The sequence below is a fragment of the Oncorhynchus kisutch genome, linkage group LG19 (assembly GCF_002021735.2).
Source record: "Oncorhynchus kisutch isolate 150728-3 linkage group LG19, Okis_V2, whole genome shotgun sequence".
Lineage (NCBI taxonomy): Eukaryota > Metazoa > Chordata > Actinopteri > Salmoniformes > Salmonidae > Oncorhynchus > Oncorhynchus kisutch.
In genome coordinates, this window is record NC_034192.2 from 23,613,437 (window position 1) to 23,753,489 (window position 140,053).

The window sequence follows — 140,053 nt, forward strand, 5'->3', positions numbered from 1 at the left end:
TACTTGCCAATGTCCAGTCTCTTGACAACACGGTAGACAAAATCCGAGCAAGGGTTGCCTTCCAGAGAGACATCAGAGATTGTAATGTTCTTTGTTTCACAGAAACATGGCTCACTCGGGATAAGTCATCAGAGTCGGTACAGCCACCTGGCTTCTTCACGCATCGTTCCGACAGAAGTAAACATCTCTCTGGTAAGAAGAAGGGCGGGGGTGTATGCCTTAGGACTAACGAGACGTGGTGTGATCATAACAACATACATGAACTCAAGTCCTTTTGTTCACCTGACCTAGAATTCCTTACAATCAAATGAATGCCGATCGCATTATCTACCAAGAGAATTCTCTTCAATCATAATCACAGTCGTGTATAGCCCCCCCAAGCAGACACATTGACAGCCCTGAAAGAACTTCATTTGACTTTATGTAAACTGGAGACCACATATCCTGAGGCTGCATTTATTGTAGCTGGGGATTTTAACATGGCTAATCTGAAAACAAGGCTCCCTAAATTTTATCAGCATATTGAATGCACGACCTGTGCTGGCAAAACCCTGGATCATTGTTATTCTAACTTCTGCAATGCATATCAAGCCCTCCCCTGCCCTCCTTTCGGAAAATCTGACCACGACTCCATTTTGTCACTCCCAGCCTATAGACAGAAACTAAAACAGGAACTGCCCGTTCTCAGTTCTGTTCAACGCTGGTCCGACCAATCGGATTCCACGCTTCAACATTGCTTCGATCACATGGACTGCAATATGTTCCGCATAGCGTTGTACAATAACATTGATGAATACACTGATTCGGTGAGCGAGTTTATTAGCAAGTGCATCGGTGATGTTGTACCCACAGCATCTATTAACTTCTTGCGTCGAGCCATCCCGGATCAGGGATCATGAATACAGCCTCAAGCTCATTACCATAACGCAACGTTAACTATTCATGAAAATCGCAAATGAAATGAAATTAATATGCTAGCTCTCAAGCTTAGCCTTTTGTTAACAACACTGTCATCTCAGATTTTCAAAATATGCTTCTCAACCATTGCAAAATAAGCATTTGTGTAACAGCTAGCGCTGTTAGCATAGCATGCTAGCGTAGCATTTAGCGTTAGCATTAGCAGGCAACATTTTTACAAAATTCTGAAAATCATTCAAATAAAATCATTACCTTTGAAGAACTTCAGATGTTTTCAATGAGGAGACTCTCAGTTAGATAGCAAATGCTCCGTTTTTCCTGAAAGATTATTTGTTTAGGAGAAATCGCTCCGTTTGGTGCGTCACGTTTAGCTATAAAAAAAACTGTATCCAGGAGTGTAATTATCCCCGCAGCTCATTAGCATAACACAACGTTAACTATTCATGAAAATCGCAAATGAAATTAATATGCTAGCTCTCAAGCTTAGCCTTTTGTTAACAACACTGTCATCTCAGATTTTCAAAATATGCTTCTCAACCATAGCAAAACCAGCATTTGTGTAACAGCTAGCGCAGCTAGCGTAGCATTTAGCGTTAGCATTAGCAGGCTACATTTTCACAAAAACCTGAAAATCATTCAAATAAAATCATTACCTTTGAAGAACTTCAGATGTTTTCAATGAGGAGACTCTCAGTTAGATAGCAAATGCTCAGTTTTTCCTGAAAGATGATTTGTTTAGGAGAAATTGCTCCGTTTGGTACGTCACGTTTGGCTACCAAAAAAAAACGAAAATTCAGTCTTCAAAACGCCGAACTTTTTTCCAAATTAACTCCATAATATCGACTGAAACATGGTAAACGTTGTTTAGAATCAATCCTCAAGGTGTTTTTCATATATCTCTTCATGATATATCGTTCGTTGAAAGCCTCCTCTCTCCTCTCAATCACTGGATGACTGCGTGCAGCTTGTAGATTACGCACCAATTTAGACAAAGGACACCGGGCGGACCCCTGGTAAATGTAGTCTCTTATGGCCAATCTTCCAATGATATGCCTACAAATACGTCACAATGCTGCAGACACCTTGGAGAAACGATAGAAAGGGCAGGCTCATTCCCGGCGCATTCACAGCCATATAAGGAGACAATGGAAAACAGAGCTTCAAAAATTCTGCCCATTTCCTGGTTGAAGTTTCATCTTGGTTTCGCCTGTAGCATGGGTTCTGTGGCACTCACAGATAATATCTTTGTAGTTTTGGAAACCTTAGAGTGTTTTCTGTCCAAAGCTGCAAATTATATGCATAGTCGAGCATCTTTTCGTGAAAAAATATTGCGCTTAAAACGGGCACGTTTTTTTATCCATAAATTAAAAGAGCGCCCCCTATATCCAAGAAGTTAACCTCTTGGAACTCCCTCTCCTGGATCCGGGAGAATTGTCATCAACTGACACTAATTAGCATAACGCAACGGACAACAAAATATTATTCGAAAATATTCATATTCATGAAATCACAAGTGAAATATATTGAAACACAGCTCAGCCTTGTTAATCACCCTGTCATCTCAGATTTAGAAATTATGCTTTACAGCCAAAGCAAGACAAGCATTTGTGTAAGTTTATCGATAGCCTAGCATAGCATTATGCCTAGCTAGCAGCAGGCAGCTTGGTCACGAAAATCTGAAAAGCAATCAAATTAAATCGTTTACCTTTGATGATCTTCGGATGTTTTCACTCACGAGACTCCCAGTTAGCAAATGTTCATATTGTCCCATGAAGATTATTTTTATAGCTGAAACTTTTGTACTTCACGTTTGGTTGAGAAATCCACCGGAAACTGCGGTCACGACAACGCCAAAAAATATTCCAAATTAGATCCATAATATCGACAGAAACATGGCAAATGTTTTTTATAATCAATCCTCAAGGTGTTTTTCAAATATCTATTTGATAATATATCAACCGGGACAGGTGGCTTCTTAGTAGGAAAGAGAGAAACAATGGCCGCATTTGTCTTTTGCGCACAAATCACTCTGCTGCTTTTAATCAGGACAAAGTGACAGGAAACATGTTCGAATACAAACAGTGTAGCTTTTCCCTCCGCAAGGCAATCAAACAAGCTGAGCGTCAGTATAGAGACAAAGTAGAGTCGCGAAGTAGAGTAGATTCAACGGCTCAGACACGAGAGGTATGTGGCAGGGTCTACAGTCAATCATGGACTACAAAAGGAAAACCAGCCTCGTCGCGGACCACAATGTCTTGCTCCTAGACAAGCTAAACAACTTCTTTGCTCGCTTTGAGGACAAAACAGTGCCACTGACACACCCCGCTAACAAAACCTGCGGGCTCTCCTTCTCTGCAACCAACGTGAGTAAAACATTTAAATGTGTTAACCCTCGCAAGGCTGCCGGCCCAGAAGGCATCCCCAGCCGTGTCCTCAGAGCATGCGCAGACCAGCTAGCTGGTGTGTTTACGGACATATTCAATCAATCCTTATCCCAGTCTGCTGTTCCCACATGATTCAAGAGGGCCACCATTGTTCTTGTTCCCAAGAAAGCGAAGGTAACTGAGCTAAATTACTATCGCCCCGTAGCACTCACTTCCGTCATCATGAAGTGCTTTAAGAGACTAGTCAAGTACCATATCACCTCCACCCTACCTGACACCCTAGACCCACTCCAATTTCCTTACCACCCCAATAGGTCCACAGACGACGCAATCGCAATCACACTGCGCACTGCACACTGCCCTAACCCATCTGGACAAGAGGAATACCTATGTAAGAATGCTGTTCATTGACTACAGCTCCGCATTTGACCTCTTTCAGCTAGGGGGCACTATTTTTTTATGTTTGGAAAAATAACGTTCCCAATGTAAACGGCCTATTTCTCAGGCCCATATGCCAGAATATGCATACAATTGACAGATTAGGATAGAAAACACTCTAAAGTTTCCAAAACTGTCAAAATATTGTTAGGTGAAAACCTGAGGAAAATCAAACAAGGAAGTGGCCTCTATTTTGAAAACTCCATGTTCCATAGCCTGCCTTTGCTCCATTTAAAGGGATATCAACTAGATTCCTTTTCCTATCGCTTCTTCAAGGTGTCAACAGTCTTTAGACATAGTTTCAGGCTTTTATTTTGAAAAATGAGCGAGAAAGATAACATTGTGTCATTGTATGGCTGGGTGCCAGCAGCGTTTTGTATGCGCAACAGAGCTTGGGCAGCCATTGCCGTTCCCTCTCCTACTGAAAAAGACAGTTGCGGTTGATATATTATCGATTATATATTTTTAAAACAACCTGAGGATTGATTATAAAAACGTTTGACATGTTTCTGTGGACATTACGAAACTATTTGGTATTTGTCTGCGTTGTCGTGACCGCTCTTTCCTTTGGATTTCTGAACATAACTCGCCAAACAAACAGAGGTATTTTGGATATAGAAATAATCTTTATGGAACAAAAGGAACATTCATTGTGTAACTGGGAGTCTCGTGAGTGAAAACATCCAAAGATCATCAAAGGTAAACGATTAATTTGATTGCTTTTCTGATTTTCGTGACCAAGCTACTTTGATGCTAGGTGTTTATAATGTTTTGTCGAGCGATCGATAAACTTACACAAACGCTTGGATTGCTTTCACTGTAAAGCATATTTTCAAAATCTGACACGACAGGTGGATTAACAAAATGCTAAACTGTGTTTTGCTATAATGCACTTGTGATTTCAAGAATATAAATATTTTAAGTAATATTATTTGAATTTGGCGCTATCCAATTCAGTGGTTGTTGATGACAATGATGACAATTATCCCGCAAAAGGGATGGGTTGCTTCAAGAAGTTGACACCATAGTGCCCTCCAAACTTGTCATCAACCCCACCCTGTGCAACTGGGTCCTGGACTTCCTGACGGGCCGCCCCCCGGTGGTGAGGGTAGGTAACAACATCTCCACCCCGCTGATCCTCAACATTGGGGCCCCACAAGGGTGCGTTCTCAGCCCTCTCCTGTACTCCCTGTTCACCCATGACTGCGTGGCCATGTAACAGAATCATCAACTTTGCAGACGACACTACAGTGGTATGCTTGATTACCAACAACGACGAGATGGCCTACAGGGAGGAGGTGAGAGTCCTTGGAGTGTGGTGTCAGGAAAATAACCCTACACTCGATGTCAACAAAACAAAGGAGATGATCGTGGACTTCAGGAAACAGCAGAGGGAGCAGCCCCCTATCCACATCGACAGGACAGTAGTGGAGAAGGTGTAAAGTTTTAAGTTCCTCGGCATACACATTGCAGACAAACACCAACACAGACAGTGTGTGGAACAAGGTGCAGCAGCGCCTCTTCAAACTCAGGAGGCTGAAGAAATTTGGATTGTCACCATAAACACTCTCAAACTTTTACAGATGCAGACTCGAGAGCATCCTGTCGGGCTGTATCACCGCCTGGTACGGCAACTGCTCCGCCCACAACCGTAAGGCTCTCCATAGGGTAGTGAGGTCTGCACAACGCATCACCGGGGCCAAACTACCTGCCCTCCAGGACACCTACACCACCTGAGGTCACAGGAAGGACAAAAAGATCATCAAGGACAACAACCACCCGAGCCACTGCCTGTTCACCCCGCTATCATCCAGAAGGGAAGGTCAGTACAGGTGCATCAAAGCAGGGACGAGAGACGACTGAAAAAAAGCTTCTATCTCAAGGCCATCAGACTGTTAAACAGCCATCACTAACACAGAGTAAGCATTTCACTTTAACTTCCCGGATCCGGGAGCGTAATCATAGTCTCAAACGAATTAGCATAACGCAGCGGACATAAATCTTCCTACAAAATCTTCCTATTCATGAAAATCACAAATGAAATATATTGAGACACAGCTTAGCCTTTTGTTAATCACACTGTCATCTCAGATTTTCAAAATATGCTTTACAGCCAACGCTAGACAAGCATTTGTGTAAGTTTATCATGGCATAATGCTATGCTAGGCCCTGCTGGCAGCAGGCAACATTTTCCCGAAAATAAGAAAAGCAATCAAATTAAATAATTTACCTTTGAAGAACGTCGGATGTTTTCACTCAGGAGACTCCCAGTTAGATAGCAAATTTTCCTTTTTTCCAAAAATATTATTTTTGTAGGCGAAACAGTTCCCTTTGTTCGTCACGTTTGGCTGAGAAATCGACCGGAAAATGCGGTCACTACAACACCGAACTTTTTTCCAAATTAGCTCCATAATATCGACAGAAACATGGCAAACGTTATTTAGAATCAATCCTCAAGGTGTTTTTCACATAACAATTCGATAATATATCCGTCGGGACAATTGGTTTCTCATAAGAAGTGATGGAAAAATGGCTACTTGTGTTCTTTACGCAAGATTTTCTGCGGGAGCCATCATGTGACCACTTGCTAAATGTGGTCCTTTACGGCTATTCTTCAACATAAATGCGTAAAAAGACGTCACACTGCTGTAGACACCTTGGGGAATACGTAGAAAACATAAGCTCATTCATAGCTCATTCACAGCCATATAAGGAGTCATTGGCATGAGCCGGTTTTAAAAAATGCGTCACTTCCTGATTGGATTTTTATCTGGGTTTCGCCTGTGACATCAGTTCTGTTGCACTCACAGACAATATCTTTGCAGTTTTGGATACGTCAGAGTGTTTTCTATCCAAAGCTGTCAATTATATGCATAGTCGAGCATCTTTTGACAAAATATGTTTTTTATCCAAAAATAAAAATACTGCCCCCTAGTTGCAAAAGGTTAAGGCTGTATTCCTGTTGTATTCGGCGCATGTAACTAATACAACTTGATTTGATTTGAATGTCCGTAAACACACCCGCCAGTTGGTCTGAGCATGCTCTGAGGAAGTGGCTAGGGATGCCTTCTGGGATGCCAGCAGCCATGCGAGGGTTAACACGTTTAACACGTCTTACTTACGTCGGCCACGGCGAAGGAGAGAGGGGGCCCGCTGTCCTTGGTAGCGGGCAGCATCGGTGGCACTGTATTATCCTCAAAGCGAGCTAAGAATGTGTTAAGTTTGACTAGAAGCAAGACGACGGCGTTCTTGACGTGGCTGTTTTTTTGGTAGTCTGTAATTTCTTGTAGACCCTGCCACGTGTCTGAGCCTTTGGATTGCGATTCCACTTTGTCCCTATTCTGACATTTTGCTTGTTTGATTGCCTTGTGAAGGCAATTACAACACTGTTTATATTCAGCCATATTCCCAGACATCTTTCCATGGTTGAATGTGGTGGTTTGCGCTTTCAGTTTTGCGCGAATGCCACCATCTGTCCATGGCTTCTGTTTAGGGTAGGTTTTAATTGTCACAGTGGGTACAACATCTCCAATGTACTTTCTTATGAACTCACTCACCTAGTCAGCGTATGAATCAATGTTATTCTCTGATGCTTCTCGGAACAGTTTCCAGTCCGCATGATCAAAGCAATCTTGAAGCGTGGATTCCGATTGGTCAGACCAGCATTGAATGGTTCTAGTCACTGGTACATCCTGTTTGAGTTTCTGCAGGAACTTCAGTGAAGTTCCTTGAGGGCCGTCAGGGAATCAGCTTGGGGGGGATATATACGGCTGTGACTATATTTGAAGAGAATTCTCTTGGGAGATAATGTGGTCGGCCTTTGACTGTAAGGAATTCTAGGTCAGGTCAACAGAAGGACATGAGTTCCTGTATATTGTTATGATTACTTAATCATGAAGCCTACACCCCCGCCATTCTTCTTACAAGAGAGATGTTTGTTTCTGTCGGTGCGACGCATGAAGAAACCCGGTGGCTGTACCGACTCCGATAACATATCATGAGAGAGCCATGTTTCTGTGAAACAGAGAATGTCTCTGATCTCTCTCTTTCGTCCACCTTGTTGTCTAGAGACTGGACATTGGCGAGTAATATACTTGGAAGAGGTGGGTGGTGTGCACGCCTTCGAAGTCTGACCAGGAGGCCGCTCCGTTGTCCCCTTCTGCGCCGATGTTGTTTTGGGTCTCTGGGATTAGATCCAATGTCCTGGGTTGTGGTCAGGACAAAGGATCCGCTTTGGGAAAGTCGTATTCCTGGTCGTAATGTGGGTAAGTTGATGTCGCTCTTATATCCAATAGTTCTTCACAGCTGTATGTAATAACTCTAAATACGATTTTCTAGGCTGAATAAATAATCCATAAAAAATACTGCATAGTTTCCTAAGGACTCGAAGCGAGGCGACCAATCTCTGTCGGCGCCAGCTTGCATCATCAGGCCCATGTTGCATCAACACCCCATGGCAAAGTCTTTACAATTGCAGGAAACTTTACATTTTTCTCTCCATCGTCAAGAGGGGGCCACTCAAATGTTTTGCCGCAAGGTGGGGGGCCCCCAACCAAATCTCGCCCCCAGAAGGCTAGATCAGGCCAAACTAGGGTTCAACATCCTTTTTAACTTCCGTCCTGTACCTCTCAACTAGGCTGCTGTAGATGGCGCAGAAAGCTATGCAGTGTGCTCGTGACATAAGCTCCCTTAAAATGCAACAATGTTCAAACTTTTGGGGGGCTCTAAATAATGCACGTTTAAATATTCTCCTATTATTTTTAAGTGCAATTTTGCTACAGTGGTAAATAAGAAAATAAAAGCTTATTCCAAACGAAACAAACATCTCACCCTCTCTGTCATGGTAATAAAACATTTAAAAACATGTGCCTACACTTGTCATCCTGGGGCCGTCCCGTATTTCATCCCCTTTTCACGCAGCCCGACTTTTATTTTTGCAAAAAGGTCAATATATTAGCAAGACACGTCAATTAATTCAAGCTACAAGAGTGTAGACCTAATGACAACCACCATAAATTATTACACTTTTTGGTGTTTTGTAACAGATGTCTCAGTCTTTCCATTCATTAAATGGTGGCTGCATGCTGGAAATTTTTTGGGGTGGATGATTGTGAGCAGGTAGCCTACATTTTGAAGTCGTTTGTTTGACAAGCAGATGAAAAAATCATGACATGTTAAAATTAAAATAAATGTATTTTTTACCATTAAATGACATGTCATTACAATTAGGTCCATAAAACATAATTAGGTCCATAAAACTCTGAATGTCACTATAACTCACACTCTGATTGAACCTTTATTTTAGCAGGGGATCCCTGCTCAAATGCTTACAAGGGAGCCTTGCATAAATTGAGCGTAGGAAACACAAAAATAAAAAACACAAAAATAACTATAAAAAGTGCACACATTACTCTATGAAGAGTGGATTTACCAATACTCTGAATAGGCCAAAAGCTTTCAGTTTTAGGGTATTCTGAATGTTGTTCCATGTGTGTGGTGCATAAAAACTACTGTTTTACCTAAATCTGTAGTGACAGAAGGAATTTCATAAGTTAGCCATCCCTGCGATTGGGTATGGTATCTCATACATACTTCAATAGGTTAGCCACGGTGTAAGGTAATACGGGAGTTTTGCACAAGAGCTTCATAAGTGAACAGAATGCAAGCCTAAGTTAAGGCTAAGTTCAGGAGGAAAAATGTGCTTAACAAGTCATATAATAAGTTGCACAGACTCACTCTGTATGCAATAATAATGTTTCACATGATTTTGTATTGGCTAGCTCATCTCTGTAGCCCACACATACAATTATTTGTAAGGCTGAGTTGAGTTGAGCAGTGAATTTCAAACCCAGATTCAACCACAAATGCCAAGGAGGTGTTCCAATGCCTCACAAAAAAGGGCACCTATTGGCAGATGCGTAAAAAAAAAAAAGCAGACATTGAATATCCCTTTGAGCATTGTGAAGTTATTGATTACTATTTGGATGGTGTATCAATACACCCAGTCACTACAAAGATACAAGCGTCCTTCCTAATGCCGGAGAGGAAGGAAACCACTGGTTTAATGGCTGTGACAGGAGGAAACTGAGGATGAATCAACAACAATGTAGTTACTCCACAATACTAACCTAATTGACAGAGTGAAAGAAGGAAGCCTGTACAGAATAAAAAATATTCCAAAACATGCATCCTGTTTGCAACAAGGCACTAAAGTAATAATATAAACATTTTGGCAAAGCAATTAACTCTTTGTCCTGATTAGAAAGTGTTATGTTTGGGGCAAATCTAATACACACATTACCACTCTCCATATTTTCAAGCATAGTGATGGCTGAATCATTTTATGGGTATGCTTGTAATCGTTAAGGACTGGGGATTTTTTCTGAATAAAAAATGAACAGAAATGGAGCAAGAATCACCAATCAATTTGACAGCGCCTCAAGACATTCTTAAATAATAATGGGCAAATGTTGCACAATCCAGGTGTGGAAAGCTCTTAGAAAGACAACTGTATTCGCTGCCAAAGGTTCTTCTACAAAGTATTGACGCAGGGATGTGAATACTTCTGTAAATGAGATATTTCTGTATTTCATTTACATTTTCAATAAATGTTTTCACTTTGTCATTATTGGGTTTTGTGTGTAGATGGGGTAGAAATATTTCTTCTTTAATACATTTTGAATTCAGGCTGTAACACATCAAAATGTTGATTAAGTCAAGGGGTATGAATACTTCCTGAAGGCACCGTAACTAGCAATTCAATTTTTATTTGTCAAGATGGCTAAGCTTTATGTGGTAGCATGGTGTAGCAAAACCTGCTATGCAAAAGTGAGTATGCCTCTATGGCCATGCAAATTAAACATTTTGTAAATAGAGGGATACATTTGTGAGAATGAGGTTTGGTGAATTGGGCATCTACTCGTCAACCTGCAGGGCACATTTCAACCTTGAGAACTTCCATCAACAATGGAAGGAGGCCTTCAGCGAAACGTTCCTTTTGAAAGTGGATACTGTCCCTACTAACAACGTGGCGTATAAAGTATCACAAATAGAGAAAAAACCTTATCAGGGCTTCACAGGGTAAGTGAAAGAGCTAGTTTACTAACTCTATGCTAACATTAGCTAGCTATAAAGCTACCACATTTAGCACATGTCATCCATCTAAATAACACTGATTAACGTTAACGCTCAAGTAAAATGTGTACTCGTCGGCCAGCTGTTGATTGCTAATTTTCCTACTATAATCTGATTACATTCCATTACGTTTAGATTACTTTCCCCTTAATAACCTCTCTTGGGTAGGGGGCAGTATTTTCACCACCGGATGAAAAGTGTACCTGTTACTCAGGTCCAGAAGCTAGGATATGCATATAATTGGTAGATTTGGATAGGGAACACTCTAAAGTTTCCAAAACTGTTAAATAATGTCTGTGAGTATAACAGAACTGATATGGCAGGCGAAAACCTGAGAGAAATCCATCCAGGAAGTGGAATTATTTTCATGTGGCTGTTTTTCAACTCAATGCCTATAGAGAATCTAATGAGTTAGGACCCAGATTGCAGTTCCTATGGTTTCCACTAGATGTCAACAGTCTTTAGACATGGTTTCAGGCTTTTATTTTGAAAAACGACGAGTAAACAGCCATTTTGGTCAGAGTTAAAATATTATTGATTATAAAGACAATAAACAACCTGAGGATTAATTATAAACATAATTTGACATGTTTCGACGAACTTTACCGGTACTTTTAGTATGTATTCGTCTGCCTGCTGTGACCGCCTTGGATTACTGAACAAAACGTGCCAACAAAACTGAGTTTTTGGAACATAAAGAGGGACTTTATTGAACAAAACAAACATTTACTGTGTAACTGGGAGTCTTGTGAGTGCAACCATATGACGATCATCAAAGGTAAGTGATTAATTTTATCGCTATTTCTGACTTTTGTGACTCCTCTACCTGGCTGGAAAATGCTTGTATGCTTTTGTGTGCTGGGCGCTGTCCTCAGATAATCGCATGGTATGCATTCGCCGTAAAGCCTTTTTGAAATCTGACACAGTGGCTGGATTAACAAGCAGTTAATCTTTAAGGAGATGTATAACACTTGTATGTTTTATGAATTTCTATTATGAGTATTTCTGTTTTTGAATTTGGCGCTCTGCAATTTCACCGGATGTTGGCCAGGTGGGACGCTAGTGTCCCACATACACTAGAGAGATTTTAATTAAGAGGCATTAGAAGAAAAAATACATTTTTACCAATTGAAAGACATCTATTGCAGGATAAATCAATGTTAAGGTTTACATAGCTGGCCGTAGTTGGATGTTACATTTCACTTTATGTGTTGGTTATGAAGGCTTCTTCTAAACCCATTGCTTTCTACTACATATGATGAAATTATATTATTTAAAAACCAAAGTCCATCAGAATTCCAGTCATTCCAATAAATGGATCTTGATCTTCAAGAATAGGACTTGAAAATATTGAAGTATAGATTAGCCAAATTGTTTTACTTGAGCATGACCCCAAAACTAAGGACTTATTAGCCAGCCCTACTCTGTTCTTTATGATTTGTTGTCATGGAGAACAGATTCGATTTGAAAAATAAATGCTGGGCTCATGGAATGGCATGCTTTGCCATGGGTGTGCAAAGCTGTCATCAAGGAAAAGGGTGGCTACTTTGAAGAATCTAAAATATATTTGTATTTGTTTAACACTTTATTGGTTACTACATGATTCCTTATGTGTTACGTCATAGTTTTGATGTCTTCACTATTATTCTACAATGTAGAAAATTGTAAAAAATAAACCTTTGACTGGTACTGTATATATCATTATAAGTCCAAAAATAGATGTAGCAACTATAGATAAACTACAGCTACAGATAAAAAAATAAGTCTATCAACAAGTGTGCAAGTTTGAGCATGTGTCCATTAAGCCTATGGATGTTTTCTTTTCATCAGCATGAATTAGATTGGAATAAAAGTGGGACTTTTATAGCTCAAAGGCTTGATCCACACTATGCAGCTGTTGAAGGGCACATTTTTTCACTGGCTAACCAAAAGGTTTCAAAAACAATGATTGATAGGCAAATTAAACTTCTTGAATTCAACCATTATTGGGTTCAAATACACATTTAGATTTGTGAAGAGCCATCCACAACAACCACACTCCGTGAGGTGCAAATAGCTAAATGAGAGAGCAGCAGCGTGATGAAAAAGTGGACAGATGAAGCAGATGCTAAGCTACATGAATGTATTGCTAGCACAGACTGGAATATGTTCCGGGATTCCCCCGATGGCATTGAGGAGTACACCACATCAGTGATTGGCTTCATCAATAAGTGCATCGATGGTGTTGTCCCCACATTGACTGTAAGTACATACCCTAACCAGAAGCCATCGATTACAGGCAACATCCACATTGAGATAAAGGCTATAGCTGCCGCTTTCAAGGAGTGGGACTCTAACCCCTAACTCTAACTCGCAAACCATTACAGACCACAAAGGGAAGCACAGCTAAGAGCTGCCCAGTGACACGAGCCTACCAGACGGGCAACACTACTTCTTTGCTCGCTTCAAGGCAAATAACGCTGAAACATGCATGAGAGCACCTGCTGCTCCGGAACACTGTATGATCATGATCTCCGCAGCCGATGTGAGTAAGACCTTTAAACAGGTCAACATTCACAAGGCAGAAGGGTCAGATGATTTACCAGGACCTGTAGTGCGAGCATGAGTTGATCAACTGGCAAGTGTCTTCACTGACATTTTCAACCTCTCCCTGTCCGAGTCTGTAATACCAACATGTTTTAAGTAGACCTGTGCCTAGTGCCTGTGCCCAAGAACACTAAGGTAACCTGCCTAAATCACTACCAACCCGTAGCACTCGAGTCTGTAGCCATGAAGTGCTTTGAAAGGTTGGTCATGGCTCACATCAACACCACTATCCCAGAAACCCTAGACCCACTCCAATTTGCATACCGCCCAACAGATCCACAGATGATGCAATCTCTATTGCACTCCACACTGCCCTTTCCCACCTGGACAAAATGAACACCTATGTGAGAATGCTATTCAGCTCAGTGTTCAACACCATAGTGCCTTCAAAGCTCATCAATAAGCTAAGGACCCTGGGACTAATAAACACCTCCCTCTGCAATTGGATCCTGGACTTCCTGACGGGTCACCCTCATCCTAAGGGTAGGTAACAACACATCAGCAACGCTGATCCTTAACACAGGGGCCCCACAGGGGTGCGTGCTCAGTCCCCTCCTGTACTCCCTGTTCACTCATGACACTGTACCGGAGTGCCAAGTCTAGGTGCAAGAGGCTTCCAAACAGCTTCTACCCCCAAGCCATAAGACTCCAGAACACCTAATCAAATGGCTACCCAGACTATTTGCATTGCCCTCCCCCCCTTTACACCGCTGCTACTCTCTGTTGTTATCATCTATGCATAGTCACTTTAAACTCTACCTACATGTACATATTACCTCAACTAACTGGTGCCCCCGCAGAATGACCCTGTACCGGTACCCCCCCTGTATATAGTCTCGCTATTGTTATTTTACTGCTCCTCTTTAATTGCTTGCGACTTTTATTTCTTATTCTTATCCATATTTTTTTTTAAACTGCATCGTTGGTTAGGGGCTTGTAAGTAAACATTTCACTGTAAGATGTAATACCTGTGGTATTCGGCGCATGTGACTAATAACATTTGATTTGATTCACATCAATGCGCTAACGTTTTGTAGATATCAATAATAACTGATATCCGTGTCGCCGTAGACTATTCAAGTTGGATAATCTTTGGATGCCGATAGCAGTCGCACCATTGGAAGACATAGCTTGGACTGTAGCCTACAAACGCCTATTCCTACACTTTTTCGTGATCCATCAAACACATTTGGTGTGTCATCATAGTGGTCTCTGACTTGTGGTCAGACTCGCTCAGGTGGAACTTGAGCGAGTCTGACCAGGTGGAACTTAAACTTGCGCCTTTTTTGAATGCTGATTTGAATGTCATTGAGAAAACAGAGAAGAGTCAAAGATTTTTTCCGCAAACATCCTTTCTGAATTTAAAAGTAATCCTCGAAGTAATCATCTAGTATCATTTCAAAATCATTTCAAAAGTATCGGTAATCTGATTACAATATTTTTGCAGGTAATGTAACGGATTGCAGTTACTGTTTTTTTTTGTAATCCGTTACTCCCCAACCTTGCCTACTACCATACCCTGTTCAAAGGCACCTCTTAAGGATCCAAACCTTTTTTCAATTTTCACCTTAATCTAACTGCCCTTAGCTCAGGACCTGAAGCAAGGATATGCTTATTCTTGATATTATTTGAAAGGAAACACTTTGAACTTTGTCGAAATATGAAATTAATGTAGGAGAATATAACAAATTAGATCTGGTAAAAAAACATTCTTCTTTTGTACCATGATCTTTGAAATGCAAGAGAAAGGCCATAATGTATTATTACAGCCCATGCGCAATTTAGATGTTGGCCACTAGATGGCAGCAGTGTATGTGCAGAGTTTTAGATGGATCCATTGAACTATTACATATCTGTTCAAAATGTTGTATCAAGACTTCCCAAATGTGCCTAATTGGTTTATTAATTGGTTTGCAGTTCATAATTGTAAACTCTCCTCAAACAATAGAATGGTATTCTTTCAATGCAATAACTACTGTAAATTGGACAGTGCAGTTATATTAACAAGAATTTAAGCTTTCTGCCCATATCAGACATGCTTATGTCCTGGGAATTTTTTTGGTTACTTATTAAGGTGGTTCCTCCTTTGAAAAATTGCAAGCTTACACTGCGGGACTTAGAGGTAACCAGCGTCACGTCTCCATTGCTCCAGACCACTGCAAGGTGGAGTTAGAGCACTCATTATGCATTTGAGTCCCAAGGTTTTTATGTGACAAATCATATCGAGTGGTTCCAATGACAAATTTGAAGTGAGCCAACCTTGCCTTTGTGGCATTCTTCAACAAATATGGCTGACAAAACATTATGGTGGAACCAGATGTCAGTTGTTATAACGTCATAATGAGTCAAGCAAAAAAGGTACAATTGAGAGGAATATGTTAGTTAATGTACAGGCAAACGTTAGTGCATATTTTTTTGTCATAAAGTTAATTTATGAAAATCGCTATTTAGCAAGTTATCTGACTAGCTAACATTAGCCAGCTAGCTAGTGTTAAGAGAATGGATTTGAAATACAGGATAGTATTTCAATGAGATACTTAATTTCAAACACTGGAGAATGTGAAACGCTTTATTGAAATAAGTTAATTATCCAGGTGTTATAAATACATAATAATTGTAATGTATGATCATTGTAATATTAAGAATACAAGTTGAATTTGTACTTCAATGCACATATGGTATGCATTACAACTTCTGGTGAAACTGTAAGGTGCGCAATTCAAATAAATTCTAATAAATATTATGGATTTTAAATATTTAGGTACATATAAGTGTCTTACATCGGCTGAAAGCTTGAACTCTTGTTAATCTAACTTTCCCATTTACAGTAGCTATTACAGCGAAAACATACCATGCGATTGTTTTTTGGTTTCATACATTCACATATAAAGATTAAATATTCACTTACTTTTTGAAAATCTTCCTCTGATTTGTCATCCAAAGGGTCCCAGCTATAACATGTAGTGTTGTTTTGTTAGATAAAATCCTTCTTTATATCCCAAAATGTCTTAGTTGGCACCATTGATTTGAATAATCCACTTGTTCAATTTGCAGAGAAAGGAATCCGAAAGTCTACCCCTAAACTTTGTTTCAACAAGTCGAAATACATTTCTATATACTCCTCAGATACCCTAAAATCTAATCAAATTATATCTATTTCAAAAAGAAGTATGTTCAATAGGAAACTGATTTTAGCAGGTGTGTAATTTCTTCATTGCGCGCGCAAACACGGATTTTCAAGACTGTCCTTCTACTAAAACTGATATTTCTTATTCAAGTTACAAAACTGAAACCTTGAACATAGCCTGTGGACACGCTGTGGAAGCCATAGGAATTGCATACAGGGAGCTAATTTACAATATGACCTTTCTCTTGCATTTCTCAAAAAAAATGCTGGTTGGTTTTTCTTTGGATTTACTCCTACCATATCTATTGTGTTATATTCTCCTACATTATTTTAACATTTCTACACACTTCAAAGTGTTTTCTTTCCAATGGTGCCAATTATATGCAAATCCTGGCTTCAGGGCCTCAGCAACAGGCAGTTTACTTTGGGCACGTCACTCAGGCGGAAATGGAGAAAAAAGAGGTCTAGTCCTAAGAAGATTTATAAAACGAGGAAGAAAGACGAGGTGAGGAGAGAGGTGTAGAAGACAGAAAGGGAAAGAGGTAATAACAGCGACAGAGAGCATATAATTCATGAATTACAGTGCTACCCTAATATTCTCTCAGTTAATCACAATTGCCTAACCAGCCTTGGGCCCAGAGTTGGCCCGAAGGTTATCTTAAGAGCGGGTGAAGTGGTGATGACGGGTCTGGCTTCCTCTTTCACATCAAAACATACCTGCAGATGAGAGAGCATGATTAAGCCTTGGTTTTTTATTCCAACACAGTCAGTCGTCTTAAATCAGGATGCAAAACTGACCTTGGATCATTAACTCTGGGACTACTACATCTCTGTCTGTATTTCAATGTAAAGCATCTCTTTAATAATACTTCCTGTTGATCCGACCAAGTGACATCTCACCTATGATCATGCTGTGCCCTCTGTGTCAGCCAGTTCAGATGCGGGAGTGGTTCACCAAAACAGCTGATATAACCTAGAGGATTTAGGGAGAAGGGGGAGAGGGATGAAGTGGAGAAGAGAGACTGTTATTTTGTGAGTGTGGTCTCACCTGGTGTCCACAATAAGTGGCTACAGAGTACTTTATACTGAAAAACAGACACATGAGGACAAACAATAGAAGATAATGTCAATAGAAGATACTGTATGTGACGCAGACACCTATCGGAGTGTACCTGAAACACTTAAAAATAGAGGGCTATGTGTCTCACCACTTGGATATTGCAAGGCTAACCCCCAGGGAAATCATGACTTTGTCACGAATATTACCGAAGGTGACTCCCCTTCTTGTTCGGGTGGCGCTCGGCGGTCGTCGTCGCCGGTCTACTAGCTATCGCCGATCCGTTGTTCTGTGTTCCTTTGGTTTTGTCTGATTGGTATCACCTGTTTCTTGTTTGGTTGTTAGGGGAGGGTTATATATAGTTTGTTCAGCCCGCTTCTGTTTCGTGCGGGCTTGTTAGTCTGTTTTGTTGTTTGAGTGTATTTTGTTTGTATTTGGGTTTCACGCTGTCCGTTTATATTTCTGATCATTTGTTTTTCTACTTTTGGTTCATGTTATGTTTCCGGGACATTAAAGCGTGTTTTTTCCCACATCTTTTGCTCTCTGCGCCTGACTCCACACCTCCTCACTCATTTCTCGTAACAGACTTGGCAGCAACGGATAGTCCAGTGAAAATGGCTGTGTTCATGTGGTGTAAATATGAAAATTAGCAGCTGACATCTTAAGGGTTTTTAATGAATGCATGTGAGACATGCATGATCAAATTGCCCTCATGATCAAATTGATGTTGGGGTACTGTGTAGAGACTGATCTGTCCTTCAGGGTTGGGCAGTGGCAACCCACTTACAATTATGGCAGTGAACAAAAATATCACGGACATCAATAAAAACAAAATGGATCAGATAAGAAAACGTGTAGATTATAAAACCAGCCTCAATATCAATTTTTGTGGCACTAAAATCTTTATATGATTTGACCCTGACGCGCAGCTCCCGCAGCGCGCCGACGCCGGCCTCGGGGACAACCCGGGGGCCGAGGCGCTGGGCGATCCGGACGGAGGCGATGGAACTCACTCAACATAGATGGATCTAGAATATCCCTCACCGGAACCCAGCACCTCTCCTCCGGACCGTACCCCTTCCATGTAAAACAAGACAGGCATAGATGGAGAAAAAGAACACAGAACAGTTTAATTACCTCTGGTTATGGATACTTTTAAAGCTTCCATGGCCTGTTCCTCGGACAGTGAACAACTGGCAATATCTACATTTTCGACCCCTTGGTCAGCTCGCTTTCTGAAAGTAAAGAAAACAGCTTATTTTTTATAGATATGAAAACAATAACTGAGATATGACAGTTCAATCTAAAGCAGCAGATGTCATTTTTAGGATACGTAAATACAGCCCAGTGCTGCTTACCTGAGATGCCATCTTCGTAGGTGTCCACTTCGACTTCCTTTGTGTCGGAAAAAAGTTGCTTTCAGAACAATTATTTTGATTGACAATTAAGCTTTTCCTCTCGACAAAAAGACACAAATGTACCTCCATATTGTATTGCTATTTGCCTGTGAATGACCACACCTTCGTACAAACGTGCGACTGTATGCATAATTCTTGATGCACAACCGAAGATGCTGCCACATCCTTCCAGCACGCCCACAAGCGAGCCACTCAGGAGCAGAATGATGAGGAGGGCTAATAGCTGAACAATAGACTATTCAACCTTTATTAAAGAATAGTCTAATAGCCGTGCTAGGTGTGAAATACCCTTCCTTCTATCACAGACTAGATTTGCCCTAACGACCAAGGGGTAGCTTGCTACTCAATGTAATAAAGTAATGACTTTTCAAATAAGTTACCTTACACGTTATGTTGGCTGACAATTTGTTAGCTATGCTGTCCTTATGAACCACATAGCATATCCTTACAGCAGTATGTACCGGTATGTTAGCTAGTTAATAGTTATACATCAAACTTTCCATTATATTAACTATAGGCTATCTAACTAACCAACGTTTATTGACTTGATTATTCTCGTCATTCTTAGCTTATCTAAATGGTATAGTCGTTGTGCTTTCTCAATGGACATTCGGGTGCTTTCGTAAATTCGCTCTGGCTATCTATAGGCTGGACAATAGAATAACTCAAATTTCACCCAAAGCTGAAAAATGGCTTGAGAACGTTGCCTAAACTGGAACACTAGCGCCAGCCCATAGCAAATTGATGGAATCAAAAGTTTGCAGAGCCTGTTTTGACTGGACTGATGCTTAGAATTCCATAAAAAATGTATCCCTTTTAATTTTACCACTACAATCTGTTCATCGGGTGAAACTGGGGAAAACAATATTGTGTAGAGAGTAAACATCCGCACCTCAATAGTGTCAACTGTGCTTATGTCTGCGTAATGAAAAAGTAGGAAAAAATTTAAACTAGCGATCGATGACAAATGACCTCGCTGCCCAGACTTACATAATAACAAAGAGGAGATTCTCCTGATTAAAATGGTGCCTGTTTAGCAGTTTTGCTTCTCTCCCTCTCCTCGCCCCTACCTGAGCTCAAACCAGGGAACAACAGCCACCCTTGAAGCATCGTTACCCATCGCTCCACAAAAGCCACGGCCCTTGCAGAGCAAGGGGAACAACTACTTCAAGGTCTCAGAGAGAGTGACGTCACCGAATGAAACGCAATTAGCGCGCACCCCGCTAACTAGCTAGCCATTTCACACCGATTACACCTGACTTGAAAAAAATCTATAATATACTGTACACATTGCGAGATATTTGCGAGATATTTGGTGAAATAGACAGACAGACATGCCTATAATTCCCCCATAGGAAACAATGGGAAGACCGCAGAGTTCCAATATTATTTTTTTCATTTACTTATTGTTTTTAAATATTAAAAATAAATATTAAAAAACGTGAGCAGGTCTCATTGCCAACAATAGTGAAGCGAACATTGTGACGTTGAACAATAAGCAGGGAATAGAACGTTCGGAAGGCGAGTTGGTGCCACGGTGCTCAATAGAACTAATAGGAGCTGACATGGTGAAAAGTGCACTAAAATAAGGCTTGTTTTTTCAGGTTTACTTCAAATCGACAACAAGCAGCTGGGAAACATGGTCATATTATGAAACTGGGCTTCACGGCAGATGCAATGAACTAGTTTTTTATCAGAAAAGAACGTTGCTAAAAATTTCATGTGTCCAGCCTACTATCTACACTGATATCAGAGCACTTCAACACCTGTTGAATATGACCGGTGTCAGTAAACGTTGGGGGGAAAAAGTAATTAAATTGTTTCCAGCAGCACATTTACAGTCACCAACGCTCTGGTTAACACAAAAACTGCCTTACCAGCTCTGTTAGGGCGAGTAAAATGGTCAGAGTGGTCTCATTTGTGTCTGGAGGTAGCTAGCCAATGTTAGCTTGAGTGCTTGACCCTCATTGTAAGGCCACATCAACCCTCTGAGAGAAAAACGGTCTGAATTTACAAACTGACTATTTTTCTCTGAATGGAAACACCATAATATTAAACAAATTAATTCAGCCAAATCAAAACCAATCCCATATACTATGTTATTACAAAAAAAGTTGTAAATTCTCTGGTGATACCAATACGGAATACTATCAAATGCTTCTCAAAGATGCCCTCTGGTGGTCAAACTAGCAATAACTTGAAGAAACAGAAGAAATGGCTGAGAATTAAGTTCTTATGGATCAAATCCCTTTAGCGGGATCGATTTGACAACATCCGGTGAAATGGCAGAGCGCCAAATACAAATTAAATTATAAAAATGTAACCTTCATGAAATCACACATTCAATATACCATAATTAAAACTACACTTGTTGTGAATCCAGCCTCAAAAACGCTTTGCGGCAAAAGCAAACCGGGCTATTATCTGTGGACAGCACCCCATCAAACAAAGACAGACAATCATAATTCAACCCGCCAGCCGCAACACAAAACTCAGATATAAAGATATAAATCATGCCTTACCTTTGACGAGCTTCTTCTGTTGGCACTCCAATATGTCCCATAAATATCACAAATGGTCCTTTTGTTCGATTAATTCCGTCGTTATATATCCAAAATGTCAATTTATTTGGCGCGTTTGATCCATAAAAACACCGGTTCCAACTCACGCTACATGACTACAAAATCTCTCATAAGTTACCTGTAATCTTTGTCCAAACATTTCAAACAACTTTCGTAATACAACTTTAGGTATTTTTTTACGTAAATAATCTATCAAATTTAAGACGGGATAAACAGCGTTCAATACCGGACGAAAACAAAGAAAGCATGTTCTAGGTCGCGTGTACCAAATCATGAGAGTGCACCTGGAGCGACACAGGAAAAGAACAGGGCTACTTCTTAATTTCTCTAAAGAAAAACATCAACCAACTTCTAAAGACGGTTGACATCTAGTGGAAGCTATGGGAACTGCAAGGATATTTCTATTAAAACGGCCTTGCCATAAAAATCCAATGGAAAACAGATTGACCTCATAAAAATTCTTCCCTGGATGGATTGTGCTTGGGGTTTCGCCTGCCAAATCAGTTCTGTTATACTCACAGACTTTATTCAAACAGTTGTAGAAACATTAGAGTGTTTTCTATCCAAATCTACCAATTATATGCATATACAAGCTTCTGGGCCTGAGTAGCAGGCAGTTAACATGGGCACACTTTTCATCTGGTACGTGAAAATAGCGCCCCCAAGCCATAAGAAGTTTGACATGACGTGCCACAGATTGCTGCAGCAGCATGCAGGGTGTGCTGCAGTAGGACACACCTTTTAAAGGTGTGTCCACTGTAGCTTGCACATTATTGGGTTTTGAGTCGGGCGGCAGGGTAGCCTAGTGGTTAGAGCATTGGACTAGTAACCGGAAGGTTGCAAGTTCAAACCCCCGAGCTGACAAGGTACAAATCTGTCGTTCTGCCCCTGAACAGGCAGTTAACCCACTGTTCCTAGGCTGTCATTGAAAATAAGAATTTGTTCTTAACTGACTTGCCTAGTTAAATAAAGGTAAAATTAAAAAAAATGGTTTTGAGTGAGTAGAATCTGCAAAGAAGATTTTAATCTATTTAAATCTATTTTAATCTATTTAAATGGACCATCAATAATGAATGTGGGAGTTGAACGTGAATGAATTTACAAAATAAAATGTAAATTATGAATCAATGTTAATAATAAATGAAACATGTATAGGCTATTTGGGAATTAAACTTTAATTAACCTGAAAGCAATGCTGTGGGATCTAGGTTAATGTAGGCAAGTTTAAATTGTCACATAGGCAGAAAGAAATCCATTTGGATATTATCCAAATGATCACCTGAAAAGATTTGTTTGGCAATTAACTTCTTAGTTAAATTGAATAATATCCCTCTAGTGGTGTGGGGGCTGTGCTTTGGCAAAGTGGGTGGGATTATATCCTGCCTGTTTAGCCCTGTCCAGGGGTATCGTCGGACGGGGCCACAGTGTCTACAGACCCCTCCTGTCTCAGCCTCCAGTATTTATGCTGCAACAGTTTATGTGTCGGGGGCTAGGGTCAGTCTGTTATATCTGGAGTATTTCTCCTGCTTCTCCGGTGTCCTGTGTGAATTTAAGTATGGTCTCTCTAATTCTCTCTCTCTCTATTTCTTTCTTTCTTTCTCTATCTCTCGGAGGACCTAAGCCCTAGGACCATGCCTCAGGACTACCTGGCCTGATGACTCCTTTCTGTCCCCAGTCCACCTGGCTGTGCCGCTGCTCCAGTTTCAACTGTTCTGCCTGTGGCTATGGAACCCTGACCTGTTCACAGGATGTGCTACCTGTCTCAGATTTGCTGTTCTCAACTCTCTAGAGACAGCAGGAGCAGTAGATATACTCTGAATGATCGGCTATGAAAAGCTAACTAACATTTACTCCTGAGGTACCTGTTGCACGCTCTACAGCCACTGTGATTATTATTATTTGACCCTGCTGGTCATCTATTAACATTTGAACATCTTGGCCATGTTCTGTTATAATCTCCACCCGGCACAGCCAGAAGAGGACTGGCCACCCCTCATAGCCTGGTTCCTCTCTAGGTTTCTTCCTAGGTTCCGGCCTTTCTAAGGAGTTTTTTCTAACCACCGTGCCTCTACACCTGCATTGCTTGCTGTTTGGGGTTTTAGGCTGTGTTTCTGTACAGCACTTTGTGACATCAGCTCATCTAAATACATTTCATTGATTGATTGAATGATACAACGATATACAATCAGAGGAGATTGGCTGGATTTCGGAAGATTAATCACTTGTTACCAATGTGAGACAACGGTGGACAAGCATGGAATTTTTATTTAAAAGAAATTTGATTCTTTACCACCAGGGGTCACTTATCCCTGAGGGCTGAAACCACATGTGATTCCCCCGAAGGTGGGACTTCCATCAATACTGGATTAGTACTGTGGGAAATGGCCTCAATGAGCTTGCAAAAGCACATTTAATTGATTAATCACTTTAATGATAAATCAAACTTGTATAGGCTATTTGGGAATTAAACTTTAATTAACCTGAAAGCTGTATTTAGGTTCATATCGAAAAATTGTCTCATTTGTAGAAACCAATCAATTTAGCATATTATTCAAAAGATCAACCTGAAAAGGGTTGGAAGGCAATTGAACAACCTAGTTTAATTGAATGTGACAACAACATCCAATCAGTTGAGATTGGTAGGATGTCAGAAGTGTAACCACTTGTTACAAATGTGAGACAATGTTGGGTGTCACATAAATAATTCTTAAAACATAAAATTACTGCCGATTATTCTCCCCCAGGGGTCACTGATCGCAGAAAGCTGAAATCAAACGGGAGTCCAAAAAAGGTGGAACTTCCATTTTCAAAGGCACATGGTGTTGCCGTGTGAACAAAGGGAGAGAAAAAATTTTGCTTTAGCATCTCGTGCATGCTAATCCTACTTTGTACACTTTCAAGCACAACAGAGAACCCATTTCAACAAGGGACTGGTTTTACTAATAACGTCTTACATTCAAACACTTTTGGAGATATTTTCTCAATGTTTTAACCTGAATTCAAGATGAAGGCCTCATTCTATCTTAGTTAGATTCCTCGCACGGGGCATCAATATGTCGTGTCTTGACTATCATTCATGTGTTTGACTGTTATTTTATAAAATAATTACATACCACGTTCAATTATTATGCAATTAAATGGGAAAAGTTATTTAACGAGTTACTATCTCCCGACTAAACTCTAAAGATGTAAATATATCTTACATCTGTCACAATCAAGTCATTAATTCTTATTTACCTTATCAGTCTCATTCTGAACGTCATAATATCCTATAAATCTGCACGAACCCTAGTCTCTATGATGAATCAGCTATACACAAATTGGCTTAATTATTTATTGACTAACTAACTAAATAATCACACAGAATTACATAAACACACACACAGGATAGATTATACATTGGTTACTTACATGATGCAATGAAAAGTCCCTAGTGGACTAAGCCGATATGAAGGCTTGTTACACTAAATGGCAGATTCAAAAGAGAGGGAAAGGGAAAGACAAAGGAATTCCACTAACATACAACTGATAACTATGCTCATGGAAATGTGAATACTTTGCATATTTTTTGCACGGCAAGCGTTACTGGAGAGCCAAGTCTATGACCAAAAGGCTCCTTAACAGCTTCTACCCCCAAGCCATAAGACAACTGAACAATTAATCAAATGGCCACTGTACTGTTTCACATCCCTCCACTTTTTTTGTACACTGCTGCTACTCGCTGTTAATTATCTATGCATAGTCACCTCTGCCTACATGTACATATTACCTCAACTAACCTGTACCCCTTCGCACTGACCCGGTACCCCCTGTATATAGCCTCGTTATTGTTATTTTATTGTGCTACTTTTATTATTTTTAACTTTAGTTTATTTGGTAAATATTTGAACTGCACTGTCGGTTAAGGGCTTGTAAGTAAGCATTTCACTGCAAGTGACACACCTGTTGAATTTGGAGTGTGTGACAAATAAAGTTTGATTTGATTTTTGATTTGAAGTATTCAGACCATTTGCTATGAGACTTGAAATTGAGCTCAGGTGCATCCTGTTTGCATTGATCATCTTTGAGATTTTTCTACAACTTGATTGGAGTCCACCTGTGGTAAATTCAATTGATTGGACATTATTTGGAAAGGCACACACCTGTCTATAAGGTCTCACAGTTGACAGTGCATGTCAGAGCAAAAAACCAAGCCATGAGGTAAAAGGAATTGTCCATAGAGCTCAGAGACAGGCTTGTGTTGGGGCAAAGATCTGGGGAAGGGTACCAAAACATTTCTGCAGCATTGAAGGTCCCCAAGAACACAGTGGCCCTCATCATTCTTCAATGGAAGAAGTTTGGAACCACGGAGACTCTTCCTGGAGCTCGCTGCCCGGCCAGATTGGAACGATGGGTCACCTACCAACAGGACAATGACCCTAAGCACACAGCCAAGACAAAGCAGGTGTGGCTTCAGGACAAGTCTCTGACTGTCTTTGAGTGGCCCCGGCAGAGCCCGGACTTGAACCCGATCGAACATCTCTGGAGAGACCTGAAAATAGCTTTGCCATACTTTTCCCCATCCAACCTTACATCGCTTGAGAGGATCTGCAGAGAAGGGAATGGAAGAAACTCCCCAAATACAGGAGTGCCAAGCTTGTAGCATAATACCCAAGAAGACTCGAGGCTGTAATCGCTGCCGAAGGTACTTCAACAAAGCACTGAATAAAGGCTCTGAATTCTTATGTAAATGTGATAGCAGTTTTGTTTTTGCAGGCATTTCTAAAAACTTGTTTTTGCTTTGTCATTATGGGGTATTGTGTGTAGATGGGGGAATTTTAATTCATTTTAGAATAAGGCTGTAACGTATCAAAATGTGGAAAAAGTCAAGGGATCTGAATACTCTCCACAAGCGTTTTGAGATTATGCCGTCGTAATTTGTGGTTTAGTACTTTACCCCAAGTCACTGCTTCATTGATCCAGACCACCGCAAGGGGGAGTTAGAGGGATGATTATGCTTTTGGGTCCCAAGGCACTAATGTCTCTACCTGAATGAATGCTGTAAATGAATGGGTGACATGAACGAAATAGAAACTGATAATTGTGTACAACTTCATTTGAATTAACTGAATGAGTTTTACCTTTATTTAACTAAGCAAGTCAGTTAAGAACAAATTCTTATTTTCAATGGCGGCTTAGGAACAGTGGGTTAACTGCCTTGTTCAGGGGTAGAACAACAGATTTTTATATTGTCAGCTCAGGGATTCGATCTTGTAGCGTATTACTAAAACTTTTTAAGGTTTTTATTATAAATTAAACAAAAATATTCAGTGATATTCTTAAAATATACAGTGCCAGTCAAAGGTTTGGACATTTTCCCATTCAATGTTTTTTCTTTATTTGTACTATTTTTGAAATTGTATATAATAGTGATGATTTCAAAACTATGACAAAACACATATGGAATCATGTAGTAACCAAAAAAAGTGTTAAACAAATCAAAATATAGTTGAGATTCTTCAAAGTAGCCACCCTTGAACACTCTTGTCATTCTCTCAACCAGCTTCATGAGGTAGTCACCTGGAATGCATTTCAATGAACAGGTGTGCCTTGTTAAAAGCTTCCATGTCATTTCTCTGACTTTCTCAAATCTTACTAACAAACAGGAGTTTTTCTAAATATTGACACAAACGGTGTGTGCCAATGAATTTGAAGATGGAAATGAGATCTACACTGAACAAAAAGTGAAATGCAACATGCAACAATTTCAAAGATTTTACTGATTTTACACAGTTCATATAAGGAAATCAGTCAATTAAAAAAAAAAATCATTAGACCCTAATCTATGCATTTCACGACTGGGAATACAGATATGCATCTGGTCACAGATACCTTAAAAAAAAGTAGGGGCGTGGATCAGAAAACCAGTCTGTATCTGGTATAACTACCATTTGCCTCATGTCTCCTTCGCGTAGAGTTGATCAGGCTGTTGATTGTGGCCTTTGGATTGTTGTCCCACTCATCTTCAATGGCTGTGCGAAGTTGCTCGATATTGGTGGGAACTGGAACATGCTGTAATACACGTCGATCCAGAGCATCCCAATTATGCTCAATGGGTGACATGTCTTAGTATGCAGGCCATGGAAGAACTGGGACATTTTCAGCATCCAGGAATTGTGTACAGATCCTTATGATATGGGGCCGTACATTATCATGCGGAAACAAGGCATTGTGCGTATGGAACATTTCTGGGATGTTTTATTTCATGGGACCGTCACTTTAAAATGTTGCATTCATATTTTTGTTCTGATGGGCTGAAATATATTTGTACTGAGCGAAATCTAACACAGCTGATAACTAAACCAACTCACCCCAACTTTAAATACCCTGAAATCTACTCTATTTGATATTACTCAAATATATATCAAATCCCCCTCAAGTTTACAGCCAATGGGATATTTTCCAATGAGTTCAGTGACCATTGTCTCGTTGCCTATATAAGAGATGTTAAACTATCTAAATCTCGCTCATGCATTATTAAAGATACATTTTAGGAATTTTAATGAGCACATTTTTGGTCTGAGCTGGGGTTGATTGACTGGGGGATTGTCAACTATCACTGACTTGGATTAGGCCCTTCATTGTTTTATTTCCCTGTTAACTCTGCCGATTAACATGGCACATATAAACTAAGGGTATAAGACCGACGTAATCCTTGGTTTATGCTTGAATTGTCTGAGAAATTACATTTGAGAAATAGATGTCTATCCCTGGTTTAAAAAGCTAAATCAACATCTCTCTAACGACAAAGGATGAGACCCAGATGCAGACACAGGAGGCAGATGGTTAGAGTCTCTAATATTTATTAGTATACAAGGGACAGGCAGAAGTTAATTGACCAGGTCAGAGTCCGAAAGGTACATGGGGGCAGGCAGGCAGGCTTGATGCAGGCAGAAAAGTTCGGAACCGGGAGGGCTAGAAAACAAAGACTAGGAAAAACAGGAGCACAGAAAAACACACTGGTATGCTTGACAAGACGAACTGGCAACAGACAAACCGAGAACACAGGTATAAATATAATGGGGACGATGGACGACACCTGTAGGGGGGTGGAGACAAGCAATTTTCTTTTTCAGCTGGCCACCTGTTATGAAAAGAAAATTAATCTCATCCCACTAGAGGGAGTCCTTTAGTCACCTCAGAACAGATTATAGAGAATAATGCACTAACAGACTCACATACTTTATTTTAATTTCAACCCTTTGATGTCTATGATGTACTAAAGTGCTTTGCTGAAGATTGATGTTAAAAAAACATAGGCGCTGATTCACTTGATTGCTTATTACCACAGCTCTCTTCCCAATTTATTGCAGAATCACTGACCTATATTTTTAACATGCCAATTTTTGTCTGGTGTTATCCCTAAGATCTGGAAAGCGGAACATGTACTCCCCCTACATAAAGTAGGAGATTCTTCTGACTTAGATAACTACCGTCCAATTCCCAAATCATCTTGCCTTTCCAAAGTTTTTAGAATCCATGAAAAACTTTCAGCTAAATACTTCTCACTCTATTCTTAATGTGCACCGATCTGGTTTTAGACCTGGACACAACAGTTTCATCTGCTATGCTTGTTTTAGATTTATTAAATTGCTTGGATCATAAAAATCATTGTGCTGCCTTTATTTATAGACCTTTCCAAGACCTTTGATACCGTTGACCATGACATTCGTATTCAATGGTTGACTGAAATAGGCCTGGATCAGGCTTCTTGCAAGTAACTTGAAAATGATCTGTCAGACAGTACTCAATGGATATTACAAAATGTATACCGCAGGGGTCAGTACTGGGACCTGTTCTCTGTACTATTTATATCAATAATTTTGGTCTAACTTGTAATATTCATCTGTATGCAGACAAGTCTGTTCAATGCCATTGCCCCAACTGTTGACCAGGCTATGTTGGAGCTGAAAACGGACTTTGTTACCTTACAGAAATCCCTACTTGGTTTAAAGACTAAATGCATGTTGTTCTCGCAAGAATGTTTCAGATGGACTACATGTATTAATTGGATGATTCTCCCATTGATCGGGTTCCCGCGTACAAATATCTGGGCATTTGCCTTGACGAAGACTTAATGTTTAAAAGACATTCAAATTAGCTCATTAAAAAGCTTCAATTTTAGAAGTAGATCTTGCCTCTCCCTAAATAGAAGGAAGCAGAATGTACAGTTACCTTTGCTGCCGTTTCTTGATTATGGTGACGCCATTTACCAGATTGCAGGTGCCACAAATTTCTTAGAGATAGGCATCCTGCTAGCGGGACAACTTCCGGTGAAACTGGAGGGCGTGCAATTAAAATAAATAATCATATTAATGGATATTAAACATTTAGGTACATATAAGTGTCATATCAGCTGAAAGCTTGAATTCTTGTTAATCTAACTGCACTGTCTGATTTACAGTAGCTATTACAGCGAAAACATACCATGCGATTGCTTGAGGACAGCACCCCACATCAAAATATTTTTCCACCGGCACAGGTTTCATACATTCACAAATAACGATTAAATATCAAATTTTTGAAAATCTTCCTCCGATTTGTCATCCAAAAGGGTCCCAACTATAACACGTAGTGTCGTTTTGTTAGAATCGTTCTTTAGTTGGTGCCATCGATTTGAGTAATCCACTCATTCAACATGCAGAGAAAGGAATCCGCAAATCCTCCACATAACTTTGCTTCAACAAGTCAAAATATGTTTCTATATACTCCTCAGATACATTTTAGGGTAATCAAACTATAATATTTCTTACGGAAAGAAGTATGTTCAATAGGAAACCGATTTTTAGCAGGTGCGTAATTTCTTCATGGCGCGCACAAACATGAATTTCCAAGACTTTGTCCCTGTACTAAAACTGATATGTCTTATTCATTTTTGAAGTTACAAGCCTGAAACCTTAAACATAGACTGCTGACACCCTGTGGAAGCCATAGGAATTGCATCCAGGGAGCTCATTTTCTATGACATTTTTCTTGCATTTCTAAGAGGATGGTCTCTCTCAAAAAGATTCTGGTTTGTTTTGCTTTGGATTTTCTCCTACCATATCTATTGTGTTATATTCTCCTACAATATTTTAACATTTCTACAATCTTCAAAGTGTTTTCTTTCAAAAGGTACCAATTATATGCATTTTAATACTCACCACTGTATCCTGTATCAGGAAAGGTTGGCTGGTCCTGTAAATCAATTAATTACTCCATTTTTGTTTATAAAGCCCTACTACACAAGCTACCAACCTACCTAATTTCGTTGTTAAAGTCTTTTTTTTAAATGATCTCACAGGGTTGGTTAACTGGAGATTCCTTGGGTCTCCACCGAATTAGGTAAATCTGTTTTTAGTGCACCTCTGCTGGAACTAACTGCAAAATACACGAGGACCCTCTGATGCCGCTTGGGGAATATAAATATTGATTTGGGAACAATTTTCTGAGAAATGTGACTGTTTTTCTTGAATGTTGTGCTGTTGATTGTTGTGTTGCATTTAAAAAAAAAAATTGTTTTACTATCTGATTTTGTCTATGAATTGTATATGCAGGGCTCCCTTGCAAAAGAAACCCCGGCCTCAATGGTGACTCCCTGTTTAAATAAAGGTTAAAAGAAGAAAAAAACTCTGACCGCCGATATCGTCAGAACAAAGTTGATTACAATACAAAGTTGCCAATGTCTTCACAATTGTTATAAACAAAGGGTAAAAATATGATGTGGCCTAACAATATGTGTGCAGTAATGTGCCAAATATTCAATTTTGTGCATGTCCTAAGCATTAGAATAAGCCGCCCCATTATTTGCGGCCATAGGTGATAATTTATTTCTAGGAGCTGATCCGTCGTCAATATCTAATGTAAAGGTAAGGTTTGAATGGAGAACGCTGATCCGAGAGCAGCGCTGTCTTTCTTTCAAACCTAACAGTATCTACAAATTCTCTAACGACGCATTTATTGAAAGTTCGGTCGCGCTTTAAATGATGGTCAACTTATAAAGCCTTCATAATGCCTTCCTAAGCGCTACATGTGTTACAAAGCATCTTTAACCGTATGTCATGCTTTATAAAGGGTATCATAAATGTGCAATTACTTGGTGACATAATCACCAATATCAAATGTGACAAAACCGTCTTTCGAATACGACATAAACATGTGCTTTATAAAGGGTGACATGTTGTGCTGCAGGATGACACACGATTTAAAGAGAAGACATGTTAGTCACATCACAACATACAATAATTGATGAAAGCCCCCAACATAAGGAAATTGAAAGTGGCTTTCTTCTGAAACCAAGTTATATGTTCTTCAGAACAGAAATACGCAGACAACAATATAAGAAGCCATACAGTGGGGTGCTGGGCCTAGTCATGTCTTTGACACAACCATGTAACAAGCCATAAGTGGAGTGCTGGGCCCAGTCAGATCTTTGACACAATCACCCTCTTTCCTGCTGAAAGATCAGCCACTAAATGTTGGCACCATTGTAATGGGTTGAAATAAAGCCCTGGTTTCCAGCATGGGAACAGAAGAGGAATACCTGGTGTAGTAGTCTCAGGTACTATAGGACTACTTCAAATTTGTATTTATTATGGATTCCTATTAGCTGCCAAGGCAGCAGCTACTCTTCCTGGCGTCCAGCAAAATTAAGGCAGCTTATACAATAAAAAAATATTGCAATACATTCACAGATTTCACAACACACTGTGCCCTCAGGCCCCTACTCCACTACTACGGTGTGTATTCATGTGTCTGTGCCTATGTTTTTGTTGCTTCACAGTCCACGCTGTTCCTTAAGGTGTACTTTTATGTTTCTTTCATCACATTTTACTGCTTGCATCAGTTACTTGATGTGTAATAGAGTTCCATGTAGTCATAGCTCTATGTACTAGCTCTATGTACTACTGTGTGCTTCCCACAGTCTATTCTGGACTTGGGGACTGTGAGAGACGTCTTGTGGGGTAAGCATGGGTGTCTGAGCTGTGCGCCTGTAGTTTAAACAAACAGCTTGGTGCAATAAACATGTCAATATCTCTAATAAATACAAGTAATGAAGTCAGTCTCTCCTCCACTTTGAGCCAGGAGAGATTGACATGCTTATTGTTAATATTAGCTCTCTGTGTACATCCAAGGGCCAGTTGTGCTGCCTTGTTCTGAGCCAATTGCAATTTTCATAAGTCCCTTTTTGTGGCACAAGACCACACGACTGAACAGTAGTCCAGGTGAGACAAATCTAGAGCCTGTAGGACCTGCCTTGTTGATAGGGCGGTTAAGGTAGAGCGGCGCTTTATTATGGACATACTTCTCCCCATCTTAGCTACTGTTGTAACAATATGTTTTGACCATGATAGTTTACAATCTAGGGTTACTCCAAGCAGTTTAGTCACCTCATCTTGCTCAAATTCCACATGATTTATTACAAGATTTATGGTGTACTGAATTATTTGTCCCAAATGAGAAGCTTTTAGTTTTATAACTATTTAGGACTAACTTATTCCTAGGGGACGGTTGTCTAGGGCATTGACAGGGATAAGGGGTTTTAAATGGACTAAAGGAATGTGTAATAAGGCCACTGACAGGTTCTGCAGGCAATTTCCAAGACCGGAGTCCACTAGGGCAGGACTCAGTGGGGCCAGGAAGGAAGATGGACTGGGTGGACAGAGGAGCAAGGCACATCCATTTCTACCTGGGAAGGTGCAGGAGCACTCCTCGGCCTGGCGCTTTCTCGCCTGGTTCTCCTTCTGGGACAGGTGTTCCAGGGGTGGTCCGACTCACCACAGTAGGAGCAGAGAGCCTGTTGATGGCGGCGTTGACATTCCTCAGGGGGAAGGTGCGTCGTGCCCACCTCCATGGCCTCAGTCTCCCTGGAGGTTCCTGGGATAGACTCAAACCCCCGGGATGGGTGACGACGGGTATGCAGGAGATTATCCAGGTGGATCCAGCCTGTAGCCCACTGCGGATAACCGTCAACAGGCCCTGGTCATTCCAGCCTGTGGACTTAGCCACCGTCCGGAAATCCAGAGCATACTCAGAAGCTGTCCTGGACCCCTGGTGTAGACGGAGGAGATGCTCACCTCCCTCTCGGCCCTCCGTAGGGTGGTCGAAAACGGCATGGAAGAGTTGGGAGAGGACTGCACTTCGGGACCGTCTCTCTCCCAGATCGCGTGCTCCCACTTCAGAGCCCGGCCTGTCAGCACCAAGATCACCTGAGCCACCTTGTCCCTCTCAGAGGCAGTCCCGGCATGACAGGCAAGGTGAAGGTCACACTGCAGGAGGAACCCCCTACAGTGAGCAGGGTTGCCGTTAAACCGCCACAGGAGGGGCAGGTGGATGTTGCTGATCAGACCGGGTGATGTGGAGTGGTGGCTGGAACAACCACGTGGAGTGATTGAGACACATAATGTAAGCTATTTAAATTAGTAAAATGAAAAATAACAATGGCACTGGCACTTTCTCACAATGGTACTCACATCTGACTCCTAATTAGCCTGTTGGGGCTAGGGGGGCACAAGGAGTTCCCTAAAGGGAACACCCCCTCCCATTCAGCTGAAAAAAATATTCTTTAGAAATATTTAACTTTCACACATTAACAAGTCCAATACAGCTAATGAAAGATAAACATCTTGTTAATCTACCCACTGTGTCCGATTTTTTAAATGTTTTACAGCGAAAACACAACATATATTTATGTTAGATGATCACCAAATTCAAAAACACACACAGCGATATTTCACAGTCACAAAAGCAAAAATATAGATAAAATGAATCACTAACCTTTGATTATCTCCATCAGATGACACTCATAGGACATCATGTTATACATGTATTGTGTGTTTTGTTCGATAATGTGCATATATATATATATATATATATATATATATAAAAATCTCTGTTTACATTGGCGCTTTACGTGCAGTAATGTTTTGATTCCAAAACATCTGTGATTTTGCAGAAATACTCACAATAAACATTGATAAAAGATGCAAGTGTTATTCACAGAATTAAAAATAAATGTATCCTCTATGCAACCGCTGTGTGAGATAAAAAACAATTAAAAACTTTACGGAAAAGAATAATCTGAGAACGGCGCTCAGAACCCAAAGAAATAGCCGCCATTTTGGCGTCAACAGAAGCTACAAAAAAACACTATAAATATTCACTTACCTTTGAATATCTTCATTAGAAGGCAGTTCCAGGAATCCCAGTTCGACAATAAATGACTGATTTGTTCCATAAAGTTCCAAAAAGCCCATAATTTAGCCACTTGTTGTTAGCTTGTTCAGCCCAGCATTCAATCCTCAAAAAGCACAAGCAATTCCTCCAGACAAAAACTCAAAAAGTTCCATTACAGGTCGTAGAAACAAGTCAAATGATGTATGCAATCCATATTTAGGATGTTTTAAACATTAATCAGCAATAAGGTTCCAACCGGAGTATTTCATTGTCTGAAGAAAAGCATAGGAACGGGAGGACACTCTCTCGTGACCGCGCGTAATGAGACCGAGGCTTCGCCGGACCAAGAACCCCAGAGGGATGAGGACAGTGCTTCTACACCTGCATTGCTTGCTGTGTGGGGTTTTAGGCTGGGTTTCTGTACAGCACTTTGAGATATCATTTATTGAAATTATTTATTTCAGCTTTTATTTCTTTCATCTGACGTCATTTCCGGTCACAACTTGCAGGCTTGTTTTCGAGTTGCTGTGCGTTTTGTTGCCAACCTGTTTTGCTACCTGACAACTTTACGGTTTTCACTTTTTAATTACCGTTCATATATTTATTTATTTTTCCCTCAACTTTTTCACTCCGGACGCTTTATCTGGACACGATTCGTCAGGACCTCCAACAGCCGAAGCTAAGTAGTAACATTAACATGATGCCTTCTAATTGCAGCCGCTGTACTCGCCTTACGGCGAGGATAGCTGTGCTGCAAGCCCAGCTTCAGACGCAATCGTTAGGCAAGGGTAATTTCAGTGTAGGAAAGGATGAAACCACCAGTAAGTACAGATAGTAGTGTAAATCCCCTGGCACAGTCCCCGCAGCCGGACAACTTTCTCACGGTTTCTGGAAGGAAATGCTGTAGGAACGCTCAACCGGTGTCGCTCATTCAGCCGACAGAAACTTTCAACCGGTTTTCCCCATTAAGCAGTGGGTCGGAGTCAGAGGCCGATTCTTCTCTGGTCTCTACTCCTCCCGTTACGGGGTCTGAGACGCCGAAGCTTCCCACCATTAGCTCTGACAAATTGAAAACTCTAGTCATTGGCGACTCCATTACCCGCAGTATTAGACTTAAAGCGAATCATCCAGCGATCATACACTGTTTACCCGGGGGCAGGGCTACCGACGTTAAGGCTAATCTGAAGATGGTGCTGGCTAAAGCTAAAACTGGCGAGTGTAGAGAGTATAGAGATATTGTTATCCACGTCGGCACCAACGATGTTAGGATGAAACAGTCAGAAATCACCAAGCGCAACATAGCTTCTGCGTGCATATCAGCTAGAAAGATGTGTCGGCATCGAGTAATTGTCTCTGGCCCCCTCCCAGTTAGGGGGAGTGATGAGCTCTACAGCAGAGTCTCACAACTCAATCGCTGGTTGAAAACTGTTTTCTGCCCCTCCCAAAAGTTAGAATTTGTAGATAATTGGCCCTCTTTCTGGGACTCACCCACAAACAGGACCAAGCCTGACCTGCTGAGGAGTGACGGACTCCATCCTAGCTGGAGGGGTGCTCTCATCTTATCTACCAACATAGACAGGGCTCTAACTCCTCTAGCTCCACAATGAAATAGGGTGCAGGCCAGGCAGCAGGCTGTTAGCCAGCCTGCCAGCATAGTGGAGTCTGCCATTAGCACAGTCAGTGTAGTCAGCTCAGCTATCACCATTGAGACCGTGTCTGTGCCTCGACCTAGGTTGGGCAAAACTAAACATGGCGGTGTTCGCCTTAGCAATCTCACTAGGATAAAGACCACCTCCATTCCTGTCATTACTGAAAGAGATCATGATACCTCACATCTCAAAATAGGGCTACTTAATGTTAGATCCCTTACTTCAAAGGCAATTATAGTCAATGAACTAATCACTGATCATAATCTTGATGTGATTGGCCTGACTGAAACATGGCTTAAGCCTGATGAATTTACTGTTTTAAATGAGGCCTCACCTCCTGGCTACACTAGTGACCATATCCCCCGTGCATCCCGCAAAGGTGGAGGTGTTGCTAACATTTACGATAGCAAATTTCAATTTACAAAAAAAAAAAAGACATTTTTGTCTTTTGAGCTTCTAGTCATGAAATCTATGCAGCCTACTCAATCACTTTTTATAGCTACTGTTTACAGGCCTCCTGGGCCATATACAGCGTTTCTCACTGAGTTCCCTGAATTCCTATCGGACCTTGTAGTCATAGCAGATAATATTCTAATCTTTGGTGACTTTAATATTCACATGGAAAAGTCCTCAGACCCACTCCAAAAGGCTTTCGGAGCCATCATCGACTCAGTGGGTTTTGTCCAACATGTCTCTGGACCCACTCACTGTCACAGTCGTACGCTGGACCTAGTTTTGTCCCATGGAATAAATGTGGTGGATCTTAATGTTTTTCCTCATAATCCTGGACTATCGGACCACCATTTTATTACGTTTGCAATTGCAACAAATAATCTGCTTAGACCCCAACCAAGGAACATCAAAAGTCGTGCTATAAATTCACAGACAACACAAAGATTCCTTGATGCCCTTCCAGACTCCCTCTGCCTACCCAAGGACGCCAGAGGACAAAAATCAGTTAACCACCTAACTGAGGATCTCAATTTAACCTTGCGCAATACCCTAGATGCAGTTGCACCCCTAAAAACTAAAAAAATGTCTCATGAGAAACTAGCTCCCTGGTACACAGAAAATACCCGAGCTCTGAAGCAAGCTTCCAGAAAATTGGAACGGAAATGGCGCCACACCAAACTGGAAGTCTTCCGACTAGCTTGGAAGGACGGTACCGTGCAGTACCGTAGAGCCCTTACTGCTGCTCGATCATCCTATTTTTCTAACTTAATTGAGGAAAATAAGAACAATCCGAAATTCCTTTTTAATACTGTCGCAAAGCTAACTAAAAAGCAGCATTCCCCAAGAGAGGATGACTTTCACTTTAGCAGTGATAAATTCATGAACTTCTTTGAGGAAAAGATTATGATTATTAGAAAGCAAATTACGGACTCCTCTTTAAACCTGCGTATTCCTCCAAACCTCAGTTGTCCTGAGTCTGCACAACTCTTCCAGGACCTAGGATCAAGAGAGACGCTCAAGTGTTTTAGTACTATATCTCTTGACACAATGATGAAAATAATCATGGCCTCTAAACCTTCAAGCTGCATACTGGACCCTATTCCAACTAAACTACTGAAAGAGCTGCTTCCTGTGCTTGGCCCTCCTATGTTGAACATAATAAACGGCTCTCTATCCACCGGATGTGTACCAAACTCACTAAAAGTGGCAGTAATAAAGCCTCTCTTGAAAAAGCCAAACCTTGACCCAGAAAATATAAAAAACTATCGGCCTATATCGAATCTTCCATTCCTCTCAAAAATTTTAGAGAAGGCTGTTGCGCAGCAACTCACTGCCTTCCTGAAGACAAACAATGTATACGAAATGCTTCAGTCTGGTTTTAGATCCCATCATAGCACTGAGACGGCACTTGTGAAGGTGGTAAATGACATTTTAATGGCATCGGACCGAGGCTCTGCATCTGTCCTCGTGCTCCTAGACCTTAGTGCTGCTTTTGATACCATCGATCACCACATTCTTTTGGAGAGATTGGAAACCCAAATTGGTCTACACGGACATGTTCTGGCCTGGTTTAGATCTTATCTGTCGGAAAGATATCAGTTTGTCTCTGTGAATGGTTTGTCCTCTGACAAATCAACTGTAAATTTCGGTGTTCCTCAAGGTTCCGTTTTAGGACCACTATTGTTTTCACTATATATTTTACCTCTTGGGGATGTTATTCGAAAACATAATGTAAACTTTCACTGCTATGCGGATGACACACAGCTGTACATTTCAATGAAACATGGTGAAGCCCCAAAATTGCCCTCGCTAGAAGCATGTGTTTCAGACATAAGGAAGTGGATGGCTGCAAACTTTCTACTATTAAACTCGGACAAAACAGAGATGCTTGTTCTAGGTCCCAAGAAACAAAGAGTTCTTCTGTTGAATCTGACAATTAATCTTAATGGTTGTACAGTCGTCTCAAATAAAACTGTGAAGGACCTCGGCGTTACTCTGGACCCTGATCTCTCTTTTGAAGAACATATCAAGACCATTTCAAGGACAGCTTTTTTCCATCTACGTAACATTGCAAAAATCAGAAACTTTCTGTCCAAAAATGATGCAGAAAAATTAATCCATGCTTTTGTCACTTCTAGGTTAGACTCCTGCAATGCTCTATTTTCCGGCTACCCGGATAAAGCACTAAATAAACTTCAGTTAGTGCTAAATACGGCTGCTAGAATCCTGACTAGAACCAAAAGATTTGATCATATTACTCCAGTGCTAGCCTCTCTACACTGGCTTCCTGTCAAAGCAAGGGCTGATTTCAAGGTTTTACTGCTAACCTACAAAGCATTACATGGGCTTGCTCCTACCTATCTCTCTGATTTGGTCCTGCCGTACATACCTACACGTACGCTACGGTCACAAGACGCAGGCCTCCTAATTGTCCCTAGAATTTCTAAGCAAACAGCTGGAGGCAGGGCTTTCTCCTATAGAGCTCCATTTTTATGGAACGGTCTGCCTACCCATGTCAGAGACGCAAACTCGGTCTCAACCTTTAAGTCTTTACTGAAGACTCATCTCTTCAGTGGGTCATATGATTGAGTGTAGTCTGGCCCAGGAGTGGGAAGGTGAACGGAAAGGCTCTGGAGCAACGAACCGCCCTTGCTGTCTCTGCCTGGCCGGTCCCCTCTTTCCACTGGGATTCTCTGCCTCTAACCCTATTACAGGGGCTGAGTCACTGGCTTGCTGGGGCTCTCTCATGCCGTCCCTGGAGGGGGTGCGTCACCTGAGTGGGTTGATTCACTGTTGTGGTCATCCTGTCTGGCTTGGCGTCCCCCCCTTGGGTTGTGCCGTGGCGGAGATCTTTGTGGGCTATACTCAGCCTTGTCTCAGGATGGTAAGTTGGTGGTTGAAGATATCCCTCTAGTGGTGTGGGGGCTGTGCTTTGGCAAAGTGGGTGGGGTTATATCCTTCCTGTTTGGCCCTGTCCGGGGGTGTCCTCGGATGGGGCCACAGTGTCTCCTGACCCCTCCTGTCTCAGCCTCCAGTATTTATGCTGCAGTAGTTTATGTGTCGGGGGGCTGGGGTCAGTTTGTTATATCTGGAGTACTTCTCCTGTCCTATTCGGTGTCCTGTGTGAATCTAAGTGTGCGTTCTCTAATTCTCTCCTTCTCTCTTTCTTTCTCTCTCTCGGAGGACCTGAGCCCTAGGACCATGCCCCAGGACTACCTGACATGATGACTCCTTGCTGTCCCCAGTCCACCTGGCCATGCTGCTGCTCCAGTTTCACCTTCCACCTGACTGTGCTGCTGCTCCAGTTTCAACTGTTCTGCCTTATTATTATTCGACCATGCTGGTCATTTATGAACATTTGAACATCTTGGCCATGTTCTGTTATAATCTCCACCCGACACAGCCAGAAGAGGACTGGCCACCCCACATAGCCTGGTTCCTCTCTAGGTTTCTTCCTAGGTATTGGCCTTTCTAGGGTGTTTTTCCTAGCCACCGTGCTTCTACACCTGCATTGCTTGCTGTTTGGGGTTTTAGGCTGGGTTTCTGTACAGCACTTTGAGATATCAGCTGATGTACGAAGGGCTATATAAATAAATTTGATTTGATTTGATTTGATCAGCTGATGTACGAAGGGCTATATAAATACATTTGATTTGATTTTGATTGGAGGAGCTCAATGACTTCGATGAGAGGTATGTTCTCGAACACTTTCATGGGCTACATAGGGGGATTCATAACAACTCTGTGTTACAGTTGTGGAGTACAGCAGGTCAGCCACCAGGGGGAAACTCGTCGAGGCCTGGTGACAGACGGAGTATACCTCACGAGGCGATGGACTTGCCTGGTCTCGACGGGCTCTCCGGCCAGGACTAATTGGGGCTGATTGGGATTGGTGAGTAAATCAAGGGCTGATTGCTCACCAACTGTACAAGTCCCATAAAGCAGCACACAGGAAAGAGACTGGGGAAGGAAAGGAATCCCGTATTTTTTATTTATCCGTTATTTTACCAGGTAAGTTGACTGAGAACACTTTCTCATTTGCAGCAACGACCTGGGGAATAGTTACAGGGGAGAGGAGTGGGATTAATGAGCCAATTGTAAACTGGGGATTATTAGGTGACCGTGATGGTTTGAGGGCCAGATTGGGAATTTAGCCAGGACACCGGGGTTAACACTCCTACTCTTACGATAAGTGCCATGGGATCTTTAATGACCTCAGAGAGTCAGGACACCCGTTTAACGTCCCATCCAAAAGATGGCACCCTACACAGGGCAGTGTCCCCAATTACTGCCCAGGGGCATTGGGATATTTTTTTTTAGATCAGACAAAAGAGTGCCTACTACTGGCCCCCCAACACCACTTCCAGCAGCATCTGGTCTCCCATCCAGGAACTGACCAGGACCAACCCTGCTTAGCTTCAGAAGCAAGCCAGCAATGGTATACAGGGTGGTATGCTGCTGTTACCTCTGGTACCGTATAGTTGGGGACGGTACCAGAGGTAACAGGAGGGAGTTCAGTTTTGATCCCCACAGGATACAGCATGACCCGGAGCCCAGAAGACAGTATCCCGCAGAGGGTCTCTTGGGGGAGACCTTTTCTTTTGGATTTTAATTTTAATAAACTGAGCTAATCCTACTCTGTTCGTGTCTGATCTGTGTAAATGTTTTGACCCAACCCCCTAGTCTGCCACAGAGTATAATTCTTAATACACTTCATGGGTTCTAGCACAGCCTTGTCTTGACTCCGTCAGGGCCCATAAACTGTTCCAGATATTTGATATACCCAAACACTAGCACATCAAGCAGCAGTTATTCAGGCTAGGGTCTATTTTTTTCTCCGCTTCCTGTCTGACTGACATGCCTAAGGTAAACTGCCTGTTACTCAGGCCCAGAAGCCAGGATATGAATATAATTGGTACCATTAGATAGAAAACACTTTGAAGTTTGTAGAAATGTTAATTTATGAGACTATAACACAATTGATATAGTAGGAGAAAATCCAAAGAAAAACCAACCTGAATCTTTTTTTTTGAGTCCATGCTTTTCCAATGGAACATATAGGGTCATATCCAAATCCAGCTCCCTGATTGCCATACCTATGGCTTCCACTAGATGTCAACAGTCTTTGTTCAATGTTTCAGGCTTGTTTCCTCCCAAACAAGGAAGAATTTTGAGTTTTAGTACTGGGAGAGTTGGAAATCGATCTGTGTGCGCGCAATTAAGAGGACCCACATCTGCTAATTTGGCTTTTCTATTGAACATACTACTTTCCGTGTGAAATATTATAGTTTAATTACATTTTAGGGTACCTGAGGCTTGAATATAAATGTATTTTGACTTGTTTTAAGTTTAGCAGTAGCTTTTTGGATTCCTTTCTCTGCAGGTTGGACGAGTGGATTACTCAAATCGATAGAGCCAACTAAACTGAATTTTTGGGATATAAAGAAGGATTTTATCTAACAAAATGACCATGCATGTTGTAGCTGGGTCCCTTTGGATTGCAAATCAGGAAGATTTTCAAAAATAATTAATATTTAATCGGCATTTGTGATGTTATGAATCCTGTGCTGGTTGAAAAATATTTTGATGTGGGGTGCCGTCCTCAATTGCATGGCATGCTTTCGCTGTAAAGCCCATTGTAAATCTGACAATGCAGTTCGTTGAACAAGACTTTAAGCGTTTAACTGATAAGACACTTGTATGTAACTAAATGTTTAATATCCATAATTGTTATGATTATTTATTTGAATAGCGCACCCTCCCTAGCGGGACACCTAGCCCTAAAGTTAAGGTGTGCAGTGTTGGAATACAGCAAATATGGAATGGGTTAAGAAAGGATGTTCTAGCTTACCTCAAACACACCTTATACACCAAAAGAGTATGGCATCTCATATTATTTCTGGCCAGACAGCATCAGATACTGTACATGGGATAAGGGCTAGATCCTTATTAAGGCAAAGAGACAGCTCAACAGGCACAATAACTTCCAAAAATATATCTGGTGGAAAATATGTGATGGGGTGGAAGTACTGCAGTGATTCACGCAGGACACAATCCGCTTTCACATCAAACTGACTACTTATAGTATCACTTTGCACAACATTTTGAACATTAATGTCATGGTTGACTTTAGTTCGCAGATAAACTCTCCTTCTCTGACTTCATTGTTCAAACTGTTTGTTGGTGGCCATACAGAATCTACAAACATACTATGCTCTGAAAGACTCTAAACCCCCTCCAATCCATGGGCAGCAAGATTGTCAGCCGAAACGCAAAAGATGGTTCCCTTGACATTCTGACCAAATGATTCAATGACAATGCCATCCTGTTCAAGAGAACGAATGTCATGTAATAATGGTACAAGTACAGCCGCGTAACCATACTTTTGGAGATCTGTCACTTTACACAGTAAGGCAAGCTGTATAGTGTGGAAGGCTGATCAATATTTGCTGGGTAGATTGGCAATGACCCAGTATACTGCTGATAGTATGTGAATTTTTCTGGATATGCAAAGTGGGTTAGCAATTTCTGAATCATCCTTATACATCTGGAGTGACAGTTTAAGTTCTCCTGTTGAGAATAAGCAATTTCCTTGGAAATTTGATCCATCTTTGTGGGACATGGAGTGACTTGGTTCAATATTTGGTTCTAAGATCTTGCTTAGAATATCCGTTTTTTAAACAGTTCTTGAATCATCTGAAGTACTGGAATATACACCATTGTGTGTCCAGGTTGGTTCGAAGTCTAAAACATCCTGTACTGACATTACCATGGGAAAGTTTCTCTCAGCAAATGTTTTTAATACATTTTTACCATTAAGAAAGTATCCACTGTCACGGGGACCGTCTGCCATGTTGGAAAGATTTTGAAATACCACATGCATGCCTTTGATTACATCTGATGTCATATAAGTCGATGTTCAAAGTCAAACTTCACAGATATGTGTGCCTGTCAATCTATCAATCCTGTTTACATTAACTCTCCGATACGTTTAATTTAAATAATAAAATACCAGTCTCACGAAATCAAAAGTGAGGTGCATGTTATGGGGACCTAAAACAGTTATGTTACTACAACGTTTTCACATATATTATGTTTACAGAACTTCATCCAATTATTGAACAGTACTGTTTGGGCTTACAGTGTGTGGATTGTTTCAAATCACAAATGTGTTTGGAAAGTCCACAGTTTAGTAGTGCTTGTGGCAATAGATCTACCTGATTGAGTTGTGGCTGTCAATGAAAAGCGTCTAAAAATATGTGTGAAGATTATGTGTCTTGAGAATCATTTAAAATGTTCCATCAAGATGGCGAAGATATGATGCGTCTCAAGAATGCATGCATATGTAGGAAAGTGCCTGTCGTGTCTGGACTATCATTAAATGTGAAGACTTATTTATATCAAATCAGTTCTCTAGGTTAAATTATGTGATTAAACTAATCATGTAAACATTAATTGACAAGGAAGTCGGGGAACCACAGAAAATGTTGAGATTTACAGTTATAATTTTCCGAATATAACTTTTGTTATATTTTTGATTTGACTTTTGATTTGACTAATCATTCTCATTAATGTATTATTATTACCTCATCAGTTCTCATTACTGAACATCGCCAAACCTTGGATATCTGCACGAACCCTAGTTTCCAAAATGAATCAGCAATATACAAATTGGCTTAATTACTAACTAACTAAATAATCACACATAACAAACAAACAGTAGATATTGGTTACTAACAATGATAGAAAAGTCCCTAGTGGGCTAAACTGATATGACGGCTTGGTAGACAAAAGAAAGAGGTGTGGATTGAGAGCGGGAAAGACAACACGGATTCACTACACACAGTGGATAATTGTACTCATGGACATGCTAATACTTTGCACATGAACGGCCGCTCATTCTGAAAGAAATTGCAATGTATATACACAATGTATATGTATATACACCTGTACATCGCAATGTATATACACCTGTACATCGTTGTTGTCTCTCCGTTGAAAACACTCAATCGTCCTGTAGATTTCATCAGAGAGTCTGGTTAACTTTCACAGAAGTCACAATGTCTTTCGTGGTTGTAGGTGGTTAGAATGCATACTTCAGTGTACTATTCGGAAATGTTCTCATAGAATAGATTGCTTCGGCGGTTGTCGGTATTCTCGTTCTAGACTTACATAATTTCTAGCTGCAGACTAGTAAATATATGTCTAAGACTTGCTCTTATTTTGTAGGGATCGATAGTCTCAGAGTTTAACAATTTCCAGCAGTGTAGCCAATGCTACAGCTGTATGGTCTCTGTGAACTATATAATTGTAGCCATTCCAACGTCCCGGCATTCTCTGATTTGAATGTATATTTTTTAGGGAGTGGGTTTTATACTCTGGAAAAAGAGGCGGTTCTATGACGCCTAATGTGATGTCTGGGCTCACGGGGGTGTGTCCACTGATTTGGTTAGTCTTTATATGAAAATCCATACTCTCATTTAGAAGGTTAATATCACATTACATCTTTTCACAAACAGGTTCATGTTTAATCCCATATGCTTCACAATATTTAGATGTAAACCTGACAGCTGGGAAATGTACACTTTAAAAGATACAGTTGTGTGTTTCCTGTCCTTCTTGAGATCACCAAATGAAACACACTCGTCATGACTGTCCCTTAAGTGTCCACGGACCATTCCAATATTCTCAAATGTATAAATATTGTTTAATTCTACCATTTTGGGGATTAGGAGTTTGGCCAAGTCTCTCTCACACATTTCAATCTCAATACTACAGACCCAGAAGCAGAGTATTTACGACTGTCATAAACTGTGGAGAAAGAAAGAGAGAGGGAGAGAGGGGGGGCGGCGGCGGCTATGATCCTCCCCCCAGGGCACGTCATGACATGCCCATTTGGCAATGTCTTAATTTGATTGTCTTAACTCACCACGTACACAACATTTTTCTTCGCCTCACACAAGTCTGTTTTTGAAACATCCATTACAAATTATGGTTCCTCAATATTCAGAAAATCTTTCCACCCCGACTATTTTATTTGACATATAGAAAAGGAGGCAATAGAGATTGCATCATCTGTTAGGGCGGTATGCAAATTGGAGTGGGTCTAGGGTATCTGGGATAATGGTGTTGATGTGAGCCATGACCAGCCTTTCAAAGCACTTCATGGCTACAGACGTGAGTGCTACAGGTCGGTAGTCATTTAGGCAGGTTACTTTAGTGTTCTTGGGCACATGTACATGTTGGTATTATAGCCTCAGACAGGGAGTGCTTGAAAATGTCACTGAAGACACTTGCCAGTTGGTCAGCGCATGCTTGGAGTACAAGTCCTAGTAATCCGAATGTTGACCTGTTTAAAGGTCTTACTCACATCGGCTACAGAGAGCGTGATCACACAGTTGTCCGAAATAACTGATTTGAAGCTAGCATAGAAGTAATTTAGCCCATCTGGTAGGCTTGTGTCACTGAATAGCTCACGGCTGTGCTTCCCTTTGTAGTCTGTAATAGTTTTCAAGCCCTGCCACATCCGTCGGAGCTGGTGTAGTGTGATTCAATCTTAGTCCTTTATTAACGCTTTTCCTGTTTGATGGTTCGTCTAAGGCATAGCGACATTCCTTATAAGCTTTCGGGTTAGAGTCTCGCTCTTTGAAAGCAGCAGCTCTAGCCTTTAGTTCAGTGCGGATGTTGCCTGTAATCCATGGCTTCTGGTTGGGGTATGTATGTACAGTCACTGTGGGGACGACGTCATCAATGCACATATTGATGAAGCCAGTGACTGATGTGGTGTACTCCTCAATGCCATTGGAAGAATCCCGGAACATATTCCAGTCTGTTGCCTAGAATCTGCTTCATCTGACTACTTTTTTATTGACCGAGTCACTGGTGCTTCCTGCTTTAGTTTTTACTTGTTAGCAGGAATCAGGATAGAATTATGGTCAGATTTGCCAAATGGTGGGCGAGGGAGAGCTTTGTACGCATCTTTGTGTGTGGAGTAAAGGTGTTCTAGAGTTTCTTTTTCCCCGTTGGTTGCACATTTAACATTCTTGTTGAAATTTGGTAAAACGGCTTTAAGTTTCACTGCATTAAAGTCCCCGGCCACTAGGAGAGCCGCATCTGAATGAGCGTTTTCCTGTTTTCTTATGGCCGCATACAGCTCATTGAGTGCAGTCCTAGTGCCAGCATATGTTTGCGATGGTAAATAGACATCTACAAATAATATAGATAGTGTGGTCTACATCTTAGCACGTCAGGCGAGCAAAACCTTGAGACTTCCTTAGATATCGTGCACCAGATGTTGTTTACAAATATACATAGACCTCCACCCCTTGTCTTACCAGAGGCTGCACTTTTATCCTGCCGATACAATGTGTAACCTGCCAGCTGTATGTTATTCATGTCGTCTTTTACACACAGTTTTTACACTGCTGCTACTCGCTGTTTATTATCTATGCATAGTCTCTTCACAAATTACCTCGATAAACCTACACCCACGCACATTGACTCTGTAGTGATACCCCCCGTATATAGCCTTGTTATTGTTATGTAATTTTCTTGTGTTACTTTTTTTCCCCTCTTTAGTTTTATTTAGTAAATATTTGCTTAACTCTATTTCTTGAACTGCATGGCTTGTAAGTAAGCACTTCACGGTAAGGTCCACACCTGTGTTGATTTGATCATTTGGTATCCTTTTTGTTTATTGTGAACTGCGTTCTTGAACTCAGACTTGAAACTTTCTTTGTAAAAATATGTAGAAATAGTCAAATAAAGAAAAACCTTGACTGAGTAGGTGTGTCTAAACTTTTGACTGGTACTGTATGTGTGCTCAGGGGCGAAAATCTGATATCAACTTTGGAGTGGACAATTACATGAAATGTTCTCGAGCAATTCCTGAGGGGGGCACTAAAAGTAGTGCTGTAACACACGTTGTAACGTATATTGAGGAACCATAATTTCTACAACTGGATAATTGATAGGTACAGTAGTTAACTGAATGGTTTTCCCAACTTGTTAAAAGGTTTAAATCATTATCATCATTACTCAAAAAAGTTCTGGGACACTGTAAAGTCCATGGAGAACAAGAGCACCTACTCCCAGCTGCCCACTGCACTGAGGCTAGGTAACACGGTCACCACCGATAAATCCATGATAATCAAAAATTTTAACAAGCATTTCTCAACGTCTGGCCATGCCTTCCTCCTGGCTACTCCAACCTCGGCCAACAGCTCTGCCCCCCCGCAGCTACTTGCCCAAGCCTCCCCAGCTTCTCCTTTACCCAAATCCAGAGAGCAGATGTTCTGAAAGAGCTGCAAAACCTGGACCCGCATAAATCAGCTGGGCTTGACACTCTGGACACTCTATTTATGAAACTATCCGCCGCCATTGTCGCAACCCCTATTACAAGCCTGTTCAACCTCTCTTTCATATCGTCTGAGATGCCCAAGGACTGGAAAGCTGCAGCGGTCATCCCCCTCTTCAAAGGGGGAGGCGCCCTGGACCCAAACTGTTACAGACCGATATCCATCCTGCCCTGTCTATCTAAGGTCTTTGAAAGCCAAGCCAACAAACAGACCACTGACCATCTCGAATCCCACCGTAGCTTCTCCGCTGTGCAATCTGGTTTCCGAACCGGTCACAGGTGCACCTCAGCCACGCTCAAGGTACTAAACTATATCATATCCGCCATCGATAAAAGACAGTACTGTGCAGCCGTCTTCATCGACCTGGCCAAGACTTTCGACTCTGTCAATCACCATATTCTTATCGGCAGACTCAGTAGCCCCGGTTTTTCTAAAGACTGCCTTGCCTGGTTCACCAACTACTTTTCAGACAGTGTGTCAAATCGGAGGGCATGTTGTCTGGTCCTCTGGCAGTCTCTATGGGGGTGCCACAGGGTTAAATTCTCGGGCCAACTCTTTTCTCTCTATATATCAATGATGTTGCTCTTGCTGCGGGCGATTCCCTGATCCACCTCTACACAGACGACACCATTCTGTATACTTTTTGCCCTTCCTTGGACACTGTGCTATCTAACCTCCAAAGGAGCTTCAATGCAATACAACACTCCTTCCGTGGCCTCCACCTGCTCTTAAACGCTAGTAAAACCAAATGCATGCTTTTCAATCGTTCGCTGCCTGCACCCGCACGCCCGACTAGCATGACCACCCTGGATGGTTCCGACCTAGAATATGTGGACATCTATAAGTACCTAGGTGTCTGGCTAGACTGTAAACTCTCATTCCAGACTCATATCAAACATCTCCAATCCAAAATCAAATCTAGAATTAGCTTTCTATTTCGCAAACAAAGCCTCCTTCCCTCACGCCGCCAAACTTACCCTAGTAAAACTGACTATCCTACCGATCCTCGACTTCGGCGATGTCGTCTACAAAATAGCTTCCAATACTCTACTCAGCAAACTGGATGCAGTTTATCACAGTGCCATCCGTTTTGTTAATAAAGCACCTTATACCACCCATGACTGCGACCTGTATACTCTAGTCAGCTGGCCCTCGCTACATATTCGTCGCCAGACCCACTGGCTCCAGGTCATCTACAAGTCCATGCTAGGTAATGCTCCGCCTTATCTCAGTTCACTGGTCACAATGGCAACACCCACCCGTAGCACGCGCTCCAGCAGGTGTATCTCTTTGATCATCCCTAAAGCCAACAACTCATTTGGTCGCCTTTCCTTCCAGTTCTCTGCTGCCTGTGACTGGAATGAATTGCAAAAATCGTTGAAGTTGGAGACTTTTATCTCCCTTACCAACTTCAAACATCTGCTATCTGAGCAGCTAACCGATCGCCGCAGCTGTACATAGTCCATCGGTAAATAACCCACCCAATTTACCTACCTCATCCCCATACTGTTTTTATTTATTTACTTTTCTGCTCTTTTGCACACCAGTATCTCTACCTGCACATGACCATCTGATCATTTATCACTCCAGTGTTAATCTGCTAAATTGTAATTATTCGCCTACCTCCTCATGCCTTTTGCACACAATGTGTATAGACTATTTCTTTTCTTCTACTGTGTTATTGACTTGTTTATTGTTTACTCCATGTGTAACTCTGTGTTGTTGTCTGTTCACACTGCTATGCTTTATCTTGGCCAGGTCGCAGTTGTAAATGAGAACTTGTTCTCAACTAGCCTACCTGGTTAAATAAAGGTTAAATATTTTTATTTTTTTTAACTCACGTCAATTACGTGCATTGAGTGCCTTTCAGACAGTAGATACAACCCTGTTACCTGCCAGATAAGGAACTGGCAGTGGATCAAACCATTGTGAGGCAAAGGGCGGGGGGTCGCAATCTTTTGAAACTTAAAAACGCGCTATTAAGTGTCTATAATCAGCACAAGTGTTTTCATAGCGTATTATTAATATTATTGAAATTAAAAAGTTATGTTTACAGTGATATATTGGGGGGGACAAATCATATTGTTCCCTTGATGTGGGGGTCGTGTCCCCCCTGTGTCCCCTGGGATTTCCACCTATGTGTGTGCTGTCTGGGAAACATAGCCACATTTGGTGCTGAGTGGGGACATTTTTAGCTTAAACTATCTATTAATTAATAATAAACAATTTAAATATACCTGTACATAAAGTGTTTGGCTATATGTCATGTTTCAACCTTTGAATTAGAATTCACTTTAGGGACCGAATTAAATTACCCAAAAACAGACAGGTTTCGTTAGACGCAAAACCAGTAGGTGGCACTCTCAGCTATGAACCAGCTAACAGTGAAGAATGCCTAGGGCTACTTTATGATATAACAATTTCACTAGGTTTATCCCAAATTAACTTTCTGAGCAATAAACACACGCTCACATATTAAATGGCATTGTGATTGGCATAATGCACACACAACAAAGTATTGTGATTGTCTCGGGACGGGAGCGGGTGTCCTTGAAGATGCTGCCAAATTATTGTCCCTTATTCCGTTCAAAAAATCCATTCCCTCCCGGGAACGAGGCACATTGTTTTCCCCAAGTTGTTAAACAAAACATTCAGGTGTAGGCCTATGCTGGTGGACATACAAGACCCCCCCAAAAAAACGAAAACAACTGAACCATGCTTCATTATATAAATCAGTAAAATATCGACTTTGAAAGCACGGCTCTAGAGCCAAATACCATAATTTGCTAGTACAAGAACGCGTATTTCTACTGTTAATCCCATTCAAAGGGTCGTCACTAGTTACAACAGCCACAAAGTCATAAACCCCGCCTATTTCTACAATGTATCTTCTTAAAATGTCATTTTTAAACCTAACCGTAACCACACTGTTAACCTTGAATAAATACGTTGTTTTTTTAATCATGAACTTCTACGATATAGGCAATTTTGATTTTGTGCCATTTTTTAAGCGCAATTTCGTCACGCTAACGGATTGATATAAACTCTGGCCAATCAGATTCTTACAACGAGCCTATTATGGCAAGGGATAGGCTGACGCGGTTTATTGTGCCAAGGTAGGCCGTATCCCTTGTTTAAACTGTCCACGCATCGAATCGTCACGTGGGCATCTCCTTGAGCGCAAACTGTAATCGATAGGGATTGTAGCGTACTCACACAAACACGGAGCCTTGTTTTGGTTTACAGCTACTGGATTTATTAACAAAGCGACGAAGAGAACTTTACATTTATCGGCTTCGTATCACATTGGACTCTAACATATTTTGAAAAGATAATAGAATGCATTGATACATGTTTTATTTTTATGGGTTGCACTTTTGCAAACAGGGCTATCGACGGGACAAGCCTGCCTTGGTGGTTACCGAGCATGCGAAATGGGGTCATATGCTGACGGGGCTTGTTTTGAACTCCGGACTGAAGTGAGTTTTCCCATATTTTGGTAGGCAACTTTTTGTCATCATAATGAAAGGACAAATTCATAAAGAGTATATTATTTTATATTCTTAGGGAGAAAATGTAGCATACTGCTTAGAAATTCCACTGCAGCACCAACAGTTTGACAGCACTTATTGGTTTAGCGCGGTTAGTTTAGCTAATTGAGACGTATGCCATAGCATATTCATAATTAAGATCCACACTAACTCGTTTTCAATGGCTATATTAGGATCTAAATACCCTAATATTTTTTGCTTTTTTATTTCAGTAAGAACAGTTGTATTTTCAAATACAAGTACTATTTAAAATTCCAAAATGGCTAGCCCAACTACAGAGGAGCAGGGTTGTTTTTCAGATGTAAGAAAGGTGGGTTATTTAAGGAAACCTAAAAGCATGCACAAGAGGTTTTTTGTCCTGCGGGCTGCTAGTACTGCAGGACCCTCCAGGTTGGAGTACTACGAAAATGAAAAAAAATGGAGACACAAGTCCGGGCTGCCTAAAAGGTCAATCCTGCTGGAGAGCTGCTTCAACATAAATAAAAGGACAGATTCCAAAAACAAATACCTGGTGGCTCTTTACACCAAGGATGAGTATTTCTCTATTGCAGCGGACAGCGAGCAGGAACAAGACAGGTGGCACCAAGCGCTAGTGGACCTACACAACAAAGGTAAAGTTCATGATGCTGCTGTTGGTGGCAGTGGAATGGCAGAGGAGAATTATGGAGAAGAAACCATGCCAGGACCTGCCTTTAAAGAAGTCTGGCAAGTTATTTTGAAACCAAAGGGCTTGGGACACACCAAAAATTTTATTGGGATTTACAGATTGTGCCTAACAAATAAAACCATCAGCTTTGTGAAATTGAATTCGGACGCAGCGGCGGTCGTGCTGCAATTAATGAATATACGGAGATGCGGTCATTCAGAGAATTTCTTTTTCATTGAAGTGGGAAGATCCGCAGTCACAGGACCGGGGGAATTTTGGATGCAAGTGGACGACTCTGTTGTTGCTCAAAATATGCATGAAACCATCCTGGAGGCGATGAAAGCGATGAGTGAGGAATTTCGTCCCCGGAGCAAAAGCCATTCCTCGTCAAACTGCTCCAACCCAATCTCTGTGCCTTTGAGAAGGCATCACCACAACAACCTGCCACCTAGCCAAGTGGGACTGGGAAGGAGGTCCCGGACTGAGAGTGTGACGGCCACCTCTCCTGCTGGCCCGGGAAAGCACAGTCATTCATTCAGAGTGAGGGCCTCTAGTGATGGGGAAGGAACCATGACCAGACCTGCCTCAGTGGATGGGAGCCCCTGTGCTGCCAGGACACAATCTCACAGACACAGAGGGGCCTCCCGCCTCCACCCTCCCCTCAACCACAGCAGGTCTATCCCCATGCCCTCTTCGTGCTGCTCCCCCTCAGCAATCAGCCCAGTTAGCCTGTCCTCCAGCAGTACGAGTGGGCACGGCTCCACTTCAGACTGTCTCTACCCCTGCCGCTCCAGTGCCTCCATATCTGGCTCTCCTATTGACGGGGGATTCATTTCCTCTGATGAGTATGGATCCAGCCCCTGTGACTTCAGGAGCTCCTTCCGCAGTGTCACACCTGACTCCTTGGGTCACACACCGCCCGCCAGGGAGGAAGAACTCAACAACTACATCTGCATGGCAAAGCCTGCAACTCTTCTGAGGGGCCACTGTGGCTGCAGCCCCCACCCCCATGGTACGCCATCCCACCTGGACGAGCCTGAGCTGGAGAAGTACTTCAGGAAACGGACACACTCCTCGAGCACATCTCCCCTGACAGTGTGCCACCAGAAGACCCCCTCTCAGTCCTCCACAGTATCGCTGGAGGAGTACACAGTAATGCAGCCTGCATACTCGTCATGCAGCCGAGCATCCAGCTACAGGCACTCTGCCTTCATGCCCACACACTCATTCCCAGAGGAGGGCATAGACATCCCCTTAGAGGGCAACAGGGTGAGCCAAAAAGATGATGGCTACATGCCCATGACCCCAGGTGTGGCACCTGCCACAGGTAAAAGTGCCGACTACATGCCCATGAGCCCCAAAAGTGTGTCGGTGCCACAGCAGATTAACTCCCACCAGCACCCCAAAATGGACTCCAATGGGTACATGATGATGTCACCCAGCGGGAGCTGCTCACCAGACACCACAAACTACGGTCAAATCTGGACCAATGGGGTCAACCCTAAGCTGTCTGTCGAGAGCACAGAGGAGAAATTGTTGTCGCATGGGGATTACATGAACATGTCACCGGCGAGCTACTCCATGACTAGCACACCGCCAGACTGCTACATCAACCTGGTAGAGGATCCACCCAAGTCCATATACGCCTACTTTTCCTTGCCTCGCTCTTTTGAACACAGCCACAAGAAGCTGGACCAGAACCCCCTGCACCTTTCGCTCAGCTCTGGACACCTGGCCTTCAGGGACTCTTTAGCCTCCTCCACGAGCAGCGACAGTCTGATGGGACAGGGCTACAGTAGTCAGCCCGTGGTCAAGTCCAAGAGAGCTGATGTGGACAGCAGGCTGGCCAGGCCCACGCGCCTCTCTCTGGAGGGCAACAAAGCCAGCACCCTGCCTCGTACCCATGAGTGCCCCTTCCCTACAGATCCCAAAAGCCCCGGGGAGTATGTCAACATAGAGTTCAACGACAAGGCCTTCTCAGCTGGCTTGGCCACTCACTTCTCCCCTGTGTTCCCAGGGAGTGGCCCAGAGAAGCCAGCAGAGATTTCCTCAGACTACATGAACATGCACCTGGGTGCTCAGGGCAGGGGCATTCCCAACTGGGAAGCCAAATCCCTAGCCTCCTGCACAGATTGCTATGCTATAGTGGCACCTGTGGCTCCCTCCTCCTCTGTAATCCCCTGTGAGAACCTCTGTAGACGGGACTACAGCTGCACACAGACGGACTACTCTGACACACACATGATTCTGAACGCTCCGATGTCGACCATTGATGTCACCCCCTTCTCTGTGTCCCCTCCAAGCCAGGACCTGTCTGTGCTTGGTGCGGGTCCCAGTGCCGTGCCCTTAGGACTAATGGGCCCTCTCTCTGGGCTGAGTGCTTTCACCAGGGTTAACTCCAGTTTTATCTGGAACCAGGGAGCTAAATTGATCCGTGCCGACCAGCAGGGCCGGCGCCGGCACAGCTCGGAGACCTTCTCCTCCACAGGAGTCCCGGTCAGCGCTGCTGCGCCCTCCGTGGAGGAAGTGAAACGTCACAGCTCCGCCTCTTTCGAGAATGTGTGGCTGAAGCCGGGAGAATCCCCATTATCTGTCAACGGGAGGAGAGAAAGCCCATCTGGGCCCAGCTCTAACGGACAGAACCAGAACAGGCTGAACTACATCGACCAGGACCAGAACCTCCCAGAGTGGAGTTCCCTCCCGGCCAGAGCCATGGACACGCAAGGTGGGAGTGCCCCAGAGGACCTGCGCGCCTATGCCAGCATTAGTTTTCAGAAAGCAGGCGAGTCGAGGATGAACCCCGCTCACAGAGAAGGTAAGACTGTCCGCTCCCCGTAGCATCTTTTCCTAACAATTCTGTTTTTGTTAGTGTGTGTGTGCGTTGCATGTCTGTGGGTGGAGTCAGAGTTTGTGTGTTAGCCCTCGGAAATGTTGATTCTATTTGTGCATGAAAATACTTGTGGTATTTGTGTTTCGTCATTGTGCATACCACCATTCAGATTACTGTATGGATGAAACATGAAGTCCCAAGTTTATAAGCATGTACATTGAAAGCAGAGAACATACTGTACTCAGTCAGTCCCAGACCTGGGTGATTCCCTTAAGCTAGCCCACTCATGAGAGGTTTCTCAGGAGCCAGAATTAGTTTATTTTGCAATGTAATACATTACTATACGAGCTTGACTTTCTACTGAGCTACTCTACTGAGCTCCAATCAGGTTAGCACAGTTTCATATAGGTAAATTAAATATTCATGTATTTACATTTTTTTTGTTGTCTTGGTTAAGTAGCCTAAAGTTTGAATTCTCCTTCCATATAGCTCAAACTCTTTCCACTTTTTTTGTTGTTAATGCTATAGGCTACATTTTGAAGCTGATGGTTTAGATTTTTACCTAATGCCATTAAGGAGTAGCTAAGTTTTGATGTTTCATTAACATGCAATTGGCTGGATCAAATATCTTAATGTTCGAGCACTCCACACTCAGTCTCACTCTAACATAATTCTCTCAGGATGACACAAATGGAATAGGAGATGGATGAGAGGCCTCTTTGTTCCCTCTGACTGGAGTGTATTCTCAGGGCACCAGTAAATATTTCTGATTTCTGGTCAAACATGGAAAACGGCTCTTAGAAAACATCTACCAGAATAAGTCTTAAAAGGTATTAGAAATACATCAACACACAATATTGTTGCAGTTAAGACCCTTGCCAACTAATATCAACACTTTTGTGAATTGATTTTCCTTCTGTAAGTTTAGGAAATATTGCCGTTCTTTTACAAAACCCCCACATCTTTAAGATCGTTTCACATTTCTCTCCCTCATGAGGGAGGATGATGAAAGTTCACAGAAGTAAGTAAAGGTAAACCTACAAATTAGTTATTTTTTCCAATTATGATGATTTTGTTTATGATTTATTAAGTGATTCAAATGTGTCATTCATTACAATGTTGGTAACAGAATAACTGCAATTGAATTGGCTAAAATCCATAAACCACAGTTGGGTCACCTGCTACTGTCCTCCCTTCCACTGGCATACTGTTGAGTTCAGCTCATAATTGTGATAACTCTGGACAACCCCTCCTGTCTTTCTCCCTGTCACTCTCTCTCTTTCGCTCTCCTCTCCAGTAATGTCACCTTTTACTGACACCTATCCATGAGCCCCATCTGTTTCCATTTACTGTAACCAGCGTCCTCAACCGACACCGTACGTCCATGGACATTGAAAAGTAGCTGAAATATAGAAGTTTATGCTTCACAAGTTTGGACAGCAAACTGAGACACCCTTGGAGAGTGAGGTCACAGCCAGGGGATCATCCATTATTGACGGCTACCATGGAGCAATTGGGATTCATTTTTGTCTCTGGGATTCGATCCAGCAATATTTCAGTTACTGGCCCATCGATCCTAGCCGCCAGGCTACCTGCTGCCCCGGTACTGTGTTGTGCTCTACTGAGTCCAAACTTGTGAAACATAGACATCTATTAATAATTCAGATTCGGTCTGTCGGTACCAACCAAATTTGGTCTTGTTTAGGGGGAACCTCATTAGAATAAAAGCCGATGTGTAGAATAATACCCAAACACACAAATGTGGATATAGCATTTTTCTACCTTTTTGTGTACCTGTTCAGGATGCATCACAATGAATACATGACATATCCATAATTATGCATTTCTGTATAGTACAGAACAGTCGCCCATGATGTCATTCAGTTATTGTCAGGTGTTAATCCATTTCACTTACTGTAGTTCAATAATTAAAATAGATTTTTTCAAACTCAAGGTGTCATCATAGCTGACGCCCCATTATTTCAGCATACATCTTTTAATCTTAATTTAGGCTATATGTTTAAAATTTTAATTTTATTTTTTTACCGTAATTGTTATGTAATCTGCACTGTTCAAGTATACTGAATAAAAATACTCGCAACATGCAACAATTTCAAATATTATACTACTAAGCTACAGTTCATATAAGGAAATCAGTCAATTGAAATACATTCATTAGGCAGTAATCTATGGATTTCACATGACTGGCAATGCAGATATGCATCTGTGGTCAGATATGAGGAAAAACAGTCAGTATCTGGCGTGACCACTATTTTCCTCAGGCAACACGAAACCTCTCCTTTGCATGGAGTTGATCAGGCTGTTGATTGTGGCTTGTGGAATGTTGTCCCACTCCTCTTCAATGGCTGTGCGAAGTTGCTGGATATTGGCTGGAACTGAAACACCCTGTTGTACATGTCGGCAAACTGCTCGCCCACACATCTGCGGTTGTGAGGACGTTTGGACCTACGGTCAAATTTTCTAAAATGACCGAGGTGGCTTATGGTAGAGAAATGAACATTCAATTGTATGGAAACAGCTCAGGTGGACATTCCTGCAGCCGGCATGCCAATTGCATGCTCCCTCAACTTGACATCTGCAGCATTGTGTTGTGACAAAATTGCACGTTGTCGAGTGACCTTGTATTGTCCCCAGCACAAGGTGCACCTGTGTAAGGGATCATGCTGTTTAATCAGATTCTTTATATGCCACTCCTGTCAGGTGGATGTATTATCTTGGCAAAGGAGAAATGCTCACTAACAGATCTAAACAAATGTGTGCACAGAATTTGAGAAATTTCTGGCATCTTTTTATTTCAGCTCATGAAACATGGTACCAACACTTTACATTATGTGTTTTATTTTTGTTCAATGTAAGTGTGTTTGTGGAAATTGTTCAAAGTAGACCCTGTGCAATCAATGGTTTTAGTGTGGCATTTTACCATGGAGTTGCCCTTTTTTGTGTGTGTACCAGTACTTACAGAGCATTCAAAGTATTCAGAACCCTTTTAGTTTTTCCAATTGTTTTACATTCTATTCTAAAATGGATATACACATTCACACACTATCCCATAATGACAAAGCAAAAACTGGTTTTCAGAAATGTTTGCACATTAAAAAAATAAAATAAATGGAAATGTGACATTTTACATAAGTTTTCAGACCCTTTATTCAGTACTGTGTTGAATCACCTTTGGCAGCGATTACAGCCTTGAGTTTTCTTGGGTATGTAGCTACAAGCTTTGCACACCTGTATTTGGGGAGTTTCTTCGATTCTTCTCTGCAGATCCTCTCAAGCTCTGTCAGGTTGGATGGGAGTGTCGCTGCACAGCTATTTTCAGATCCTTCCAGAGATGCTCGATCGGTTTCCAGTCCGGATTCTAGCTGGGCTACTCAAGGACATTCAGAGACTTGTCCTGAAGACACTCTTGCGTTGTCTTGGCTGTGTGCTTAGGGTTGTTGTCCTGGTGGAAAGTGAACCTTCGCCCCAGTCTGAGGTTCTGGGTGCTCTGGAGCAGGTTTTCATCAATGATCTCTCTGCACTTTGCTCCATTCATCTTTGCCACGATCCTGACTGGTCTCCCAGTCCCTGTCGCTGAAAAAATCCCCACAGCATGATACTGCCACCGCTATGCTTCACCATAGGGATGGTATTGGCCAGGTGATGAGCGGTGCCTGGTTTCCTCCAGACGTGACGCTTGGCATTCAGACCGAAGAGTTTAATCTTGGTTTTATTAGACCATTTTGTTTCTCATGGTGTGAGTCCTTTAGGTGCCTTTTGGCAAACTCCAAGCGGGCTGTCATGTACCTTTTTAACTGAGGAGTGGCTTCCGTCCGGCCCCTCTACCATAAAGTCCTGATTGGTGGAGTGCTGCAGAGATGGGAGAACCTTTCAGAAGGAAAACCGTCTCCACAGAGGACCGCTAGTGCTCTGTCAGCGTGACCAACAGGTTCTGGGCCAATTCCTTCTTCCTCGATTGCTCATTTTGGATGGGCGGCCAGCTCTGGGAAGAGTCTTGGTGGTTCCAAACTTCTTCCATTTAAGAATGATGGAGGCCACTGTGTTCTTGGGGATCTTCAATGCTGCAGACATTTTTTTGATCTGTGCCTCGACAAAATTTTGTCTCGGAGCTCTACGGACAATTCCTTTGACCTCATGGCTTGGTTTTTACTGACATGCACTGTCAATGAGAGAACCAATGGAAACAAGATGCCCTTGAGCTCAATTTTGAGTCTCATCGCAAAGGGTCTGAATACTTATGTAAATAAGGAATTCATGTTTATGTTATTTTATACATTTGCAACAATTTTCTAAACCTTTTCTCTTTGTTATAGATTATTACGTGTAGATTGATGGAAAAGGAGTAACAATTGTATCCATTTTAGAAGAAGGCTATTACGTAACTATGTGCAAAAAGTCAAGGGGTCTGAATAATTTCCAAATTGGGGGGTGTGTGTGTCCAGTATTGCAGAGAAGATGGAATGAGAGGAGAATATTTATTTCTAGACCGCGGAGAAACATTTTATCATTTAAATGCTGTGAAATACCAGCCATTCACAGTGCTGGATAAAGAGATACTGTTTATGTAGGGATTGCTTGGTGTGGTTTTATGTGCGTGCGTGTGCATATGGGTTGTGTAGACTGGGGTGCAGAATTGTGTAACTCTTCTCCTCTGCTTATTTTCGCCTTCAGGAAGCCCCCCCCCCCCCCTCTCTGCTGGATTGGTGGGTAGAAAGTGTGTTTAACATGTCAAAGATTAAAACAATGTCTTGGTCTACCTCTAGAATATAGCCGATTTATTGATCAATTCAAAGATGGCGTAGCAGTGCAGACGTTGTTTGTCGTTCTCCCGTGTAAATGTTGTATTTTTTTTGTATAGATTTCTCTTTTTCCATGAAAAAAAATTAAATATACCTTCCGGCAACCCGCCTCACCCAATGTGATACGGATCTGCTATTTTTAGACCTTGTAGCCAGAACCTCCATCAGAAGCTAGCCATCAGAAGCTAACCAGCTAATTAGCTACTAACTATTTAATCATTGTTAGCCACTGCTAGCGGCATTTAGCTTTAGCATAGACACCAGCCACTTTTAGCCTGGATAATACTTGCCAGTATGCATATCGGACTGTTTTTCTCCAATACAACACCAGATTCCTGCCGTAAGCCCTGGACCATTACTCCAGATCATCCCAGCTAGCTAGCTGCCACCAAGTGGCCCAGCCCCGAAGGTAGCCTTGAGCCAGGCCCATCTCCTGGCCTGCTCAGTGGACCCTATGTCTCCCACTTGTTAGCATAGTAACGACTAGCTAGCGGATTCCCTGTTTCATCTATTGCTGTTCACTGGACTAGAGGCCGACCGATTATGATTTTTTTTTTACCGCCGATACCGATTATTGGAGGACCAAAATAAACCGATACCGATTTAATCATATAAAAAATATATGTATTTTTAATGATGACAATTACAACAATACTGAATGAACACTTATTTTAATATAATACATCAATAAAATCTATTTAGCCCCAAATAAATAATAAACATGTTCAATTTGGTTTAAATAATGCAAAAACAAAGTGTTTAAGAAGAAAGTAAAAGTTACATGTGCCATGTAAAAAAGCTAACGTTTAAGTTCCTCAGAACATGAGAGCATATGAAAGCTGGTGGTTCCTTTTAACATGAGTCTTCAATATTCCCAGGTAAGAAGTTTTAGGTTGTATTTGTTGTTGGAATTATAGGACTATTTCTCTCTATACGAGCTGTATTTCATATACCTTTAACTATTGGATGTTCTTATAGGCACTTTAGTATTGCCAGTGTAACAGTATAGCTTCTGTCCCTCTCCTCGCCCCTACCTGGGCTCGAACCAGGAACACATCGACAACAGCCACCCTCGAAGCAGTGTTAACCATGCAGAGCAAGGGGAACAACCACTCCAAGTCTCAGAGCGAGTGACGTTTGAAACGCTATTAGCGCACACCCCACTAACTAGCTAGCCATTTCACATCGGTTACACCAGCCTAATCTTCGGAGTTGATAGGCTTTAAGTCATAAACATCTCAATGCTTGAAGCACAGCGAAGAGCTGCTGGCAAAATGCACAAAAGTGCTGTTTGAATGAATGCCTACGAGCCTGCTGGTGCCTACCACCGCTCAGTCAGACTGCTCTATCAAATCATAGACTTAATTATAACATAATAACACACAGAAATACGAGCCTTAGGTCAATATGTTAGAATCTGGAAACTATCATCTCGAAAAAAAGACATTTATTATTTCAGTGAAATACAATCCGTTCCGTATTTTATCTAACGGCATCCCTAAGTCTAAATATTCCTGTTACATTGCACAACCTTAAATGTTATGTCATAATTACGTAAAATTCTGGCAAATTAGGCCCAAACTGTTGCATATACACTGACTCTGTGTGCAATGAACGCAAGAGAAGTGACACAATTTCACCTGGTTAATATTGCCTTCTAACCTGGATATCTTTTATCCAAATATGCATGTTTAAAAATATATACTTCTGTGTATTGATTTCAAGAAATGCAGTGATGTTTATGGTTAGGTACAGTCGTGCAACGATTGTGCTTTTTTCCCGCAAATGCGCTTTTGTTAAATCATCTCCCGTTTGGCGAAGTTGGCTGTCTTTGTTAGGAAGAAATAGTCTTCACAGTTCGCAATGAGTCATGTTAGCAGGCAATATTAACTAAATATGCAGGTTTAAAAATATATACTTCTGTATTGATTTTAAGAAAGGCATTCATGTTTATGATTAGGTACACATTGGAGCAACGATAGTCCTTTTCCGCGAATACGCAACGCAGGACACGCTAGGTAAACTAGTAATATCATCAACCATGTGTAGTTAACTAGTGATTATGATTGATTGCTTGTTTTTCATAACTGAGCTTGGCTTCTTACTGCATTCACGTAACAGGCAGTCTCCTCGTGGAGTGCAATGGAATCAGGTGGTTAGAGCGTTGGACTAGTTAACTGTAAGGTTGCAAGATTGAATCCCCGAGCTGACAAGGTAAAAATCTGTCATTCTGCCCCTGAACAAGGCAGTTATTCCATCATTCCTAGGCCGCCATTGAAAATAAGAATGTGTTCTTAACTGACTTGCCTAGTTAAATAAAGGTGTAAAAGAAAAAAAATCGGCCAAATCGGTGTCCAAAAATACAGAATTGCTATTGTTATGCTAATTGCTAATTAATCAATTGCTAATTAATCGGCCATTCCGATTAATCGGTCGACCTTTACACTGGACCCTATGATCACTTGGCTACATAGCTGATGCCTGCTGGACTATTCATTAATCACGGTCCTCCATTTTGTTTATCTGTCGGTAGCAGCCTCGAACTCAGGCCCTGTTGTTCTCTTAGCTGATTAGCTGTTGGCTTACCTGTTGTCTTTTGCTAACTGTCCCAATCATCACCTGTGATTGTTTTATGCCTTGCTTTATGTCTCTCTCTAATGTCAATATGCCTTGTATACTGTTGTTTAGAATAGGTATCATTGTTTTAGTTCACTGCGGAGCCCCTAGTCCATCTCATCATGCCTCAGATACATCTTTTGTCCCACCTCCCACACATGCTGTGACCTCACCCAGCACTACTAGTGCGTCCAGAGATGCAACCTCTCTTATGGTCACTCAATGCCTAGGTTTACCTCCATTGTACCCACACCTTACCATACCCCTGTCTGTACATTATGCCCTGAATCTATTCTACCACGCCCAGAAATCTGCTCCAATGCACTAGGCGACCAGTTTGCTAGCCTTTAGCCATACCCTCATCCTACTCCTCCTCTGTTCTTCGGGAGATGTGGAGGTTAACCCAGGCCCTGCCTGTCCCCAGGCACTCATTTGTTGACTTGTGTAACCGTAAAAGCCTTGGTTTCATTGCATGTTAACATCAGAAGCCTCCTCCCGAAGTTTGTTTTAGTCACTGCTTTAGCACACTCTGCCAACCCTGATGTCCTTGCTGTTTCTGAATCCTGGCGTAGGAAGGCCACCAAAAATGCTGAGATTTCCATCCCCAACTACAACATTTTACATCAAGTTAGAACTTCCAAAGGTGAAGGAGTTGCAATCTACTGCAGAGAGAGCCTGCAACATTCTCATACTTTCCAGGTCTGTGCCCAAACAGTTCAAGCTTCTAATTCACTTTTGGATAAATAGCGTTCCCAAACTGAACTGCCTCCTACTCTGTCCCAAATCCTAATATGTGCATATTAGTATTGGATAGAAAACACTATGAAGTTTCTAAAACTGTTTGAATCATGTCTGTGAGTATAACAGAAGTTATTTAGCAGGCGAAACCCAGAGGACAAAACATTCAGATATATTTTTTTGAGGTCACTTTCTTTTCATTTGGGCTTTCACGGGGAATCCAGAATTTTAATCAACTTTCCTGCAGTTCCTACCGCTTCCACTGGATGTCCCCAGTTTGTAGAAATTCGTTGAGGTTTTTCCTTTGTGAAATGAAGGACCATAGCTTAGAATGAGAGTAACTTCATGTGTACCTTTTTGATAGAGGCGTGTAACCAGAAAAGATGCGTCAGATTGTTTTGCTCCTGTATTGAACACAGATCATCCCGTATTCAATTTGATAGATTATATACGTTTAGAAATACCTAAAGTTGTATTACAAAAGTAGTTTGAAATGTTTTGGCAAAGTTTACAGGTAACTTTTGAGATATTTTGTTGCGACGTTGCGTAAGTTGGAAGCAGTGTTTTTCTGGATCAAACGCGCCAAATAAATGGACATTTTTTGGGATATATATCGACGGAATTAATCGAAGAAAAGGACAATTTGTGATGTTTATGGGACATATAGGAGTGCCAACAAAAGAAGCTCATCAATGTTAAGGCATGATATTTTATTTCTGCGTTTTGTGTCGCGCCTGCAGAGTTGAAATATGCTACTCTCTCATTGTTTACTGTTGTGCTATCATCAGATAATAGCATCTTATGCTTTCGCTGAAAAGCCTTCTTGAAATCTGACATGTTGGCTGGATTCACAACGAGTGTAGGTTTAATTTGCTATCTTGCATGTGTAGCTTTAATTTGCTATCTTGCATGTGTAATTTAATGAAAGTGTAATTTTTATAGAAATGTATTTGAATTTGGCGCTTTGCATTTTCCCTGGCTATTGGCCATGCGTCCCGCCTACCCCAGATAGGTTTACACCCGGGCAGTCCTACAATCTAAGCTAGATGCCCTCAATCTCACACAAATGATCAAGAAACACACCATGGTTACGTTAAATAGATATTATCCTGACCAACTTGCCCTCCAAATACACCTCTGCTGTTTTCAATCAGGATCTCAGCGATCATTGCCTGTGTCCGCTATGGGTCTGCGGTCAAACGACCCTCATCACTGTCAAACACCAGTCCTCTTCTGCCTGTGCCGGGTGGAGATTTAAACAGAACATGGCCAAGATGTTCAAATGTTCATAAATGACCAGCATGGTCGAATAATAATAAGGCAGAACAGTTGAAAATGGAGCAGCAGCAAGGCCAGGTGGACTGGGGACAGCAAGGAGTCATCATGTCAGGTAGTCCTGGGGCATGGTCCTAGGGCTCAGGTCCTCCGAGACCACTAGAGGGATATCTTCAACCACCAACCTACCATCCTGAGACAAGGCCGAGTATAGCCCACAAAGATCTCCGCCATGGCACAACCCAAGGGGGGGGGCGCCAACCCAGACAGGATGACCACATCAGTGAATCAACCCACTCAGGTGACGCACCCCTTCCAGGGACGGCATGAGAGAGTCCCAGTAAGCCAGTGACTCTGCCCCTGTAATAGGGTTAGAGGCAGAGAATCCCAGTGGAAAGAGGGGAACCGGCCAGGCAGAGACAGCAAGGGCGGTTCGTTGCTCCAGAGCCTTTCCGTTCACCTTCCCACTCCTGGGCCAGACTACACTCAATCATATGACCCACTGAAGAGATGAGTCTTCAGTAAAGACTTAAAGGTTGAGACCGAGTTTGCGTCTCTGACATGGGTAGGCAGACCGTTCCATAAAAATTGAGCTCTGTAGGAGAAAGCCCTGCGTCCAGCTGTTTGCTTAGAAATTCTAGGGACAATTAGGAGGCCTTCGTCTTGTGACCGTAGCGTACGTATAGGTATGTACGGCAGGACCAAATCAGAGAGATGGGTAGGAGCAAGCCCATGTAATGCTTTGTAGGTTAGCAGTAAAACCTTGAAATCAGCCCTTGTAGGGAGGCTAGCACTGGAGTAATATGATCAATTTTTTTGGTTCTAGTCAGGATTCTAGCAGCTGTATTTCGTTTATTTAGTGCTTTATGCTTTATTGCATGCTATAGCACAAACTCCAAAAAGTTCTGGGAAACTGTAAAGTCCATGGAGAATGAGAGCACCTCCTCCCAGCTGCCCACTGCACTGAGGTTATGTTGCAGATGTTAATTTATAATGTTAATCTATAAGCATTTCTATACAGCTTCTCCTTCACCCAAATCCAGATAGCAGATGTTCTGAAAGAGCTGCAAAACCTGGACCAGTACAAATCAGCTGGGCTAGACAATCTGGACCCTGTCTTTCTAAAATTATCTGCCACCTTTGTTGCAACCCCTTCACCACTCTGTTCAACCTCTTTCGTATCGTCTGAGATCCTTAAATATTGGAAAGCTGCTGCGGTCATCCCCCTCTTCAAAGGGGGTGACACTCTAGACCAAAACTGTTACAGACCTATATCCATCCTGCCCTGCCTTTCTAAAGTCTTCGAAAGCCAAGTTAACAAGCAGATCACTGACCATTTCTAATCCCACCGTAACCTTCTCCGCTCTGCAATCCGGTTTTCGAGCTGGACACGGGTGCACCTTAGCCACGCTCAAGGTACTAAACGATATCATAACCGCCATCGATAAAAGACAGTACTGTGCCGCTGTCTTCATCGACCTGGCCAAGGCTTTCGACTCTGTCAGTCACCGTATTCTTATCGGCAGACTTATTAAACTGTTGAGTGTAGGGGGCAGTATTTTGATGTTTGAATGAAAAACGTACCCAAATTAAACTTGCCTATTTCTCAGCCCCAGAAGCTAGAATATGCATATAATTGACAGATTAGGATAGAAAACACTCTAAAGTTTCCAAAACTGTCAAAATATTGTCTGTGAGTATAACAGAACTGATATTGCAGGCGAAAAACCTGAGGAAAATCCAACTAGGAAGTGCCTCTTATTTTGAAAGCTCCCTGTTCCATTGCATGCCTTCCCTCCATTTAGTGGGATATCAACCAGATTCCTTTACCTATGTCTTCCATATGGTGTGAACAGTCTTTAGACATAGTTTCAGCCTTTTATTCTGAAAAATGAGTGAGAACGATCACATCGCGTCAGTGGATGGCTGGGTGCCAGCAGAGTTTTGCATGCGCCAACAGCTTGGAGCAGACATGTTCTCTCTCTCCCCTATTGAAAAAGCTACGGTCCGGTTGAAATATTATCGATTATTTATTGTAGAAACAACCTGAGGATTGATTTATAAAAAAAAACGTTTGACATGTTTCTACGAACTTTACTGATACTATCTGCCCCGTCGTGACCGCTCGAGCCTGTGGATTACTAAAAACGCGCCAACCAAATGGAGGTATTTTGGATATAAAAATAATCTTTATGGAACAAAAGGAACATTTTATTGTGTAAATGGGAGTCTCGTGAGTGCAAACATCCGAAGATCATCAAAGGTAAGCGTTTCATTTTATTGCTTTTCTGACTTTCGTGACAATCTACTTTGCTGCTAGCTGTTTGTAATATTTTGTCTGCTGAGAGATATGTCCTTACATAAACGCTTGGTTTGCTTTAGCTGTAAAGCTTTTGAAATCTGACATGCCAGGTGGCTTAACCTCTCTGGGATATGTGGGACGCCCACATGGCCTGAAGCCAGGGAAAATGCAGAGCGCCAAATTCAAATAAATTACTATAAAATATAACTTTCATTAAATCACACATGGAAGATAGCAAATTAAAGCTACACTTGTTGTGAATCCAGCCAACATGTCAGATTTCTGAAATAAAAATATAATTCATGCCTTACCTTTGACGAGCTTCTTTTGTTGGCACTCCAATATGTGCCATAAACATCATAAATGGTCCTCTATCTAACAGTACACTTCAAGTGACCCTCGTTCAAGATGGCTGTACTTCTTCATTACACAAAGGAATAACCTCAACCAATTTCTAAAGACTGTTGACATCCAGTGGAAGCGATAGCAACTGCAAGAAGTTCCCTTTAGAAATCTGGATTCCCATTGAAAAGAGTGACCCATTGAAAAGAGTGAATCTGTTTTTTCCTCCTGGGTTTCACCTGCTAAATAAGTTGTGTTATACTCACAGACATGATTCAAACCGTTTTAGAAACGTCAGAGTGTTGTCTATCCAAATCTACCAATAATATACATATCTTATCTTCTGGGGATGAGTAGCAGGCAGTTGAATTTGGGCATGCATTTCATCCGGATGTGAAAATGCTGCCCCCGGTGACCAAGAAGTTAACAACAATCTAAGCTGTGTTTTGCTATATTGCACTTGTGATTTCATGAAAATTAAATATTTTTAGTAATTTAATTTGAATTTGGTGCTCTGCAATTCAGCGGATGTTGACAAATGATCCCGCTAACAGGATGGGTGCGCCAAGAAGTTAACAGCTTTGGTTTCTCAAATGACCACCTTGCCTGGTTCACCAACTACTTCTCAGAGAGTTCAGTGTGTCAAATAGGAGGGCCTGTTGTCCGGACCTCTGGCAGTCTCTATGGAGGTACCACAGGGTTCAATTCTCGGGGTGACTCTTTTCTCTGTATATATCAGTAATGTTGCTCTTGCTTCGGGTGATTCCCTGATCCACCTCTATGCATACAAAACCATTCAGTACACTTCTGGCCCTTCTTTGGACACTGTGTTAACAAACCTCCAAACGAGCTTCAATGCCATACAACACTCCTTCCGTGGCCTCCAACTGCTCTTAAACGCTAGTAAAAGTAAATGCATGCTTTTCAACTGATTGCTGCCCACACCCGCCCGCCCGACTAGCATCACTACTCTGGACGGCTCTGACCTAGGTGTCTGGCTAAGTATCTAGGTGTCTGGCTAGACTAAGCTTTCCTTCCAGCCTCATATTAAACATCTCCAATCCAAAATTAAATCTAGAATCGGCTTCCTATTTCGCAACAAAGCCTCCTACACTCACGCCTACAAAACACCCTCGTAAAACTGACTCTCCTACCGATCCTCGACTTTGGCGAAGTCATTTACAAAATAGCCTCAAACACTCTACTCAGAAAACTGGATGCAGTCTATCACAGTGCCATCCGTTTTGTCACAAGCCCCATACACCACCCACCACTGCGACCTGTATGCTCTTGTCGGCTGGCCCTCGCTACATATTTGTCGCCAGACCCACTGGCTCCAGGTCATCTATAAGCTCACTGGTCACCATAACACCCACCTGTAGCATGCGCTCCAGCAGGTATTTCTCACTGGTCATCCCCAAAGCTGCCTTTCCTTCCAGTTCTCTGCTGCCAATGACTGGAACAAATTGCAGAAATCGCTGAAGTTGGAGACATATCTCCCTCACTAAGTTTAAGCATCAGCCATCTGACCAGTTATCGATCGCTGCAGCTGTACACAGCCCTCTTGTAAATTGTCCATCCAATCTACCTACCTCATCCCCATATTGTTTTTATTTACTTTTTTGCTATTTTGCACACCAGTATTTCTACTTGCACATCTATCACTCCAGTGCTAAATTGCAATTACTTTGCTACTATGGCCTATTTATTGCCTTACCACCTCATGCCATTTGCACACACTGTATATAGACTTGTTCTATTGTGTTTTTGACTGTACGTATGTTTATTTCAGTTGTAACTGTTGTTTCTCGCACTGCTTTGCTTTATCTTGGTCGCAGTTGTAAATGAGAACTTGTTCTCAACTGGCCTTCCTGGTTAAATAAAGGTAAAATAAAAATATTGGATGACCAAAAAAAGCCAATACCGATTTTATTTAAATGTATGTATATTTGCTATAATGACAATTACAACAATACAAACTTTTATTTTAACCTAATATTATACATAAAAATTTTTTAGTCTCAAATTATTAAACAGGTTCAATTTGGTTTAAATAATGAGAACACAGTGTTGGAGAAGAAAGTTAAAGTGCAATATGTGCCATGTAAAAAAAAAAGCTAACGTTTTAAGTTTATTGTTCAGAACATGAGAACATTGAGGCTGGTGGTTCAATATTCCCAGTTAAGAAATTTGAGGTTGTAGTTATAGGCATTATGACACATCGACTATTTCTCTCTATACCATTTGTATTTCATATACGTTTGCCTTTTGAATGTTTTTATAGGCACTTTAGTATTGCTAGGCTAATCTCTGGAATTGATAGGCTTGAAGTCATAAACAGCGCTTTGCATTAAAGCATTGCTAAGAGCTGCTGGCAAAACGCAGTAAAGTGCTGTTTGAATGAATGCTTACGAGCCTGCTGCTGCCGACCACCGCTCAGACTGCTTTATCAAATGATAGACTTAATTATAATATAATTAACACAGAAATACAAGCCTTTGGTTATTTTAATATGGTCAAATCCGGAAACTATCATTTTGAAAACAAAACCTTTTATTCTTTCCGTGAAATACAGAACCGTTCTGTATTTTATCTAACGGGTGGCAACGGTAAGTCTAAATATTGCTTCTGCATTGCACAACCTTCAATGTTATGTCATAATAATGTAAAATTCTGGCAAATTAATTACGGTCTTCACACAGTTCGCAAGGAGCCAGGCGGCCCAAACATTTGCATATACCCTGACTGTTTGCACTGAACGCAAGAGAAGTGACACAATTTCCCTAGTTAATATTGCCTGCTAACATTATTTTATTTGAACTAAATATGCAAGTTAAAAAAATATATACTTGTTTATTGATTTTAAGAAAGGCATTGATGTTAATGGTTAGGTACATTTGTGAAATGATTGTGCTTTTTTTTGCGACTGTGCTTTTGTTAAATCAACACCGTTTGGGGAAGTAGGCTGTGATTCGATGATAAATTAACCGGCACTGCATTGATTATATGCAACGCAGGACAAGCTAGTTAACACAGTAATATCATCAACCATGTGTAGTTAGCTAGTGATTATGTGAAGATTGGTTGTTTTTATAAGAAGTTTAATGCTAGCTAGCAACTTACCTTGGCTCCTTGCAGCCACAAGGTCCTTTTGACGCTGCACTTGCGTAACAGGTTGTCAGCCTGCCGCGCAGTTTCCTCGTGGATTGCAATGTAATTGGCCATAATCGGCATCCAAAAGGCCGATTACCCAGTTGTTATGAACTTGAAATCGGCCCTAATTAATCGGCCATGCCGATTAATCAGCCGACCTCTAGTGTATATACTCATGAAATGGAGGTCCTGTTTGTGTTAGGGAGCATGCAGGAACAAGCTGCATCTTGTGTGTATGTATTCTTTGGCTAGTCTTGTTTACTTTCTCACACTTCAATTCATTATTTCACACTTTTTTATTTAAGCAAAAGCCCCTTCAATGCTTTATTATTAGGATAGATTTTGGAATAAAACCATTAGGCACTTTTTTGGGGTTGTGCATGCACAAAACATATCTGTACTAGACACTACAACACATACATCCATGCGTCCCTACATTGAGAGAAAAACAACGTGTGTGTGTGTGTGTGTGTGTGTGTGTGTGATTCAACGGTGGTAGCCTGAAGTCTGGTATAGCATAGTACTGACCCTATTGGTGGAACTGGGGAAAATCCCATCCACCCCCACAGTGCTCTTCTCCTTTCCTGTCTGCGTGACAGATAACGATGCTGGTCGCTGTGACGTACCTGTTTGTCACGTGCCGCCCTTTTAGTGTGTCATATGGGATTAGCAGGCCATGGGCTTGGGTGCAAGGGATCACAGGGCGCCGAGCCAAGATTGCCAGAGCTGGAGCAGGGGAAAAGACTTTAGTTTAATGTGTGTTAGGGTTGGGCGATGTCCACCTTTGTCCCATCATGTTTATGTACCCCTATTGGTTATGTTTATGTACCCCCAATGTATATTTATATTTTTTTATATGCAAAAGTAGAAAAAGACACTAGCGTGGAGTGATTGGCACAGTCAACAAGCCTCATTGGCTATGTGATGGGTGAATCATCATAGGCTGCAGGATCTAGCAACTCTGCTGTCCTCAGAATTTGATAATTATAAATTTATTCACATTTTTGCTTATCCATCTCATTAGGCCTAAGATACTGTGCGTTGAAGGTAGGTTGCACATTGCTAGAATCCTATTGAAAAAGGCCTAGGCCAACTGGCTACTTACTGTTTTCTTAAGGTTTCCTCAGCTGTAACCCAATTTTTCTTTAGACTTCTCAGTCGACTTTTCCATCTTGGTAGTGTTAACTCGATTGCATGTCTTGTGGCCTGAAATTACATTTTTCATTCAAAATAAAGTTGTGATTGAGAATGGCATAGGTTAAGATTGACTTAATTGGCCCATTTAAAAGCAGCAACATTAGGACATTAAACACTATCGTTTTTTGGGGGGGTATACTGTTAATTTGTCTTAATGCTTTTATAATATTTCATTTAGTAGGTTTACTAAGGATTATTAGGATTTTAGCATTTTGGTTCATAGGCGGGAAAAAAAGTTATTAACCAAATGGTTAAAAGCCTCATCCTTCTAAATGAAATATCATAAATGCATTAAGACAAATTAACAGAATCTCCCAAACATTTTTATGAAGTGTTTAATGTTGTTTCTTTATGTAAATTCTCAATCCCAACTTTATTTTGAATGACAAACTATATTTCAGGCCACAAGACAGGCATTCAAGTAATTTCTGTCATTATGCTTTGCTCAACTGTAAGGTTTGTTCAAATTTAGAAAAATCTTTCTATCTTGCTATTGTTTGTTCAATCTCATTATTACCTTAGGCCTTCTGAGATTCTTTCAATAAAACAAATTGAAGTAGGCTATAAGAATATAGGCAATTTCTTCGGAATGTCACCCATGCACTGCCTGACTAATTTCTCCGCTTTACTGCACGAGGCCAGTCAGTTGAAATAGGTTAGGTATCGTCTGTCATATCACAATATCGTCTATAGTATCAACTAATCAACCTAGTGTGTCTTCTCCTAGCCCCCCCCACAGACCACGTATTTTTTAAAATTGTATTTTTACCTTTATTTAACTAAGCAAGTCAGTTTACAAATTATTATTTCCATGATGGCCTAGGTACAGTGGGTTAACTGCCTCATAATTGTACGCCTCTCATATTTGGGTCATGTTTTGGGGGGTTATCCCACTGTGCTACCTCCCACCAGCCCCCCAATGCTAGCCAGGAGTATAGCTTTGCTTGCTGCTGAATATCTGTAGGTTTGGGCAAGGGGCTTTTTGTGTTTCCCAACATGGAGGAAAAGGAGGATTGTTTAGCTATAGGAGGGAGGGAGGGATTGTGTAAACATGAGGAAGAGGGTGTAGTTGTGTAATGGTAGAGTGGAGGGAGAACATTGGTGGGGGATGGGGCACTTTGAAGGGGATGCTGGAATGTGAGTAAACGTGTCTAAATGAGAGGCTTGCCACTGCGCCGGGTTAGTCTGGCTGACACCAGCTCTCGAAGTCCTACTAACTTGAGTGTAGAAAGGCTTCTTTGATGTGCTGGCACAAAGCATTGATAATGAAGGGCTTTTCCCGAAGGCTTCAAGACCGCACCCTCCGCTGGTTGGATATCCTTGTTTCAAATTGAACAAATCATGATCTATTGTTTTACATAGGGCGGCCCCAGCCTTTCTGCTTCCTCCAGCCAGCTTGCCCTTCCGGGTTAAGAAACACAGTAGCTATGTAGCACAACACTTTGAACATCGTTTGATGCTAACTAAAATGTAAAACATAAAACTAAAAATGTTTACATAATGAATAGGGAGCATTAATCATCACACATTTTCTAAATTAAGCTAGGCGTATGTTGCACGTCACCACTGGTTATAGAGTGCATGCCTTATCATGTGTAAGCATGTCTGCCTGTGTGTTTCTCTTCACAGTCCCCGCTGTTCCATAAGGTGTATTTTCATGTTTTTAAATCTGATTCAACTGCTTGCATCAGTTACCTGATGTGGAGTAAAGTTCCATGTAGCCATGGCTTTACGTAGTACTGTGTGCCTCCCATAGTCTGTTCTTGACTTGGGGATTGTGAAGAGACCTCTGGCATGTCTTATGAGCTGTGTGCTAATATTTTAAACTGACATCTTGGTGCATACAGCATATCAACACTTCTTACAAAAACCAGTAGTGATGAAGTCAATCTCTCTTCCACTTTGAGCCATGAGAGACCGACATGCATACTATTAATATTACCTCTTTGTGTACGTCCAAGGGCCAGCCGTGCTGCCCTGTTCTGAGTCATTTGCAATTTTCCCAAGTCCCTTTTTGTGGCACCTGCCCACACGACTAGTCCAGGTGCGACAAAACTACGGCCTGTAGGACCTGCCCTGTTGATAGTGCTATTAAGAAGGTAGAGCAGCGCTTTATTATGGACATACAACAGTAGCTAAGATGGGGAGAAGTATCAGATTTTTTTTTGACCATGACAGTTTACAATCCAGGGTTACTCCAAGCAGTTTAGTCACCTCAACTTGCTAAATTTTCACATTTATTTATTACAAGATTTAGTTGAGGTTTAGGGTTTACTGAATGATTTGTCCCAAATGCAATGATTTTAGTTTTAAAAATATTTAGGACTAACTTATTCACAGTGGATCACAAGGAATAATAACTCTAAGTGTTGCAGTCATTTCAGTCGCTGTAGGAGCTGACATGTATAGTGTTGAGTCATCCACATACATACACGCTGGCCTGACGCAGCCAGCCGCGACCCGGAGACCCATGGGGCGGCGCACAATTGGCCAAGTGTCGTCCGGGTTAGGGGAGGGTTTGGCCGGCAGGGATGTCCTTGCCCCATCGCGCACTAGTGACTCCCGTGGTGGGCCAGGTGCAGTGCACGCCGACACGGTTGCCAGGTGCACAATGTTTCCTCCGGCACATTGGTGCGGCTGTCTCCCGGGTTGTGTTTCGGAGAACACATGGCTCTCGACCTTTGCTTCTCCCGAGTCTGTATGGGAGTTGCAGCAATGAGACAAGACTATAACTATCAATTGGATACCACAAAAAAGGGGTAATAATAAAAAAGCTTCAAAAAATACATACACACTGGCTTTACTCAAAGCCAGTGGCATGTCATTAGTAAAGATGGGGAAAAAAGTTATGGGCCTGGACAGCTGCCCTGGGGAATTCCTGATTCTACTTGGATTATGTTGGAGAGGCTTCTATTAAAGAACACCCTCTGTGTTCTGTTAGATAGGTAAATATTTTCCACATTATAGCAGAGACTGTAAAGCCATAACACAAGTTTTTCCAGCAGCAGACTATGATTGATGATGTCAAAATCCGCACTGAAGTCAAGAAAACAACCCCCACAATCTTATCAATTTCTCTCAGCCAATCATCAGTCATTTGTGTAAGTGCTGTGCTTGTCGAATGTCCTTCCCTATAAGCATGCTGAAAGTCTGTTGTCAATTTGTTTACTGTAAAATAGCATTGGATCTGGCCAAAGACAATTTTTTCTAAAAGGGTTGGTAAGGGTTGGTGGTCAGCTATTTGAGCCAGTAAAGGGGTCTTTACTATTCTTGGGTAGTGGAATGACTTTTGCTTCCCTCCAAGCCTGGGGGCACACACTTTGTAGTAGGCTTAAATTGAAAAAAATGGCAAATAGTGACAATGTCGTCCACTATTATCCTCAGTAATTTTCCATCCAAGTTGTCAGACCCCGTTGGCTTGTCATTGTTGATAGACAACAGTATCTTTTTCACCTCTTCCACACACACTTTATGGAATTCAAAAATTACAATGCTTCTCTTTTCATAATTTGCTGATATATATTTGGATGTGTAGTGTCAGCATTTGTTGCTGGCATGTCATACCTACATTTGTCACGTTCTGACCTTAGTTCCTTTGTTTTGTGTTTGTTTATATGGTCAGGGCGTGAGTTGGGGTGGGCAGTCAGAAAAACGAACAATGTTTTGTTTCTGTGTTCGGCCTAGTATGGTTCTCAATCAGAGGCAGGTGTCGTTAGTTGTCTCTGATTGAGAATCATACTTAGGTAGCCTGGGTTTCAGTTTTGGGTTGTGGGTATTTGTCTTCCGTGTCAGTGTTTGTCGCCACACGGGACTGTTTCGTTTCTTCACGTTTATTATTTTGTTCCAGTGTTCAGTTGTGTTTTTTAAATAAATCAAAATGGAAACTTACCACGCTGCATTTTGTCCGATTCTCGCTACTCCTCCTCAAAATTTGCTAATCTGCCAATGAAAAAAATAATTAAAGTGGTTTGCAATATCAGTTGGTTTTGTGATTAACGAGCCCCAAAGCTTTTACTATCACTCTTTGTCATTTATCTATGTTTCATAGTGTATTTTTATTTTATTTTTTATTTAGTCACATGATTTCTTAATTTGCAATACGTTTGCCAATCGGTTGTGCAGCTAGACTTATTTGCCATTCCTTTTGCCTCATACCTCTCAACCGTACCATTTAAAAAAAAAAAAAAATCCTTGGGGATTTAAAACATTTTACTGTCATTTTCTTAATGGTCAGGTCCCAATTGTAAATGAGAACTTGTTCTCAACTTGCCTACCTGGTTAAATAAAGGTGAAATAAAATCAATAAAAATGGGGGGGCATGCTTATTAGTAACTGTAGTAAGACATTTCATAATTGTGTCAAGTACAATGTCTGTTTGCTCCTCATTACACACCACAGACCAACACACATTCTTTACATCAACAACATAGGAATCACTACAAAACTTATTGTATGACCTCTTTTACACTATTAGCTGCTGCCCTTTACAACCACTGTGATTTATTATTTGACCCTGCTGGTGAATGTTTGAACATCTTGGCCATGTACCATTATAATTTCAACCCGGCACAGCCAGAAGAGGACTGGCCACCCCTCAGCCTGGTTCCTCTCTAGGTTTCTTACTAGGTTCCTGCCTTTCTAGGGAGTTTTTCCACGCCACCGTGCTTCTACATCTTCATTGCTGTGCTGTTTGGGGTTTTAGGCTGGATTTCTGTATCGTACTTTGACATCGGCTGATGTAAAAAGGACTTTATAAATACATTTGATTGATTAGGCCCAGCCTTTGGAACTTTGTTTTTCCAAGATATGGCTACTATGTTATGATCACTACATCCGATGGATCTGGAAACTGCTTTCAAGCTAATTTCTGCAGCATTAGTAAATGTGTGCTCAATACATATTGTTTTCATTCCTGTGCTGTTTTCGAATGATATCCTGAACCAGGTTGCAAGCGCTAGTTAGTTTGAAGCTTTTTCCTGAGTGGGCAGCTTGATAAAAGCCAGTCAACATTTAAATCACCCAGAAAATATACCTCTTTTATTGGACACATACACGTGTTTAGCAGATGTTATTGCGGGTGTAGCGAAATGGTTGTGCTTCTTGCTCCGACCGTGCAGCAATATCTAACAAATAATATCTAATAGTTTCACGACATATTCCCAAAATACACAAATCTAGCTAAGGAATATATTTAAGAATATATATATATATATATATATATATATATATATATATATATATATATATATATATATATATATATATATATATATATATATATATATATATATATATATATATATTACTGTTCAAAAGTTTGTCACTTAGAAATGTTTTTGAAAGAAAAGCACTTTTTTGTCTATTACAATAACATGAAATTGATTATCAGCAACCATCTCACCTGTGTTCCATTGGCACGTTGTGTTAGCTAATCCAAGTTTATAATTTTAAAAGGCTAATTGATCATTAGAAAACCCTTTTGCAATTATGTTTGCACAGCTGAAAACTGTCCTGATTTCACGAAGCAATAAAACTGGCCTTCTTTAGACAAGTTCAGTATCTGGAGCATCAGCATTTGTGGTTTTGATTACAGACTCAAAATGGCTAGAAACAAAGATCTTTCTTCTGAAACTCGTCAGTCTATTCTTGTTCTGAGAAATTATGAAATTATGCAAGAAATGTGAGAAATTACCAAGAAACGGAAGATCTGGTACAACGCTGTCTGGTCAGCATGTAAATGTTAACCGTGTATTGCTACCACTGTATTTTCTAAGAGAGTTTCAAAGATTGTCAGAATATGAATGTCATCTGTTACTAGCAAATTATTGATTTCATAAACCTTGTTCCTTAAGCATCTCATGTTAACGTGGGCTATTTTGAGCACTTCTAGGCTGCGTGTTTATTTTTATTGCTTTACTGGGTAGCTTAGCAGAAGTACATATGCTCATGTTATTTATGTTTGTGCAGGGCTCAGTGCTAACATGTTGAATCTATAAATAGTTGTGCCACATACTTTGACTTTTTACACTCTATGAAAAGTAATCTGACTGTGGGTTTTGAAGTGTGTTAAACCTATTTAGCCTTTACGGTTATAATCTAGTCTCTTCAGTCCCTGCTCAAACATTTTGGAAGGTAGCCTACATTTACATGAACACTTTATTGTTATGAATCCAGTTGTAGTCATGATAGTAACATGTAAATGGTTGATATATACAGTTTGCACTTTGTGTCTTAACATGGATCTACAGTTTCTAGATGATAAGCCAGAGAGAGAGCCATGGGTAGGCTGTTTCAGGAAACTAGGCGTATGTCGCAGGTCACTACTTCACAGGAGAGCCGTTTGAACGTAAACTTTTAAAAAAAATCTAAATGCTTTTTTTGACAAATACCTTCTCGCACGTTAACATTCACGTGCCTTAATATTAAACTTGTATGCCGTCTGTAAATACGAATAAAGTTGTTAAATTAAGAGCCGAGTTGGTTTAGCCAAAGAAAAAAAAGAGAAATTATTGCAATGATTGGCTGAGTTAATGAGTGGGCTGGAAATGCCAAGAGATGAGTTTGGATTGGTCTACCATAGCACGCTTCTATCTATTTGAGCTGTATCGTATATTAAAACTGCTTAAGTGTTGCTCTCCACCTTCTGGAGGACCGCATTTTGAAATCAGTGGAATTCGAGTTTGATCACTAAGGAGATGGAGAAAACGCCTGCTTCCGGATTGTATCTTCAAACTAAGGGCAACATGGCATCTGACAGGAGACGCATCCATCCATGAATGATGCATATGGGTAAGATAGTCTAGCTAGCTTATTATGCGTATCTATGAGCTATTTGCTTGGCTAGCTATAGCCTAATGTTAGCTAGCTAACATTGAACGTGGTTGGTTAGCTGCCTGCAGATTCATGCAGGGTAGTAACGTCATGAGTTGTGATTATGGTTCATTGATTACCTAGCTAGCTAATGTTATAACCTGTGTTTATTACCTTATTTGTTTCTCAGAGGCATTTGCTTAGCGAGCTATAGCCTAATTTTATCTAGATAACATTGAACCTGGTTGGTTATATACCTACAGCTTCATGCAGGGTAGTGATGTCATGAGTTAGGTAAAAATGAACCATAATTCTATCTAGCTAGCTTCATGTCTTAACAAAAGACTCCACTATGCAAGTAACCATTTTGGGTGCGTTCCTAAATTCAGTAATCTACTCAGATTTTCAGAGCACTCTCATCAGAATGTGCCAGAGAGCAGAATAACTGATGAATTTACGAAAGCTCAACACATGTTGAATATGGCCTGTCAGTAAAGTGTAATTAAATGGATTCCAGCAGCACAGTTAGTCACCAATGTTCTGGATAACATAAACAGCCTAACAAGCTCTGCTAGGGCGAGTAAAATTGTCAGAGTGGGGAGTTCTCTCATTTTTCTGGAAGTAGCTAGCCAGTTGTCTTGGGTGCTTGACTGCCATTGTGAAGACCGAAAATTGATCAACCCTACTCCTCGGCGAGAGTGTCCGATGTGCGCTCTAAACTTTCCGAGAGCGACACGTTTTGAATTTACGACCGGACAATCTGCCGGCACAGTTGCAGTCACAAACACTCTGGATAACATAACAGCCTAACCAAATCTGCTAGGGTGAGTACTGATCAGTGAGCTGTTCTGTCATTTGTGTCTGGAAGTAGCTAGCAAGTTAGCTTGGGTGCTTGACTTCTGTTAGTACAGAACACATGGATCAATCCTTAGAGATGGGTTGGGCTAAAGCTCAAGAGGGTGTGAACGATGCTGAATGGGTGTATATAAAGGACCGAAACATAGTAGTACCGAAACATTCAAAGGCCATTTTCTGAAAAGTAAGTTTACAAACTTTCAAAGCAAAATTACTTTCCCATTGTTCCTCAACTGTAGTGTGTGATATACCATTTTGTAGCTCTGAGTCTCTACTTTTATCCAATCGAAAAAATACAATTTGAAATGTTGCTACATTAGACCGATTTGAGCCGATCAGTAACAAATCTACTTTGTCTATTAATGCCCCCGCCAAACCTCAACCCAGGAACCATCATACTATTTCATATAGGCTACATAAAGAGTATATTTTTTGTTTGGCTAAATGTAGTGTTGTTTCTGGTCAATTTGCCTAAACCTCAGCAGCATCATCAAGCTATACAGTGGGGCAAAAAAGTATTTAGTCAGCCACCAATTGTGCAAGTTCTCCCACTTAAAAAGATGAGAGAGGCCTGTAATTTTCATCATAGGTACACTTCAACTATAACAGACAAAATGAGAAGAAGAAAAGATTTTTAATTAATTTATTTGCAAATTATGGTGGAAAATAAGTATTTGGTCAATAACAAAAGTTTATCTCAATACTTTATATACCCTTTGTTGTCAATGACAGAGGTCAAACGTTTTCTGTAAGTCTTCACAAGGTTTTTCCACACTGTTTCATCTTCAATGCCCTTCTCACGATACATGGCCCCATTCATTCTTTCCTTTACACGGATCAGTGTCCTGGTCCCTTTGCATAAAAACAGCCCCAAAGCATGATGTTTTCACCCCCATGCTTCACAGTAGGTATGGTGTTCTTTTTGCATGCAACTCAGCATTCTTTGTCCTCCAAACACGACGAGTTGAGTTTTTACCAAAAAGTTATATTTTGGTTTCATCTGACCATATGACATTCTCCCAATCTTCTTCTGGATCATCCAAATGTTCTCTAGCAAACTTCAGATGGGCCTGGACATGTATTGGCTTAAGCAGGGGGACACGTCTGGCACTGCAGGATTTGAGTCCCTGGCGGCGTAGTGTGTTACTGATGGTAGGCTTTGTTACTTTGGTCCCAGCTCTCTGCAGGTCATTCACTAGGTCCCCCCGTATGGTTCTGGGATTTTTGCTCACTGTTCATGTGATAATTTTGACCCCCCCGGGGTGAGATCTTGCGTGGAGCCCCAGATCGAGGGAGATTATCAGTGGTCTTGTATGTCTTCCATTTCCTAATAATTGCTCACACAGTTGATTTCTTCAAACCAAGCTGCTTACCTATTGCAGATTCAGTCTTCCCAGCCTGGTGCAGGTCTACAATTTCTGTTTCTGGTGTCCTTTGACAACTCTTGGGTCTTGGCCATAGTGGAGTTTGGAGTGTGACTGTTTGCGGTTGTGGACAGGTGTCTTTTATACTGATAACAAGTTCAAACAGGTGCCATTAATACAGGTAACGAGTGGAGGACAGAGGAGCCTCTTGAAGAAGAAGTTACAGGTCTGTGAGAGCCAGAAATCTTGCTTGTTTGTAGGTGACCAAATACTTATTTTCCACCATAATTTGCTCATGAATTCATAAAAAATCCTACAATGTGATTTTCTGGATTTCTTTTTCTCATTTTGTCTGTCATAGTTGAAGTGATGATGAAAATTACAGGCCTCATCTTTTTAAGTGGGAGAACTTGCACAATTGGTGGCTGACTAAATACTTTTTTGCCCCACTGTAACTCAATCTCAAGACCACCTCAGACATAGAATGCCTTCTTCGTTTCAATGGCATTTAACACAATAGCATGTGATGAATTGATATTAGGTTTGGCCTGAGCTTTTGCTTATCCCTGTTCACCATAGCTGCCAGAGGATATCCGTAATGTGAAGTAGGCTGTAACACTCCTACCAATGTTAATTTGACCTGGAAATTATATTTGTTACTACTGATTTAGGCTTCTTGCATAATTTGGATTATATTAGCTAGATTTCCACACTTTTTTTAAAGTGAAAAAATATGAATAAATGTGCTCAAAAAGATATGTACACAATTCTGGCAGATGTGTTTTTCAATTAAACTGTCTAGTTGTGAATAAAAAGCTGTGAGTAATGTCACAAGCTGAATAAACAGGCGCTAAACTTTTCATTCAACAAATAAGAACATGGAAGTTCCATGTGTTTCGATCCGATTGTAGACTATATCAATGATTTTGCCATAAAAAGTATTGTGATAAACAGCTAATGTTACCATTCTGGTCTTGTGAGTTACATGGCTATTGACTGTCTACAGTGGCATGAAAAAGTATGTTAACCTTTTGGAATTACCTGGATTTCTGCATAAATTGATCATAAAATTAGATCTGATCTTCATCCAAGTCACAACAACGGACAAACAGTCTACTTACAATAATGTGTGTTATTAGTTTATTTTTCTTCTCTATATCGAATACATCATATAAACATTCAGTGTAGGTTGGAAATTTGTGAACCCCTTGGCTAATACTTCTCCAAAGCTTATTGGAGTCAGATAACCTGGAGTCCAATCAATGAGACGAGATTGGAGATGTTGGTTAGTGCTGCCCTGCCCTATAAAAAACACTTCTTGCTATTCAGAAGAACCATTGCCTGATGTGAACCATGCCTCAAACAAAAGAGATCTCAGAAGATTTGTTGACCAGCATAAAGCTGGAAAGGGTTCCAAAAGTATTTCTAAAAGGCTTGATGTTCATCAGTCCACGGTAAGACAAATTGTCTATAAATGGAGTCAGTTCAGCACTGTTGCTACTCTCCCTAGGAGTGGCTGTCCTGCAAAGATGACTGCAAGATTACAACGCAGGATGCTTAATTAATTAATTTATTTTACCTTTATTTAACCAGGTAGGCAAGTTGAGAACAAGTTCTCATTTACAATTGCGACCTGGCCAAGATAAAGCAAAGCAGTTCGACAGATAAAACGACACAGAGTTACACATGGAGTAAAAACAAACACAGTCAATAATGCAGTATAAACAAGTCTATATACAATGTGAGCAAATGAGGTGAGAAGGGAGGTAAAGGCAAAAAAGGCCATGATGGCAAAGTAAATACAATATAGCAAGTAAAATACTGGAATGGTAGTTTTGCAATGGAAGAATGTGCAAAGTAGAAATAAAAAAATAATGGGGTGCAAAGGAGCAAAATAAATAAATTAAATTAAAATTAAATACAGTTGGGAAAGAGGTAGTTGTTTGGGCTAAATTATAGGTGGGCTATGTACAGGTGCAGTAATCTGTGAGCTGCTCTGACAGTTGGTGCTTAAAGCTAGTGAGGGAGATAAGTGTTTCCAGTTTCAGAGATTTTTGTAGTTCGTTCCAGTCATTGGCAGCAGAGAACTGGAAGGAGAGGCGGCCAAAGAAAGAATTGGTTTTGGGGGTGACTAGAGAGATATACCTGCTGGAGCGTGTGCTACAGGTGGGAGATGCTATGGTGACCAGCGAGCTGAGATAAGGGGGGACTTTACCTAGCAGGGTCTTGTAGATGACATGGAGCCAGTGGGTTTGGCGACGAGTATGAAGCGAGGGCCAGCCAACGAGAGCGTACAGGTCGCAATGGTGGGTAGTATATGGGGCTTTGGTGATAAAACGGATTGCACTGTGATAGACTGCATCCAATTTGTTGAGTAGGGTATTGGAGGCTATTTTGTAAATGACATCGCCAAAGTCGAGGATTGGTAGGATGGTCAGTTTTACAAGGGTATGTTTGGCAGCATGAGTGAAGGATGCTTTGTTGTGAAATAGGAAGCCAATTCTAGATTTAACTTTGGATTGGAGATGTTTGATATGGGTCTGGAAGGAGAGTTTACAATCTAACCAGACACCTAAGTATTTGTAGTTGTCCACGTATTCTAAGTCAGAGCCGTCCAGAGTAGTGATGTTGGACAGGCGGGTAGGTGCAGGTAGCGATCGGTTGAAGAGCATGCATTTAGTTTTACTTGTATTTAAGAGCAATTGGAGGCCACGGAAGGAGAGTTGTATGGCATTGAAGCTTGCCTGGAGGGTTGTTAACACAGTGTCCAAAGAAGGGCCGGAAGTATACAGAATGGTGTCGTCTGCGTAGAGGTGGATCAGGGACTCACCAGCAGCAAGAGCGACCTCATTGATGTATACAGAGAAGAGAGTCGGTCCAAGAATTGAACCCTGTGGCACCCCCATAGAGACTGCCAGAGGTCCGGACAGCAGACCCTCCGATTTGACACACTGAACTCTATCAGAGAAGTAGTTGGTGAACCAGGCGAGGCAATCATTTGAGAAACCAAGGCTGTCGAGTCTGCCGATGAGGATATGGTGATTGACAGAGTCGAAAGCCTTGGCCAGATCAATGAATACGGCTGCACAGTAATGTTTCTTATCGATGGCGGTTAAGATATCGTTTAGGACCTTGAGCGTGGCTGAGGTGCACCCATGACCAGCTCTGAAACCAGATTGCATAGCAGAGAAGGTATGGTGAGATTCGAAATGGTCGGTAATCTGTTTGTTGACTTGGCTTTCGAAGACCTTAGAAAGGCACGGTAGGATAGATATAGGTCTGTAGCAGTTTGGGTCAAGAGTGTCCCCCCCTTTGAAGAGGGGGATGACCGCAGCTGCTTTCCAATCTTTGGGAATCTCAGACGACACGAAAGAGAGGTTGAACAGGCTAGTAATAGGGGTGGCAACAATTTCGGCAGATAATTTTAGAAAGAAAGGGTCCAGATTGTCTAGCCCGGCTGATTTGTAGGGGTCCAGATTTTGCAGCTCTTTCAGAACATCAGCTGAATGGATTTGGGAGAAGGAGAAATGGGGAAGGCTTGGGCGAGTTGCTGTTGGGGGTGCAGTGCTGTTGTCCGGGGTAGGAGTAGCCAGGTGGAAAGCATGGCCAGCCGTAGAAAAATGCTTATTGAAATTCTCAATTATGGTGGATTTATCAGTGGTGACAGTGTTTCCTATCTTCAGTGCAGTGGGCAGCTGGGAGGAGGTGTTCTTATTCTCCATGGACTTTACAGTGTCCCAGAACTTTTTTGAGTTAGTGTTGCAGGAAGCAAATTTCTGCTTGAAAAAGCTAGCCTTGGCTTTTCTAACTGCCTGTGTATAATGATTTCTAGCTTCCCTGAACAGCTGCATATCACGGGGGCTGTTCGATGCTAATGCAGAACGCCATAGGTTGAGAAGAATCCTGGAGTGTCAGCTAAAGACTTACAGAAAGCTCTGCAACATGCTAACATCTCTGACGAGTCTACGATACATAAAACACTAAACAATAATGGTGTTCATGGGAGGACACCACGGAAAAAGTTACTGCTGTCCCAAAAAAAACATTGCTGCTCGTCTAAAGTTCACAAAAGAGCATCTGGATGTTCCACAGCGCTACTGGTAAAATATTCTGTGATCAGATGAAGCTACAGTTGAGTTGTTTGGAAGGAACACACAACACTGTGTAGAGAAAAAATGGCACATCACACCAACATCAAAACCTCATCCCAACTGTAAAGTATGGTGAAGGGAGCATTGTGGTCTGGAGCTGCTTTGCAGCCTCAGGGCAGCAAACCAAGTTTATCAAGACATTTTGTCCACCAATTGAAGCTCAACACAATTTGAGTGATGCAACAGGACAATGACCCAAAACACAATTAAATCAACAGAAGAAAATATACCTTCTGGAGAAGCATAGTCAGTGTCCTGACCTCAACCCGAATGTTTACACGGTGTGTTCAATAAAGATGTGAAAACATATATAATTGTTTGTTATTAGTTTAGGCAGAATGTTTGTCTATTGTTGTGACTTAGATGAAGATCAGATCAAATTGTATGACCATTTTATGCAGAATTCCAGGTAATTCCAAATGGTTCACATACTTTTTCTTGCTACTGTATACTGACTGTTCAATTAGATTGTTTTGACCAAGGGTTCACACATTGATTCCCCTCAACTGTTGTTCTAGTTTTATATAGCCACAGAACTTTAATGTAGTGACTACGTTGATGTCGCCATCACTTTTTCCAAAGATGGGCGGATCCCAAGTTATGGGGCTGGACTGTCTCTCTGGGTCTTTGAGCCTGCCTCTCTTGACTCGCAGCTCAGTGAACCTGATGCTCTGACAGTGTGGTTAGACAGTTGGGTTAGCTGCCGAGCCAATGAGCTGAGACCGAAGCGTGTGGACTTGGAGGAAAGTGACGCTTCGTCTTCTGTTTTGCTCCCCACCCTCCCTGCAAGCTCAGCCCGCCCTCCCTCCCCACTAACTCAGCCCGCCTGCCTCCACAAGATCTGCCCGGCTGGCCGACTTGGAGCAGCACTGAGTGCATTGTCCTCACTTCACCTCTTCTCCCAGCGGCACTTGGCGGGCTTGTTCTGATAGTTGTGGCCCCCTGCCTTAGTAGGTTGGGTGTCTGTCAGTCATGCTGTCCACCAGGGGGGATTTCTTCATTTGACCGGGAGTCGATGCTGAGACCAAGGTCTCTTTTTTTCCAGATGAGCCCTGTATAGTGACACAATACACATCAAAATACAATAAACACATTCAACTACAGATTCATATGCACATTCAAATATACTGTATTATTCACAGCAATTATAGAAGCAGACACATTCAGTATTAAGGTGAAATGCATTAGCGGCACCAATTTTAAAGTGTATTATAGAACATTCCACACTCAAGGCACAAGGAAACCAAAGGCTGATCTACCTAACTCTCTAGACACCAAAGGAATCTAGAGAGTTAACCAACCCTGTGAACGAACGGGTTTGATAACTTTCATTTTAAATCTTAGTAGTGAAGGTTTGTGGAGCAGGGCTTTGTAAACAAAAATAGCATAATGATGTGATCTATATGACTTCAAACAGGTTCCGCCAACCTTTTGGTAAAGAATACAGTGGTGAGTGATAAAACTCTCCTGTGGTAAAACAAAGAACGCTATGAAAACGGCATCCAGGGTTTTGATAATTAGTATCACCATAATCAAAAACAGAAAGGTTGACTGCACAATATGCTTCCTGCTGACTAGAGAGAGACAATTATTGTTTCTGTAAAAAAACAAAAACATTAAATCTTAGTTTCTTAGCAAGCTCTCTTTTTTAAACGATAAATCATTTTCAATCCAAATACCAAGACATTTGTATGCAGGGACTCGTTTGATTATAGAACCATTTAAGAGTGCCTCCCTACCCAACTTGTATGAATTGAGCCTACCTAGCTTCTGTGCAGTGTATGTTCTTGCACTGCGCTGATGCACATGTAAAACTGAGGGAAGTGTTTCACTTCGGGCCAAAGAAAATATCAGAACAGCATTCCCCCAGGCCTGCAGACAGCTAGTATGTCTGAAATTAGGGTTTTAAAAAAAAGATTCACACCTTAAAAGTGTTGTTGAGTTCATGTATCCAAACCAGGCTAAATTCTCAGAAGTGAGACACTGGACAGCATTGTGTAAGCTAGATGAATGTTGCTCTTTGCACCCCGCCTTCTGGAAATGATTATGGGGGAAACACTACACTGAAGGCCCTCTGATCAGACACAGATCTATGATGTTACATCCCTCCCGCTACTCCGAACGGTACTGTCTGACTGAGGCACACCAAGGAAAGATAAGGGGAGAATCCTCTCTCACTCTCACACTCTTTATAACAACAATAAGGGAATAAGAGAGATGTTTGTATCTGGAAGGCATCCAGAAGAAGCCACAATAAACTACAGCAAAGTTATTAAAACCTCTCTCTGTGTTTGGATTTCCAGCCCCACTGGATGGCATATGTCCTTCTCCCTGCAGTAGCTGCCGTGGCCCTACGCCAGCCAGGCACACAACAATATTTCCAGAAGTGCTTATGTCCTTATTTACAGTGCCTTCAGAAGGTATTCACTCCCCTTGACTTATTCCACATTTTATAAGACACATTTATTTTGTCACTGGCCTACATACAATATCCCATAATGTCAAAGTGAATTATAATGTATTTATTTTTTTATATATTTTTTTACAAATTAATTTAAAAAATGAAAAGCTGATTCAACATTCTCAAAAGGGATATTCAATTTATTAATAACACTTTGGATGGTGTATCAATACACCTATAGTCACTACAAAGATTAAGGTGTCCTTCCTAACTCTAGTTGCCAGAGAGCAAGGAAACCGCTCAGTGATTTCACCATGATGCCAATGGTGACTTTAAAATAGTTTAATGGCTGTGATAGGAGAAAACTGAAGGATCAACAACCTTCTCACTCCACAATGCTAAACAAATTACAGAGTGAAAAGGAAGCCTGTACAGAATTAAAATGTTCCATAACATGTATCCTGTTTGCAACAATGCACTAAAGTAATACTGCAAAAATGTGATAAAGCAATTCACTTTGTCTTGAATACAAAGTTATGTTTGGGGAAAATCCAATAAAACACATTACTGAGTACCACTCTGAATATTTTTAAGCATGGTGGCTGCATTATGTTATGGGTATGCTTGTAGTCATTAAGAACTGGAGTTTTTCAGCATAAAAAATAAACGGAATGGAGCTAAACACAGGCAAAATCATTGAGGAAAACTTGGTCCAGTCTGCTTTTCACCAGACACTGGGATATTAATTCACCCTTCAGCTGGACAATAACCTAAAACACAAGGCCAAATCCACACTAATTGCTTACCAAGAAGACAGTGAATGTTCCAGAGTGTTACAGTTTTGCCTTAAATCTTCTTGAAAATCTATGCCAATGATCAACAACCAATTTGACAGAGCTTGAAGAATTTAAAGGATAACGGTCAAATATTGTACAATCCACGTGTGCAAAGCTCTTAGAGACTTACCCATAAAGACTCACCATGGTAATCACTGCCAAAGGTGATTCGGGGGGTGTCAAATTTATGTAAATGAGATATTTCTATTTACAAAAATGTTTAATAACATGTTTTCACTTTGTCATTATGGGGTATTGTGAATAAAAACATTTTAATAAATGTTTTGAATGCAGGCTGCAACACAACAAAATGTAGAATAAGTCCAGGGGTATGAATACTTTCTGAAGGGACTGTATGTCCATATATTTGCGGTCACGGGGTCCACAGTGGAAAGTCTTTTTTTGTTGTAAGTGTATCCGCTATGGAGGTGGTATGCCTCACAAGTAAAAAAAATAATATTATAATTATATTCTCTTTCCCTAAAGGGTATTGTGTGTTAGCGTTATTTTTTGTTGTGCACAGGTCTTTATATTGCATTGTGGTAAAACACAAGCCACTTTTTGCTTAATTTCTAAATCTTTCAACGTCTTTTACGGGGATCTGTTTTGTTACTTGTGTGTTTGGAAGAGGGCTGACTTGGCTTTGTAGTCACTTTCTTGTTTGGAGATTGTTTGTTTGTTCAGTGACACAGCTCCTGCACCTGGGTATTGTTCATTAGGGCATGCAATGTAAAACTTGTCAAAGTGCAGGTAGTCCCTTATTGTTTGTCTGTTTTCCCTTTGTTTGGTGCCTAATAATGAAAAATGACCCTGTACAACATCAACATGCATAGGCCGAGCTGGCAAAAACAAATTCCCTCAAGGATTCATTGATGATATCTTGTGTAAACTAGCAGTCCTACTTGTGGTCAAGACCAACCGAATTTGTATAACTCTTAAAATGTAAGTGGCATTTTGGTTTAGAGTGGTGTGGGCCCCGGATTCTTAGATGTATATCTCTTGAGTTGGAAAAATCTGCTTTGAGTAGCAGCACTTGAGTTTACTGCATCGGTGTGAGGGGCCGAGTGGGGAGGGAAAAAAAGTGTATTTGTGTCTGTGTGTCTCAACTTGCTGAAGTAGGCATAACATCTGGATTGTGTGGGAGTGGAAAATTTGCTGAAAGGAATGGTATTTGGCACACAGCTCTCCCCCACATCAGACAGACCGTGATACAAGCGTTTTGTTTTCTCAAGCCCCAGAAAGAGGTGCCCTATTGTTTTGATCTCCAAATATCACTCTTCAATTCCAGTCAGCCCCCCCCCGACCAGATCAGTGATTTTTCTAGTGCTTTTTGATGATTTATCTACCATAGGGATATATTAGTTGCGATGACCCTGTAACACTTCATACCCCAATATAATTCTTGAATGATGCTCTAGATTACTGATCATTTTCAAGATAAAGCTAATTTTGTCACAAATTTCAAACAAATAGACATAGTGCTAAAACAAGCACAAGCTCTTTAATATGATACCACATTAATTTCAGTACAAATAACACACATTTTGTCTCCCATTGTATAAAGACACTCACTATAAAAAAGATTAACACTCAACAAAACAAAAAACTTGAATATTTAAATTGTAGTAAATTTGACCAAATTACTCAGTCAAAATGTACAAACTATAATTTTGATACTTATAGATATTATATATATTCAAAAATGTATAAAAATTGTAAGCGAGGACAATATTCAGAAATTATTTCAGAACCCACACAAAATGTCTAAATGTAGATAACCTCTCCCAATACAATTTAATAGAGACCAGGCTGACAGAAAATGTAGAAATAGTACTTTGACAACAATTTAGTGAATGCAGTAAGTATTAAACTGAGAGAGATTCAGAGATGCACAACTGTTCAGAGACCATTTTAAACATACTCAATTTGTATATAAGATTTGTAGTAAAAATTAATGGCACACTGTCACGCTAGTGTTTGCATTTAGCCTACAACATGTCATGGAACGTGTTGAAGCATGCATGTTCCCCATCCTACAAATCAAATCAAATGTTTTTGGTCACATGCAGATGTTATTGCGGGTATAGCGAAATGCTTGTTTCTAGCTCCAACAGTTGAAATAATGTCTAACAAGTAATATCTAACAATTTCACAACAATACACACATTTAAATTAAAGGAATGGAATTAAGAATATATAAATATTTGGATGTGCCATGTCGGAGCGCCATAGACTAAAATACATTTGAATATACAGTATATACAAATGAGATGGGTAATGCAAAATATAAACATTATTGTGACTAGTGTCCATTATTAAAGTGGCCAGTGATTTCAAGTCTATGTATATAGGGCAGCAGCCTCTAAGGTACGTTTGTTTATTAGGATCCCCATTAGCTAATGCCGTAACACTAGCTTATCTTCCTGGGGTCCAACACCAATTAACAAGACATTTATAAACAACCACAAATCAAGACAACCACAAACATTCAACAATACAGACAAGTGGTGTGGTGGCTATTTAAGTCTAATGAGGTTGAGAGAGAAGCTGTTTTTCAGTCTCTCGGTCCCAGCTTTGATGCACCTGTACTGACCTCGCGTTATGGATGATAGCGGGGTTACAGGCAGTGGCTCTGGCGGTTGTTGTCCTTCATGATATTTTTGGCCTTTCTGTGACATCGGGTGTTGTAGGTGTCCTGGGGGGCATGTATTTTGCCCCCGGTGACGAGTTGGATTGCCCTGCAGTTGCGGGCGGTGCAGTTGCCGAACCAGGCAGTGACACAGCCCGACAGGATGCTCTCAATTGTGCAAATCTGTAAAAGTTTTAGGTGCCAAGACACATTTCTTCAGCCTCCTGAGGTTGAAGGGGTGCTGTTGCGCCTTCTTTGCCACACTGTGTGGGTGGGCCATTTCAGTTTATCAGTGATGTGTACGCTGGGGAACTGAAGTCCAAGATCAGTTATTTTCGTTTTTTTTTTACATTGAGTGAGAGGTTATTTTCCTGGCACCACATTCCCACGGCCCTCACCTCCTCCCTGTAGGCTGTCTCGTCATTGTTGGCAATTAGGCCTACTGCTGTTGTCGTCTGCAAACTTGATGATTTGAGTTTGAGGCGTGCATGGCCGCGCACTCATGGGTGAACAAGGAGTACAGGAGGGAGCTGAGCACGCACCCTTGTGGGGTCTCTGTGTTGAGGATCTGCGAAGTTGAGGTGTTTCCTACCTTCACCACCTAGGGGCGGTCCGCCTGGAAGTCCAGGACCCAGTTGCACAGGGCGGGGTTCAGACCCAGGGCCCTGAGCTTAATGATGAGCTTGGAGGATACTGTGGGGTTGAATGCTGAGCTATAGTCAATAAACAGCATTCTTACATAGCTTTTCCTCTTGTCCAGATGGGATAGGGCAGTGTGATGGCTATTGCATCGCCTGGATCTGTTGGGACAGCAATGAAATTGAAGTGGGTCTAGGGTGTAAGGTAGAGGTGATATGATCCTTGACTAGTCTCTCAAAGCACTTCATGCTGACAGAAGTGAGTGCTAAAGGGCGATAGTAATTTTTTCAGTCACCTTTGCTTTCTTGGGTACAGGAACAATGGTGGACATCTTGAAACATGTGGGGACAGCAGCCTGGGATTGGGAGAGATTGAATATGTCCGTAAGCACACCAACCAGCTGGTCTGCGCGTGCTCTGAGGACTTGGCTAGGGATGCTGTCTGGGCCGGCAGCCTTGCGAGGTTTAACACGCTTAAATGTCTTACTCACGTCGGCCATGGAGAAGGAGAGCCCACAGTCCTTAGTAGCTGGCCGCGTCGGTGGCACTGTTATCCTCAAAGCGGATAAAAAAGGTGTTTAGCTTATCTGGAAGCAAGACGTCATTGTCCACGACGTGGCTGGTTTTCCCCTTGTAGTACGTCATTGTCTGTAGACCCTGCCACATACGTTTCTGTGTCTGAGCCGTTGAATTGCGACTGCACTTTGTCTCTGTACTGACCTTTTGCCTGTTTGATTGCCTTACGGAGGGAATAACTACACTGTATTCTGTTGATATTCCCAGTCACCTTGCCATGGTTAAATGCAGTGGTTCGTGCTTTCAGTTTTGCGCGAATGCTGCCAACTATCCACGGTTTCTGGTTTGGGTAGGTTTTAGTAGTCAGTGGGTACACATCTCCTCCTATACATTTCCTGATAAACTCAGTCACCGTATTCGTCAATATTATTCTGAGCCTACCCGGAAGATATCCCAGTCCGTGTGAAACAATCTTGGATTCTGATTGGTCAGACCAGCGTTGAATAGTATGTAGCACGGGTTCTTCCTGTTTTGAGTTTCTGCCTATAGGAAGGGAGGAGCAAAATGGAGTCGTGATCAGATTTCCCGAAGTGGGAGGCCCTTGTAGGCATTTCGAGGGGAAATATACACGGTTGTGACTATAACCAAAGATAATTCTCTTGGGTGGTAAAATGGTCAGCATTTGATTGTGAGGTGAACAAACGGACTTGAGTTTCTGTATGTTATCACACCATGAGCCCTTCTTCCCAGAGTGGTCTTTATTTCCTGCCCGCGTGATGAACTGAGAACCCAACCAACTGGCTGTACGGACACACAGTATATCCCAAGAGTAGGTTACAATTCCGTCTCTCTGGAAGAAGATCCTCGCCCTGAGCTCATCAACTTTATTATCCAGAGACCGAACATTAGTGAGTAATATACTCTGAAGCTGTGGGTGGTGTGCGCGCCTCTTGAGTCAGACTAGACTAGGACTCCACTCCGAATACCTCTTCTCCGCCGGCGGTGTTTTGGATCAGCCTCTGGAATCAGTTTAATTGTCATGGGGGTCCGAACTAAGGAAAATGGTAATGCTGGTGAGTTACCGCTGATCTGATATTTTTTTGTATGTAATAACGCCCCAACATTTCTGGGCTAATGTAAGAATGAACACATAAAGAAACAAAATACTGCAAAGTTGCTTAGGAGCTAGAAGCTGAATTTGGATCGAAGAAGTGCAGGTGTTTACATAGCTGCTCAACGCGGTTGCGTGGCATTTTACTTGCGATGTATAGCACCCTGAGTGCGGTGTCAGTGGACCAGTAGTCGGAGAGAGGATAAGCGGTGGATGCCGATGGGAATGTTGATTCCAATGACACGTTTAATCTCATCTTCAAACGTGCCAAACCATGATGGGGAGGCATTGAATGTGGTGGCATACAGGTTGGTGTTGAACACCACATCTGGGAAAAAAAACACCAGATAAGACTCCTACCACTTTCAAAACTCCAAAACCCCTGCCAATGTCACTTTAGGGCCAGGCTGTGTGGTGCAAGGGTGAATGGTGTGACTTGGGGCAGACGCACTCACCTGAAAATTAGGCCAGGCTGTTGCCCTCGTAGATACCGTTCTTCCTTTAATTTCTCTTTCTCTCCATGTTACTCTTCATCCACACTCCCCTCCTTCCACACCTCCCTCTTCAATCGTATTCCTCTCTCTCTCCCTCTTCTTCTCCCTCCTCTCTTCTTCCTCCTATTATCAGGTTGCTATACAGCACTTTCAATCAACCAATCAATCAATGTCTTTAGTGGCCAGATTGTTTCTCAGTTAATGGTGTGCATATTTAAGTCAGACTGATGGATAATCAGACAGGATAAAGCACACAGATGTTCATGCATGATCAACAGGATCATATTATAACTGTAAAGGCTATATAGGTTAAACACACTTCAAGACCCATGGTCAGATGACTTTTGATAGATGGTAAAAAGTCAAAGTATGTGGCACAACCGTTTTATAGATTCAACACGTCAGCACTGAGCCGGTGTGCCCTAAGAGGAAGTTCAGTGTGCAGCTCACCCAGCAACAACATAAATAACATGAGCATATCTACTTCTGCTAAGCTTCCCAGGGAAGCAATAAAAATAACTATGCATTCCAGAAGAAAAGTGCTCAAAATAGTCTGTGTTAACATATGTAGCTTAAGAAACAAGGTATATGAAATCAATCATTTGCTAGTAACAGATTAACATTCATATTCTGACAATCTCTGAAACTCACTTAGATAATACCATTGATACAGTGGTAGCAATACAAGGTCATAACTGCTGACCAGACCGGACGCATCGCGTATAGCAAAATACATTTTACACTTACAGTTGAAGTCGAAGTTTACATACACTGACATTTAATCCTAGTAAAAAGTCCATGTCTTCGGTCAGTTAGGATCACCACTTTATTTTAAGAATGTGAAATGTCAGAATAATAGTAGAGTGATTTATTTCAGCTTTTATTTCTTTCATCACATTCCCAGTGAGTCAGAAGTTTACATACACTCAATTAGTATTTGGTAGCATTGCCTTTAACATTTTTAACTTGGGTCAAACGTTTCGGGTAGTCTTCCACAAGTTTCCCACAGTAAGTTGGGTGAATTTGGCCCATTCCTCCTGACCGAGCTGGTGTAACTGAGTCAGGTTTGTAGTCCTCCTTGCTCGCACCCGCTTTTTCAGTTCTGCCCATAAAATGTTCTATGGGATTGAGGTCAGGTCTTTGTAATGGCCACTCCAATACCTTGACTTTGTTGTCCTTAAGCCATTTTGCCACAACTTTGAAAGTATGCTTGGGGTCATCGTTCATTTGGATAAGCCATTTGCGACCGAGCTTTAACTTCCTGACTGATGTCTTGAGATGTTGCTTTAATATATCCACATAAATTTCCTTTCTCATGATGCCATCTATTTTGTGAAGTGTGCCAGTCCCTCCTGCATCAAAGCACCCTCACACAATGATGCTGCCACCCCTGTGCTTCACGGTTGGGATGGTGCTCTTCGGCTTGCAAACCTCCCCCTTTTTCCTCCAAACATAACAATGGTCATTATGGCCAAACAATTCTATTTTTGTTGACATTTTTTTACATTTATCCAAAAAGTTTTATCTTTGTCTCCATTTGCAGTTCCAAACCGTAGTTTGGCTTTTTTATGTCTTGGTTTAGAGCCATGGCTGGAGGACTAGTTTTACTCTGAATATAGATACTTTTGTACCTGCTTCCTCCAGCATCTTCACAAGGTCCGTTGCTGTTGTGATTTGCACTTTTCATACCAAAATAAGTTCATATCTAGGAGACAGAACGTGTCTCCTTCCTGAGCAGTGTGATGGCTGCGTGGTCCCATGGTGTTTATACTTGCATACTATTATTTGTACAGATGAGTGTGGTACCTTCAGGCGTTTGGAAATTGCTCCCAAGGATGAACCAGACTTGTGGAGGTCTACAATTTTCCCATGATGTCATGCAACGAGGCACTGAGTTTGAAGGTATGCCTTGAAATACATCCACTGGTACACCTCCAATAGGCTAATTGACATAAGTTGAGCCAATCAGAAGCTTCTAAAGCCATGAATTTTCCAAGCTGTTTAAAGGCACAGTCAACTTAGTGTATGTAAACTTCTGACACACTGGGATTGTGATACAGTGAAATAATCTGTCTGTAAACAATTGCTGGAAAATTACTTGTTATCATGCACAAAGTAGATGTCCTAACCGACTTGCCAAAACTATAGTTTGTTAACAAGAAAATTGTGGAGTTGTTGAAAACTAGTTTTAATGACTCCAAGCTAAGTGTATGTACACTTCCAACTTCAACTGAATGTAGCCTAAGAAACAAGGCCCATGAAGTCAATAACTTGCTTGTAACAGATTACCTTCCGACTATAACTCAGATAATACCTTTGACACTGTGGTAGCAATACATGGTTATAACAATTACCTAAAAGACAAATGCCAACGGGGGCGTTGTTGCGGTCTATATTCCGAACCACATTCCTGTAAAGCTTAGAGACGATCTAATGTTAAAATTATGTTGAAGTAATATGGCTACAGGTTCATCTGCCTCACCTAAAGCCCATTCTTGTGGGAAGCTGCTATAGACCACGAAGTGCTCACAGTCAGTATCTGGATAATTGTATGAAATCTTGGTAATGTACACTCAGCAAAAAATTAAACATCCTCTCACTGCCAACTGTTTATTTTTAGCAAACTTAACATGTGTAAATATTTGTATGAACATAACAATATTCAACAACTGAGACATAAACTGAACAAGTTCCACAAACATGTGACTAACAGAAATTGAAAAATGTGTCCCTGAACAAAGGGAGGGTCAAAATCAAAAGTAACAGTCAGTATCTGGTGTGGCCACCAGCTGTATTAACTCCTTAAGGATGCAATCCTGTTAACGTGATGACATGGTCTCCAAGGTGGCATAGCAGTTCAGACGTCTTTTGTCCTCGTCTTGTCGTGTCCTGTAATATATATATTTACAACTTTTTCACATACATTTTCTTTTTCTTTTCCATCAACTCATCTTCAAAACACTCTCCTGCAACCCGCCTCACCAATGTATATTTATAAAAAAGTATTATTTACCTCAGATCTGTAATCCTCCAAGAAGCTAGCCAGAAACTCCAGGAGGCTGGCCTGAAACTAGCCAGAAGCTAATCCAGAAGCTAGTTCAGAAGCTAGTTGGCTCCTTTACTGGCAAGTCGTTGGTGTTCAGCTAACCACGGTTTGTGGTCATCGGCTATCCTTTGGCTCGAAAGTCTATCGCCAGTTCTGTACGGCGCAGCGCGGCTCGGAGCGGAGCATACCGGACCAATTTTTCTCTCCATGTCCCTGGATTTCGACTGCTCTCTGGACATTCATGCCCGGATCTCACAGCTAGCTAGCTGCTATCCGTGTGACTATCGGCCTTCGTCGATTCCGGAGCAAACATCAATTGTTCCGGAGCTAGCAAGCTCCATCAATCACTCCTGAGTTCCATCAATCGCACCTGGGCTGCAGTCGCCTATCCGGACCCGTTTTGCTGCCTTCGCGGAGCCCCACCGGGCCTTCACAACTGGACTGCCGACGTTATCTACCCGAAGGAGTTATTCGGCTGGCTCCTCCGTCGCGACGTTACCTGAACGCCCATCTGCGGCCTGCTAACCGTTAGCTGTCTTACCGGCTGCTATCTGAATAGACAATCGGACATTTTTTTGTTTGTTTTTATATTATTATTATTATTATTTTTATTATTATTTTTTATATATTTTTTTATGTATTTTTTTATTTTTTATTATTATTATTATGTTTTCTTCTTGGGCCTCTATAACTATATCTATTGTTTTTATTTTTGTTGTTGTTGTGTGATTTGGATTGATCCCCTCTACCACACGGAACCCCACTAATCTACTGACGGAGCGCAGGAGGTGGCTAACAACAGACCTCCATCCTATGCTAGCTTGCTACCGATGCCCTGGCTAGCTGTCTAAATCACCAACCAACCTCTCCACTCACCGGACCCTTTTGATCACTCGACTAAGCATGCCTCTCCTTAATGTCAATATGTCTTGTCCATTTCTGTTCTGGTTAGTGTTTATTGGCTTACTTCACTGTAGAGCCTCTAGTCCTGCTCACTATACCTTATCCAACCTATTAGTTCCACCACCCACACATGCAATGACATCTCCTGGTTTCAACGATGTTTCTAGAGACAATATCTCTCTCTTCATCACTCAATACCTAGGTTTACCTCCACTGTATTCACATCCTACCATACATTTGTCTGTACATTATACCTTGATGCTATTTTATCGCCCCCAGAAACCTCCTTTTACTCTATGTTCCAGACGTTCTAGACGACCAATTCTCATAGCTTTTAGCCGTACCCTTATTCTACTCCTCCTATGTTCCTCTGGCGATGTAGAGGTGAATCCAGGCCCTGCAGTGCCTAGCTCCACTCCTATTCCCCAGGCGCTCTCTTTTGACGACTTCTGTAACCGTAATAGCCTTGGTTTCATGCATGTTAACATTAGAAGCCTCCTCCCTAAGTTTGTTCTATTCACTGCTTTAGCACACTCTGCCAACCCGGATGTTCTAGCTGTGTCTGAATCCTGGCTTAGGAAGACCACCAAAAACTCAGACATTTTAATTCCAAACTACAACATTTTCAGACAAGATAGAACTGCCAAAGGGGGCGGTGTTGCAATCTACTGCAAAGATAGCCTGCAGAGTTCTGTCCTACTATCCAGGTCTGTACCCAAACAATTTGAACTTCTACTTTTAAAAATCCACCTCTCTAAAAACAAGTCTCTCACCGTTGCCGCCTGCTATAGACCACCCTCTGCCCCCAGCTGTGCTCTGGACACCATATGTGAACTGATTGCCCCCCATCTATCTTCAGAGTTCGTGCTGCTAGGCGACCTAAACTGGAACATGCTTAACACCCCAGCCATCCTACAATCTAAACTTGATGCCCTCAATCTCACACAAATAATCAATGAACCTACCAGGTACCTCCCCAAAACCTTAAACACGGGCACCCTCATAGATATCATCCTAACCAACTTCCCCTCTAAATACACCTCTGCTGTCTTCAACCAAGATCTCAGCGATCACTGCCTCATTGCCTGCATCCGTAATGGGTCAGCGGTCAAACGACCTCCACTCATCACTGTAAAACGCTCCCTGAAACACTTCTGCGAGCAGGCCTTTCTAATCGACCTGGCCGGGGTATCCTGGAAGGATATTGATCTCATCCCGTCAGTAGAGGATGCCTGGATATTTTTAAAAAATGTCTTCCTAACCATCTTAAATAAACATGCCCCATTTAAGAAATGTAGAACCAGGAACAGATATAGCCCTTGGTTCTCCCCAGACCTGACTGCCCTTAACCAACACAAAAACATCCTATGGCGTTCTGCATTAGCATCGAACAGCCCCCGTGATATGCAGCTGTTCAGGGAAGCTAGAAATCATTATACACAGGCAGTTAGAAAAGCCAAGGCTAGCTTTTTCAAGCAGAAATTTGCTTCCTGCAACACTAACTCAAAAAAGTTCTGGGACACTGTAAAGTCCATGGAGAATAAGAACACCTCCTCCCAGCTGCCCACTGCACTGAAGATAGGAAACACTGTCACCACTGATAAATCCACCATAATTGAGAATTTCAATAAGCATTTTTCTACGGCTGGCCATGCTTTCCACCTGGCTACTCCTACCCCGGACAACAGCACTGCACCCCCAACAGCAACTCGCCCAAGCCTTCCCCATTTCTCCTTCTCCCAAATCCATTCAGCTGATGTTCTGAAAGAGCTGCAAAATCTGGACCCCTACAAATCAGCCGGGCTAGACAATCTGGACCCGTTCTTTCTAAAATTATCTGCCGAAATTGTTGCCACCCCTATCACTAGCCTGTTCAACCTCTCTTTCGTGTCGTCTGAGATTCCCAAAGATTGGAAAGCAGCTGCGGTCATCCCCCTCTTCAAAGGGGGGGACACTCTTGACCCAAACTGCTACAGACCTATATCTATCCTACCGTGCCTTTCTAAGGTCTTCGAAAGCCAAGTCAACCAACAGATTACCGACCATTTCGAATCTCACCATACCTTCTCTGCTATGCAATCCGGTTTCAGAGCTGGTCATGGGTGCACCTCAGCCACGCTCAAGGTCCTAAACGATATCTTAACCGCCATCGATAAGAAACATTACTGTGCAGCCGTATTCATTGATCTGGCCAAGGCTTTCGACTCTGTCAATCACCATATCCTCATCGGCAGACTCGACAGCCTTGGTTTCTCAAATGATTGCCTCGCCTGGTTCACCAACTACTTCTCTGATAGAGTTCAGTGTGTCAAATCGGAGGGTCTGCTGTCCGGACCTCTGGCAGTCTCTATGGGGGTGCCACAGGGTTCAATTCTTGGACCGACTCTCTTCTCTGTATACATCAATGAGGTCGCTCTTGCTGCTGGTGAGTCCCTGATCCACCTCTACGCAGACGACACCATTCTGTATACTTCCGGCCCTTCTTTGGACACTGTGTTAACAACCCTCCAGGCAAGCTTCAATGCCATACAACTCTCCTTCCGTGGCCTCCAATTGCTCTTAAATACAAGTAAAACTAAATGCATGCTCTTCAACCGATCGCTACCTGCACCTACCCGCCTGTCCAACATCACTACTCTGGACGGCTCTGACTTAGAATACGTGGACAACTACAAATACTTAGGTGTCTGGTTAGACTGTAAACTCTCCTTCCAGACCCATATCAAACATCTCCAATCCAAAGTTAAATCTAGAATTGGCTTCCTATTTCGCAACAAAGCATCCTTCACTCATGCTGCCAAACATACCCTTGTAAAACTGACCATCCTACCAATCCTCGACTTTGGCGATGTCATTTACAAAATAGCCTCCAATACCCTACTCAACAAATTGGATGCAGTCTATCACAGTGCAATCCGTTTTATCACCAAAGCCCCATATACTACCCACCATTGCGACCTGTACGCTCTCGTTGGCTGGCCCTCGCTTCATACTCGTCGCCAAACCCACTGGCTCCATGTCATCTACAAGACCCTGCTAGGTAAAGTCCCCCCTTATCTCAGCTCGCTGGTCACCATAGCATCTCCCACCTGTAGCACACGCTCCAGCAGGTATATCTCTCTAGTCACCCCCAAAACCAATTCTTTCTTTGGCCGCCTCTCCTTCCAGTTCTCTGCTGCCAATGACTGGAACGAACTACAAAAATCTCTGAAACTGGAAACACTTATCTCCCTCACTAGCTTTAAGCACCAACTGTCAGAGCAGCTCACAGATTACTGCACCTGTACATAGCCCACCTATAATTTAGCCCAAACAACTACCTCTTTCCCAACTGTATTTAATTTTAATTAATTTTTTTATTTCTACTTTGCACATTCTTCCATTGCAAAACTACCATTCCAGTATTTTACTTGCTATATTGTATTTACTTTGCCATCATGGCCTTTTTTGCCTTTACCTCCCTTCTCACCTCATTTGCTCACATTGTATATAGACTTGTTTATACTGCATTATTGACTGTATGTTTGTTTTTACTCCATGTGTAACTCTGTGTCGTTTTATCTGTCGAACTGCTTTGCTTTATCTTGGCCAGGTCGCAATTGTAAATGAGAACTTGTTCTCAACTTGCCTACCTGGTTAAATAAAGGTAAATAAATAAATAAGACAGCCAGTGAAAGTGCAGGGCGCCAAATTCAAAACAACAGAAATCTCACAATTCCAATTCCTCAAACATACATGTATTTTATACTGTTTTAAAGGTAATCTTGTTGTTAATCCCACAACAGTGTCCGATTTCAAATAGGCTTTACAGCGAAAGCATGACAAACGATTGTTAGGTGACCACCAACTCACAGAAAAATCCTGACATTTTTCCAGCCAAAGAGAGGAGTCACAAAAAGCACAAATGGAGACTAAATTAATCACTAACCTTTGATGATCTTCAGCAGATGACACTCATAGGACTTCATGTTACACCATACATGTATGTTTTGTTTGATAAAGTTCATATTTATATAAAGAAATCGGAGTTTACATTGGCGCGTTACGTTCACTAGTTCCAAAAACATCCAGTGATTTTGCATAGCCACATCAATTCAACAGAAATACTCATCCTAAATGTAGATGAAAATACAAGTTATACACATGGAATTTTAGATATACCTCTCCTTAACCTCTCTGGGATATGTGGGACGCTAGCGTCACACCTGGCCAAAAGCCAGGGAAAATACAGAGCGCCAAATTCAAATAAAATACTATAAAAATCTAACTTACATTAAATCACACATGCAAGATAGCTAATTAAAGCTACACTCGTTGTGAATCCAGCCAACATGTCAGATTTCAAAAAGGCTTTTCGGCGAAAGCATAAGATGCCATTTTATAAACAAAGAGAGAAAGCATATTTCAACCCTGCAGGCGCGAGACAAAACACAGAAATAAAAATATAATTCATGCCTTACCTTTGACGAGCTTCTTTTGTTGGCACTCCAACATGTCCCATAACATAACAAATGGTCCTTTAGTTCGATTAATTCCGTCGATATATATCCAAAATGTCCATTTATTTGGCGCGTTTGATCCAGAAAAACACTGGTTCCAACTTGCTCAACGTGACTACAAAATATCTCAAAGGTTACCTGTAAACTTTGCCAAAACATTTCAAACTACTTTTGTAATACCTAAAGTTGTATTTTTTTGGCGTAAATAATCGATCAAATTGAAGACTGGATGATCTGTGTTCAATACAGGAAGAAAACAAACTGAAGCATGCTTTCTGGTCATGCGCCTCTATCTAACAGTACACTTCAAGTGGCCCTCGTTCAAGATGGCCGTAATTCTTCATTACACAAAGGAATAACCTCAACCAATTTCTAAAGACTGCATCCAGGGGAAGCGATAGGAACTGCAAGAAGGTCCCTTAGAAATCTGGATTCCCAATGAAAACCCATTGAAAAGAGAGTGACCTCAAAAAACTAAAATCTGAATGGTTTGCCCTCGGGGTTTCGCCTGCTAAATAAGTTATGTTATTCTCACAGACATGATTCAAACAGTTTTAGAACCTTCAGAGTGTTTTGTGTCCAAATCTACTAATAATAGGCCTACAAACCCTCAGTCCAGACTCTCTCAGCCTATTGTGGCAGTCTGAGCACTGATGGAGGGATTGTACATTCTTGGTGTAACTTGGGCAGTTGTTGCCATCCTGTACCTGTCCCGCAGGTGTGTTCGGATGTACTGATCCTTTGCAGATGTTGTTACACGTGGTCTGCCACTGCGAGGACCATCAGCTGTCCGTCCTGTCTCCCTGTAGCGCTGTCTTAGTTGTCTCACAGTACGGACATTGCAATTTATTGCCTTGGCAACATCTGCAGTCCTCATGCCTCCTTGCAGCATGCCTAAGGCACATTCACACAAATGAGCAGGGACCCTGGTCATCTTTCTTTTGGTGTTTTTCAGAGTCAGTAGAAAGGCCACTAGTGTCCTAAGTTTTCATATCTGTGACCTTAATTGCCTACCGTCTGTAAGCTGTTAGTGTCTTAACGACCGTTCCACAGGTGCATGTTCATTAATTGTTTATGGTTCATTGAACAAGCATGGGAAACAGTGTTTAAACCCTTTACAATGAAGATCTGTGAAGTTATTTGGATTTTTATGAATTATCTTTGAAAGACAGGGTCTTGAAAAGGGGACATTTCTTTTTTTGCTGAGTTTGTGTTATCAACAGAAGCATATTTTCTGGGTCATTTTTAAATATTGATTGGCTATCATCAAGCTGCCCGCTCAAGAAAAAAATTCAAACTGTAAGCAGTGCCTGCAACCTGGCTCAGGTTGTCAGTCAACCTACCAGGGTAGTTCCAAACAGCACAGGAATTAAATCATCATCATGTATTGCTCACATCTTTACTAATGCTGCAGAAATTTGCTTTAAAGCAGTTTCCAAATCCATAGGATGTGGTGATTACAATTTAATAGCCATGTCTAGTAAACCCAAATATCCGAAGGCTGGGCCTAATATAGTGTATAAGAGGTAATACAATACGTTTTGTAGTGATTCATATGTTGATGATGTAAAGAATATTTGCTGATCTGTGGTGTGCAATGAGGAGCAACCAGAAGCTGCACCTGACACATTTATGAAATTGCTTATTCCAGTTACTAATAAGCACACACCTATTAAGAAAATGACTAAAAACTGTGAAATCAACATGGATTGATTGAAGAATTGAAAAATTGTATGGTTGAAAGGTATGGCAAATAAGTCTGGCCGCCCAACTGATTGGCAAATGTACTGCAGAAGGAAATCGGGTGACTAAACTAAATTTTAAAAAACTATACTATGAAACAAAGATCAATTGTGGAGGTGCTTTGCTGAAGGAGGGACTGGTGCTCTTCACAAAATAGATGGCGTCATGAGAGAAAAATTACGTGGATATATTGAAGCAATATCTCAAGACATCAGTCAGGAAGTTATGGCTTGGTCGCAAAAGGGACTTCCAAATGGACAATGACCCCAAGCATACTTCCAAAGTTGTGGCAAAATGGCTATCCTCTTGGAACTACCCATCCCGGATCCGGGAGAATTGTCATCAACTACACTAATTAGCATAGCGCAACGGTCAAAAAATATTACTAGAAAATATTCATATTCATGAAATCACAAGTGAAATATAGCGAAACATAGCTTAGCCTTTTGTTTTTACAGCCAAAGCAAGACAAGCGTTTGTGTAAGTTCATTGATAGCCTAGCATAGCATTATGTCTAGCTAGCAGCAGGAAGCTTGGTCACGAAAATCAGAAAAGCAATCAAATTAACCGTTTACCTTTGATCTTCGGATGTTTTCACTGACGAGACTCCCAGTTAGACAGCAAATGTTCCATAAAGATTATTTTTATACCCAAAATACCTCCGTTTGTTGGTCACGTTATGATGAGAAATCCACCGGAAATAGCGGTCACGACAACGCCCCCAAAAAATCTAAATGATATCCATAATATCGACAGACATGGCAAATGTTTTTTTATAATCAATCCTCAAGGTGTTTTTCAAATATCTATTAGATAAAATATCAACCGGGACAATTGGCTTTTCAGTTGGAGCGAGAGGAAAAATGACTACTTCTGTCTTCTATGCAAGAATCACTCTGAGATTCCTCAGCTGGCCACGCAATGTAGTCGTTTACGCTCATTCTTCAACATAAAGGAGTGAAACTACGTCTAAAGGCTGTAGACACCTTAGGGAATACGTAGAAAAGGAATCTGGTTGATATCCCTTTCAATGGCCAATAGGGATGCATAGGAACACAACGGTTTCAAAATAAGAGGCAATTCCTGATTGGATTTTCCTCAGGGTTTCGCCTGCAATATCAGTTCTGTTATACTCACAGACAATATTTGGACAGTTTTGGAAACTTTAGAGTGTTTTCTATCCTAAGCTGTCAATGATATGCATATTCTAGCATCTGGTCCTGAGGAATAGGCCGTTTACTTTGGGAACGTTATTTTTCCAAAAATAAAAATAGTGCCCCCTAGTTTCAAGAGGTTTAGGACAACAAAGTCAAGGTATTGGAGTGGCCATCACAAAGCTCTGACCTCAATCCTGTAGAACATTTGTGGGCAGAACTGAAAAAGCGGGTGCGAGCAAGGAGGCCTACAAACCTGACTCAGTTACACCAGCTCTGTCATGAGAAATGGGCCAAAATTCACCCAACTTATTGTGGGAAGCTTGTGGAAGGCTACCCAAAATGTTTGACCCAGGTTAAACAATTGAAAGGAAATGCTACCAAATACTAATTGAGTGTATGTAAACTTTTGACCCACTGGGAATGTGATGAAATAAATAATTCATTCTCTCTACTTCTTTTCTGACATTTCACATTCTTAAAAAAAAATGGTGATCCTAACTGATATAAGACAGGACATTTTTACAAGGATAAAATGACAGGAATTGTGAAAAACTGAGTTTAATTGTATTTCGCTAAACTTACGACTTCCACTGTATTTCACTCATTTCAAAACCATCAGCGCTCTCAAAGTGAAAGGACGTGTCCAAATCCATATCACCAACCAACATAGATGCAGCCTCTTCCAAAGTGAAGAGCCGTGACTGCTTTGGCGCTGTCATTCTGACAGCATACCCCGTTTCCGGTTGCTGGTTGATGATAACAGCCACGCAAATACGACAATAGGTTGTTAGCCAGTTCATTTTGCGATATTGACACATAATCATTGTCAGAAAAGGCTGTTTGCGGCCTCTCAACTCATTTAAAGAATGGCCGTCAACGGCCCCTCTGGGTTCTAAAGGGTTTAAAGTAATTTGTTATCATAGTGCTGCTAGGCTAGAGTACATCTTGGAGATGGTTTAGACTCAACCTATGAGAGGTAGCCTATAGGTTAGCTGATGTCTCAGACTCTCAGTCGAGCATTTTACTATTTATTTAGTTTAGATATTTCAATAGTTGGTCATTGGGCTGAATGTGGTAAGTAACAGTTGAAATGAGTGGATGGCGTTGTATTGCTGGTATGACAGACACACCGACAGAGACACACAAAGTGCTGTGTTTGTATGTAGTTCCAGGATTTTATTCAGAGAAACACATGAATTGATATCGAGGATAGGCCTAGCCTACCTAATGTGTGCATATGTTTTAGCGTGTGTGTGGTGGTGCACTCTTATGTGTGTGCACACTTGAGAGGGGGCAGATATTTGGTCCTGTGTGGCTGAGTAAGTGATTGAGTGCTAGATGTCCGGTTTCTGAACATGACCTATGTTCTGACGTAGGTTGGAGAGAATGTCAACTCATTTTGTGGTCGCTCATCTGTGTGCGATGGTAATGCTATCCCCTCACTGGGGATGCGCATAGGCTAAAAATGTAAGCCTCCCCCCATGCACGCCTAAGCCCTGGCAATTCTGCCTCCTGCTCTCGTGTGGCGTTGGTCCCTTTAAAAGGAGCTCCTGACTAGTGTGTGTGTCATTCTGCACACTGCACATACATTTTGTTTATTTATACAACAACTTAATGTGTTAACACGGCTTCATCTAATAGCACAACCAAATTTCCTGGATTGCAGTTGAGATGCACACTCATTAAAATAAGCACATACAAGAAAACACACATACATGTAATAGTACCAGACATGCACACAAACATATACAGTTGGAATTACTGTTATGATTTTAGTTGTCCTTGATGTCCTTTTGTTTTAAATGTATTATTATAATTTTTTAATTGCTTTGTCCTATCTCTTTGTTGTTGGTGTATTAGGAGATGCTTGGGGATGGGGAATGGAATTAATTGTATTTTTTATTTTTCTTCCTGGGGGGGACTGTGGGAAGGGTCTCAAACGGTTGAGAGACAGCTATTGGGGAACTGGGGGGGGGGTCTTGGAGGGTTCGGGTTCATGTTTTTTGGCCTGGTGATGTATCGGTCAACGTGCCCTTGAGCAGGGCATTGACCCTGGATGCTTCTGTGTGTCCCTCTGAATGGGAATGTGTTGGATGACTGGTAATGATGTAGTTGTTGAGCGGCTTCACTGCAAGTATATTGTATGTATCGAATATTCAATACATTTTAAAAAAGAAAAAAGGGGGAAAATGGTGTTCATGGGAGGACACCCCTGAAGAAGCCACTGCTGTTAAAAAAAAGTTTGCAAAAGTGCACCTGGATGTTCCACAGCGCTACTGGCAAAATATTCTGTGGACAGATGAAACTACATTTTAGTTGTTTGGAAGGAACACACAAAACTATGTGTGGAGAAAAAAAGGCACATGACATCAACACCTCATCCCAACTGTGAAGTATGGTGGAGGGAGCATCATGGTTTAGAGCTGCTTTGCTGCTTCAGGGCCTGGACAGCTTGCTATCATCGATGGAAAAATGAATTCCCAAGTTTATCAAGACATTTTGCAAGAGGATGTTAGGCTATCTGTCTGCCAATTGATGCTCAACAGAAGTTGGGTGGCGCTGCTGGTGAGTCCCTGATCCACCTCTACGCAGACGACACCATTCTGTATACTTCCGGCCCTTCTTTGGACACTGTGTTAACAACCCTCCAGGCAAGCTTCAATGCCATACAACTCTCCTTCCGTGGCCTCCAATTGCTCTTAAATACAAGTAAAACTAAATGCATGCTCTTCAACCGATCGCTACCTGCACCTACCCGCCTGTCCAACATCACTACTCTGGACGGCTCTGACTTAGAATACGTGGACAACTACAAATACTTAGGTGTCTGGTTAGATTGTAAACTCTCCTTCCAGACCCATATCAAACATCTCCAATCCAAAGTTAAATCTAGAATTGGCTTCCTATTTCACAACAAAGCATCCTTCACTCATGCTGCCAAACATACCCTTGTAAAACTGACCATCCTACCAATCCTCGACTTTGGCGATGTCATTTACAAAATAGCCTCCAATACCCTACTCAACAAATTGGATGCAGTCTATCACAGTGCAATCCGTTTTATCACCAAAGCCCCATATACTACCCACCATTGCGACCTGTACGCTCTCGTTGGCTGGCCCTCGCTTCATACTCGTCGCCAAACCCACTGGCTCCATGTCATCTACAAGACCCTGCTAGGTAAAGTCCCCCCTTATCTCAGCTCGCTGGTCACCATAGCATCTCCCACCTGTAGCACACGCTCCAGCAGGTATATCTCTCTAGTCACCCCCAAAACCAATTCTTTCTTTGGCCGCCTCTCCTTCCAGTTCTCTGCTGCCAATGACTGGAACGAACTACAAAAATCTCTGAAACTGGAAACACTTATCTCCCTCACTAGCTTTAAGCACCAACTGTCAGAGCAGCTCACAGATTACTGCACCTGTACATAGCCCACCTATAATTTAGCCCAAACAACTACCTCTTTCCCAACTGTATTTAATTTTAATTTATTTATTTATTTTGCTCCTTTGCACCCCATTATTTTTTTATTTCTACTTTGCACATTCTTCCATTGCAAAACTACCATTCCAGTATTTTACTTGCTATATTGTATTTACTTTGCCATCATGGCCTTTTTTGCCTTTACCTCCCTTCTCACCTCATTTGCTCACATTGTATATAGACTTGTTTATACTGCCTTATTGACTGTATGTTTGTTTTTACTCCATGTGTAACTCTGTGTCGTTTTATCTGTCGAACTGCTTTGCTTTATCTTGGCCAGGTCGCAATTGTAAATGAGAACTTGTTCTCAACTTGCCTACCTGGTTAAATAAAGGTAAATAAATACAGGACAATGACCCAAAACACAGAAATTAATCAACAGAATGGCTTCAACAGAAGAAAATAGTCCTGACCTCAACCCAATTTGAGATGCTGTGGCATGACCTCGAGAGCAGTTCACACTAGACATCCCAAGAATATTTCTGAACTGAAACAGTTTTGTAAGGAGGAATGGTCCAAATTCCTCCTGACCGTTGTGCAGAAAAGGTTTGGTTGAGGTTATTGCTGCCAAAGGAGGGTCAACCAGTTATTAAATCCAAGTGTTAACATACTTTTCCACCCTGCACTGTGAATATTTGCATGGTGTGTTCAATAAAGACATGAAAACATATAATTGTGTGTGTTATTAGTTTAAGCAGACTGTGTTTGTCTATTGTTGTGACCTAGATGACGATCAGATCAAATTTTATGACCAATTTATGCAGAAATCATACTTTTTCTTGCCACTGTATAGTTTCTATGCAATCTTTCTAAATGTCAACATAAAATCACAGGATAAGTTATTGGTAACATAGCTAGTGATAGGGGTCGATTTAGAACGGAGTTATGCACGCATAAATGGAACTTCTCTAGGGTAGGGGGCAGCATTTGGAATTTTGGATGAAAAGCATGCCCAAATTAAACTGCCTTCTACTCAGGCCCAGAAGATAGGATATGCATATAATTAGTAGATTTGGATAGAAAACACTCTAAAGTTTCCACAACTGTTAAAATAATGTCTGTGAGTAAACCTGAGCGAAATCCATTCAGGAAGTAGGATTTTTTTGTTTTCTATTCAATGCCATTACAGTATCCATTGACTTAGGACTCAAATTGCAGTTCCTATGCCTTCCACTAGATGTCAACAGTCTTTATAAATAGTTTCAGGCTTGTATTCTGAAAAATTAGGGAGTAAGAGCAGTCTGAATGAGTGGACCCTGCCGTGTCACAGAGCTTTTTCATGCGCGCGACCGAGAGTGCCTTTCTTGTTTACCTTTTATGTTGACTACGTTATCATCCGGTTGAAATATTATCGATTATTTAGGCTAAAAACAACCTGAGGATGGAATGTAAACACAGTTTGACATGTTTCTGTAAACTTTACGGATACAATTTGGATTTTTTGTCTGCCTGTTGTGACTGCGTTTGAGCCTGTGGATTACCGAACAAAACGCACTAACAAAACGGAAGTTTTCGGATATAACCAGAGACTTTATCGAACATTCGGTTACAAGTCCAATGCTCTAACCACTAGGCTACCTGCCGCCCCAATGATCTGGCATTAAACAAACCTGTTTGTCCATGTATGCTGCTGATTCAAAGCTACGCGCATCAGCAACCAATATAAGTGTGAAATCACTGAAACCTTTAACAAAGAGTTGCAGTTAGTTTTAGAATGGGTGGCCAGTAATAAACTAGTCCTGAACATTTATAAAACCAAGAGCATTGTATTTGGTAAATTATTCCCTAAATTCTAGACCTCAGCTGAATCTGGTAATTAGTGGTGTGCCTGTTGAACATGTTGAGGAGACTAAATGACTTGGTGTTACCTTAGATTGTTAACTGTCGTGGTCAAAACATATAGATTCAATGGTTGTAAAGATGAGAGGTCTGTCTGTGATAAAGACATGCTCTGCTTTTTTGACACCACACTCCACAAAGCAAGTCCTGCAGGCTCTAGTTTTTTCAAATAATGATTATTGTCCAGTCATATGCTTATGTGCTGCAAAAAATGACCTAGTTAAACTGCAACTGGCCCAGAACATAGTGGCCTGTTTTTGGTCTTCATTGTAATCAGAGGGCTAATATCAATACTATGCATGCCAGTCTCTCATGAAAGATGGACTGCATCACTTCTTGTTTTTATAAAAAACAATGTGTTGGAAATTCCAAATTTGTTGCATTGTCAACTTACGCACAGAACTGACACACACACTTACCCTACCAGACATGGCACCAGGGTCTTTTCACTGTCCCCAGGTCTAGAAGAAATTCAAGGAAATGTACAGTATTATACAGAGCCATGATTGCATGGAACTACCTTCCATCTCATATAGCGCAAGTGAACAGCAAACATGGTTTCAAAAAACAAATATAGCAACTAGGGATGCACCGATATAACATTTTTGTCCGATAGCAAAATCCAATATTTTTCTTGCCAAAAAAACTATATAAAAAATTGCTGCCTTTTTATACATTCTAGTACAGACTGACCAAAAAGGTATTTTGTTGGCATGTCACCATTACCAGTAAAACATCATCAAAACATATTTATTTCACTTACTTGCTGTGCTGTTTTGTTGTTCATTTGTTCAGTCATTTAATTCTCAACCAGGATTTCATCATACATGTCAAGCAGTGAAGTTTCAGCTCTGTCTGTTCGTGGCCTCTACTTTCGTGGGTCCGTTTCCATCTTGTCCAGCTGTGTCTAACATTTCACGTAAACACAGTTTCTTGTCTGCATTGAAGTAGCGGTCCTTGTACCTAACATCGAGCGTGGTGGCGACACAGTTAAGTGGCTCAGAGAATGCCTCCGAATCGCTTGTTCACGGTCCCCTAGTAGAGTACTTTTCCAAGTTTTAACCCCACAGTCTGTCGGCAGTTTTGTTGAGCAGGTGTTTCAATGCCATGACAGAGGGTATCACGTCTGCTGCAGACTCAGTTGATGAGCTTATTTCTCGATTCCGTTGTTAAAATGGAGCTAGGAGTTTGTTGATGGTTCTAAGTTTCAAACATATATTTTCAAATGCCATTTTAAATGGCAGCAGCGGTATGAGAACCAGCACATTCTTGAGCTTGCAATACGTCTTTCCTCAGTACGAAATCCTCGTTGACCCACTGTGCTGTCAGACTCGGCATGCTCATGGGGCTGACATCGCTGGTCCAAATGTCAGTCGTGAAGCTAATAGCAGTGACGCCCATAGGAAGTAGCTCATGGATGTGCGTTTTCAACAATACTGTGTAACTCTGGTAGGGCAACATCTGAAAAATAGAGCCTACTTGGTAGTGTGTACCGGGGCTCGAGGTGCCCGACCAGTCGGCGAAAGCCAACATCGTCCACAATAGAGAATGGTTGATTGTTGTCAAGGGCAATGAATTCCATTATCTTGGTGTTTAATGGATTTCACCTTTTGAGTTGACTTTCAAATGACTGCTCGACTTGAAATTGTTTAGTTGTTGGAAGTGTGCGCTTAATTTTTTTATGCTTTTGTTCTCAGTAGTCGCTGAACGTCTGGGGGTGATGCACTTTCAAATGAGTAATTAGGTTTGTGATATTGAAAGATTTCACTTTCTCCCCTCGGGAAATAATAGGTAGCACAAACGTTGCATATGGCCTTTTTATTATCTTTCTTGTAAACTTCAAAATCCACACAGCAGACATTGTGGGCTAGGTTAGGAATGCTGTGTTGCACGCAGCAGTATTTATCGTGTCGTCGTTACATCATCTACCTACGTTATATAGCTTTGACATCGGTCTTGCACATCAATGTTAAACTAGACAAAAGTTTTGAATGACACAAATATTAATTTCCACAAAGTTTGCTGTTTCAGTGTCTTTAGATATTTTTGTCAGATGTTACTATGGAATACTGAAGTATAATTACAAGTATTTCATAAGTGTCAAAGGTTTTTATTGACAATTACATGAAGTTGATGCAAAGAGTTCATATTTGCAGTGTTGACCCTTCTTTTTCAAGACCTCTGCAATCCGCCCTGGCATGCTGTCAATTCAATTCTGGGCCACTTGGACTGATGGACTGATGGCAGCCCATTCTTGCATAATCAATGCTTGGAGTTTGTCAGAAGTTGTGGGGTTTTGTTTGTCCACCTGCTTCCTGAATATTGACCACAAGTTCTCAATGGGATTCATGTCTGGGGAGTTTCCTGGCCATGGACCCAAAATATTGATGTTTTCTTTCCCGAGACACTTAGTTATCACTTTTGCCTTATGGCAAGGTGCTCCATCATGCTGGAAAAGGCATTGTTTATCACCAAACTGTTCCTGGATGGTTGGGAGAAGTTGCTCTCTGAGGATGTGTTGATACCATTCTTTATTCATGGCTGTGTTCTTAGGCAAAATTGTGAGTGAGCCCACTCCCTTTGGCTGAGAACCAACCCCACACATGAATGGTCTCAGGATGCTTTACTGTTGGCATGACACAGGACTGATGGTAGCGCTCGCCTTGTCTTCTCCGGACAAGCTTTTTTCCCGGATGCCCCAAACAATCGGAAAGGGTATTCATCAGAGAAAATGTTACCCCAGTCCTCAGCAGTCCAATCCCTGTACTTTTTGCAGAATATCAGTCTTTCCCTGATGTTTTTACTGGAGAGAAGTGGCTTCCTTGCTGCCCTTCTTGACACCAGGCCATCCTCCAAAAGTCTTCACCTCACTGTGTGTGCAAATGCACTCACACCTGCCTGCTGCCATTCCTGAGCAAGTTCTGTACTGGTGGTGCCCCAATCCCGCAGCTGAATCAACTTTAGGAGACGGTCCTGGAGCTTGCTGGACCTTCTTGGGCGCCCTAAAATCTTCTTAACAACAATTGAAGCGCCCCCCTTGAAGTTCTTGATGATCCGATAAATGGTTGATTGAGGTGCAATCTTACTGTCAGCAATATGCTTGCCTGTGAAGTCTTTTGTGCAACGCAATGATGACGGCATGTGTTTCCTTGCAGGTAACCATGGTTGACAGAGGAAGAACAATGATTCCAAGTACCACCCTCCTTTTGAAGCTTCCAGTCTGTTATTTGAACTCAATCAGCATGACAGAGTGATCTCCAGCCTTGTCCTCGTCAACACTCACACCTGTGTTAACGAGAGAATCAATGACATGATGTCAGCTGGTCCTTTTGTGGCAGGGCTGAAATGCAGTGGAAATGTTTTTGGGGGATTCAGTTCATTTTCAATTAATTGCAATTCATCTGATCACTCTTCATAACATTCTGGAGTGTATGCAAATTACCATCACACAAACTGAGGCAGCAGACTTTGAAATTTAATATTTGTGTCATTCTCAGAACTTTTGGCCACGACTGTATAGGTGATAGAGGAAGCAGCAGTGAAATGCTTGTTAGTGGATAAAGTGGCCCATAGGGGACCACACACTCCCATCTGGAAAACTACCAGCAGTGATAGAAGCAGCTATATACCAGCTCTTCCTCACACTGACGAAAGTGCCTGGCGAGCAATTGAATGCAGTCTTCGGTTGAAGTTGGAAGCTTACATACACTTAGGTTGGAGTCATTAAAACTCATGTTTCAACCACTCCAAAAATGTCTTGTTAACAAACTATAGTTTTGGCAAGTCGGTTAGAACATCTGCTTTGTTCATGACACAAGTAATTTTTCCAACAATTGTTTACAGACAGATTATTTAACTTATATTTCACTGTATCACAATTCCAGTAAACTTCCAGTCAGAAGTTTACATACACTAAGTTGACTGTGCCTTTAAACAGCTTGGGAAATTCCAGAAAATGTCATGGCTTTAGAAGCTTCTGATAGGCTAATTGACATAATTTGAGTCAATTGGAGGTGTACCTGTGGATATATATTTCAAGGCCTACCTTCAAACTCAGTGCCTCTTTGCTTTACATCATGGGAAAATCAAAAGAAATCAGCCAAGACCTCAGCAAAAGAAATGTAGACCTCTACAAGTTTGTTTCATCCTTGGGAGCAATCTCCAAATGCCTGAAGGTACCATGTTCATCTGTACAAACAATAGTACGCAAGTATAAACACCATGGGACCACGAAGCTGTCATACCGCTCAGGAAGGAGACGCGTTCTGTCCTAGAGATGAATGCACTTTGGTGTGAAAAGTGCAAATCAATCTCAGAACAACAGCAAACGACCTTGTGAAGATTCTGGAGGAAACCGGTACAAAAGTATCTATATCCACAGTAAAATGAGTCATATATCGTCATAACCTGACAGGCCGCTAAGCAAGGAAGAAGCCACTGCTCCAAAACCGCCGTAAAAAAGCCAGACTACGGTTTGCAACTGCACATGGGGACAAAGATTGTACTTTTTGGAGAAATGTCTTATGAAACAAAAATAGAACTGTTTGGCCATAATGACCATCATTATGTTTGGAGGAAAAAGGGGGAAGCTTGCAAGCCGAAGAACACCATCCCAAACGTGAAGCATGGGGGTGGCAGCATGTTGTGGGGGTGCTTTGCTGCTGGAGGGACTGGTGCACTTCACAAAATAGATGGCATCATGAGACAGGAAAATTATGTGGATATATTGAAGCAACATCTCAAGACATCAGTTAAAGTTAAAGCTTGGTCGCAAATGGGTCTTCCAAATGGACAATGACCCCAAGCATACTTCCAAAGTTGTGGCAAGGTTTTTGTGTGGCCATCACAAAGCCCTGACCTCAATCCTATAGACAATTTGTGGGCAGAACTGGAAAAGCATGTGCGAACAAGGAGGTCTACAACCTGACTCGGTTACACCAGCCCTGTCAGGAGGAATGGGCCAAAATTCACCCAATTTATTGTGGGAAGCTTGTGGAAGGCTACACAAACAGTTTGACACTTGTTAAACAATTTAAAGGCAATGTTACCGAATACTAATTGAGTGTATGTAAACTTCTGACCCACTGGGGAATGTGATGGAAGAAATAAAAGCTGAAATAAATCATTCTCTCTACTATTATTCTGACATTTCACATTCTTAAAATAATGTGATCTTAACTGACCTAAGACAGGGAAGTTTTACTAGGATTAAATGTCAGGAATTGTGAAACATTTAAACTCAGTTTATTTGGCTAAGGTGTATGTAAACTTCCGACTTCAACTGTGTGTGCTTACATAGACTTCTGGCTTATAATTTTATTCTCTGCAATTTACTATAACATTTTGGTTTTCTAAGTAAAGAGGAGTAAGACCGAAACATTTTGGTTCTGTAAAAACGTGAGTGTTGAGGTGTGCTCTGAGAGCGACACAAGCTACGCAAATTAGCCATTCTAAAGCAAAAACATACAAATGTGTGCAGCCCAGCAATTTGTAGCTTGATGCAAGTACGCAGGATCATCATTTTGCGTACCTAATTGCGTTCTTGTGTACTTGCATAGAGTAAAAATGTGGATGTACACTGAGTGAGGATGTTTTCATTCTCCTCCAAGATGGGACCCACATCACTCCTCCAGCTCTGAGGTGAGGACTGAAGCTCTGCGCTGGGACTCCCAAACCCACCTCTCTCCAGCTCCTGCTGAGTCCACGTCCCTTTCCACAGCATGTTTCAGCCACAATATTTATAAACATTTGGCCTATATTCTCGCACACTTGTCAATTGACACCGATATCTGCAATCAGATTTCACAGTCAGATGACAAACTAGCCTATATCTCAGAGCACCTAGACCAGGGTTCCCCAACTGGCGGCAATTCGACACAAAAGGGGAACGACATAAGACTGTAAAAACACCAGCAAATCAGCTCCAAGTGATTTTATTTTGGGAAATCTGTTCCAAAGTATTCCCACTTATAAGAGAGAAATATACAGTATGTATGTATATCGTATACAAATGTTAGCAAGGTTTGAAATGATTCTGTTTTGGTAAAATATATCCATTTGGATTTATTGTGGTACATTTGCAGTTTACAAATTTCTGGCCCTCTAGGTGATGATTCCCGACCTAGACCAAGTGTAGACACATTACAGGCTATTATATTACATTCTGTAATAGATCGGGGTGTACTACCCCTGGAGGTCCAAACATACACTGAGTGTACAACACCTTCCTAATATTGAGTTGCGCGCCTTCAAGGTGCCGAAAGAGTTCTATAGGGATGCTGGCCCATGTTGACTCCAATGCTTGCCACGGTTGTGTCAAGTTGGCTGGATGTCCCTTGGGTGGTGGACCATTCTTGATACACACAGGAAACTGTTGTGTGAAAAACCCAGCACCGTTGCATTTTGACACAAACTGGCACCTACAGCTTGGCACCTACAGTACTACCATACCCCGTTCAAAGATACTTAATTAACCCTCTGAATGGCACACACACAATCCTTGTCTCAAGGCTTAAAAATCCTTTAACCTGTCGGCTCCTCTTCGTCTACACTGATTTGAAGTGGATTTAACAGGTGACATCAATAATGGATTATAGCTTTCCCCTGGTCAGTCTGTCATGGAAAGAGCAGGTGATCTTAATCAGTGTACAACACTAACGTCCATTGGTTGTGACTGGGAACCTGTAGCTAGCTGTGTGACAGACAGTGTGTCAATCTCATACCCTCTCGTTCTCCCTGCATGCACCTGACCCGGATTCTAGGAAAGTAGCAGCTGTCAGAAAAATATGCATTGAAAGATGAGATGAGCCCCTCAGCACCGAGGAGGGGGAGAGGGGGGAGCAGCATGGCAAGGGGAAGTAGCGAACCAACCGACTGTAGCAGGCCAGAGGTGTGTGTGCAAGTTGTAATTTCTGATAATGGCCATGATAGGTGGACATTAGTGGATGTGATTTGGTATAGCTGGCAGGTGTGTGTGTATGTGTTGTGTGTGTGTGAGAGAGCAAGACACCTCTGTGTGAGTAATGAGCGGGATGGGGCTGCTGATGCTGGATGTCCCCAGTCAGTCAGTCTGATGGTCTAATCACATCTCTAGACAGACAGGGACGTCATTGCCTGCAGCCATCTTCCTTTCTCTCTCGCTCCCTCATTCATATATATATAACTGGATCAGATAGACTAGAGGGAAGGACTAGGAACAGGACATTCCTACAGCCCTGTCACACACAAACACACAGTTTAGGGGTGCTTTGTGTGGGGGGGTTGAGTGCGAGATGCATATGGGAAGGTTGCAGGGAAATGCCTACCCCTATACGCCAAATAGGTTTGGTCACCCAAATCTAGCACCCCCAGCCCATACCCTCCTGTGTGCTACTACTAGTTGCCAGGGAAACGGTGAAGCTGATTTGTCAACCCTTTCCTCTTAGACCCAGACAGCCCAGGAAAGTTGAGGGAGGGAGAGAGACTGTCTGGGTGCACACTGTTCCTGGTAAGTCCATGCTCGGGTGTGCAAGATGAGCTGATCCCCCCCCCCCCCCCGCCCCCCCTCTCGCTCACTCACACACAATAAACATGGCTTTGTATTGTTGTCTTTCAGGTGGAATCTGTTTCTCTTTTCTAAAATGTCTCTTTTTTTCTCTCTAACAGAATGAAGATGGGTGCTCTCCAGTGAATTTAGACTTCCTTGTCATAGAACAGACATCATAGAATGGACCTCACAGATTCACAACCAGACCTCACCAGTCAGGTGACACCAGTCAGCTACCCGCAAACCTGACTGGACAAAACTATTACTGGACATTACAATCCAGACCTCATAATCTGGATTTCACAATCCTTACTTCTTCATCTGGATTTTGCAATCCAGACTTCACAGCTTGGACATTGTAAACCAAACCTCACAATCCATAATCTGGACCTCACAACCCGGAGCTGCAGTGTTGATGCTGTAACCCAGGTCCTCCTCTTAGCACCGGTATGGTACTACTCAACGGTTCTCAGCCTCACCGCACCACTTCCTCAGGCAACAAAGCGGCAAACCTGCCCAGTCTCAAACCTGCCCAGTCCCCCACGTCATATTTCAATTTTCTTCACTTATTGGCTTTTTGTTGCTTTTGTTTCTTGTTACGGTCATTTACATTTTGGCCAGTTTGGCTTCCAGGCCAGTGTCCCCACCACACAACTCAGATGCTCCCACAGCATCATACCAAGCCTCCAAATGGCTACAGTAGTCACTAGTGTTACTTGAACTTTGTCTTCTGTTACATGCTACTGGGTCCTTCCATGTCCCTGTCAGCAACAAATTGTGCTTCATTCTAGTAGTTTGTAAATAGGTTCTCTAGAGGATCCTCTTAAATAATGTGGTACATGATATATAGACACAATGTCAATAGTGTTGTATCATCTAAACATCCAGTCAGACAGGAATAGTCCCATATCTGAGCTGTTGGTACTAATACTGACACTCTAGCTGAAACCCGTAATGGCTTTCACAGATCTAATGGCAGAGCAACTCTATGTTGCTGTGGATTTCTAACATTTCTATTTCTATGGTACAGCATTGTCACCAAGTATATGTGGTTGGAGCAAATCATATCAACTCTTAGGGCTACATTGTAACAGTCTCTTCCATAGAGGCACCTCTGTAAAGGCTTGGAAGCCAGTAAAGTTGCTTGCGACGTTTTCATTTTATTTAGCATTTTATTTTTGCAGAAAAATATGGACTGTAATAGGTTCACACAAAAAAAGGGCATATTTTCTGTCATTCTTGCTGCTGATGACTTTGACAAACCATCTCTGTAAATTATTGAATATATAATGTCAATTGTTTTAAAAGTCAAGATTATTTAACATGGTTTATATCGGTGCATTTTGAATTTAAACTGAAACATGTCCAATATTTTTGTATCCCTTATTAATGGGAAATCTGCTTCTTACATATGATCCTATATATTCCTGTCCACCTCATGGGTTTTTGTTCTTTTGTTGAACATTTTGAATGTTAAGTGGATTCTAGGTATTCCCCATGTTAAACAAGAACCCCACTCCTCCAAACACACCAGCACCATCCCAATGGGCCTGTTCCTGAGAGTGTTATACTCCTCTGTTTCTCTAACACTATAGGCTACAGCTGTGTTGCTCTGTAATCCTGTAAGCTGCAATTGTGTATTTTTCTAACTGGATTGGCTGCTTCTGTAATCTAATAGGTTGCGTTTCCTGCGGCCACCGAACTTCACCCTGAATGCTACTTATGGGCATATTCAGTACGGTGTAATTCCGAAACTCACTGTAGAAAACAAATTGTGCTCTATTGCACATAATGAGAAACAGCAAGACGAGATGAACCTCAAACCTCTCCACCAACCCTGTCTTCCACTGTAAATAATGTATTGTAAGACAACAGATAATAGAAATAATAAATGTATGGGTTGGAACGACAATGTGGTGAACAACATGAGTGAATGTTATATAAGAACTATCAACTGAACAATTGAAGAGTGAATTAATTAATAAACGCATGAATGGATGTACAAATTAGCGGATGAGTAAATAAATGCATTAAAGAATGACAGGGATAGCAAGAGCACCAATATACTATAGCTTGGGGCTTTGCGTTCTCATATACCCCTGTGCCCTTTGCTAGGTTCTGACACAGTGAAAAAAACAAAAAACTACTCAAAGCTCAAGCCAAGTTTATTCACCCACTGGGTCAAACAGCTGAAAAGACAACATGTTTCTACCAGCACAAGTATTTATACCCTCCTATTAGGCGGAGTCTCCTCTTTGCAGATCTAGACAGCCAATACATCTCTGTTGCTAGGCAGGAACTTAGGGGGTGTGTGTTAAAATGTTCCTTGTCAGTTCTATTACCTCAGCCCTCATTCCTCAGTCCTCCCTAATGCAAGGCTATCCAACCTTATCAATGACTGAAAATAGACAGTTACCCTAAATGACATTTAGCAATAGCATATACTATGTAAAGTAGTTCTAGTAGTGTATGATGACATGGTCTAAGATGTTTCTACAACTTGATTGGAGTCCGCTTTTGGTAAATTCAATTTATTGGACATGATTTGGAAAGGCACACACCTCTCTATATAAGGTTCCACAGTTGAGCTCGTTGAGCACCAAGACAGGATTGTGTCAAGGCAAAGATATGGGGAAGGGTACCAAAATATTTATAAAATTGTATTGTAACAATAACTTTATACATGTAAAGTAGTAGTAGTATAGTAGGGTACGAAACTTTCTGGAACCTCCGTAATAAAGTAGATATTTTTATATTTTCTTGTACAACGGTGTCTTTATTCATTTGATGGCATTAAGTCATTTAGCAGACTTTATTACCTTTATTACCTTACAATCAGGGCATTTAACTAAAGTAAGTATAACAACCACATATACAGTTGAAGTCAGAAGTTTACATACACTTGGAGTGTAGGTTGGAGTCATTATAACTCGTTTTTCAACCACTCCACAAATGTCTTGTTAACAAACAGTATTTTGGCAAGTCGGTTAGGACATCAACTTTGTGCATGACACAGGCCATTTTTCCAACAATTCTTTACAGAGAGATTATTTCACTTAAAATTCACTGTATCACAATTCCAGTGGCTCAGAAGTTTACATACACTAAGTTGACTGCCTTTAAACAGCTTGGAAATGTCCAGAAAATTATGTCATGGCTTTAGAAGCTTCTGATAGGCTAATTGACATCATTTGAGTCAATTGGAGGTGTACTTGTGGATGCATTTCAAGGCCTACCTTTAAACTCACTACCTCTGCTTGACATCATGGGAAAATCAAAAGAAAGTGTAGACCAGAAGTCTGGATCATCCTTGGGAGCAATTTCCAAACACCTGAAGGTACCAAGTTCATCTGTACAAAAAACAATAGTACGCAAGTATAAACACCATGGGACCACGCAAACGTCATACCGCTCAGGAAGGAGACACGTTCTGTCTCCTAGACATGAACGTACTTTGGTGCAAAAAGTGGAAATCAATCCCAGAACAGCAGCAAAGGACCTTGTGAATATGCTGGAGGAAACAGGTACAAAAGTATCTATATCCACAGTCAAATGAGTCCTATATCGACATAACCTGAAAGGCCGCTCAGCAAGGAAGAAGCCAATGCTCCAATACCGCCATAAAAAAAGCCTGACTACGGTTTGCAACTGCACATGGGGACAAAGATCGTACTTTTTGGAGAAATGTCCTCTGGTCTGATGAAACAAAAATAGAACTGTTTGGCCATAATGACCATCGCTATGTTTGGAGGAAAAAGGGGATGCTTGCAAGCCAAAGAACACCATCCCAACAGTGAAGCACGGGGTGGCAGCATCATGTTGTGGGGGTGCTTTGCTGCAGGAGGGACTGGTGAACTTCACAAAATAAATGGCATCATGAGGTAGGAAAATTATGTGGATATATTGAAGCAACATCCAAGACATCAGTCAGGAAGTTAAAGCTTGGTTGCAAATGTGTTTTCCAAATGGACATTGGCCCCAAGCATACTTCCAAAATTGTGACAAAATGGCTTAAGGACAACAAAGTCAAGGTATTGGAGTGGCTATCACAAAGCCCTGACCTTAATCCTATAGACAATTTGTGTGCAGAACTGAAAAAGCATGTGCGAACAAGGAGGCCTACAAATCTGACTCAGTTACACCAGCTCTGTCAGGAGGAATGGGACAAAATTTATCCAACTTATTGTGGGAAGATTGTGGAAGGCTGGCCAAAACGTTTGACCCAAGTTAAACAATTTAATAAAGGCAGTGCTACTAAATACTAATTGAGTGTATGTAAACGTCTGACTCACTGGGAATGTGATGAAAGAAATAAAAGCTGAAATCAATCATTCTCTCTACTATTATTCTGACATTTCACATTCTTTAAATAAAGTGGTGATCCTAACTGACCTAAGACAGGGAGTGTTTACTTGGTTTAAATGTCAGGAATTGTGGAAAAACTGAGTTTAAATGTAATTGGCTAAGGTGTTTGTAAACTTCCGTCTTCAACTGTATTACCAAAAGGACACACTCCTTATTTATTACTATTTTCTACATTGTAGAATAATAGTGAAGACATCACAACTATGAAATAACACACATGGAATCATGTAGTAACCAAATAAGTGTTCAACAAATCAAATTATATTTTATATTTGAGATTCTGTCATCCAGAGTCATGAGAAATGCTTTTCCAACAGTCTTGAAGAAGTTTCCACATGTGCTGAGCACTTGTTTTCTGCTTTTCCTTCACTCTGCGGTCCAACTCATCTCAATTGGGTTAAGGTTGGGTGATTGTGGAGGCCATGTCATCTGATGCAGCACTCCATCACTCTCCTTAGGCAAATAGCCCTTACACAGCCTGGAGGTGTGTTTTGGGTCATTGTCCTTTTGAAAACAAATGATAGTCCCACTAAGCACAAACCAGATGGGATGGCTTATCGCTGCAGAATGCTGTGGTAGCCATGCTGGTTAAGTGTGCCTTGAATTCTAAATAAATCACTGACAGTGTCACTAGCAAAGCACCCCCACACCATCACACCTCCTCCTCCATGCTTCACTGTGGGAACCAGACATGCAGAGATTATGGCTGGGCGATATGGCCAAAATCTCATATCCCGAAAACGAGACATATCAAAATATAGCACATTTTCTGTAAATTCAATGAATAAATAGGTTATATAAAATGACGACATGTAAAGGCCTATTTCTTATTCGATTTTGAATTATTCTCAACAAATAAAAGGTACTTGCTCATATTTGATTATTTCTCCTTTTATTTAGAACTTTTGTGGAAATGTTCAATTAGGCATGTAATAAAATATGAATGTATGAAGTCTAAAAAGGTAAATAGAAAACACTTCAACTATAATTGCAAACAAGATAAATATAGGCCTAAAATATATCTATATATATTTTAGTGGCTTGCCTGTTTTGCATGTTATTTTGGCATTAATACGTGTCACATATCAATTTGCATTTTGTACCTTGGATTGAGTGTTAGCACCAACTCACAAAACCCCCTTTTCTCGACCGTGTAAATGGGCAATGTACAGTGCCTTGCGAAAGTATTCGGCCCCCTTGAACTTTGCGACCTTTTGCCACATTTCAGGCTTCAAACATAAAGATATAAAACTGTACTTTTTTGTGAAGAATCAACAACAAGTGGGACACAATCATGAAGTGGAACGACATTTATTGGATATTTCAAACTTTTTTAACAAATCAAAAATCGAAAATTGGGCGTGCAAAATCAAAAACTGGCAACAATGCAAAACATGGTTTGGGCCTGCTTTTCTTCAGCAGGGACAGGGAAGATGGTTAAAATTGATGGGAAGATGGATGGAGCCAAATACAGGACCATTCTGGAAGAAAACCTGATGGAGTCTGCAAAAGACCTGAGACTAGGACGGAGATTTGTCTTCCAACAAGACAATGATCCAAAACATAAACATAAAGCAAAATCTACAATGGAATGGTTCAAAAATAAACATATCCAGGTGTTAGAATGGCCAAGTCAAAGTCCAGACCTGAATCCAATCGAGAATCTGTGGAAAGAACTGAAAACTGCTGTTCACAAATGCTCTCCATCCAACCTCACTGAGCTCGAGCTGTTTTGCAAGGAGGAATGGGAAAATATTTCAGTCTCTCGATGTGCAAAACTGATAGAGACATACCCCAAGCGACTTACAGCTGTAATCGCAGCAAAAGGTGGCGCTACAAAGTATTAACTTAAGGGGGCTGAATAATTTTGCACGCCCAATTTTTCAGTTTTTGATTTGTTAAAAAAGTTTGAAATATCCAATAAATGTCATTCCACTTCATGATTGTGTCGGACTTGTTGTTGATTCTTCACAAAAAAATACAGTTTTATATCGTTATGTTTGAAGCCTGAAATGTGGCAAAAGGTCGCAAAGTTCAAGGGGGCCGAATACTTTCGCAAGGCACTGTATTTGCAGATGTAAATTGTAACTGCAGCTGTTATCTCCTTCCATCTTCGTGATTCTTTGCCAAATGGTGTGCCGTGGGCAAAAGCCTCTTACAACTTTGTTTTGAGCACTCGACTGAACTTTTTTGGATCTCATGCATAGACTCTCCGTACTGTTTCACATGATTCTTGCATAGGTGGTAAAAGAGGTTAGTGGTGTTTGAGCCTGTTGTCTGGAATTGCCCACAGCATATTTTGCAGAGGACGGTTTTCTGGTCCTTGTCAGACTTTTCATACCCAAACCACGGCCATGCGAATGAAGTAGCCTCTCTTTAAGGTACGAGCTCCGTGGCTCCATGCTCTGTGTCACGTTCACTCTCCTCCATGTTTGTTTTTGTTGCAGATTTCCTTTCACACAGAATGCAAAGCGTCGTCCAATTGACAAAAAAATATTGCCGTAAAGAGTGTGATTTGCGACACAACTAAATAAATGATAGAGCATAATATGAAACGATATACGTTTTTCTATCATCACACAATATACAGTGCCTTGCGAAAGTATTCGGCCCCCTTGAACTTTGCGACCTTTTGCCACATTTCAGGCTTCAAACATAAAGATATAAAACTGTATTTTTTTGTGAAGAATCAACAACAAGTGGGACACAATCATGAAGTGGAACGACATTTATTGGATATTTCAAACTTTTTTAACAAATCAAAAACTGAAAAATTGGGCGTGCAAAATTATTCAGCCCCCTTAAGTTAATACTTTGTAGCGCCACCTTTTGCTGCGATTACAGCTGTAAGTTGCTTGGGGTATGTCTCTATCAGTTTTGCACATCGAGAGACTGACATTTTTTCCCATTCCTCCCTGCAAAACAGCTCGAGCTCAGTGAGGTTGGATGGAGAGCATTTGTGAACAGCAGTTTTCAGTTCTTTCCACAAATTCTCGATTGGCTGTAATCGCTGCCAATGGTGCTTCAACAAAGTACTGAGTAAATGGTCTGAATTCTTACATAAATGTGATATTTCCGTTTTTTATTTGTATACATTTGCAATATTTCTAAAACCCTGTTTTTGCTTTGTCATTATGGGGTATTGTGTGTAGATTGATGAGGTAAATAAGGCAGTAACCTAGCAAAATGTGAAAAAAATCAGGGGTTTTCAAATGCACTGTACCAATTCAAAATGTTTAACTGGTACCTTCAGACGGGTCTTATGGGTGTGGAAAAGACCATTGTGTTTGTGAGCTTCTCAGCTGTCCACAGAGGGGTCATATTAGTGTGTCGCCCAAACCGTCCGGACGCTACAGACAGAAGTTGGCCAAATAGGCTGTGCTGACTTCAGATTAGTATTTTGAGGCTTGTGGGTGCCATTGTGTTCATGAGAGTCTCATCTTGCAATAGAGTGATCATAATCATTTTTAGGCTAAACTGTTTGGACACTAGACATTTTTATGAGAAGACCAGTTTTCGGGATGTCTCATGATCTGACAAACACCTCTCTAGCTCTGCCACCTTTCACCGCAGATGCGGAAGGGCGATTTTGGATGATGTGGTGGATTGCCCATGCAAGAAAATATATATCTCTAGTTTAAATAGATGGAGTTTTGATGGGAATTGTGTTATTGTGCTAATTAGATTTCTGTGGGGGCACGGAAATTGTAGGCTTTTGTTTTTTAAGGAAGGTTAATGAAGTATGCAACAAGAAAACATAGAAACACCCAGACTGTGAAACACAAAACACTGATTTGCTTTGGCATGGTTTGCCTTTTGAGTTATTTTATTTTGTTCTCTCTGGCTTTTATCTCAAGGAGATTAACCTGGATTAATAATGGTTAAATTAAATACATGAACAAGCCAGGTAATTAACAGGGCAGTCTTTCTGGTTTTATGTTATTACTCATGGAACTATTTACGGAAAATAAAAGTCTGACAGGTTGTAGTCCAAATGGTTTGGCCGTGGCATTCGTAGAAATAGAATTCTAAATCGTTGACAGTTTTACTCCTCAAACAATGGAATGCTAGTGGCCTCCCAATACAAATCTAGGATCAGTTTTCCGTTTGGGAGAAAAACACTAAACTGACCAGAGATCAGTGTCTAGGAGCAGTCTTGTGGAGCAGTACTGGCCTGCCTCCTGTCCTGAGGTAGCTATCTGGGGATAGTGTCCTGACCTGGCATCCCCCCTTTCTAATTCACTTAACCAGCTGGAGTCCACAGGCCATGCGCCATTCATTCTCACTGTGCCCCAGAGAGGTGTCACAAGGTGCTAGTGTTGTAGGCAGGGGTTAAGAATTAGACCGTAGAATTTGAATTACTAGAATGGATATTCTAATTCTATAGGCAATGGCCATGTCTTCACCTCATGGTACCCCGCTAATATGAGAAAGTGGGTACCTTGTCAGTTGCACAACTGAATGCATTCAACTGAAAAGTGACTGACTGGGTTTTTTACATTGGTAAAAAGTAGAGACTCAGAACTACAAAATGGTATATCATACACTGCATTTTTGAGGAACAATGGGAAAGTGATTCTGCTTTGAAAGTTGCTAAACTTGTATACTCACTTTTGAGAAAAGGGCCTTTGAATGTTTTGCTACCTACTGAAGAGCTCTACTTTGTCTACACCCACTCAGCATTGTTCACACCCTCTTAAGCCAGCCCCACCCATCTCTTTAAGGAATCACATGTGATGTCATGTGCTAAACAGTGAGTAGTGCAGTAAAGATTAAGACTAAAAGTGGTAGTAGCCTACAATAAGGAAAAGTCCCAGGTAAACAGAAAGTCTCCGGATAAAAAAATATTTTAGAAATATTAGATGACACTTAACCAGCCACACTTGTCTAAATTGATGGGTCATGTGAAATAAATGCTATTATCACCAGCCACATCTAGTGGTGGAAAAAAGACTAAATTGTCAGACTTGAGTTAAATGTAAAGATACCTTAATAGAATATGACTCAAGTAAATGTCACCCAGTAAAATACTTGAGTGAAAGTCTAAAAGTATTTGGTTTTAAAAATACTTAAGTATCAAAAGTAAATGGAATTGCTAAAATTTACTTAACTATCAAAGTAAAAGTATAAATAATTTCAAATTGCTTATATTAAACCAGACAGCCCAATTGTATATATTTTTTATTGATGGATAGCCAGGGGCACACTGCAACATATGCAGTAGGGATGACCAGGGATGTTCTCTTGATAAGTTTGAAAATTTGATAATTTTCCTGTCAAAATGTAATGAGTACTTTTGGGTGTCAGGGAAAATGTATGGAGTAAAAAGTACATTATTTTCTTTTGAAATGTATTGAAGTAAAAGTAAAAGTAGCCAAAAATATAAATAGTAAAGTAATGTACAGATACCCCCCCCAAAAAATACTTAATTAGTACTCTAAAGCATTTTTACTAAAGTACTTTACACAGCCCAAATGCCTTCACACCAGTGCATTAGCATACTTTATATACTGTTACACACGCACTTATCACATAGTATTCATAAGTTAAGGCAATGCATAAGTTAAGGCAATGCAACCTGAGTTTAATCCTGAGTGAGGTGCACATGTACAGTACATAAACAGATGCATGCGGTGGACGCTTGATACGGTCACATGATATTTTTATGGTATGTCACAAAATCATGTTACGACAGCATATCAATATAAATAAAAAAGTATACAGTATGTACACAGACAGTAGTGATAGACAAGGTAGTTTTATACGTATACAATCAGGGGTAAAGTGGCTGAGCAGCAGGATAGAAAAAATAGTAGCAGCAAGGTATGGAGTGTGTGTTAGGAGAGATTCATTTTAATAGAGGCACTGTAGATAGTGCTGATGACTGGCCCTGCCGAACCACGCATGAACAAGGGAGTTTATTTTTTTTATTTTTACAGGGACAGTGCACATTAATCAACGTTTCAGTAAAAGTGCCGGTTTTAGCCAGCCGGCTAATTTTCAACCGCAGTCCCTGGGCAGGTTATTAAAAACAATTACAATATAGACAATAGCAACATAGAACAAGCAAGACATAGCAACATAGGACAAGCAAGACATAGCATACAGACAGAGCAACATAGGACAAGCAAGACGTAGCATACAGACAGAGCAGCATAGAACAAAAAGCAGCAAGTCAAAATTCATAAAAGCAACAAAGTGTTTCCACACTTCACAAGCTACAGACAACAGACAACATGGAGAGCGGCAACACACAGCTAGGGACCATGTTCACAAATCTGATTGACCTTTAGCCATGTCTTCAAGCATTTTGTGAAAGTGTGATATGTGGTGCAGTTATGTGTGTCTGATGGCAGTGTATTCCAGACATGGGAAGCTCTCACAGAGAATGCAGATTTACTAAAGGTGCTTTTCCTTAGGGGAACTATACAGTGACCTCTCATGGCAGACCTTGTGGATCTGCTGCCATATGTCTGGGTTTTCTGTTTAACAAAAATATTGAGTGGAGGGGAAATCGGAAATTAGCTAGGTTGAATTTGGTTATTTGAATTACCTTTTTCACGTGCTTTTTAAAAGAGAGGTTGGAATCAAGTATGATGCCAAGGTACTTAAAATCGGATACCACCTGGAGCTTCTCCCCTGACACATAGACATCTGGCTCAGTAGCATCTGTTGCCCTCTTTGTGAAGAACATGCAAACAGTTTTTTTCACATTGAGATGCAAACACGAGTCACTGAGCCACTTTGTAACCTGGACCATTACAGTAGTGAGTTCTTGTGCAGCTTGTTGTTTGCTCTTTGCATGCACATATATCACTGTATCATCTGCATACATTTGAACTTCAGACCCAGTACAGACAGAAGGCAGATCATTAATGTACAGGCTGAACAGGAGGGGCCCCAGTATTGACCCTTGGGGCACGCCCACATCATAGCTACGAGTGGGCGACAGCTCATTGCTCACTCTGACACACTGAGTTCTGCCTTCAAGGTATGATTTCATCCATCTCAAGGCATCAGGGGAAAAGTTGAACTTGGACAATTTTGTGATGAGAATCTCATGGTTAACAGTATCAAAAGCCTTCCTTAGGTCCAGAAACACAGCCCCAACAGCACCCCCTTTGTCCATCTTGGACTTCACATTTTCCAGAAGAAAGCAGTTGGCCGTTTCTGTGGAGTGTTTCGCTCGGAAGCCAAACTGCATGGAGTGTAATGTGAAGGGGCTGTTGTTGAGGTGGGCAATCAGTTGTTCTGCTACACACTTTTCAACAACCTTTGACACCACAGGTAGTATACCAGCAAATATCAGCATTTGTGGGTTCGATTATTGGCTCAAAATGTCAAGAAACAAAATAACTTTCCTCTGAAACCCATCAGTCTATTCTTGTTATGAGAAATGAAGGCTTTTCCATGTGAGAAATTTGCAAGAAACTGAAGATCTCGTACAACGCTGTGTACTACTCCCTTCACAGAACAGCGCAAACTGTCTCTAACCAGAATAGAAAGAGGAGTGGGAAGCAGCGGTGCACAACTGAGCAAGAGGACAAGTACATTAGAGTGTCTAGTTGAAGAAACAGACGCCTCACAAGTCCTCAACTGGCAGCTTTATTAAATAGTACCCGCAAAACACCAGTCTCAATGTCAACAGTGAAGAGGCGACTCCAGGATTCTGACCCCAAACTTTTGAACGGTAGTGTAGCTAGCTAAAATATGTTTACGAACACACAGGTCACATAACGTTAGCTAACAAGACAACAATTAACCAAGTGCCAGCAATGCCACAGTTCTATGGAGCTAACCAACCAGGTCCAATGTTAGCTAGCTAACATTAGGCTCTAACTAGAAAAGCTAACGGCTCTGGGAAACAAATAATAACGTCAGCTAGGGATCCTGCCAGCTAACGTTAGCTAGCTAGCTAGCTAACAGTACACTTTAGCTTGAAATGAAACCACTTTCTATCAAAATTAGAAACGTGTCATATCTGAAAATGTAGCTAGCTAACGCTAGACTATCTTACCTGTATACAACATCATGCATGATGGACACATCTCCCTGTCAGGAGTGCCATAGTACAGTTGCCCTTAGTTTGAAGATGTAATCCGGAGGTAATCTCCATCTCTTTAGCTATCATACTCAAATTCCACTGATTTCAAAATTTGATCCTCTAAAAAGTGGAGAGCAGCACTTTTGCAGCTCCACTACACAATGTTTAAAAAAAAGCTGTGTTCAACAGGATTACCAACATCAGACTGACGAGCTCAAATAGACAGCAGCCTTCAATATGGCAGACCAATTCGAATTCTTCTCTCGGCATGTCCAGCCCACTCATTATCTCAGTCAATCATGGCTAGTGGGAATGTTGCTGGCTTTTTCTGTGGCTTAACCAACAATGATCGTAATTATTATCAATTTTATTAGTATTTGCAGACGGCATACAAGTTTGTTATTAAGGCACATGAAAGTTCACATGTTCGAAAAGGCATTTCTGCCAAAAAACGCATTTTGATAAAATATTTTTTACGTTCAAACGGCTCTTCTGTGAAGTTGTGACTTGAGACATACACCTAGTTTCCTGAATCGGGTTACATTTCCTGTTCTACATGGCTATCATTATATCTTCCGAAAAAAGCAGATATGATTATCTATACATAACGAGCAGCTCATTTATCGACACAAGATGCTACACCGCAGACCAATCTGAAACTCATCTCTCGGCGTGTCCAACCCACTCATTATCTCAGCCAATCACGGCTTGTGGGAAGATTCCTGACTTTGTCTTTGGCTAAACCAAATAGGCTCGTAATTTATAACTTTATTCATATTTACAGATGGCATAAAAGTTTGTTATTAAGGCACATGAAAGTTCACATGTTCGAGAAGGCATTTCTGCCAAAAAAACACACATTTTGCTTAAAAAAATAAGAATTACGTTCAACGGCTCTCCTGTGAAGTCGTGACTTGCGACATACGCCTCATTTCCTAAATCGGGTCACACGTGTTTTCCTCTGATTCAGAGAGGTGTGGGGGCTGTCTTAATCGACGTCATCGGCTCCCGGGGAGCAGTTAACTTCCTTGTTCAAGGGCAGAACAGCAGATTTTCCCACATTACTGGCTCTGCGATTCCAACCATCGACTTTTCGGTTACTCTCTTAACCGCTAGGCTACCTGCCACGGAGCGCAGGATAAGATTTAGCAGATCAAATCTTGTTGGTCACATGCGCGGAATACAACAGGTTTAGACTTTACAGTGAAATGCTTACTTACGAGCCCATTCCCAACAGTGCAGAGGTAAAAAGTAAGACAAATATTTGCAGATAGAGCTACAATGTTGAGTGTTATGAATAGAAATGAATGCATAGGCCTACAATAGAAATACTGTACATGTGTACATGTAGGCAAACCATGTTTCTTTCTATCCAATTGGAGTAATAAGGACATTCTCACTGTCCCAGGAGGTGTCAGAAAGACCTTTAACAAAACATTCCTTTGCATGCCCTAATGAACATGACCGTCGTAAACATGGTGATCTTTTGCCTTAGGGTCATGCCGTCTTGGTGGTTTCAGTTAGAATAGTCTCGATTTGTGAATCATGTCTGTTCCATTGTCATCAACATGTCATAGTGATCTACATAGACTAAACTTAACATAGTAAATGTAAATCTAGGACACTCAAATAAGTATGATATGTTACATTTGGTATGGTTACATAAAACAGATTGTTACTTAAGGCAAAAGCGAAAGTCAGGTGGTTGGGTCGAAGTATAACACGAATGTCTAGCAACCCAAAGGTTGTGAGTTTGAATCTCATCACAGACAACATTAGCAAATTAGCTAATTTGAACTACTTACTACTTTTTAACTACTTTGCAACTATACTGATCAAAAATATAAATGCAACATGTAAAGTTTCAGTCCCATGTTTCATGAGGTGAAATAAAAGATTCCATAAAGTTCCCATACACCCAAAAAGCTTATTTATCTCAAAAGTTGTGTACAAATTTAGTTGCATCCCTGTTAGTGAGCATTTCTCATTTGCCAAGATAATCCATACACCTGACAGGTCATATCAAGAAGCTGATTAAACAGCATGATCATTACACGGGTGCACCTTTTGCTGGGGACAATAAAAGGCCACTCTAAAATGTTGAGTTGTGTCACACAACACAATGCCACAGATGTCTCAAGTTTTGAGGGAGTGTGCAATTGGCATGCTGACTGCAGGAATGTTCACCAGAGCTGTTGCCAGAGAAATTAATGTTCATTTCTCTACCATAAGCTGCCTCCAACGTTGTGAGGCTGCCTCCAGCTTTTGTAGGCAGCCTCACAACCGCAGACCACATGTAACCACGCCACCCTAGGACCTCCACATCCGGCTTCTTCACCTGCTGGATCGTCTGAGACCAGCCTCCCGGACAGCTGATGAAACTGATGAATATTTCTGTCTGTAATAAAACAAAACATTCTGATTGGCTGGGCCTTGCTCCCAAGTGGTTGGGCCTATGCCCTACCAGAGCTGCGCTCCTGCCCAGTTTTTTGCATTCCATAGATTAATGAATTTCAATTTATTTCAAATGACTGATTTCCTTATACAAACTTTAACTCAGTAAGATCGTTGAAATTGTTGCATGTTGCTTTTATTTTTTGTTCAGTATACTTAGCATGTTAGCTAACTCTTCCAGCTAACCCTTCCCATAACCTTAACCCTTTTAGCTAACCCTAACCTTCACCCTTTAACCTAACTCCTAAACTTAAACATAACCTTAACCCTAACCCCTTGCCTAGCTAACATTAACCAGCTAGCTAACAGTAGCCACTTAGCTAGATTCATAACATATCATACGTTTGTAAATTCTTAACATGTAGTATGTTTTGCAAATTCATTACATATAATACAAATTCTAATTCGGAACATATCATAAGAAATCGGTGATGGACATCCACAAATTAATACATACTATATGAAATGTTATATATACTAAATGTGTCTCAGATTTATACACATAACCATCTAAAATGCTCTGAGACCAGGTTGGGATCGTACACAGTGGAGCCATTGGTATGGCAGGAGAAGATGGAGAGCGACATGAATGAGAGCAAAAGAAGAAAATAGGAGAGGATGGAAAGGAGGAGGAGAGTAAGGACAAAGAGAGAGAGGAGAAGGGTTTTGCGGGAGTCAAGGGGCCCTCTGTAGTCTGGTGGGTAATGCAGAGCAGATGTGTCCTTATCTGACTTGGGGCTGAGAGCTGTGTGTGTGGTGCAGGGAGTAATCTAAAATGTTATGTTAATGAGAATTTCTCTTTTGCTAGGAATACATCCACCTGACAGGTGTGGCATATCATAAAGCTGATTAAACAGCATAATCATTACACAGGTCCACCTTGTGCTGGAGACAATAAAAGGCCACTCTAAAATGTTCAGTTTTGTAACACAACACAATGCCACAGATGTCTGAAGTTTTGAGGGAGCATGCAATTGGCATGCTGACTGCAGGAATGTCCACCAGAGCTATTGCCAGAGAATTTAATCAAATCAAATCAAATGTATTTATATAGCCCTTCTAACTTCAGCTGATATATCAAAGTGCTGTACAGAAACCCAGCCTCTTGTTGTTTTCTCTACCATAATGTTGTTTTAGAGAATGTGGCAGTACGCCCAACCGGCCTCACAACTGCACAACGTGTAATCACGCCAGCCCAGGACATCAAAATCCGTCTTCTTCACCTGCGGCATTGTCTGAGACCAGCCACCCGGACAGCTAATAAAACTGTGGGTTTGCACAACCGAAGAATTTCTGCACTATATGTATAAGGGCACAAGGCGAGACCCAAATGCTGACACAGGAGGCAGATGGTTGAGCTCCGATATTTATTATAACAAAAGGGGTAGGCAAAAGGCAGGTCGGGTGCAGGCGAGAGTTCATAAACCAGGTCAGATTCCAAAGAGTACCAGGCGATAGGCAGGCTCGAGGTCAGGTGCAGGCAGTGTGGTCAGGCAGGCGGGCTCAGAGTCAGGACAGGCAAGGGTCAAAACCAGGAGGGCGAGAAAAGAGAGACTGGGAAAAGCAGGAGCTGAGACACCAAACCTCTGGTTGATTTGCCAAACAAGACGAACTGGCCCAGAGAGACATGAAACGCAGGAATAAATACACCAGGGATAATAAGCGACACCTGGAGGGGGTGCACAAGCACAAGGACAGGTAAAACAGATGAGGGTGTGACAATATGTCAGAAACCATCTCAGCGAAGCTCATCTGCGTGCTCGTCATCCTTACCATCCGTATCATGACCTGACTGCAGTTCGGCATCGTAACAAATTTCAGTGGGCAAATGCAAGCTGGAGAAGTGTGCTCTTCGCAGATGAATCCCGGTTTCAACTGTTTGCTGATGTCAACGTTATGAACAAAGTTACCCATGGTGGCGGTAGGGTTATGGCATAGGCATGCATAAGCTATGGACAACAAACACAATTGCATTTCATCAATGGCAATTTGAATGCACAGAGATGCCATGTTGAAATCCTTAGGCCCATTGTCGTGCTATTTATCTGCCGCCATCACATCATGTTTCAGCATGATAATGCATAGCCCCATTTCACAATGATCTGTACACAATTCCTGGAAGCTGAAAATGTACCCGTTCTTCCATGGCCTGCATACTCACCAGACATGTCACCCCTTGAGCATGTTTGGGATGCTCTGGATTGACGTGTACGACAGTGTGTTCCAGTTCCCGCCAAAATGCAGCAACTTAGCACAGCCATTGAAGAGGATTGGGACAACATTCCACAGGACACAATCAACAGCCTGATCAACTTTACGTGAAGGAGATCTGTCGCGCTGCATGAAGCAAATGGTGGTCACACCAGATACTGACTGGATTTCTGGTCCACGCCCCTACCTTTTTTTAAGGTGTCTGTGACCAGCAGATGTATATCTGTGTTCCCAGTCATGTGAAATCCATAGATTAGGGCCTAAGGAATTGATTTAATTGAATGATTTCCTTTTATGAACTGTAACTCAGTAAAATCTTTGAAATTGTTGCATGTTGCATTTATTTGTTTGTTCAGTGTAGTTTGATGCGGGCTTCTTCCACCCCTGATGAGTTTTCCATGTGGTTTTAAGGGGTTTCTGAAGTCCTGAAGTTCCTCTGGTGTGCTGTTCTGACCTGATCTCTGAAGAGGCTCCAATACCTATATTTAGCTGTGACAGAACAGAGACAGTTCTTGATAAAGGTTGTTCTGGTACAAACAATCCAAAAATATCAGCAGCCAGCCAGTCATGGGGCATCCATCAGAAAGTAGAGCAGTGGGGAGGACTATTGGAGCTAATTCACTTTGGGTGAGAGTGATTCAGATTAGCTAGGGATGTTCTTGAGCTTGGAAGCATTCAGGTGAATCAGTATACAGTAGATTAGCGTGCGCTTGACTGGGGACTGAGGTAAACACACACACAGAGATATTAAAAGGTGACTGGACAGGGGAGAAGGAAGGTGAAGAGTACAAAAGAATAGGGAGTATAGTAACATGGGTCCTAATTTAAACTGAATGACAACTTTTGGTTCCTTTGTTTCTTCATATGACCTCTGACCTTCTGTGAATTTGAGCACCTGGGAGGAAATACTAGTGCATCTCTTTGCTCTCAAAACAAATGCTCACGCACACAAACACACACATAGGCCATACTGTCTTGTACACACAATCATTAGTGTGTGTTTGAAAAGCACCCCTATGTATTAAGTGAGTAATAGATGTTTAGTTTATCAAGCAGGTGCTTATGATAAATAGACATATTTTGGGAACCGTTTGCTCTTAAATCCAGCTGTAAATTCCTCTACTGTAGACCTTTCCTGCAGTTAAATGACCAAATCTCCCTCTAGTGGCCTCATGGGTGGAATGTTATATATTTTCTTCATAATTTCATAATCAATAAACGTTATTATTTTTTAAATGCCGAAAGTCTGGTGTTTCTATGTCAAACAGTTTAGTTATATTGCTGTGATGTATATAAGTGTAACATTGGGAAAATTAAATACATTTATACTATACACTGAGTGTAGAAAACATTAGGAACACCTGTTTTTTCCATCACATAGGCTGACCAGGTGTTTCCAGTTGAAGGATATGATCCCTTATTGATGTCACTTGTTAAATCCACTTCAATCAGTGTAGATGAAGGGAAGGAGACAGTTTAGATTTTTAAGCCTTGAAACAATTGAGATGTGTATGTGTGCCATTCAGAGGGTGAATGGACAAGACAAAATATTGAAGTGCCTTTAAACAAGGTATGGTAGTAGGTGCCAGGAGCAGCATTTTGAGTGTGTCAAGAACTGCAACGTCGCTGGGTTTTTCTTAACAGTTCATCCGTGTGTATCAAGAATGATCCATCAGCCTAAGGACATGTATTATTTCTTTGTTTTTTCTCAATCTGATTGGGAAGGCCTGGCTTACCCATGCCTACGCCCCTGGTATACAGTACATGTGTGCATTTGTTAGTTTGTTAGTGTCTGTGTGTGTTAGGTATATGCGCTCCAATGTCTGTCTGAGTTGTGTTTGTTGGTCACATGAGGTCATCCCCACAGCTGTGCCTGATGGATTTTACTCCCTCTTAAAAGATGCAAATGGAGAGAGAGAGAGAGTGCTATGAGCCACAGACAGACTGACTGAACCCAATGATCTGCAGTTAGAGTTAGTCAGACAAGGAAACAGACAATCACTAAGATTCCCATGAGTGCATGGGACATTGAGTTGGAGTGAAAAAGTGAGTTATGGTTAGGGCCAGGAATTTTTCCTGCACACATGACCTGGCCAGGAAAGACTTCTGGCCCTATTGGTTGTGGTGATTGAGTTAGCATGTAAGACATTGAGTTATCGCGTACATCCTTGATGCACATGGTATAGGTGCTGCTTTCGAAAGCATGACTGGGCGATTGTAAAGAACGCTATTCCACAAGCTAGTTCCATAGGTTGCAGATGAGACCTGTTGAAACATTGCAACATAGCAACTACAGCATTTGACCAATGAGCATGTTAAACTTCTTTGCTAAACTCGTTAGCTATCCGATGATGTTCATTGACACTCAACAGAGAAGTCTTTAATTTGGTCTGTTACCACTTGGCTATACCAATTAAATCACTGTACCGAAAAGCACAGTGGAAGTCAGGTCAGAGGTCACCAGGGTCCATACTGATAGACTACTAGCCTAAACTGTTTCAGCTAAACCTCAGCCATCCACATGGCAAACCTTGAAAGAACAGTACTATGAACGGTGTACATTGACTGTACTAGCCTGGCCCGATACTGTTAGTAATGTAGCCACTCAAGGCACTATTTCAACTGTTGTAATGCCATACATTGTCATAACTGGCATGACCATGAGCAATTGCAGTTGGCTAAAGCACAAACAGACCAGACATAAAAGGCTAACAGTGAACACAGCATTGGGATGGGATGAATGAATGAATGAATGATGAATTAATGAACAAATGAATAAACAAGTAAACAAACAAACACACATAGGTAGACACAATTTTAAATGTAGCAAGCAATCTTACATTGAGCAGCAGCAATAGTGTCAAGGCACTCTCCACAAACAGAATCGTGTCACAGGAGAGTCTCCTCCAACCCCCACACATCCAACAGTAGCATTATGCCACAGTGCGGTGGATGAGTCCTGTGCCTGAGAGGGAAGCCTGCGGGTTGTTTTTGCTTTGGCAGCAGCATGGCCAGAAGATTGAGGAGGTCCCCACACCAGCCAGCGCAGGATACATCCTGCCACCACTCCCGTCCATCTGTACAGCATTCAGGAAATCCATGAAGCCCAACAAGCCCCTTCCTGCTTACCCCCATATTTCACACACACATTTATAAATAATCACAGCACTCTCAAATCCACCTCACTTTTCTTGTTCAAACTAGAGCAGGGGTTCCCAAGCGTTTTTGCTCCGTGACCCACCAATTGAGGTGTCTTTTGAGTTGCAAACCAAAAGGGTTGAGCGGTAAATGTTTTATTAATAATAACCTCTTCTTCAAAAAACTTAACTGGATGTAGATTTGTGTATGGCTTCTTACAAGGAATATACTGTATAATTATGAATCTATTTGTAACAATGCAAGGTTTTTTCTGGATCAAAAGGGGGCGTGGTAGGTGGCCTGCGTGGCTGAATTCTGTCCGGGCCCTGGGCAAGATATTCTGTCCAGGCACATTTCTTGCAATTGTACACATGTTTGCCAAGGAGCTGAAAGAAAATGTTGCAGTTTTAAAGGCATTTTTCTGAAATTCAATACATTGTTGCCATAAACCTGAGAGACAATTTTGCAGTTTTTAAGCAAATTTCCAGCAAATGCACACATTTTGACATGGCTAATTCTGTGTTCTTATGCTTAAACATTATAACAAAATCAATGGGAGCCTGATTTCCATGGCTTTTATTTTTGTGATTGTAAATTCTCCAAGATTATAGGCCACTATTAAAAAATGTATTGGTCCATTATCTTTTCTACATACTTTCTATTTAGTTTTAGTCATTTAAGTTTACACTGAAAACCCAGAAATTGTACAGGTTTGAGCTCAAATACCAAATACAATCTTGGAACCTAGATCCAGCTATTCACTAGCTAGCTAGCTAACAGTCTGTCATTCAAGACTGTATGATATCACTTCTAGCAGACTACAATATAGTGAGTTGAGCTTTCTGTGTCAATTTTCTTATCAGTCAATTCATAGTTGCTGTGTTGTACACTGTTAGAAAAAAACATCCTATCTAGAACCTAAAAGGGTTCTTCAGCTGTCCCCAAGGAGAGCCCTTTGAAGGACCTTAATGGGTTCCAGGTAAAATGTATACTGAACAAAAATACAACATAACATGCAACAATTTCAAAGATTTAACTGAGTTACAGTTCGTTCATATAAGCCAATCATTCAATTTTAAAAAAATGTATTAGGCCCTAATCTATGGATTTCACATGACAAAGGGGCTTTATTACAGACATAAATATCCCTCAGTTTCATCAGCTGTCTGGTTGGCTGGTCTCAGACGATCCCGCAGGTGAGGAAGCCGGATGTGAAGGTCCTGGGCTGGTGTGGTTACACTTGGTCTGTGGATGTGAGGCCGGTTCGACCGCCTACCAAATTCTCTAAAACTATTTTGGCCTCCAGGTGAGGAAGCCGGATGTGGAGGTCCTAGGGTGGCGTGGTTACATGTGGTCTGCGGTTGTGAGGCTGCCTCCAAAAGCTGGAGGCAGCCTCCCAATGTTGGAGGCAGTTTATGGAAGAGAAATTAACATTAAATTCTGTGGCCAAAGCTCTGGTGGACATTCCTGCAGTCAGTATGTCAATTGCACACAAAACATGAGACATCTGTGGCATTGTGTTGTACGACATAACTGCACATTTTAGAGAGGCCTTTTATTGTCCCCAGCACAAGGTGCACCTGTGTAATGATCATGCTGTTTACTCAGAATCTTGATATGCCACACCTGTCAGGTGGATGGATTATCTTGGCAAATGATAAATGATAAATGCTCACTAACGGGGATGTTTGTGCACAGAATTTTAAAGAAATAAGCTTTTGTGCATATGGAACATTTCTATGATATTTTATTTCAGCTCATGAAAACATGGGACCTGTAAAGACATGTGTTTATATTTTTGTTCAGTATAGAACCATTCCACAGAGGGTTCTACCTGGAACCCAAAAGGGTTATAACTGGAACCAAAAAGGGTTCTCCTATGGGAACAGCTAAAGAACTCTTTTATAAAAGTGTGGTGTTTTATCTGGCTCATCTCAGCTAAATAACACTTCTGGCTTCTGCTTTATGCAGAGAAGCGAGTGGCAAGTTTCAAGGCTTTGGACATTTGAGGCACTTTCCTTCTGAAATCTTTATCTTGTCTGCCCTCTTTTTCTCTATTTTCTCTTCTCTGATT

The 140,053-nt window shown here is 41.4% G+C and overlaps 1 protein-coding gene across 2 annotated transcripts; it reads left to right on the plus strand.

Moving 5' to 3' along the window:
* The first annotated feature begins 51,415 nt into the window (after window positions 1-51,415).
* On the plus strand, window positions 51,416-120,522 carry irs1 (insulin receptor substrate 1). 2 transcript variants are annotated; one of them, XM_031797783.1, is made up of 3 exons: window positions 51,455-55,309; window positions 117,667-117,728; window positions 117,887-120,522. In XM_031797783.1, exons 1-3 carry the CDS (start codon window positions 52,108-52,110, stop codon window positions 117,944-117,946), a joined length of 3,324 nt encoding a protein of 1,107 aa, XP_031653643.1. In that variant the 5' UTR covers window positions 51,455-52,107; the 3' UTR covers window positions 117,947-120,522. The 2 variants fall into 2 exon arrangements, with proteins under 2 accessions (XP_020307868.1, XP_031653643.1); XM_020452279.2 differs by lacking the exon at window positions 117,667-117,728 and having other exon boundaries at window positions 51,416-55,309.
* Window positions 120,523-140,053: the final 19,531 nt, after the last annotated feature.

Excerpts from the sequence above, each read along its gene's own strand:
- irs1 (XM_031797783.1), top strand. The coding sequence starts at position 52,108 with ATGGCTAGCCCAACTACAGAGGAGCAGGGTTGTTTTTCAGATGTAAGA. Across the intron at positions 55,310-117,666 it reads GAACCCCGCTCACAGAGAAG|ACCCAGACAGCCCAGGAAAG; the intron begins GTAAGACTGTCC and ends CTTTCCTCTTAG. Across the intron at positions 117,729-117,886 it reads CTGGGTGCACACTGTTCCTG|AATGAAGATGGGTGCTCTCC; the intron begins GTAAGTCCATGC and ends TCTCTCTAACAG.